General features: G+C 57.1%; 15 protein-coding genes across 15 annotated transcripts; 7 read left to right on the top strand and 8 right to left on the bottom strand.

The window, feature by feature from the left end:
- Positions 1-253: 253 nt before the first annotated feature.
- BESB_005960 (microneme protein MIC15) lies at positions 254-31,060 on the bottom strand (the record flags this gene model as incomplete). Its single annotated transcript, XM_029359351.1, has 40 exons — positions 254-1,143; positions 1,647-1,884; positions 2,540-2,745; positions 3,406-3,450; positions 3,929-4,035; positions 4,418-4,475; positions 5,109-5,144; positions 5,535-5,744; positions 6,393-6,998; positions 7,429-7,635; positions 8,067-8,132; positions 8,680-8,756; positions 9,115-10,078; positions 10,523-10,984; positions 11,530-11,916; positions 12,593-12,658; positions 12,899-13,223; positions 13,575-13,615; positions 13,962-13,988; positions 14,523-14,808; positions 15,427-15,651; positions 15,916-16,079; positions 16,576-16,773; positions 17,149-17,172; positions 18,673-18,876; positions 19,424-19,456; positions 20,086-20,547; positions 22,045-22,332; positions 22,864-23,166; positions 23,855-23,890; positions 24,896-25,117; positions 25,430-25,453; positions 26,045-26,332; positions 26,933-27,247; positions 27,597-27,629; positions 28,119-28,358; positions 29,156-29,399; positions 29,702-29,929; positions 30,307-30,701; positions 30,925-31,060. 40 exons carry the CDS (start codon positions 31,058-31,060, stop codon positions 254-256), a joined length of 9,366 nt encoding a protein of 3,121 aa, XP_029222264.1.
- Positions 31,061-32,881: 1,821 nt separating this feature from the next.
- BESB_005950 lies at positions 32,882-35,333 on the bottom strand (the record flags this gene model as incomplete). Its single annotated transcript, XM_029359350.1, has 5 exons — positions 32,882-33,033; positions 33,274-33,688; positions 33,867-34,087; positions 34,459-34,794; positions 35,111-35,333. The coding sequence occupies 5 exons, from the start codon at positions 35,331-35,333 to the stop codon at positions 32,882-32,884; spliced, it is 1,347 nt and encodes a 448-aa protein (XP_029222263.1).
- A 1,277-nt stretch (positions 35,334-36,610) lies between these two features.
- Positions 36,611-38,577, top strand: BESB_005940 (centrin; the record flags this gene model as incomplete). Its single annotated transcript, XM_029359349.1, has 6 exons — positions 36,611-36,627; positions 36,886-37,030; positions 37,265-37,456; positions 37,829-37,915; positions 38,237-38,317; positions 38,431-38,577. The coding sequence occupies 6 exons, from the start codon at positions 36,611-36,613 to the stop codon at positions 38,575-38,577; spliced, it is 669 nt and encodes a 222-aa protein (XP_029222262.1).
- A 2,102-nt stretch (positions 38,578-40,679) lies between these two features.
- On the top strand, positions 40,680-44,604 carry BESB_005930 (ubiquitin carboxyl-terminal hydrolase, family 1 protein; the record flags this gene model as incomplete). The annotated part of the gene is made up of 9 exons (XM_029359348.1): positions 40,680-41,015; positions 41,394-41,548; positions 41,987-42,140; positions 42,464-42,543; positions 42,874-42,969; positions 43,318-43,459; positions 43,701-43,772; positions 44,182-44,246; positions 44,487-44,604. The coding sequence occupies 9 exons, from the start codon at positions 40,680-40,682 to the stop codon at positions 44,602-44,604; spliced, it is 1,218 nt and encodes a 405-aa protein (XP_029222261.1).
- Positions 44,605-46,157: 1,553 nt separating this feature from the next.
- BESB_005920 (RbAp46) lies at positions 46,158-53,339 on the bottom strand (the record flags this gene model as incomplete). The annotated part of the gene is made up of 14 exons (XM_029359347.1): positions 46,158-46,223; positions 46,440-46,487; positions 46,772-46,846; positions 47,190-47,405; positions 48,015-48,101; positions 48,401-48,443; positions 49,060-49,192; positions 49,544-49,659; positions 50,027-50,105; positions 50,593-50,651; positions 51,043-51,124; positions 51,556-51,619; positions 52,003-52,090; positions 52,687-53,339. The coding sequence occupies 14 exons, from the start codon at positions 53,337-53,339 to the stop codon at positions 46,158-46,160; spliced, it is 1,809 nt and encodes a 602-aa protein (XP_029222260.1).
- A 2,081-nt stretch (positions 53,340-55,420) lies between these two features.
- BESB_005910 (uncharacterized protein) lies at positions 55,421-58,530 on the top strand (the record flags this gene model as incomplete). The annotated part of the gene is made up of 2 exons (XM_029359346.1): positions 55,421-57,074; positions 57,818-58,530. The coding sequence occupies 2 exons, from the start codon at positions 55,421-55,423 to the stop codon at positions 58,528-58,530; spliced, it is 2,367 nt and encodes a 788-aa protein (XP_029222259.1).
- Positions 58,531-58,950: 420 nt separating this feature from the next.
- On the top strand, positions 58,951-63,490 carry BESB_005900 (uncharacterized protein; the record flags this gene model as incomplete). Its single annotated transcript, XM_029359345.1, has 2 exons — positions 58,951-60,654; positions 62,354-63,490. The coding sequence occupies 2 exons, from the start codon at positions 58,951-58,953 to the stop codon at positions 63,488-63,490; spliced, it is 2,841 nt and encodes a 946-aa protein (XP_029222258.1).
- Positions 63,491-69,906: 6,416 nt separating this feature from the next.
- Positions 69,907-79,427, bottom strand: BESB_005890 (uncharacterized protein; the record flags this gene model as incomplete). The annotated part of the gene is made up of 4 exons (XM_029359344.1): positions 69,907-69,957; positions 70,479-72,022; positions 72,427-73,363; positions 74,223-79,427. The coding sequence occupies 4 exons, from the start codon at positions 79,425-79,427 to the stop codon at positions 69,907-69,909; spliced, it is 7,737 nt and encodes a 2,578-aa protein (XP_029222257.1).
- A 1,812-nt stretch (positions 79,428-81,239) lies between these two features.
- BESB_005880 (uncharacterized protein) lies at positions 81,240-89,284 on the top strand (the record flags this gene model as incomplete). The annotated part of the gene is made up of 5 exons (XM_029359343.1): positions 81,240-82,174; positions 82,747-84,379; positions 84,996-88,222; positions 88,526-88,584; positions 89,085-89,284. The coding sequence occupies 5 exons, from the start codon at positions 81,240-81,242 to the stop codon at positions 89,282-89,284; spliced, it is 6,054 nt and encodes a 2,017-aa protein (XP_029222256.1).
- Positions 89,285-94,148: 4,864 nt separating this feature from the next.
- BESB_005870 (uncharacterized protein) lies at positions 94,149-98,694 on the bottom strand (the record flags this gene model as incomplete). The annotated part of the gene is made up of 8 exons (XM_029359342.1): positions 94,149-94,269; positions 94,711-94,778; positions 94,968-95,049; positions 95,259-95,398; positions 95,615-95,689; positions 95,945-96,005; positions 96,355-96,475; positions 96,675-98,694. The coding sequence occupies 8 exons, from the start codon at positions 98,692-98,694 to the stop codon at positions 94,149-94,151; spliced, it is 2,688 nt and encodes an 895-aa protein (XP_029222255.1).
- A 6,275-nt stretch (positions 98,695-104,969) lies between these two features.
- On the top strand, positions 104,970-106,471 carry BESB_005860 (cpw-wpc domain-containing protein; the record flags this gene model as incomplete). Its single annotated transcript, XM_029359341.1, has 10 exons — positions 104,970-105,144; positions 105,197-105,281; positions 105,337-105,390; positions 105,443-105,483; positions 105,540-105,579; positions 105,637-105,677; positions 105,739-105,804; positions 105,864-106,072; positions 106,126-106,308; positions 106,364-106,471. 10 exons carry the CDS (start codon positions 104,970-104,972, stop codon positions 106,469-106,471), a joined length of 1,002 nt encoding a protein of 333 aa, XP_029222254.1.
- Positions 106,472-107,332: 861 nt separating this feature from the next.
- BESB_005850 (uncharacterized protein) lies at positions 107,333-109,447 on the bottom strand (the record flags this gene model as incomplete). Its single annotated transcript, XM_029359340.1, has 5 exons — positions 107,333-107,394; positions 107,496-107,577; positions 107,774-107,932; positions 108,031-108,099; positions 108,677-109,447. 5 exons carry the CDS (start codon positions 109,445-109,447, stop codon positions 107,333-107,335), a joined length of 1,143 nt encoding a protein of 380 aa, XP_029222253.1.
- A 1,802-nt stretch (positions 109,448-111,249) lies between these two features.
- BESB_005840 (uncharacterized protein) lies at positions 111,250-124,505 on the bottom strand (the record flags this gene model as incomplete). Its single annotated transcript, XM_029359339.1, has 21 exons — positions 111,250-111,303; positions 111,576-111,663; positions 112,045-112,148; positions 112,336-112,416; positions 112,749-112,820; positions 113,301-113,401; positions 113,733-113,917; positions 114,456-114,697; positions 115,027-115,080; positions 115,797-116,002; positions 116,439-116,533; positions 116,931-117,174; positions 117,487-117,605; positions 118,106-118,288; positions 118,810-119,390; positions 119,702-119,762; positions 120,170-120,267; positions 120,740-120,804; positions 121,001-121,226; positions 121,630-123,498; positions 123,630-124,505. 21 exons carry the CDS (start codon positions 124,503-124,505, stop codon positions 111,250-111,252), a joined length of 5,604 nt encoding a protein of 1,867 aa, XP_029222252.1.
- Positions 124,506-126,139: 1,634 nt separating this feature from the next.
- BESB_005830 (uncharacterized protein) lies at positions 126,140-128,519 on the top strand (the record flags this gene model as incomplete). The annotated part of the gene is made up of 5 exons (XM_029359338.1): positions 126,140-126,346; positions 126,876-126,980; positions 127,784-127,879; positions 127,990-128,060; positions 128,459-128,519. The coding sequence occupies 5 exons, from the start codon at positions 126,140-126,142 to the stop codon at positions 128,517-128,519; spliced, it is 540 nt and encodes a 179-aa protein (XP_029222251.1).
- A 1,281-nt stretch (positions 128,520-129,800) lies between these two features.
- On the bottom strand, positions 129,801-131,274 carry BESB_005820 (thioredoxin domain-containing protein; the record flags this gene model as incomplete). Its single annotated transcript, XM_029359337.1, has 4 exons — positions 129,801-130,028; positions 130,294-130,380; positions 130,495-130,682; positions 131,028-131,274. 4 exons carry the CDS (start codon positions 131,272-131,274, stop codon positions 129,801-129,803), a joined length of 750 nt encoding a protein of 249 aa, XP_029222250.1.
- Between the last annotated feature and the right edge of the window lie 630 nt (positions 131,275-131,904).

Below are 131,904 nucleotides of genomic sequence, written 5' to 3'. Positions count from 1 at the left end.
CTGGCGGCAATATCCAACTTTACTTCAGGCGTCACCGCCGTGAACAAGCATGGTGCAACGTAAAAACTCATTACCGCTCTACGGTGCCACCGGCAGGACCTCATTCGACGCCTCCATTAGAACAAGGCTGCCTCGGGAACGTTGCGAAAGCTATCAGGTTGTTTGTTGTACTGATTGGCACTCCCACCACAGTTACCGCAAATCGGCCTGGAAATCTGTAGCTGTCACTGTGTCCGTGAAACCCCTTCTGTACTCATTTCGCATCATCATCTGAGTCTTTGCTGCGTGCGTCGCCTTGGCTCGGCTTGATCTCGCCTTCGCGACCGCCTGTAGACCCTTTTCGCGATGAGGCTCCACTCAGGAATCCGGAAGCCCTCGCTCCGAGCGTCGTGCGCCTACGTCTTCCTTCGATGTTTGCCTGGCCACTAGGATAGATGCTTTCTGATCTGCTGCCTTCGGAACGTCGCCTGGGGTGCGGCAGCATAGTCAAAGTCTCACTTTCGTCATTCAACACGGCTCGGGAGTACAAGCTCCCCACCGTGTCAAGGTCTTCGAGGAAAACTCGCGAGGTCGACGGACTCCTCTCAGCACTTCCGATAGATTGTGCCCCGCTACCGAGGCCTGTCAGCTTCCCCAGACCGCGTGAAGCGACAAGCGAAGCCCGCGGCGTTCGAGAGGCTCCGCCGAGCTGCGTGCTTCGCCTCCGCGGCCTACTGAAACCCCTTGATGACGGCCTTCCTCCCATGAAGGAAACTGCGCTGTCGCGCCGCTCCGCCTGCGTCTCACTGGCCGTGCCTCGACCCTCCTCTTCGCCCAGCAGCAGCTCAGTTGCCTGACTGTCGACCCTCGCGGAGAACGCAGCGGCGCGCTCGCGGCCCAAGTCTCCGATGAGAGACGCGGAGCGACTGGACAGCGACCAAGTATCGAGTGCCTCGGGACCGCGCTTCGCGTTTTCCTTCTCACGCGTTTCGAGTGCAACTAGTTCCTGGACCAGCCGCGGATAGCTCCCTGCCAAACCAACGAGTTTCTGCAGGTCGCCGCTGTACTGTAGACAACAAAGGACCACGGCGATGCCCAGCGTTAGGCCCAACAAAAGGCAAACGATCCACCGCGTCACTGTGTGCTCTTCCCACGGTCGATCTCCTGCAAACATCACAGCACACCATCGACAATCTGGCTGTGCTCGAATAGGAATCTCTGAATCATGTCTAGTTATACGCGAATATTGCTACACATTTTACAAAACTCACACACGCTCAATGTGTGTGGATTTTACCTAGATACCCCAGCGCATACCGACAGTCCCGCATTTTAATGACGTTTATACGGTGCTGACGCGCTGGCTCGCACGGGATCTGGCAACCAGGGCACCTGTCAGGCCTGGCTCGCTTCCGCAATGCGCTGACTCGCAAACCCGAGAGGCCGGAGTGGCGTCGTTGCGGCGCCCCCGCGGCGTCCCCCCAGACGAGGCGCGGCGTCCATACGCATACAGTGCATGACTGAAGAAACTACTTATGTATCTTGTGCGGCTAGATTGCAGTGCTTCTGCTGAGCACTACACGCGTGCCAGCACTTGCTCCAAAGGGACGAGAACGATCCTCAAGGAACTGCCAAAAAGGCAGAGCAGAACGACAGAAGGTTCTCACCTTCACACAAAACGTAATCATACTCTGATGTGCCGCAGGCCGCTTCCGACAGGGGAGCTTGTTCCTTTCCGAAGGAGCCCGTGGCGCAGAAAAAGCGGTCGCCGTCCATCAGAACAATTGCACCAGACCGGCCTCGCTCACAGGCCGCCTCGACGTCCTTGGTCCAGTTGTCTAAAGTTGCCATCGCCTCCGCCCGCGTGCACGGTTTTCGACCTTGTGGACACTTGCACGCGCGGTACTGAACAAGAACCAAGAGAGTTGGTTCCAAGATCGAAGAATCAGTGCCCTGGAAATCCTGGCCACAGCATCCCCCGAAGCTGCGCGAGATCGTTTCCTCGTGCGGGGAAGAGTGAACGAAGTATGAACGGACAAGGTGGCCCCTCTCAAATTGACAAGCTGCGTGTGCGACATTCACCGCGTTGCGTGGTCCTCGTTTTTCTCTGCCCTTCCCCGCCACACATCGCCCATGCTTCAGCTGGCACTAGCCGCGTTTATTCAGGTTGAACATGCATCCATGCATATATGCAGAAATACATGGCATACAACATATCTGCACACTCTGGTGACGCACGCCCTTGTCGTGAAGCACCGCGTGTTGCTCTGATATGCCGTCCACCGGAACCAGTCGGCGCAAAGTGAAAAAACAGAGAGGTAGACTCGTTCCAATGCAATGCTGTCTGCCTCTAATGATGACAGAGCGTCGTGAGCTGCGACAGAGCCCCCAACAAATAAAATTTCGCTATTTGCTCTCGGTAGGTGCACACGTATACATGGCCTTCATCCGTCAACATCGACCTCGCCAATGCCGAGATGCACACGTGTCACGTGCGCACCGTTGGTCTTGTGCTACGATCGCCAATACTAGTGATATCCAGACACGGATGTCGGCTTACCGCTTCATCATACCCTCGGACGGCCTCGTAGAGGAGGTCGCTCATGTTAGCGAGGAAACACTTGACTGCCGTCGTCGCTGCGTGGTCGCCGTCACGTTCCTCCACTTCCTCGCCTGCGTCAGCCCTTGTGTCGGACCAGGCAGGTACCACAGGCTCTGGCTTTGGTTCAACGACCGGTATACCCTCTATGTCAACATCTTCGGATCCTGCGAAACGAGCAAAACCCGAACAGCGCGACAGCTTGGCGACGTCTGAGTGACTTCTTTTGCCTCGCCGAACTCCGAAGCACGCGCCGAGGAAGCAATGCTAAAACAGTCAACATATACACGAACTCGTCATTTCACACTCTTCACTTCACACACTTGACACACTTTGCCCTCGTGGTTGGAATCGAGTTATTTTCCTCGTTGAGAACCTGCGTTCATCAAGGGGGATGAAATGCGCAAATCAAGTGCAAGTCTTTCCTCGTTTGGTTTACCGCGCCCCCTTTTTGGATGGCCCGGATGGGGGCGCCTCCATTTTCAGGTATACCAGTCCTCGCAACTCTGTGTGGCTATGCCAGCACGCCTGTGTCCACCCATCCGACATGAACTTCTCCACAGGCTAGCACCGACCCAGGGGTGCGCAGTTCCCCCACGTGCTCTACCGCGCAAATAATGAGGGTACGATCGATACTCGGGAGCCTGCGGCCTACGCGCCACCAGTACGGCATCACAGTGCTTTGAGCAGCCGTGGAAATGTATGATACATTTCCATCAACACACATTAACAATATCTTGTCACTACCCTATGCAGGCCACGAGCTGCTGGGCACCCCAGAAGCCTTGCTTTTCCTGGGCTTGCCCTGCCCGCCTTGCAAGGCTCACCGTGGCAGACGGGGACCTTAGTGCACTCCTCCGTTTGAACTGTGCCTAAAAATCAGATGAGAGACACGCGAGAAGGGGTGGGCTAAACGCCTCCGTCTCGTACACGTGGAAACACGCAAACTCAAACTACCCGAACACGCAGAAAAAGCAGCGGATGAAGATCCACCGTCTCGTAGACTCGCACGCATCCATAACATCACACATCGCGCAGTTCCAGTGAGTAGTACAAGCGTTTAAGACCAGTGATGTGCTATACGCGGAGCTATCATATCCTCGTCCTGCGGCTACCTACTCAGTCAGACGTGAGGTCGTACATACGCCACTTCTGGCTTGATACTTGTGGCCACTGAAACACGACCCCGTTTCTCGGACTCGCATACACGTAAGAGCGTTTCAGCCGGTAATGCCAAACCTCTTCTACAGTCGCCGATCGAATAGGCTTCCCGGAATGAACCTGTGCGATAGCGCGTGACCCGGGCCGACTGCGCCACCCTGATTACTCTCCTGACTCGCAGGCACTCACCTTGCCGACTTCCATTTCTGCATTGCTCTGGATTTACATCGTCGTCAGCGACAAGATTGCGAGACCGGACGCGAGTCGGGACCAATCCTTCGGCCCAGTCAAAGCAGCTGAAGAGGGATACCGCACAAAGTTGTGCTGCATACACACGGCGACGCGGTTCCCTATGCAGACGCACCGTTCGTGGGCACGCCAGAGAACGCGTGGGGGACATCTCGAAGAGTAGCGGCGGCGGCATGTTGTGGCATGTGCAGAGCCGGAAATGCTTTCTCCCTTTTTCACTTTTGACGGTCCCTCTCTCCCCCGTCTGACGACTGCTATGGCTCCCCGTGCACGGAAGTCCAGTTTCGCTTTTTCTCTGCTTTCTGGAGAAAAGGTGCGGCGCCGCACTGTTCAACCGAATCGGCCAAAGTAACAATGCCGTTTCTGTACCCACTCGCCGCCGGTTAAGTCCCTTAGAGCGCGGAATCCATTCCGTGTCTGTAAACTCACCTAGGGCTGCACTCTGACCACTCCGTCCACTCCGTATACACGCAGTTGTGCAGTTTCCCTGGCGAATGGAGCCACAACGATCCGTGGAGTAGAAATGCGTATATCGGCACCACAATGTGTACCGGAATAGCGGAAGGAATAGGAATCACGGCCACGCTGACTGAGACGACTGTCTCAGTCAGCGTGGCCGTGATTCAGACACGACCCGCCTCAAAACACGGTCCTCCAAGGCGCGCCCCGGTACACTGAAGGCCATACACTCTTCTGCAAACGTACTATGGCGTGCATAAACCAGATAGAAGAGTGGTGCTGAGTGCGAAAACGGGCAACCTTTCGCTGGCGTATATATAGACCTGAGTGGTCCACGCGTCTCGCATACGCGCGGGCTCGGTGTACCCCTAACTTTGAGTCGGCTCCCATAGCAGTACCGTGGCAGATCCGCACGTGGGGAAGACTCGTCGTACTGGCGACGCAAGAGTGTTGGACAGCGCAGCGGTCACTGAGACACCAGACCCTTGCCAAAGCCTCTAACCACACAGCGACTCTAGTCCGGCAAAGATGCGGACACTATCTGGCGAGTTTGCGCTCCCAGAATGCGCGAATCACAGAGACAGCCACCTTTTAGATTCGTTTTCGCGTCGTGTTCGCGACTTCTCGGATGCGGCATCAAGCATCAATTATCGCATCTTACTTTTGCACATAATGATGCCTCGCCCAGGGGCTAAAACTGCAGAGCGAACAGTCAATCGCAGCGCGGAAGGTGACGACCATGTATCCGGCGGAGAGGCAGGCACACGCTACCGCGACGCATGCTTGACCTTCGAAACAGGGACCGTACGACAATGATCGATCCACCACTCACTGTATGTGGATGCTGCCTTCCGACAGACTCACGCACAATAGCGTTGTGTTGCTGTCACCACTATCTCCTCGTGTTCGATGGCATGTGCCCTTCTAACTCAGCGTTACCTGGATGTTTTTTTCACATGTGCGACTGGTACACGCATATATATTCGAATGCGCACAAATACATATATTCGCGTTCCTTCAGTTGCATCTGCATAAACAATCTCCCGTCAGCGCACAGCGACAAATGCCCGCAAGATATCTCTCTCACCCTCTGGAGTAGTGCAGGTCTCGTGAAACCCGAGGCTGATCAGTTGGTCTTTGACGCAGGACGCCAGCTCTGTCACAGTCTCGCTTCTAGCCGAGCAGTACGTTCTTGACTGTATGCACCGGCGCTGGCAAACACCGTTCAGGTTATCGTCACCTGTGACGCTACTCGCTGCCTCGCACCGCGGAATAATCGGCCCATCTCGGATTGAGTCTACACAGAACAACGCATTGAGAAATTTCACTCGTCAAAGCCTACATGTAAGGATGATGGAGTCGCTGATCACCAACTGGAGAACCAAACAAGACGTGAAATGTCCGCTCGCCCGATGCCGGTCACGGAGATACAGCCCGGGCAGGTTATCATCTCACGGGTCCACCATTCGCGATTGGTCATGTGTTTGCCTATAAGCTTCGGTCTTTTGCCAGATACTGCTGCCGTCTCCTCGACACGTGCATCGCCACTGCAACGGTAACTATTGGGTCGATTTCAGCGCACTCCAAACGCATCGGAACGACTCTGTAGGCGCTTTGGGCATGCATTGGAACAAATGTTGTTATGTGCATTCACAGCCGCCCGGAGAATCTCAAGGCCGCAAAACTGGAGATAGTGCCGAGTAACGTGCTGCAACTTCCATGAGTTTTTCTGCGTATGCAATCGGCGTTCCAACGCTGCCTGCGCACATCCGAATCAACAGCCAACGGAAAATGCTTCTGTCCTGCAGACACGTTCTTCAATATCTCACCATAAGACGTGCGCATGAATTTACAAGTTCCTCGTTCCCTTTTTACTTTGTGGCTCCCTCTCCACTGTACTTCTACTCGCAGCCGTTATTCTGGCGCCGTAACTGTATGAGCTTACTTGACGCTCTCCTGTCCCACACTTCGAGTCCTTTTTCGCAGAAGTTATTTAGCTCTTCTTTGGACTCGAATTTAGAGAACGTGACGACGTTAACAACCTTGCTGTCCTTCCCCTCTATGAGTGCCCTATACATGGGGATGGGGCAATGAATGCGCTGCATGCCTTTCAAGGCAAAGTACGTTGAGGCGTCCGCTCGTCCTGTGAGCTCATCCCTTGTGAAGAACGCTTTTTCTCCTGAGGTAGTCGCTGCGCACAACGGGTATGTTAGAGCCGGGTAGAGGAAGTTGTAGGCGGCATCGCGTGCTTCCGGAGCCGTACAGGGCTCATGGTCAGGGTCAAAGCACTCGCAGGAATCGATGAATGCAGTGGTTGAGGAGGCCGACCACGATGGAGAGAGAGGGTTTACGACTCCACTTGTGGGGGCTGCGAATGTCCCCATTGACACCAGAGATGGCGTCGCATCGGCGGAATTGTTTTGGGGCTCATCAGAAGACACGGCCGACCTCTTGGACACAGGAAGCTGAAAAATGAATGGAAACTCCCCAGACGCGACTCGCCGGCGCGTTGATGACGGGAAGCACTTCGTGTCTTGAGGATGCGAGGCCCCTGCATCGGAAACGCAACCACACTGACGACGACTCCAAGGGGCCACTCACACACAACGCGAAAACGGCGAGAAAGGTTTTTGATGCGTTTGCAGGGTTAACATCTCGGAACGACACATCAACCAAATATGTATCAGGGCGACCAACGTAGGAAACAGATTGACTGAAATAAGATAGAAGTATGCCTACAATGAGCGAGATCCGCACACACTCTGCGTCCGGTCGTCGGCAGCCTGTGACAACCGCGCCCTACGGCCCGCAATGCAGCTCGAGTGCTCCCTACGTGGGAGCCCCGTATCGACGGTGACAGGCCGAGTAAGCCATGAAACAAAGGAACGCGTGCGATACAAGTCTGCCTCACTCTGAAATCATTTTTCCCTCCCCGTATACTGCGCAGAGTCCCCGAACCCAATACAGGCGCGGGGGCTCACCTCCCTGAACTTCGGTAGTCAGTTGACACTGGCCGGGGTAACTCTGATGCTCCGCGAAGCGAACGAGGACGCAATGCTCGATGGAAGTGTACCGCGCCACTGTGCCTGTCATCATTGTCTTGCAGGAAGCAAAAGTGGCTTTACACACGATTTGGCACTCAGTCGCGTCTTCTTCTGTTTGGCGTCCGGCGGTGACCATAGAACAATCTGCAGCCAGGTACACATAGATATCACAAAGGAAACACAGGCCCTCTGCTTGCTTTTACAGCACGGCCGATAGCGTTCATTGTACTCTAGCACGGACAGGCCTTCCTGCCTTCTTGTCCGAATCATGGGCGATGACGCACGCACGACGGCTCAGCCGATACAACAGCACAAGATAGATACGATCGATGCTCAACGGCTGTATCGAGTTTGTATATCGAGTGAGCTTAGCACCTTTGCGTTCTACACACAGATCCCTCATGTCGACCCCGAAGGATTTCATAAATCATACCATATTTTTACGTGTAATATGGACCTAAGGCACACAAAAAATGCTCTACCCCGGCGGACATCAGATAATGATACGCCCAGGCTCCACTCGTCCGCGAGACCCGCGGCGCCACGCGGGAGAGAGAAGTCAAGAACGAACCTACCGATTTTAGGATATTCACAGGCTTGCAGATCTGGACACAGATGCTTATCGTCCAGTGCAGGCAGCGCTATAAACGCACATGGCAGAGACGTTCGAGATGCACACAACACACACGGAGTCATTCATAGACTTGCTGTTCGCTCTCCGGTGACACGCTCGCTGAGTGCGCGTAGCCCGACAGCAGCGCTGTTCTCCCGCAGAATGTTTCGTAACATACAAGTGTGTGGCTGCATACTCGAATGTGGATACATGCACACACCTCCACCAGCACAAAAAACCGGAGAAAACCAGTTGCAGCTCACACACCTCGACTGTTGCACAGCCACCGACTAGATACGGGTGGGCAACTTTAAAACTATAAAGATATACGCTCTGTGGGAGAGTCGCATTTGTGCCCCCTGGCTTTGTGCGTGCTGAAGTTTACTAATGTGCCGTGGACGTGCAGGTTATACTCGTGATAAATGATGCAAGGCTCCGATGGCCGTACGGAACAGCATCCGAGCGGTCCTCCCGGACAGTGCAGGCAGCAGTAGTGTGTCTATCACAAGAAACATAAGAAGCTTCAGTGCGCGTACACTGCCGCTGGTGGAGACTCATATATGCTTACGACTTACTGCAGTATCTTGCGTTGTTCAACCCAGGAAGCGCAAGGCGATATCGACGAGCTGCGGTGCCCTGGTGAATCGCACAGCTGCGTTCCATGACAAGCATCGACACAATCCAGCGCGACTTCATCATCGAACTACAGTCTCCACAGCAAGAGTTCTGGACTGTGTATCCGTCGACGCATGCGAATATGACTGTGGGAAGGTCGTATACGTCATGATGCTATGTAAGTATTTTTATTTGCTTCGCGTCTTCAAACGTGCCTCGTTGTTCCCACTCGTTTCTGTGTTGCGCCTACCCCCACTCTCACCCGCCTCCACAGTTCTGCCGCTTGGCCCGTTTTGGTATTCAGATCATTCACGCGCTAGACGCACTGCATCTGTGCAGTAGGATTTCGGGAAGGGAGGGCAGTGTTCTACATCGTTATTCGGGGTTTAACTTACGGTGAGTCGCATCCCGACCACGCCGAAACAGCAGAGCAGACGGGGACAACGCCCGCGCGGGCTGCTCGCGTCCCCCGGCGCGTTCTGGTGCTGCTGTTGTCGGTCCGGGCACGTTTTCGCCCGCGACTCGCACGCCCAACAAAAGCCGCTGTCTCACTCCCTGTGGCAACCGTGTCGTCCGCCGCTGGGGCGGTGAGCGGGCCTCCACTCGCTTGGGCCTTTTTCGGCTCCACCGGCTCTCCAGCCGGCGCCGGCTCTGTCATACCCTTCGGCAACTCCGTTCCCATAGCAACGTTGCCGTGCCCGGCATCCCAAGGTGCAGCAGCTGCGTGGCTCGCGATTTCCGTCTCAGCGTTGCGACTAGATTCGCCTTTGTCTTCCTGTCTCTCGTCGGAGACGAGTGGCGCAGCCCGTTCCAGCTCCTCGTGACTCCTTGCTGTATCGACTTCTTTTTCCGACTCGGACGCTGCCCCTGCTCCGAGACCGCCGCCATGTAGCTTATCAGGACTAGCTACTGTCTCAATAGCGGCAAGCAATCCCTCGTTGTTGCCTGAGTCTACCTGGTAAGCCACCCGGCCAGGGGCCTCCTGGCTACGACCCCCACGGCCGACTGCTGGGCGAGCAACGTTTGTCTCAGTTTCTCCCCGCCGTCGTCCTGGCTCGTTGTGTCCGTCAGGCGGCTCCTCGGAATGGCGACGATTGGCTCCAGGCTCCCTGTGTTTGACGCCCTCCGGCTGGGCCACTGCTGCACCGGAACCGTCCTCGACTGAGACCGACCGGCTGCGAGAGCGTCGCCGGTCCATGAACCCCATTCGAGCTTGCGTCAGCTTAGCGTACGGGTCTGCCGAGTCGACGAAAAACGAGAGCTGCTCGGCCGACGGAATCAACGAAGACGAAGCACGCGTGGGCGACGCCGGAAAGGGCAAACGTCCATCGGGTCCATCGTACACACCTCTGTGGTGACCTGGAGATACAGGGAAAAGAAAGACGAGCAGAGCGCTGCAGGCACGAGAGTTGAATTTATTTATGACATACAATGTTGACGATGAGTGAAGAAGTACTCGGCGACTCCGCAGTCCCACGTTTAATTGGCTTGCCGGCAAGCAAACACTTATGGCAAGAACGTCGTGCAGCCTGACTCGTCTCGGCATCTGCAGCCGGCATTCTTCGTGGGGACATACTTCCTAGGTTACCCGCTACGCGGGAGTCTAGCGGCAGTCGGAATCATGCGCAATCGATGAATCCATGGGACCTGTCGTATTAATACAGAGAAGTCACCGAGGGCACTTGGCACGATACCTGGCTTCACGTATTGGAATTGTAGTCTGCTTGAGTCAAGTGACTGCGTTGTCTTTGCTCATTTGGAAGACGCAGTACCCCTGGCTAAAGGCGAAGATAGCGTACTCACCTGCTCCCCGGCTAGTGGTGGTATCCATAGCAGACACGTCTTCGTAGACTTCAGCCATTTCTTCTTCGCACTTTTCGTATCTGACGAATTTATCATTTCCACAGGCTGCCGCGGAGTACGAGAAAATGTGTTTGACTTGCCGCCGATAGAGTTCCGCCCCCGCTTTCAAATCAACGGTGTACTCAGCGCAGTCTCCCCACTCAGTCCAATCACTGTCCCAGCACGCGGTGCCGCATATGGGCAGGCCAAGGCAGTCCTCCATTTCCCACAAGTCCGGCGTCGCTGAGGTGGGAAGCTGCGCCAGGACCTGCCTCTTTCGCATTCGTTTTGGAGTCCACGAGCTCGAAATGCACGTGCCCGAACAGGGGCTCCATTCCCCCCACTCTCCGACGATCGCCGTCTTCAACGTTATCTCCTCCTTCGTCACGGTAGGGGCGACTGTCGTTGTTGAAGTTGCGTCAGCTGAAAGATGCCACAACGACAGCACTACACAGTCGCATTGCTACCAGCGGCAGGTTTCTGCATGTTCAAACATCGCGGTATCGGCTCGGCGCACCCGCAGAGCAGACAAGCCACACGGCGGCTTGTGTGAGACCATAACGCCGGAGGAGACCGGAAAGCTGTTTTATTTGCTGATTGTCTCTGTCGCGAGCCACAGTCTCTGAGTTCCCGCTCACAAACTGTCTCTATGACTGCCAGGCAAAGCTGCGCCCTGCGATGGGCGGAGCCTAAATGCTTGGATTCTGGCATTTTACCAGACAGGCACACCGCATGTGGCAAGGATCCACAGCGGTGGGGTGTTCGCCCATCAGTTGGGTGGGCACAGCACTGTGGCGCATGTCTACAAAAAGAAATTACCTCCCCGCTTCACAGGATACAGCAGATCGCATCAGACGTAGCAAATGCCTCCAAGAAATTGCAGCTACTCATAGCGCAAATCCAGTTCGCCCCAGAACGACGACAGAGGTATGCGTAGCCCCATAATAGCTTTCGAGCTGCCCGTTTACCTGGACAGAATACATAGAACCACGAGTTCCTGCACTCGTATTCTCCGCTTCGGACAACGGAATCTTCGGTATTGACGTCTTGGTCAGGGTACGCTGGAAGTGTATTGTCCTCCCACGTAATACGCGACCCTATTTTCGCCAACTCGCACAAGTTTCCAGTCGTCGACCGAAACCGCTGCGCTAACGCCATAAAGGCGGCGTCACCCTGGGCCGCGCAGAGCCCGTCAGGCCGCAGAAGCTCTGTTCGCCAGTGATGCCCCGCGTCCACCGCCGCGGATGTGCATGCAGCGAAGTCGTTTGGACACTTGCATGTCGCAGTTCGAGAGTCCCACCCTATAAATCTATCGTATCCTTGGCGCATGTCCAACACAAAGCAGTCGGCATAGCCTGCAGGAGCACAGGGAATAACGAAACGTGCGTGCATGACTTGAGGTGAGGGTGAAGCGCCACGCTGTCTTAGCACGAGGTTCTCAGTAACGTTGCCCGCGGGAGAGATCCAACCAAAACGCTCTCAGGTCTCTCCCAAGTCGCTCAATGTCCCGTTCACCTTCAGGGACGGATCGCTCACACACACAGGCGAGACCTCTTGCAAGCGAATATACAGATACATGATCGAAATCTGCTCAACGACGCAACAAGCGCAGCCCACCATTGCGGCAGCGGCAAACAGTCTACACCCTCGATCAAAGGCTGGGTCGCGATCGAGGAAAGCCGCACCTGGCCCACTCATTTTCGCTACCTTGTTCAACCACCTCATCTTAAAGATCATTGCACGCCTTTATGCAGCGCGCACAGCGAAGCGTGCATGTATGCACTGGACTGTTTACCAGTGTCTACAATTGTAACCATGCCTAACTGGTGCCGGCGTGCCCTGGCACGATACGGGCGCAGAGCGCAGCAGAACGTGAGACATGAATTCTGTATTCCTTATGGGCATTGTTTCTGCACTCAGTCGTTCGGCAACCTGTTGGGGAGCAAAAGTGTGTTGTTCTCTAGACAGACGCAGTGAGAGTTGATGAACCCGTGGTCCCCCTGAGCCCCTTGTCCGCGGGACGCCACGCACTTTGGTTCGGCATATCTTCTTCTGCTTCGGGGAGTTCCGGTATTGGCGTTTGATCGCTCGTGTACGCTGCATACACATGAAAGAAATGCATGTCATACACGGACCGATGACGTCCCCTGGAACGCACAGCATGCACCCTTCAACACCTCCACCAAATCACCGCAAGAGAACGCCACGTTTTTCTGCATGCCGACCCGCCAGCAGCGAGGGACAAGCTGCCATGTCCTCCTAAGCCAATTCTGAGTTATAGGGGGCCTATCCGCCAGCTCGCGTCGCTGCCCCAGCGGCATGCGATCATGTCGGTACCTTCGTTAAAGACACACGCTTCGAGCTCTGTAACGGGCAAACCGTACAGCACGCAGTTCATGGCATCTTTGGAACTTGCGGACCGGCATTGATTCGCCATCACATCCTCGCACGATGTTATGCATGCCAGACTATCAGCGTCCTGGCACTGAGAAGCGCACTTTTGAAATTCGTCTTCAATATTCTCGGCGCATCCCTGTTTGCATGCCTCGAGACCCTCGGGATCCACGACGGGTCGGCACTTCTGCTCGCAGTGTTCGACCACCGAACTTGGTTTTCCATCATTGCAGAGGTTGACGCAGTTCTGTTTCAATGTCGTGACAAACTGAAGAAACGAAAGGCCAAAACGCCTGGCACCCACATGGATCGCCTCCAAAGCAAGATCCGAGCAGGCTCGCACACGGGTCATACACACACTGCCACGCAGTGGTGGGCAGACGCGACTATATCGCCTACATCTCTAGTTTACGTACATTGCCGGCTTGCATGCTTGCACCCGAGCGGGATACGATTTTCACAGATAGTTATGCGATCTTGAACATGCATAAACATTGATGGCCAATAGCTACGACTGCGCCAAGTTAGTGGATCGGCATTCTGCCTCCATTTAGGCCCTGTATGCGCAGGCACAGAAGTGTGTGTCGTTCTCAGTAGCAACGCTAACACCGTGACTCACGCTTTGTGCTGAAAAAAGCGAACAGATGTCTCCCAGCTCCGCTGCACACGTATAACCATCCAAAAAAAGGCTTTATTTGATGCTGAAGCGACAAGGAAAACGAGCCAGCAGGCACATCTTTGCTGGCGCGGACGCTTGCCATGAAAACCCCTCAACAGAGGCATATATATATATATATATCTGCGTAATACTCACATCATACACACACGAAAGATAACCGCCCGAAGCTCTGCCGTCTATCAATGTACAAGAAACTAGGACGGGCTCAAGATGGACGGACATGTCACTGGTGCCTCGGGGCGACTCCCTTGATCAGGCGATGCCGCAACAGGAGGTGCTCTGCCCTAAAGCCGCATCGAGCATACGATGCTGCAGGGGGTCACTTACGTGTTGACGGCGTGGGCTCAGCGGAATCTACAGCCACGCAATACGCAACACACACATACAAAGCACAAAGAGAATAGTACCGGGTTCCCCAGTCGACGTGATCCACCTAGCGAATGCTAGCGGCATCAAACCTGTCGCACGGGTATGCAAAAATGGGCAGCCGAGGGACCAGTCTTACGCGAAACACTTTGGGCCCTTAAGTGACCGACTCCATGTCAGGCAGCACACGCGTCTCCCTTCCACCGCGGCCGCCAGCCGACCGCTCAGTTACAACGCTGGAATGACGCACCGGACCGTGCGAATGCCCGCCTGTGTCTGTCTATACACTTAGCTGCAGGCCCAGTTGCGGACGGCACGCCATTCGCGGAGTCCACTTCAAATACGCAGTCCTTCGGTTATGCGAAAGAGTAGATCACGATCAGGCCAACCGCAGCAAGCATCTGCTCTTGAGAACAGCAAAAGCTGCTACACGGACAAGTCCGAGAATAGCGGGGATGCCAGCGCGCGACCTAGCGGTCGGTTTGTTCTTAACGACCACCTGCCACACAAAACGTAACTTACTCGCCTCAATGTAAAATCCGACGACCTCCAAATCCGCACTGTCGGGGATGGCCTTAAAGTGCCGCGTAGGCTCGCATATCGCCTTCCACAGCAGCGCAGACCAGGTGAAAGGGTCGGTCGTTGGTCTTCGCGTTATCACCACCTGGTCGCTCACCTGAAACACCTGATCGGTGGATCTTGTTATGATCGTAGTGCTGAAGATGTAGGGCATATTAGGCCCCGCGAAAGGCACGTCTTTCCCGAAAATATGTGACGCCGAATAAGCGCCTTTTCGGACGCGGAAGGTCTGGGGAAAAGCATACCAGTCAGCACAGACGACCCCTGGGTATGTTAAGTGGCGCGCCGACGGCTGCGTGCGAAGGGATCCCGTACCGGATCCATTCGAATACGCGGATCATGGGTGCGAAACAGCGGCCTGCCGCGCCTCTACGTGCCTTCGTACTTGGAAGAATGATGGGACACAATTAAAAACTGCAACGCACCGGGCCTGATGCAAGACAAGCGCCCCCGACAGTCAGCCCCCCCCCCCGCCGATCTCTTCCGATCTTTGCAGGTGTAATCAGTCCAGGCGAATGACACGTCACAGGCGCGCATATACCGGCGTCCTAGAGCTCCCGCGGGAAGTGCCAGCGTAGGTATTACAACGTCTAGCATATGAGTGCGCGCGAACAACGAGCTCATTGCCTTTTTCGTATCGACATATTTTTTCTATGTGTACGCGTAAGCACATAACTTTGAATGACACAACAAGGGCAAACGCAGGTATCTCAACAGCAAACCGCGTAGAGAAATCATAAAAAGATATTGTTTTCTGCTGCCCCCGTTCGTAGGAGAGCTTTTGCAACAGCGCCTCGCTGCCCGAGTGAAGGGTACACTTTTCAACGCACATCAAAACACAACTTACATGGAGGCGGAAACGGTTGAGGAGAGGGGGTAATCCAGCTGCAAGTTCGGTGTCTTGCTTCCCCATGACGAGGAGCCCGACAGTCACAGACGAAATGTCTACTGACTTGTTCGCCACGAGCGAGATTTCCACGTGGTCTGATTCAACCACTGAAACGATAACCCCGAGACCCTCAGTGGCTGTTGTGGCTGGGTCGACACTTTGGATTTGCGCCACAGCAACGATCTGAAGGCACGTCAACGGAATGCTCAGCCACACACTCAGACAAATGAGAGAAGACAAGGGGGGTATCATAGAGTACCGTCATTCGAAAGCTGATGCGTTTTTTCTGAATCCGCACACAACGCTAGCAGGGATATGTACGTACACGAAAACGCTGGGCCGTCCACATGCTGTATTCTCTCGGCACAGTTTCATGCGGGCGACCCTGCGTGTGTACAAGTGCAGCGCTCTCGTGTTGATCAGAGTATCTGCAAGGGTCTCACTCACGTCCTCAGGACTTTTGAGGTTTCGAAAAGTCAGGGACATGGACGTCGGCGCGAAAGTTGAAAGTTGAAGCTTTACCGCCTTCACTGGATTGCGGACATTGCTTGTAAGATATCGGCCTTCTGGCAAAGCCATCCAGGAGACAGCCGCGCTGCGGCTTTGGGTTTCTGTATTTCGTCGAGCGGAACGGACAACCAATGTGCAAAAGAGCAGACAACGACTCTAAAAATGCATTGGTGAAGTGGAGAGACGCGCAGCGATTTCGGATCGGCTCTCGGAGGATCAGTTCATCCTCCGTCTGTAGGGTTTCGGAAACGGGTTACGCAACCCTCACGTAATTTCTGCAAAACCACCGCCAGGTGTCGTCCTCAGCCAGGCTCGTTATTCACTGCGATGAACGACTACGTGACGTCCCACGAGGGTCTACGGAAGAACTGGAACTGTTGCGGATGATGTTTCGAGAGACGCGCCCAGGGAAGATGCTTGTCTGCAGGTGAGCTTATTCGACAATCTACTCTCTATGCGCCTTCTCAATCGTGCATATCAACAGCTGCCTGATACTACATGATCAGGCACGGTTCAGAGCCTGAAAACGCGTTTTGATCCCAGTGTGCAAAATTGGGCCGTTTCACGTTTGCCAAACACTGGAGAACGACAACGTACTTGCCAAGGTGCAGTTGTCTCTGTGGAGCTTGACTTCGAAGCTTGTGGTTGAGACATTTCGAATAACGGTCTTGTAATACGGATCAATCGTCCTGGGAACACCGACAATGACGACCGGTGGCTCAGAAAAATCCGCTCCAAACGTAACCCGTACCCATTCCGTAGTCGCCACTGTCCATCCGGCGTCGAGCGTAGCCTCTGCACACATGGTAATACAACGCGCGAGGTACATGGTAACGGCACCACACGCGTTATGCCCAGGAAACACGGAACAAGTACCGACCCCCTATGAAAATGGATAAAGCGAGTGCAAATAGCTGTATGACACGGACAGACGCACGAATGTCTAGACGCGACATGGTTAAGCACTTAGATTTTCACGGCATTAACTCATAGTGAGCGAAAAACAGCAAGCATGAATGGAATGAACCATGTATCAATCTGCGCCTCCCGCCTGCGTTCATGCGGTACCAAGTTCACATCGCTACACGCCCCTTCATAGTTGTCATATGCTTGTCTAGCTATTATCAATATCCTATACAAGAAAATATTTTCAAGTGCCGTCGTCCTTACTGCCTGCGTCTGGGTCCTCGGGAGCTGAAAGAGGAGGAGGCAAGACATCGGAAGGGCGCATAACGGGCATGATGCAAAGAGTGGGACGCACAACGAAGAAACAGCGAATGGCTGGAGAGACCTGGCGTGGTCCAACGGCGGAGGCCCGAGGAACGTGGAATTCATAAGGCCGCAGAACAATTTCTTCAGCTGCCAGCAGCACGATTAGAGGCATTTAGAGTAAGAGTGTCTCTCAGTCACACGAACGTCACGCCATGGTGCACGAAATGCAACAGCGTTGTCTCCAGCCTCTCAAGCTGTCCACGTCACCCTGAGCGAGGGTGACCCACCGACACAGCTGAGAGGCGAAACAGCTTCCGGTTCCGATATAGCTTTGCAGTCATCAAGGTAGAAGCGGCATCCGCTATACAGCTTGCATAGAATAATGGCAAGCGTTCTCTCGCCTCCTTCCCTCAAATGCATACACAGCGGTTCGCGCCCTTTGACGGCCCATTCAGGGACTTGCCATGAGGGCACACCAATGTCGCGCTCCCTGCTTTCCCTTGGAGCAGACGCGTCTCAATTCGAACAACGAAAGAACAAGCATCGCGACAGTCGCCAGTGCGTCGGCTTCAACGGTAGCCGAAAGCGGCGAAACGGATGCCACCCTACTGGCGCGTAAGAGCCTCGAGCTCTTCTGAGCGCCGACACATAAAATATGTAACATATCACACAGCAAAATACACACGATACAAGCATCCTGCCCTCTCGTGGTGCCACGATGAAGCAGCCTATCAATGCCCCCGCTTTCCCCGGGCTCCGGCACAGAGAGACGAACGGGTGCTGCCCTCAGGCCCTGTCTCTCAAAATGCCACCGTCCTGTCCTTACTTCCTTCAGACCGACGCGCAGTCCAAGCAAACAATAGTCAAAGCTCTTCAACAGACGTTGCGCGCCGCTAACGATCTATCATGCGGTTCCGCACTGAATGGACGATGCTATACACGCGCCGTTGTCTCTTGACTCAGCTCCCAAGGCTCCGATACAAACTCACGGCCACGGATACACGGTACAACTGTTAGCAATCCGTGTACGATACTTGGTGAATTCAAGCTCATGACGTTCTAACCAAGCAGACAACTTCTGTTTGGATTAACCTTTTGCTGAACATTTAGCATGTGCAAAATGACACTCCTCTCGACTGTTTCTGCGGCGTAATGCGCGGCCGCAGGTGACATGAAGCATATGGTCTCCAAGATAGCACCATACAAGTATATGCTAAGTTTAAAGCCGTGCAGCAAACCGGATGCTATACATCCATGCACGTGCGCTGGCGCATATATGAATGTACGTCTCCATTATGCGATATGCAGCGGTCTGTATGTGCGTATGAGAGCCAGCATGCAACAAGCACAAGCATGGCGTTCGCACTGCCGGCACAGCGAAGCCATGCCTCCTTTAGACACGTCGGATATCTTCATGCAGAAGACGTATGGCGTAGGTGCGTGTGATGGACCTTGGCTGGCAGATGCTGCCAGGTAACGTACCTATCTGGTAGGAGCAGAACATTAGAGTGGGATGAGCTGCTGCGGCGGCCTCAAAACACTGGAGAGCGACAGAATATATTGGTGATCCTTGAGACACAATCTGTTTGCACTCCTTGAAGACCGATGCGCAGTGCACACGGCACGCGGAGGATGTTGCCTTTGCGGGGTCATCCGTCACTGCTTCGGCACACAATGGCGCTGCGTCTGAAACGTACGCAATGGACACGACATTAGAGCCACACAAAATGACAGGCGAAGTCAGCACCGACGGATATCGAGCACTAAAACGCGCCTGCAGGTCGAGATATATCCATAGGCAAGCTAAATTTGAGATCTTCAACTGCAGTGTGGGTTATGGAGACAAATAGGGTACGCAGAGACATGTCACACGGCACCGCAGTGAGTCGTCAAATTGAAAATACTGCAAATGAAGCGATCGACTGAAGACCCCGAATAGAAAATGTGTCATTCGAGCGGCGGTACAAACAGACGACGACTAACTTTAGCAAAAGGTAAACACATACACTGGTCAAATAAAGACGTGACCGGAACTGCAGATGGCGCGCATCGATACAGCCATGCGAATGCGTATCCATACGGGCTGACCGAATTTGTGACCCACTGGTTTATATACACGTTGAAAACTACCGTGAGCACCAAATCCATGGGGCGCCCACACGTTGGCCGGTTCAGGGTTTGGAGCTGTAGGGGAAAATGTTGTGAGTGAGGCCCTCCCCCAAACGCCGCGTACCTCCTCGAGCCGGGGGTTTGATCGCTAATTTGACTGGAGAACCACAGAACAGACATAAGGCCCAGCGCCTGGAGGACAAGCTTTAATCTCTTGACAGGTCCGGTCACGGAGGATCCACGTCCAATTATCGGCAGCTGTGCTCTCCGTCGTGTCCATGCCGGACACGAGCAGCAACAGATGTCACATTTCTATGTGCAAGTACGCCGTTTACCCTCATGCTGGCAAAGGTGCTTTTGTGCTTGCCGTCGTTTCACCGCTCGTAGGCTTCGCTTAAACCCCCGCCATGATCTCGACATCTGCACTCATATGGCTGTCTTCAGCCCCGTTCTGTGGTTCGCTTTGTAAAGTCATTGCTCGCTTTTTCTTCCACTGCCCTCGGGCAATTGTTTTACTGTGTGGCTTTGGCGCGGTTGAATTAGATCCCATTTACGCATAACGGGCTCGCTACTGTTCCTCGCATATATCGCTTCTCTTGGAATTGAGGCACTTGTGCCTTTTCAGATGACATATCCGACCACCTAGCAGCTCGTGTGCCATAATCCTGTCTCAGTGCTGCCAAAGTGCATTGTACATCGACATGAAAGCTTGAAGCCGACTAAATCAACAACAATGCCCCTTGGGTGTTCTTTTGTCCCCGCCCTCTTCCGACCGTTGATACTTACCTCCACAAAACACACCAGCGATCCACGGGTTCGCGACGCAGCCGGCTCCCTTATTCACGCCAGCCTCATATTTCCACTTATCAGGATCTCCTATCCACAGCGCGCGAAAATTTTTGGCAACGACAACACCCTCTCTGTCGCCAACTCCAAGCGCCTGGAAAGACTCGATCCAATCCGGACGTGTTACTTCAGCCTCATCGACTGTGCATGGCGACCCCATGCCGGTGCATCGGCACGTGCCGTCTGCGGCGGAGAAGGTGTAAGGTGACATGTCGATTTGACAGGTCATGGACTCTGTGTTTGGTGTATAGCATTTGGACAGAGCCCGTGCCACGCATAGCCACTTGCTCTGAGCAGTAGCGCACCCTGAGACAACCAGCGCCGCGCATGCTTCCTGACATTCTCGATCGTCGGCTGACGAGGCATGCATGTCGATAGCGAATGCTTCCCGACAGTTCGGATCTGGAAACCAGCGCACGCATGCGGACACAAAAGCGCGTAGGCACTATTAACCACGACACAGAAGGCGACGGTGCGTACCGAAGTAGAGACAGAGAGGAACGCTACTGTCGGAGGAAACTACAAAACCGGGAGTTCTGCTACCAGGTCGGTGTACGCAGACCTACAATGAACTCCAATGTATAACGCCACGAATAATCACCTACACAGTCGAACCACATCTTCTTCAGCATCCAGCGGCAAGGACTGAAGACGAAGAAAGGCAACGGTGCGCATGTCGCTCCATTCCGTGGAGGCATCCCAAGGGCAGGACAACGGGAGGGCGTGGCGCCATGAATGGAGGAAACAAAAACTCAACGAGACAAGAGTGAGTAATTATTAGACGTGCTGGCATTTGGCTGCGGGCTGCTGGGTGATACGAAGCATATCACCAACGTTTACGCATAACAACTCTTGCAACATATCCTTACCTGAAAGGATGTGTCATACAATGCTCTCAATCACGACAAGCATATATCCATTCGCTGGCAAATCACTTCAGCGACAATAAACGGAAGTCAGCCGACGAGCAACAGCGACTGTATTTCATAACAAGGACATGCGGCGGCTTGCTCACCTCTGCTCGCGACCGTCTCCTCCTGTGGCGCAAGAAGATCTGAAACGAACACGGAACCGGGAGCCGCAGAGCACGTGCAGGAGGCCCACAGTAAGGTAAGCACGTCGTCACCGCTGATAGGTATCCGCTGTACGAGTCAGGCATTACCCAGAGCGCCCTACATGGCTGCGCGTTTTGCGCGCCTACACGTGTAGATTGGGCCTGGATAGGAACGTCTATTGGGAACCCCAATGACAAGGGAATGCGAGTTCGGCGCGCACGGTCACACTGAGGCTCGTGGACGCCGGTCACGAACTTGAAGCACATACAAAAAAAACACACACCAGGATAGAGACTGGGCACAACTCCGCCCAAACGCGAGACCTGACGGCTCACACCTGCCACAGCAAACACGAACGGTCTGTCTGGCTCAAATGCCTGAACACCCATACATGGCAGCAGTTCATGGAACCTTAAGATACGTCCCTCATGCCCTGTAGCCGATGGCTAATGCTACACAAGGAAACACGTCTCAACTCCTTCGCGTGTAATACAGCAGCTCCGTTAGATAGGGTGACGCCTAAGCGGCGTGTATAGCCCTGTAGAATTCCAGGCATTACGTTACGATGAGCCCTCATATACGTATGGGGAGAATCGGGCCATATTTTCTGGGTAAGCAAATCCCACTCGCGGCTGCACCATTCCCCAAAACTGCATTAACTCACAACGGGCGGTGAACTTGCACTGCGGTACGTTAAAACACATGGGGAACAACTCAGGTGGAACGTCGTGTATCAAGCGCACTACACCCCACTGCATCGACGCCACCGCTATGCAACAACGCCTGGTCCCATTCCTCGTCAGCCTTTGCCAAAGTGAGCGTCACCCGAGAGCGGCGAGATTACCTTTGCATAGAACATAGTGGAAGGGGTCGGGGGCACAAATATCTCTGTGTGCATCCGTATTTGTGAAGCCGTAAAGAGATGTTCCTGGAGGGGCTGCCCAGATTACTGCATTAGCCAAACTGACAATGGAACCGGTGGGTAGCGTTTTCCACCACGAATCTGACAGCCGGCTCTCAGTAATCGTGCATGGGTCCGCATTATTTGGGCATGTGCATGCTGTGCCATTTGTGTTTATTCGTCCAGTCACCAAATATGGTTCGCACTCGAAATCTGGTTTCAAGGAGGGATCTGGACGCACAACAGAGCAGCAAAAAGACTGCACGACAGAGGCACGTCGGAAGCACGGCATCTCACAGCGGCCCCCCCCCCTTGGTGGGTCCAGCAACACCGGATAGTGAACCAGTGAACAACCATGCCTGGCCCTACTCAGAGTGACAGCGTGGAAGAGTTGTCTCCAGGCTTCGAGTGTTCTGCTGCAAGATCCAACAGTTGCCGCGGTCGTCTAAGGATAGATAAACATATGCATACACGTATGTGTATATAGATACATAACACATTGTTGGCGCTCGGCACCCATATGCGCCACGATATATGTGTGCATGCATGTATACATCCGCAGCGAAACGGGTTTCCGTGTACAGGCACACTCTAATACTTCTGGATGTGATCGTCTTGAATCATCTTTAGATTTGTTTACCAATAGTAGTGAAACACATTTGTCTGCGTGTGACGGTTGACCCTACGTCGATGGAGATGCCATAAAATCCAATTCTTCTCAGCAAAGGAGAGCCGAAACCGTGAGACAGACCGGAACGATACCTGGAACACAGTTGCTTCTGACGGCAAGTACAACCTCCGATGAGTAGCAGAGGATTGCTGAGGGCGTCAACAGACTTGTGTCAATCACACACGCGGTGGTTCCAGTCGAGCGGGCTTCGTCACACGCAGCGCGAACCGTGTCCGTGACGTCCTCGTACCGGCACCCGAGCACCTCTACATTCCTTGTGATTAGAGTCTTGGGTCCGACTAAGGCCTGGATTACATCTCTACGAAGGCCGTTGCTGCAGTTGATATCTACAGAGATTGATCCCGACGACGGCACAGGAACGCTTATCTCGTCCTCTGCGAACAAACAATCCAGAATGCGAAGACGCTTCCGATGCCATCCCGTTTCTCCTGTCGATGCTGTACTTCGCCCTCCATAGGCGCTCACTTGTGTGGGAATGGATGCCAAAACGAAACAAGTTAACGACTTCACGCGCTTGAGGTGACGCATAGACTCAAGTCTATCGACCGCACACGCCGTCTGACGTGAACACGGTATCATAGTGCATGTCTACCACCATCTCCAACGTATCTCTGCGTGTGCGCTGCCGAGTAGACCATCAACTACTGCCACCAACTCCAATGTATCTCTGCGTGTGCGCTGCCGAGTAGACCATCAACTACTGCCACCAACTCCAATGTATCTCTGCGTGTGCGCTGCCGAGTAGACCATCAACTACTCTAGTTTCTCTTCCGCTCAAGAGAGCACAACAGGCACCTAACAAGGGATCGCCACCAGGTGTCTGTCTCCGCAACTAGAAGACTTCAGTTACGTTTCCACTTTTTCACGCAAGTTACGGTGCGCAATCAGGCTCGTGCACAAGGCTGGTAGCGGCCGGAGCGATATGGCCAACCGAGTCAAAGAAAACGTCTCATGCCACGTCGTTTCTCACTGCTATCATCCTCGGGCAACCCGCATCTCCATAACCAGCCGACGTGACAAAACAGCACGATGTCTAACACAGAAGGGACGGGGGTGGCTCACCGTATTGATCCATAGGAGCTGACGTCGGTCTGGGAGCTGCGTGGAGCATGGCATGAGCATACGCTGGAATAAAGAAGAATGGGAAATAACATCGATGGCACGATTTGTGGCGTGGGATCCCCATCTCCACAAACAGCTCGTCCACATTGTCCATTTGCCATCTTACAAAGAAGCCAAGTCGATGACACAACTGATACTATATTGCCGAGCGGTGCATCGCCGCATCAAGTCATTAAGGCCGGAGGACGCGATCGTTTCATCCGTCAAACAGAAGGCAACTATGACCTTGTCACGAGATTTCACGTTACGGAAAAGATCTACAGACGATTATCCAGATGTTCACGGGGTACAGTACGTGATTGCCTTCGCTTTGTTCCTCGGTACAGTCGCCCTCCGGCGTGTCACCTAAGTAGAGCATCCGTTATTGGCAAGGAAGGCTACTGGAAGGACTTATCCGCGATACGTTTTCACTGCTGGCAGTACACTGTGTAATGTGGAAAAGAGAAAAAACGGGTGGAGAGACGACGGACAGGAAACCCATCAACTGTGGTGTCGTTCAAAGAGACAGTGGCTTCGCTTGTGTTTCGTAAAACACCGTAATGCATGTTGTTTTCCAGTCAATTTCACTTCATCTGCCCCCACCGGCTGGTTCAGGGTATGTGTTCTATCGGACACCCTTCTCACCACGGAAGTCCTGCAAACGATCGTCCTACACATGCGAGTGCATCGGTGGTCCCCCCGTTTGGCTTACAGGAGAAACAACTTATATAGTTATATATGGTATGTTTCACTTGTGCCGTCAGGCGCCTGAATTGCTAGCCTACAATGAACTGCCACACCAACAGCATCTGTCCCCCATTGCGCACACTGAGGCTCGGCTACGTTCATATGAAGCGTTCGCCCGCTCGAAACAGCCGATTTACCGGTGGTGCCTAAGGAATGTGAGATGGTCCAGGTGGCGTGCTGCGCTGGCGGCCATGTAAGAGTTTTGATGTCTTACCCCCGCGTTTACAAGGCTCGAAAAAGACGTTGATGACTTACAGAATCTGCAGTTCCGTATCTGCTCCAGAAACTCCGAGCTGGTGCCCTTAGGGAGGGACGGAAATGTGTAACTGTGCCAGAACACCTCGAACATCCGCAGATAATCATGCGTGGACAATGGCATCTCGGAAGCCATGAACGCGCTCCATGCCTCGAGGCACGGCATTGTGCAGTATTGAGACTTCGAAGATTCTTTATAGCAGTCAGCTCCCATGTTGAGATCTGAAAAGGGAAGCGCAAATTAATCGGCAAGCAAAGGCGGGGCTGAGTTGCACTGAGGAAGCCGGACGGCCCGTTGCCCCTGTGTCTTGAACTCGGGTCTACGTGGACCACTTTGGTAGCGTACGGCCCCTATCGTTCACCATGCTTAGCGTCCTGCTCCCCCGCGGAGAAACGCTGTCTACCTCTTGTGGTAGTCAACGCAGGCGAACGACGGCGTAGCAAAGTAGAAACTAGTATCTGCAAAGGCAAGCTGGCAACTGCATAATTTCTGTGGTTGCCGCAAAAACTTGGACTGCCTGCAGGCACACTTACGCGTTGCCGTGTAGGGCCGGAGGTCTGCGGCATGTCACAGCACCGCATGGCACACAAGGAACACGACCCCATAATAAGAAGTTATTGACGCAGCTATGATTATATCGTTGGCATGCAGGCGTGACATGTGTGCCATCTATCGACGCACTGCCTCAAAAACCTGTCTCACTTCAAGCAGACATATGAGGTACATGGTTGTTCAAAAAAACATGCCGAATCCTGTTCTTGCCCATCTTAACCGCTATGAGATACTAGTCATCACCACGCGCATGGAACTCACTACCTTTACGTTGCACAGGTAAAGCAAGCACAATGAAGAACACGTGATAGTCGAACGTCAATCCACGACAGCCCCCTCACTAGAAACCCCGATAGCATCAAATTTCTCTGGTGGTTGAGAAAGCCTCCCCTACTGACTGATATGTCCCTCTGGCATCACCAAGCCGATTCGTCTGTAATTTGTCTACCATAATGAACGCTGCCTTCGGTGGAACTTTGCAGACACGCGCGCCTAGCGCAGTCAGTGGCACACAGTACATTCAAAGGAATGGCACATGAGACAGAACAAGTAAGTATTCCGTCGTGACAGATTACGACCGCCAGATCACCGCTTACTCTTGCATACTGAAACAGTGTTCGACATAGTGCACAAGTCCTTTCCCGCCACATTCGACGCGTAATCAACTGCATTGTAAGCTTGGAAGACCTTCTCCACTGGATCAAGCCGGATCTGGCCGCTCAGGATATAACGATGCGATGGACTCAAGTTATGAAACCAACTATCCCTCGCCTTGGCCTCGTCGAGAGAGCACGCGGTCATGTCACTCGGGCAACTGCACGTGCCGCTCTCCGGATTGTAGCGCTGGGACTTGTAGAGCTTGCATTCAAACCGTGCCATTGTATCTACGGAAATAAAAACAACATGTCAGCCCGCACGAAAAATCCAACATACACTACCACTTTTTGGGAACAAAAGAGCTTAAGGCGATGCAAGAAGGAAATGAAAAGCACGGCCACAAGTCCACTGGCGCGTTAAGGCTTTCCGAGATGTCGCAGAAAAACTTGCACTTTTGCGACTACTGGAGGCCTCCAGCTTCCAGGCCCACTCAGGAAACGCAGCGCTTCTTGCCAACCCACTTAGAGTCACAGCATTCTCTGACACCTGATCTGTGAGCCGTCAAGTAGATCTATTCGTTTAAACTTATGCCAGAGACGAATGACAAGGGAAAGACGCCTCACGATGAAGCCGGTAGTCCTCGCCACCTAAGATGAAAAGATGATTGGAGACTGAAGCGTAAACACTACAACGACCAGCCTTGACGAGTACTTCTACACTCTAAATGTGCACTGGCATTCGTGCGTAGTATCCCCCACCATAACGCGACACTCTTGCGTCGTGTCTTCTTGAAAGGAAAACGTCAGTTCAGAAATGATGTTTCATATACGTAACTTGATTCTAGCTCGTATGCCCGCCTACAGGATCGCGCGTATGATGCCACCTACCATAGTCGCAGCTGAAGAAGAGGTGCAGTTCTGCTTCACTTGGTTTAAAGCAGAGATTCGTGAAAAGCACGGACAAAGCTGTCACTTGGGGCTCTCCCAACGAGCACCCACTTCCCTGTTGTCCTTGACAGATCTGTCTAATCTCATGGGCAACATCCTGGACTTCGCAATATGACCCTGTCATGAGGGATACATCGTGTTTCGCGTAGAAAGCACCGACAATCCCGACTTTTGACTTGTCGCCCGAGCACTGTGACGACGAACTCCAAACGGTGCCAGCAGCTACATCATCCGCGCTTAGCTTCACGTGATACTCTGAAGATGCCAGCATTCGATACACGCAACAAACACGCGTCTCCGCAGTGTGGTGTTTAGACGCATGTGGAAACGGAGTATTACGCGGACCAACAGGATCTAGTTCAACAGCTTCCACACCGGGGCTGTCGGCCGCGCGCTCGCTCGGACGTAGACGCTAGTAGCGTTCACACCAACACACGTGTCCAGTTTTCGGTAACACTGGTTTGGCAAGTCTTTGATTGTAGTAGCTGACAGGTTCGTGTCTGCAGCCTAGCATTAATTCTTCAGTCAACCAAAGTGAATGGAAAACGGGGCACACAACAGCGACGTCTGCCGGTAACGTCACTTTCCTTCGACTCAGCCTTACGGTATTGCTCCATTATGACTGCATCTCGTATCTCTGAATAGCGTAACAACACACGCCAAAATTTATCGATCCAAATTCAATACGGAAATGCAAGATACGCCACGACTGATGGACCCCTAGTTTCCCCACAACATAGAACGCAGCGAGAACTGCATCTGTTTGTGAAATACGCGATTCACTTCAGCCACAAAAGAATTGTTTGCTGACCGTGACACCCCTATGACTACACGATTCCCGCGCTAGAAACGTACTACGAAAAAGGTGCTTGTCCAGGTCCTCTATGCCCGCACACCGAGCCGCACGCGAGGAAGATGTGCATTATAATCTGGTACGCCGCACCGGTCGCCACGCTAATTCAAGACTACATAGCAATCTAAACCTTTATAACTGTGTGCACCCTCAGTACACTATCCACACTTCACATATGATTATGAATGCTTGTAGAACGGCTACTAAGCAATACTTGGAGTTCCCCTCAGCCGTGGCAGTCCACCGAAAAAAAGCAGACTCGCCGTGCCCTACCGAAGTCACACGTCGTCGCAATATGACCTGCTATGCTTGGATCGACTTCTCTAACAGCTTCCACGGTCTTGATGGACCGCAGCGCATGCTCGAAACATGCATTGACGTCTTGGCACGCCCAAACACTTCTCTCGTAGAGAGACCAGAGGGCATGGCATGCCAGCTTGCATGGCTCAGTAAGAAGAGGAGGAACTTTAGCAGACGGCCAGAAACAATTCGGCCCACCGTTGACATGCTCAGCTGCAAAATCATGAGGGGAAAGGGCAGCGCGGTGCGACGCGTTGTTCGTTACATGGCTCCCACGTGCAGGTCGCACGCAGACTGCGATTGCTACGTGCATGGAGTACAATAGTTATCATCTTAACTATGCATTGCTAATGGATAGCACTACCAATAATAATCAAGAAGATCATACTGATAAATAATCCTGTCTCAGAGATGATAACTCCAAGTGCGATGCTACTGATTAAAATAGCATCTGAGTAGTTTTCTCTCGCTGTTACACTGGTCTTATTCATATCCGCCACAGAAAGGTGGGGCAATGGCACTTCGTGCGAGTACTATTAGTTGACAGTGAATCACTTCCAGGCTTGTCTCTTTGTCGAGGCAGATGCACTTACCTGCGGAGGCGGATTCGCCTATAGAGATGGCAGGACAGGGTGACATGAGGCCGCATTAGGGTACAGCTGCGCCGCCATGCGATTACAATTAACACAGCGCCTTCTAACACCAGATGAAGTTTGGTGCCTCATATACCTGTAGTGTGCCAACCGAGCAGTGTGTTTCTACGTGAAAGAGCGCATAGCTGTACGGCTCCTTTCAAGTGTACCCTCGCTCTGCTTTGTTGTACCGCCACGCAGAACGGCTGATTGGTCGAGGCAGTTATTCAGTGCTCTTCATGGTATGATGACTAATCGTTGTTGCCTTGCGTCGCTGGGCACACCTTCACCCACGTGCCCCCCCCCCCCTTCCCGGTCCGCCCAGAAAAGCAACTGCACCTTTCAGGATGGACAACAAATTGAACGCCGACAACTTACCAGTAAAAGCATACGTGACCTCAAACTCATGAGCTTCGCGGGATGCTGTGTTTCTGCAGTCGTGCACTGCGACCAACGACACCGGATTCGTGCCATCGGCAAGCCGCTCTTGCGTCAGTAGAACGCCCAGCGGCGTCTCTGACCGGGTCGCCCACTGCGCAACAAATGGTGACGGTTGAGAGCCATCCATAACCAACTCGGGCAGCGGAGCTGCCTCATTCTCCTTCCAGTCGTATCGCCGCGCCTGCATAATCATAGCATTCCTACGGCAGGCAACGTTAAGCTGTGTGCAGTGCCCTGCATAACCCAGAAGGCGCCGAACCTCTGCCACATATAGCAACGTAGGCACAATACCCGTATCAACCTACGGTATTGTGTGGATATGTCTAACGACCTATCACATGATATCTGCAATGTATCGGGGCATACTACAATAAAAGAAAGTAAGCGAACAAACTACCGTTTTCGGAGTGTATGCTAATCAGCTGAGCGCGACAGGTAGAAAAGCAAACAACGTAAACTTGAACGGTCCACTCCTCGACGTACCCGAATGTTCACCCCACTTATAGCTGCGTGAGGCGAAGGAACATACAGAAAAATGCCGACCTTCACGGAAAAATACGCTCGATAACTAATCTGACGGGAAAACGAAAATGTTAGGATTCCACCATTATGTCCATGGACGACCACGGGATTGGCATACTCCTTCTCCGAGTAAAATTCTTGCATCATCTCCCGCTGGTTTTGCACGGCGAGAACGACGCTCGGAATTCCCTATCAACGCATTTTCACAAGAGGGCAAGATTCACCGCAGTCTTGAAAGTATGGTCTCCAATGAGGATAACGACTTCATCTCGCAGGAAAGGAAAGACTCCAGAGTTACGTCCCACAGACGGTCTGCCACAAACTAGAGGCGCCTGGACAGCGGCTGCCATGTCCCGACGTATAAGTCATTGGACACAACAGTATTGGTTTGGCGAAAGCCTGGCTCCTGCCCCGGCGCCGCCCGAGACACTGATCACTGGGCGGCCAGTTACCATACATCACATGTTGATCTGCCATCAGATTCGCCCCGTATCCCTCACCAACCAGCCTTCGAGGAACGGCCAAAATCAGGTGTTCAGTCACCACGCTCAGCTACGCCAGCGTACCCAATGAGCCTGCCAGGCGGAGAAAAGGGCTGACAACAAATCGCCTGCTGCAAAGCCACCTGCTGTGGAAATCACGTATTCGCGTGCCGTCCATTCCACATGTTGCCTGGTAGAGTAATCGTAGTATCCGGTTTCGGTCGCTTCCACCGCCAGCCAATGTACGGGGTAAGATTCACTGCTGCTGGTTGTCAGCCTCGCACACCTTGGGAAGTACACACGGGCCTCAAAACTTGATTTGTTTACTGATCCTATTAGGACCATAGCGAAGTTGTTCGCTGTGAGTGTCGGAGGGGAAGCGAAAACGAGTGGCTTTAGCATTGGTTCATTGAACCGTACAGTGGTCCATTTGTTGCTCATCAGGTTAGTCGTGCCGAGCTGAACTTGCCGCGCTAAGCCTACACACCACAGTGGTCAACAGCATTACATCGTTGTCAATCCAGTTACTGCAGAAGCCAGAGACCTGCAAACTACTCTCGATGCTGCTGCTGGAGTTTACCACGAATACGCAAATTTATTGGCCGACGCTGCATTCTACATATACAGGCCTTGCGCTGTCACAAACGGCGTACAATTGAATCTGCCATAGATATCCTTGTTTTTGCCTTTCTTAGATCGTACCGTTCATAACAACGAAGGCGAGAAAGACGGCCGAGAAAGAAAGCTTGCAGAGAGCCATCGTAGCCACAAATAGCCGGCGCGTCCGATGAAGCGGGGCCGCAAAGTTTATCGTATCATCCACTGCCAGTAGTCCCATGGTTGGAGCCTCGAGGTGACGGAAACCGTGTTTTGACGAAAACGGCGGCAGTTACTTCATGGTGACGGGGACGCCAATTGCATGCCGACACCTACTGAGCTCTACCAAAGCTCAGACAAAACGGCGCCCCACGTCACACTATACGGAAACAAATACTTTTGCAACTGAATGCGCGTTAGCACACATTCCACGACAGCCGACAATAAGAAATGTTTCCGCTTCTTGTTCAGCACACGCTGGCCACAATTCTCTTTTGCCATTACCTGCAGCAAAGACTGTCTAGCTAGAAAGAACGGCGTCGCTGTTCGTGTCCCGCCGTCGCCGGAAGTCTAGGTGGCACGTCCATAGTGCGATGTACACGCAGTGACAGCTCCATGCACGTGAAACAGCTTGTTCCGCTAGGTCTAATGTCCTACGCTGAACCCTCGGGGTTTCGAGAGGGAAGCCGCGAGTTCTCGTTTGCGTGCTCGTTTGTGCTAGAGCCTAACGGCCGAACGAGATCTGCACGGGACGACATGCCCTGTCTTACACCATAGGCCAGGTCGGCGTCAGCGAATCACGCTTTGTTTTCGAAGGCCAGATTACGTTGTCGTGTAGGTGAGAGGGTGTGTTGTAAATATCAGGACCCCGAAGTCGCCATCGTATTATGCGATACACTCAGGCACGCAAGAATTTCCGGCCCGACGGGCACTGGTTTACGGCCGGCGTGCGCCTCCTGATCCGGTTGTATTCCACGACGCAAAAAACTCAAGTGAGGTATTACCGTAGGCATCCGTCTTCGGCCCCTCCGCCGGACATGTTTCTGTGCGCGTCGCCGTCGCAGATCACTCACTAAGTAAATAAACGCGTGGGAGGATCCGTCTATTTTTACGCCCCTCCACGCCGTTTCCAGTTCAGTGAATCGTAGCAAGAGAATCGATGAAGATGTTTTCTGCTCGATAGATCACCCCGCTACGCATTCAGTGAAGACACATCTCTAGAGACAACCCTACAGCCCTATGAGCACCGAGAGGGAAACCTCTAGCCAGATCATGTGATACACCATTTTCTCTACCTGGCTGGGCTCGATGCCGAGACTTCAGAGAAGTGACCAGCCAGTTGACGGCAGGAGTTTGCTGCGCCATCGGCACTTCGAGTGCAGAGATCGTCGGCTGCCTGACCAGTCACGACTAGCGCAGTCCGCAACGTAACTGAGCACCACTAGCGCACTCTGCTACCTGACTGGTCACAACTACCGCATATGGCCGCCGTCAGACGGTCCGCAGTACAGGAGCAGTGCCAGTCTTCGCCTCACGCTACTCTCTTCAAAAGTAGTCGACACACCTTGCACTGCCGGACCGTTCCAGGTGACAACGAACTGTGTTTCCTCGCCTTGTCCGCTAACGCAAGCAAGACACTAGTACACAAAAGAAGATAGCCAGTGCTATAGACTCCAACTATGCAACACGGACGCGGTGTAAACTTTAAATGGAAGTGCACCTGAGTTCATGTATGCTTTCTTTCCCATTTACATCACCACAGCTCCGTCCCTACACACACAAACGTTGCTGCTGCACCCTCTCACAGCAAACTGGTACCAAACTGTAACTCTAAGCCGGCGCCGTCCCAGCTGTTCGTTCAGCTCCTCGCCAACGCCAAACATGTCCGGAGGCGCACGAGCGAAAAAATGTCTACCTAAAACACGACCAACCTAACCTAAATAAATGATCCACGGTACAAGATCCTGACGGGTGGCGTCCTACGGTTCACTCGCACTCTCATGGACGCGAAGCCACGAGTCGAAATTCGGCAAACACCCTTCGTCGCGCGCGGCGCCGCCACTCAAGCTGCTTTTGCAAGCAAGTAAGCCTCATCTGGAAAATGCTGTTCGATGACCTTCACCAAGAAGGCCGAGTGAGAGGCGTATAAATCTTTCAGCGGGTCAACGCCAAGAGCAACAAGGTGCGGATCGCCGTCGATGTCGTAGAACGCGGCTGAACCACAACGCGCGTACCACACACAGTCCATGCGCTGCAGTGATAAAACCGGGAACCGTGAAGAGCACGTGCCTGTGACTGACCTGACTGCACTGTTACCGGCCACGGGCACATAAAACGAGCTGCCACACTGCTAGGCACAACGATACATCCGCCGTGGAAATGTACTCTCCAAAGCTACCAACTTAACTGTAGCGTTACAAAAATAAACTTGTGTCACACGACTCTCATCCTTACCAGACCCCAGCGAAGCATCGTCTCCTGCCTGAAGATGCAGTCGCGCGTAATCTTGAGCGCTAACATGCCAGTGAAGAATTATGGTTTCCATCCACGCGTTTTCAGTGTTCCTTTCGTCATCCACATAGCCGGCGTATATGAGGTTCCCCCACTTAATTGCCTGCTCACTCTCCCACACGATTGCACCGGTGCTTTTGTCCCTGGAAAAAAACCCGAATACATTTCGCAGAGCGCTCAAAGTCTCCTCATAAAGACGCTGGCTGTCTGCTGTGTCTGCGTCCTCTTCGTATGAAACCGCCTCCTCCAAAAATTCGCGCACAGTTGGCGTAACGATGAACGGGCCATCTGTAGGGTCTACAAATCCGCCTGGCATTGCAAATCTTCCACTTCCATCCGTTCGACGGATGAGAGCCACCTGTACGCACGCCACAGCACACACTCTGTGATGTGCAGTGCTCAGTCCCTCTCCTTCGAATGTCTCAGAAAACGACCGCTTCTCCTCTCTGGTAGCAGGTACCGAAAGACACGCTAGCCCAACTGTTTGTCCCTCCATGTTTGCCCCGCATGAGAGTGAACGGCAGCAGAGAACCTACCTGAAGCTTCCCGTTTTCAGGATTCCGGGCTGTCAACAGCGCGTCCGCCGCGTGATTCGGTCCCCACCTGCCCAGCACACCGCGGCCCCTCACGTGAAAACGAGGGAACGCTGGTGCGCTAGCGCAGTGCTGGCTAGACCCCAACTCTGCCGCACCGTCCAGCCGGCACCCAACAAACAAAATAGGGTTCAACGGCCGTTTTGTACGGGGATCCACTGCGGCTGCACGGATGAGAAAGTCACCACAGCGCAGGAAACCCGCATGTATGAACGGTCAATTCTACACAAGCACAATGAATGCACGATACGTCGCAGAGGCGCCGACTGAAAATTAGGACTGGCCTGCAGAAAAGGTGAAGCGACTTCTCATGCGCAACCGACGGCCCCCGACCTCCGTAGACGCCCTCCGTGGAAAGGGAGGCGAGCGCGCCTCCGCGTCTGTACACGACACCGGGCGGGCTAGGTGTTGAGCGAGGCACGCTTATCCTTTCCAACCCTAAACCCTAAACCCCCGAAAAAGCTTACGAGCACCATTTAGCCGTCCACCCATGAGATATACTGTAGGGCTCACATGACCACGTGCTTAGACTTACGGCTAAAGAGCTTGACTGGAAGCCGCGGCACTTTGCCCACTTGGGTTTGTTCTGCCACTTCGTGAATGTCCGGAAGCCGGGGCAGCGAGGCGTCTGCTTCAGCCCATTCACTGGCCGCCTGCTCTGCCTGACCCGTTGATCGAAAAGCACAAGGAGACGAAAACCACGCTGCGTTGAGCAGCATTGACGCGTCGCGCACGTGCACGTAGGACGGCGCAATTTCTGCCTGAGAAGGATCTGCGGGCTGCATCCATGGGGGCAGCGGCTGAACCTCGAACCCGGGCACGGGTTGTTGAGACAGATGACCCCAGTCAAACTCTGCTACGGGAGGGAAACCTACAAACAAGAAACAGAAGACAGAAGGTGCAGCCTGTCACAACACACTTCCGGCTGCGCCAGGACTCAAAACACCTCACGAAGCCCGGGGCGCCGCGATACCTGTCGGCACAAGCTGAGAGTCAGAGTCACGCTTCGCAAGGCGGAACAAAAGCACCGAAATGAGACTGCGCAATGAGGAAACACATTCGTCCTCACGCCCACTTGGAACGAGATAAATACGGCCTGCTGTGGGGTTCAAGGCATGCGCGGCGACAGCGCGCTGTTGACGATCTAAAAGAGCCACTTTTCTAGCATACGTCGTCGCCGCGCTTACGACTCTCATCGTGTTCGCCCGGCCAAAGTTCTCCGGGGTACTGTAGAATTTTCTGGTAGGCCTTGCTTTCCAAAATGCCACGTATGCCTTCGGTTTCTTGTGATCTCGACAGCTCAACGCCAGCGGCGCGCTGCCGGAGGAACTCTCTGGCAACGAAGAGGCGGTTGTACAGCGATGAACTCGAGGGGAATGACGCCGCCGGAACGACAGCCCGAAAATGCATGGTCGACGGGTCTTGATGACGAGGGCCGAGGTCGAAATCTACGCTCCCAACGGACGTATTGGCCGCCGCGGCTACTGCCTCTACAGCCGATGACACCACGTAAGCAAACAGGCCAACAACGACAAAGGTAGCTGGCCTACACCACGTAAGCAGTACGCCCAAACGGCGTCCCCGCCACATCACCACCCAGCATACAAAAGGATACGAAATGAACATGAGGACGAGAAAAGCGCTGAGATTTACTGCTATGTGACGACACGCGTCTCCCACGACTGCGAAACTTGAGCCACTGCTGTGGCGTCCTCACGAGAGAAGCTGACTCGCGTTGGAAAGCTAAAGTCCTCTGCAAGATTGAGAGATACACGGAAACCATTTAGACTATCAAGCATCTGTGACACCTGCCGATTCACAGCCACAATCGCTACCGCTCGTCTCGCATCCGTCAGAGACGTCTATCACATGCGTACACTTGTACGCATCGGATCCTACAGTTTTGCGGCAGCGAGGCCGCGACGCCAAGCCGTGGCGCGTCGCGCCACTCTCTCTTCCGCGGGAAGTGCTTACCTCAACGAAAAAAAAAGCAGTCCCTGTCAGGTTCACTGAACATGACACCATATGCGTCGAGGTCCTCTTCAAGGAAACTGCGTGCCCTAAATAACTGCACGCTGGAGCTCGTGCTGGTTGACTCCGATGTTGCCAACTTGCCAGCGGTGAACAACGTCGCGAATCAAATCGATATCCTTCTAGACATTGTGTACTGCCGTAGGACACTCGCATGACGTTGCTGGCGTGGCATGTCGGAGCAAAACAACTCGAATGAGGCATGCCAGAGGCTTAAACCGGCGCAGAGAGCCTTATCCGCGTGCGATTCCCTCAAGTGGATGTCCAATAACAGCAGTTCAGCCGTTTCCATAGACTGCCGTAGTTGCCCACCAGTTGCACACGCGAACACAGGCTCGGTGGTATTGGTGGGGTCGGAAGCACCGTATCCGCCGGGCTACGCAGCTGAACCGCGCATTCATCTGTAGATCCATGCATGCCGGCAAAGGTGGTCGCAGACAATCTTGTCTTTTTTAGCAATTCCTGGTTAACGATAACCTGACGTTTCCACCAGCCAAACAGGCACTCTGCGGTACGCGCAGGCCGTGGCATTTCCGGCCTCTGGCGCAACAACTGCGCGGGCTTTTTTCGGCTCCTCTGACACTTTGCACAGCAGCACACCCAGTTTTGCCGGCTCTTTCCGCTGGCGGCTGTCATTACACCTGCGCTCGCGACCAATGCTGCATGAAAGATGGTAAGACAGCCACGCGGTGTCAGAACTTCCGCTTCAAATCTCATTCAAGTGCCTGGAGGCCCTTCGACGTGTCTCGCCCACTCTCGCGTTTGGTGGGTGTCGTGGCTGCGATACCGGCACCTATCCGGCCTGTGAACCGCGTGGCTCTGGTGGATGGTCTGAGCTCGAAATTTCGGTGCAGACAGCACTGCTTTCTGTCTATCTGTATACTTCCACAATCGCAGATTTTCGGTGGCGGGTGCCGTATTTTCTCCACAGCTTTTCTGCGGCCGTTAATGTGAAAAGGTGCACCGTTCGAGCCGCCGGTCCTCACCAGCGGCTCAGTCTCATTCACGAGAAGCTGGCGGATAAGACTATGCTCCTGTTTTCCTCGCCTTCAGTTTCGCGCTCAGGAACCGGGAAGGTGGGACCTCGATCGAGGACCCATTTGGGTCGTCTTCCGTGGTTCGCGGGTCTTTACCCTGGCAGAAATATGCACAGGCAGCAGCTGCTGCTTGCAGGCCGAGGCTTGGCCAACCGGATGCCTCTGCGGTGCAGTGAAGAGACTCCAGTGCCCGTGGTTGTCGGCGGCCTCCGTCTGAGCACGTTTTTTCATGGGCATCCGCCGCGTTCGCTGGTGTGCCTTTGGTTCGTGCAGCACAATCGAAAGGGAGCAGGCTCTCTACCGCGAGGCCGCGGCGCAGGCAAGAAGACGGAGCTGACAGAAGAGCAGCGGCAGGAGATTAAGGAGGCCTTCGACTTGTTTGACACGGACGGCTCGGGATGCATCGACGCCAAGGAGCTGAAAGTGGCGATGCGCGCCCTCGGCTTCGAACCAAAGAAGGAGGAGGTAAATGCCGTGTGTGCCTTGACCCGCTGGTGACCGAATCGGTCTTTCCTCAGGCGTGACTTGGACTTCTTTTTGTTGAAAATTGAGTCGTACACGGGTTTCCCCTTCCACTTCTGCGCGGTCGCTTCGGAGCCCCCAGATCGGTCACCGGAGCCGCCTGTCTCCTCTGCCGCACACTGGCATGCGAGGAAAAAGAGTTGGAAGCGTCGGCCACGGAGACTGTCTTTGCCGCGGATGTGCTGCGTTCAAAGAGCGACCGACTAGCCGGATTCAAAGGCTCCCGAATCGGCGGTGACGCAGCGATGCCATCGGCGGTGACGCAGCGATACCATCGGCGGCGCTCTGTGTTGTTCCGCCCTTTCGCCTGTTCAGATTCGGAAGATGATCGCGGACGTCGATAAGGATGGAACGGGAAGTGTAGATTTTCAAGAGTTCCTCAGTCTGATGACCGTAAAAATGGTTAGGAGAACGATGTGGGTGGGAGCTATGGCGACTTGTGTTTGACGTCAGCGTGCAGCGAGCGTGGGAGTTCCTGCCGCTTGCCCAGTTTGGGCGCTCTCTAGCTGCGACCCCATTCCTTCCCGGCTGCACTCAGCGAGTCACAAAAGATGTGCCTCGAGAAAAACAGTGGTGAGCGCGTATTCAGACCTGCCTTTCGTATGCGGAAAGAGCCTTCCTTGCTCTGTAGCGGTGGCCCGTACGACGTTACGCAGAAGGCATCGCGCGAGTGGATGTGCATCACGGCTTGTGTGCGTCTCTCGTTCTGAGGTCTTTTTGCAGGCAGAGCGAGATCCGCGCGAGGAAATCCTCAAGGCGTTCCGCCTCTTCGACGATGATGAAACAGGAAAAATCTCGTTCAAGGTGCGTTGATATTCTGGCAGCAGCGCAGGCGACTCAGGGAGATATCGGGTCGCCAGGTCCAGATAGCTCCTCCGCTGAATGAGCATTCCTTCTTGATGTGATATGCGCTTCAGAATTTGAAGCGCGTCTCGAAGGAGCTCGGCGAGAACCTGACGGACGAAGAACTCCAGGAGATGATTGACGAGGCAGACCGCGACGGGGACGGAGAGATCAATGAAGAGGAGTTTATTCGCATTATGAGGAAGACAAACCTTTTCTAGGCAAATGCGACCGCTTCACCGTCTCCCTCGTCCTTTCTCAGCCTGTAGTCTTTTCAGAACGAAGTGATGAAGAGAGGTGGTGGCCGAGGATCCGCGCCCGCTCAGTCACGCCGTGCCGGTTGACTCGAAGGAGCAGAGCTTGGCGCCTTCACGGCGTAGCAGATATGTTTTTTCTATTGTCAAGAAAGAGGGCAGACCTTCAGTGTGAGGAGGAGCCACCGTCGCCCGCTAGTGGCGGCTGTGTGCTGGCTTGCCATCGCCGGAAGAGCGTTTCCGGTGGTGACCGATCGCTTCACAAGTCGCATTTTTCGTTTTCCAGTCGCTTCAGAGGCAAGCTTTTGTCTATTTGTCTGACTCGCCTGGACGGATTCCCGTATCCTGAGGCCGTCGATCTGCACAATTTTGGTGCCTGAGCCGCCGAATGACCCTATACCCACTCCCACTTGTGAATATGAGACGTTTTGTGCTTCCCACTCTTGGAAAGTCCATACACGTGTGGACTCAGACAACTTACCGCGTGGGATGCGACGCGGAGGAACCGCCGTTCACGTTTGTTGCGATATCGTCTCATTTCGTGCGCTTCTGGTGTCATCCGTGCGAGAAGAGAGAAACGCAACGACCAGACACCGTGGCGATTGCGAGGTGAAGGAAAGGTGCGTGTGAGACGCAGTGCGGGCGAGTCTGCCGGCTAGATTTGACGGGCTATATACGGCTAGGAGACTCCACAGAGTGTCTCGTTGAATGCGCATTAGCAGAGGTTTCGTGTAAGGCCCGCTCGTCAGCAACGGTGCCAAGTCTGCAACTAGCATTCTCAACTATTCTCAACTAACTTTCTCGAGCGCGACAGCATGTGTAAGCGTCAGTGCGGGAAGCAGGGAAGCCGATCTGGCGTCAGCACGGCACTCACACGACACCGACACCCGTGCAGTCCTGGTAGTGCTGCAGAACAGAGACCTTTGGCCGCGGTTGGAATACGGGAATCTTCGCTGTCGACAGCACACACAGACAGACGGATTCACCGAAAGCCTGAGCACCGTGTGGCGCTTCCGCAACCGCAGCCGCGACGCTCTCAAAACTGGCCACCGCACGAAATCGAGCGATGCGCCTCAGATGGGTGCGTTTCGTTGTCACTGGCCGCCACGTTCTTAGCGCGAACACTGCGGAGACGTCTGCTGCACGTCTGGCAACAGGACCCCCTTTGTCTGTTGAGCTCGTAAAGTATGAGAAGAACTACGGATGACTTGCTGAGCGATGCAGGTCAAGACAGGACTCCGCGATCCAGCGGACTGCGCTACACAAATTGCGCTGGCAGTGGTCGTCTGCGCTAATTGCGCATGCGAACGCATGCCAACGGCGCCTTCTGGCAGGTCGGCCAGACGCGCGATTTGAGAGGTCACTTTGGCAACATGCGCAAAGAGGGTGGGGTCTCGAGAGGGAAAAACATGCGATGTCTCGTTCAGTCTGACTCTCCACCGTAATCCCATAGGCGCGCCGTGCAAGGGGGTCTTTCTGGTGCTGATTCGTTTGGTTTCGGCCGTGTGTGTAAGGTTTTGCGCGGTTCCTAGTTCAAGCTCGACGCGTCTGGGTATCCACAGTTTTCCTTCTGCTTACGAACGCCGTCTGCACCAATCCGTCAAAGCGTATCCTGTCTGGAGCCATGCTCCATGGTCGGGTTCGCTGCGTCTGCGGTGCTTTGTCCCTATACCGCGGGGCGTCTTTTCTCGAGACTCGTCCCTGTTGCGTTCACTCCCAGGTCGCGTTGCCTTTTCGACGCAGCCGGCTCCGGGGCCAGCGGAGCTCACTGTTCTAGAGTTAAAACAAGCTGGCCATAGCATTTCGTTAAAGTTCTCACAAACCCTGTCTGTTGCCTGCCTGATATCCTCGAGGCTCACATGCAACGCTCTATACATACACCGAAGGCCGCTGCTCCCAACGCCGTCAGCCCCAGTCAGTTTTTTTTTTTTTCCGCGCTGCTGGCGAAAGAGTTATAGATTTGTCTTCCTGTCTGCCGCAAAGTGCGAAGCACAAACTTTGCGAAGCCGTTAACAGCCTCTCTTTGACTGGAATATAGCTTTGTCGAGTCTCTTTTGCGCAGAGTCACCATGCCAAGCGAAGGCGGAAAGAGCTGCGCCCGCAGCCGCAACGCCGATAGCAGCAGTCGCTGGTGTTTGATTGAGAGCGACCCCGGTGTCTTTACAGAGCTGGTCGAGAAACTTGGAGTGAAAGGCGTTGAATTTGATGAGGTCTTTGGCGTCGATGAAGCGTCTTTCGAGACTCTGAAACAGAGAGACCGCAAGGTTTTCGGGTTCGTTTTCCTCTTCAACTGGACAAAGGATGCGGCCGGCAAGGCCTCTGGAGGCGTGGCTGACGAAGACGTCGTGATGGACGAAGCTGAAGCCGCCTCCCAGTGCCCTCCGGATCTTTTCTTCGCGAAACAGGTGAGAGGAGACGGAGAGAAGGCGTTTAATCATCCAGACTTCGATTGTTGGGTTCCTGACGCCGGCGGCACCTAGGGGGCAACTGGCGTGCGGAAAATCGTGCGCCAACACCGGGATGCGAGGTCGCTATCCTGGGAATTTCGGAGATCTGCTGCAACCAGGCTGGTGCGATGATACACTGAAACCGCTCGACGTGAAGCGTCTCTGGTAACGCCAGGCAATGTGAGCGGGGAGGACGAAGGCGTTGTTCCCCATGCAGCGCTGACGATCTGCGACGAGGGACGCATGTTGCACGAGAAAATCGTTTCAGGGAGGAAACCGATCGCGCTGGTAGCGAAAAAGGTTGAGAAATGAGGCGCGTCATTTGAACTTGTGCAGGTCATTGAGAACGCATGCGCGAGTCAAGCGATCTTGTCTATATTGGTTAACAAAAGAGATGAAATCAAAGAGATCGGCCCGACGCTGACTGCCCTCGTGGACTTCACGAAAGATTTCCTCGACCCCCAAATGCGAGGGGAAGCCATTGGTAACTCGTAAGTGCTTCCTGCACCGCCTTGTTTCCTGTATTTTTTGCAGTCAGGAGAGACCCGCGATCAGCGGGAGAGGGAGGTCATAACGGCGATTCTCTTTTTCCTTCTTTTCTCTGTTCTCTTCACAGTACCTTGGTGCTCAAGCCTCTCGTTTGGAGGCGCAAATCTTGGTTGAAGCGGTGGCAGGTCTCCTGCGTAATTGCGAGAGACCTGGGCATCAATTTTCAGCAGCATTTGCTTGCGTGTGTGCGCTAACCGCCTGCCTTCTGTCTGAAGTGCTTTCAGCTCGTCTCCGCCGCCCTCGCGAGCTCGAACCTCTCGTGCTGCGCAGCTTGCGTGGATGATAGCACGAGGCAGGCGAGGCGTTGGTCTATTTTGCCGTGTTTTGTACCCTCTTTCGAGTCCCGCCTGTACTCGTCGCATTTCCGTTTCTGCCTGCAGGGAAGCTATTCGAGCTGCGCACAACTCGTTCAAGAGTTCGAGCCCCTTCGACTGGGCCGATGACGAGGACGACAAGGAGAAAGAGGACGCGTTTCACTTTGTGTCTTACATCTGCTTTAAGGGCCACGCCTATGAGATGGATGGCCTACAGCCGGTGGGTGTACATTCACCGTACCACCCGATCCGCCCATGACACTTCGCGCCTGCGTGCGCACAGGGGCCTCTTGTAGAGGATGCGCTGGTGCTTTGCCGCTCTTTCTGTTGTGGAGTGGAGCTCTGCGTGACACTGCTCTATACTAGGAAGGATTCGCCGCGCCGTCTTGGCGGCTAAGTTCATGGATGGAAAGCCGGTGTACGCACATGTACAGCCTATCAGCAGGCGTCTTGAGAAGCACAGACGCACACGTTGCGTTAGCTGTCTGCTAGGTCTGAGTGTCCATCTCGCTTGCGCCGACCGATGCATGCTGCTTTTTTCAGGGTCCGAAGTGCCTGGGCTCCTGCGACGAGAGTTCGTGGATTGAGCTCGTCCGGAAGCAGCTTCAAAAGAGGATTGAGACGTAAGCCACATGCAGACTTGAGGCGGGCTGGAAATAAATCTTTCTTTTCTTCCTCGCGTGTCACCGCGGTGCGTCGGCCGTGCTGAACCTGCTGCCGCCACGCGTGATTCATTCTGGCTCTGTGTGTGGCGCTCCAGCTGCGGAAAGTCGACTGATCTCTGATGTGTTTCCTCAACACAATGGCGTTTGCTCTTGCAGCAGAGACGCAGACATGTGGTGAGGGGGTTACGAACCACAATGCTGCTTCGCTGTGGGAGTGCTCCTGCGTCACTGACGCCGTTTTTCGCGCTCGGAGTGATGTCGCCTCGCTGTTTGCACGTGGTCGTTTAGGATCCAGAAGGCTGCGAGCGGCGAGCTGCGGTTCAACCTCATGGCTGTGACAGAAGATGCCCTCTCCAAGCTTCAGGAAGAGATCTTCCGGTATAGGTAAGCCTTACCTCACGGCGCTGCATTGGCCTCTGAGAAAAAGAACTTTACGCCTCCGAGCCGCGGCTTTCAGCCGTCTTTGGTATGAGCCCTGTTTGCAGTTCGTGAGTCGCGTGCGCCGCACGTAGAGGCGCAGGTGCGAGACGGCGTCTCAGGCCGCAGGCCCTCGAGGCCGTCTCGCTGTCGCACTCCGTCTCTTCTGCACGCGGGACGGCACCGCTGTGTGTGTCTGCGCTCTGCGCAGTGGGAACAGAGATCTAGTGAGAACCAGTGGGGAGGCCGCTCTCCCTCCTTCTGGGCTTCCTGTTGGGTCATGGTGCCTTTTTCCGGTCGTTTTTGCGTTTGTAGGGTGATCATCCAGCGGGCGAACATCAAATTGATAAGCTCTGGCAAAGACCTCGAGCTGACGGACGAAGTTGACGAAGACCTCGCGCCCAGCAACACGCCGACTCTCGACGAACTTCCCGACGGCATCGCAGAACTCGAAAATGTAAAAGCCTCACGGCGGAAATGAGCCGCTGACCGCCAGCTGAGTCTCCCTGAAGTCTGTGGGGCGTGTGGTGGTGTTCAAGCGCCCCTGGAAATACACAGGCACTGCGTGGCCACATCTCGTTATACGTTTGCATTGAATGTACTTCATTGTCTACGTTTCATGTCGAGCAAGCTCTCCGTGGGGTTTTTCCGCGCGTGCAGCGGGCATCTGTGTTGCCGGCTTTCTCTGGGGTGTTCAGGTTGTTGAGGAGGCGGAGAAGAAGAAGAAAGCCTTGAAGGAGCAGGAAGAAGAAGAGCATTACAAGCGCGCTGTACGTCCATCCCACGTGCCGCCCTCCGCACGCCCTTCCACTGTTTCTTCTGCTGCGTATGAGGCATTAGCATGCCTTTAGTTTTCGTAGTCGTTCTTTCTGCGCGTGCTTGGTGTTCCCGGGGTGGAAGGATATGTACCTACATACATGCATAGACGTATATATATTTCCATCTATATATACATATAAATGTTACTTATATATCTGTGGATGCTAGTCCACGGAATCGAAAGGGGCGGTCTCGTGGAGAAAAGAATCAGAAGGGTGTGGGCACGCAGACGCGAGGCAGCCATGTTCACAGATGGCGTCGGTTCCCTGCTTTTCGGCTCCACTGATCTTTTGTCGCAGGGCAGTAACGGGCGAGCAGCCATCTCATTGTCTTCGTGCCGGTTGTTGTTTGTTGCTGCAGCGGTGGAAGAAGGAAAACGTTCGAAGACGTCACGATTTCGTTCCTGTTCTCCTCAGCGTTCTCAAGTGAGTTGCCCCGAGATCAACGTTCTTGGGGGGATGAAGTGTACAGACAGTCGGAGCGCAGCTCACGCAGGGAAATACGCTTTCCGCCTCTGCAGCGTCGCTCTCTGTCCCTGGTGTTTTCGCGTATTTTCCCCGCATGAGCATACCACAGTACAATTGCATGCATGTTTACTGCATGTGTACCTTGGTACCGCGTGCGAGAGCTGATAGGTTTCATCTTGTTTCCCATTTACCTCGCAGGCACCTTGCGAAGCGCGGAGAGCTCGTGGATGCCGTGAAAGCCGCCCAGGAAGCGACGGCGCTTCGTCAGCAAGAGCGGAAGAAAGTCAAAACTGGCGGACCTGCGCCAAACAACTAAGCGTTCACTGCAGTAGCGGCATCTATACAGATACAAGTGTACGCATGTGTACTTGTGCATGCGCCCATATATATATATATATATATATATATATATATATATATATGGATGCGCGCATGGCGGTGTCCGTTGTATTTGCGTTGTTTGGAGGCGAAGGCCGAGTGGGGACACGGCAAAGTAACGTCTCAGATGGCCATGTGTTTTGAAAAGCAAAATGTTCGGCAGCAGCCTACTTCTAAATACGCGCCACACGTAATGCACATCGCGGCATTCGCCACGCGGCAACACACTCGCACGCCAGCATTTTAAATAAAGCGGAACTTCGACGCAAAGCTGAGGCGAGACCCGTTCAGTCACACAGCGCGTCAGAGGGCCGCATATAACACGATTCTGTTGGCGCTGTTCACAAAGCTCCCCGCTGTGCCTAGGAGGCCAGACGCCTACTACGCCTCAGACACACGAATGAGTTTTGCAGCTGCGGTTAAAGAGGCATGCGGCTTGTGCGAAAACAAAGCAGCGAGCCGAAACAGCCGCTGTCAGCGTGCACGTGGCGCTGAAGCAAACTTTCGCAGTGGCCCTCTGTGGCAGTCTGCTCGAACTACAGGAAAGGAGTCCCCTGGTCTGAAATCTGGTTCGAGATGGAGAAACGGCTCGCTTTCGCATTTGGTGATATGCTCTATCCATGTATAGCTTTACCGCTCCTGCTGCATGAAATACCTATTACATAAATATATTTATTTATACATACATCTATACTTAAATACATAAATATACATATGTAACAGATAAATAGGTGAATGAAGAGGTGAAACCTAAGGGCTGGGTGAAGCGCACTCGACTGTGGCGGCCACGCAGGCGGTTCCTCGTCTAGGCGAATGCTGAGAACTGAGAGTCTTGTGACGCAACTCTCGCATGTGCAGTTGGCTGGCTTTTCCTAGACGCCCGGCTGCGACTGGGTCTGAACCCCGTCGCTCGAAGGGTAGGCAGCCGGACTCGTGTTCTAGTTGTTTCACGGGTTTGTCCTTCAAACATGGGAATCTAGGCTTTCCATAAACCCAATTTGACAAAAAGTTCTCTTCGCCTTGAGCGGTATCCGCCGCACGCGACACAGTAACGTTTTGAGACAGGTCTTCTCGGGGTGAGGGCGCACACCCGACGACAGAGGCGCCGCGCTCACGACTTACAGAGGAAACAGTTTTTTTTCCACGAATCGGAATTGCATGCGACAAGAGGAAAGCGCCCAGCGCTCAGACCAATCCAGCCAGGCACGTGCCCAGCCTGAAACAGCCTCGTCGCCATGTCCCAGTTCGGCCATACGCATGTAAATATATCTATATATACACATATATATAAGTACATATATATATACATATACGTGTATGTACATATGTATACGTGTATGTATGTATGAACACATAGGTACCTGCATCTGCACAAGGCAGGAGATTTTCCTGAGCAGGCCGATGCGGAGCAGGTTCTCGTGAGCAGGTCGATGCGGAGCTAGACGGCATCCCTCGGCGCATGACTCTATAGGGAAGAAGCTGGCGTGTGCTTCACTCGACGTCGTCGTCATCGTTCTCTTCGTTCTCCTCATCGTCGCAGAAGAAGACAGAGTGCTTCTGAAGGTGCCACACGCAGACAGACAGCCGAGGGGCAGCAGGTGCGTCCGCGCGGTCATGCGCTACCTGGACGTCGCTGCGCGGTGCGTTCTTTTATCTCATCACCGAAGTCATCCTAAGTATTTTGTAAACTATAATGTCTGTGTGTATTTGACCTGTTTATACAGTTCTGGATTGCTTATCGGGGTCACAGGCTGCAGTCAGAAGTCTTCTTACCAGCTGCCAAATTTGGAGTCGGTTGTCTTCGCCGACGGACGCGACGACCTGAGGAGGCGCCCAACCCCGCACCCAAAGAAAAAACTAAAACCTCAATGATGATGCTCCCTCGTCGTTGCGAGTGAATAGTCGCCGCAGGGGCAAGCCGCGCATCCGCAGGCCCTGCATCCTTATTATTATGGGATACGTAGCTGCTGCCTTTGTCTGAACGCTCCGCGATCGGTAGATGCCTAGTTCAAAGCGAATACACGCGGCGATGACGAAAGTGAACAGCTCTCGGCCTAAGCAACATCGGCGCCGAGTGACAGGGCGCTCTGAGGCCCCATACGTACCTTGTCGAGTGCGTCATGCCCTTCTCGGTTCCACGCGACGTCGCTGACTGCGGCCAGGTGCCCACCGTGAGAAAACTGAACGGACAAAGAAACCCGCACGTCAGGCCTTAGTGCCTTCTCTACACACACGCGCGTCTTTCAGAAGTTATGCCGGCTCTCTTTTGCCTCTGAACAGCCGCTCGACGCAGGCGGCGCCCCAACTGTCTCGGCGGCTGTGTTCGCGGTTGAAGTCGATGAACACAATGTCAGCCTTATCCGTCTGCGAGTCACGCGCACATCACCTTGAGTTGTTCATGCCTCGAAAAACGCAGGGAGATTGCGGGGAAGCTGTCAGGCCCCAATGGCTCGCGTCGGGGTGAGCCCACGCGCCTCCGATTCAGAGCGGCGGCAGCTGGCGCGCCGGGGTCCTGTCGCGTACCAGGAGTTCCGGCGGCCCGTCCTCCGCGTCCTCTTCAGACTGCTCCTCGCCAACGCGCTTCAAGTCCCACAGAGAGACGAAGCGGTCGCGGCTGGCCGATGCGAGAAGCCCCGACTGCACCGGCGAAAAGGCCACGCGTGTCACTTCGCCCTGGTGCGCCGCATCGATCACATGAACCGGTCGGTCGCCGCGCCGCCTGTCGAGAACCCGCAGATTCTGAGAGGACGAAAAACAACAACGAACGCACAGGCGCGAGTATAATCCCTCCACCTCTAGCGCCATGGACCGCTTCGGGTTCAACGACCTCGAACGTCGCGTTCTCGACGCCTCGTTCTGCGGTAGTACCCCGAGAAACGTGGTGTCTGGCAAGCGGTAAACCAGGTCGCAGGGGTGCACGAGACATCTAGAGCCGGTGCGCATGTGCAGGGGGTCGTGTGCAAAGGCGCGCCTCTTCTAACGAGTGCGGAAGGCTCGCAGGCGAGCCGCGCCACGCAACCGGCGCGAGCCACAAAGGCACAGGCGGCCGCAGGGGTCGCGCGCACTCCCAGCGGCGGGAACGTGACAGGCTGGGCAACGCAGCCGCGCTGAACGGTGCCAGCTAGGCGATAGAGAACGCCAGACAGCGAGGTCGGCAGTCTACCGAACGAGGCGAGGAGACGGCGAAGACGAACAGGTGGATGAGATGCATAAGTCCGCGAGAAAACGAACGTGTGCGCCAAGAAGGCGACGGAGGGAGCGGCAGGGATGCGCACGAGTCAACGCCGCAGCGGGCGCTGCCCGGACGCGAGGCATGGAAAGAAAAAACCAATCGGTGCCCTCGCTTACCCCGTGGTTGTCGCCGCACACCAGCGTGAAGGGCTGGTTCTCGTCTGCGCAAATGCACGTCACGAGATCCTTTTCCGAGGCCTTCAGCTGAAAAATGGAAGCAAAACCACGACAGAAACACGTCGCCACTCGCGCTGCTGCAGACGCTCAGCTCTTCCTCGCACACACACTGAGCCTGCGCGCGCATCCCCTACGCGCGAGCGCGGCACAGTGCGCGAACAACATAACGCGTTTAATACTTGTCTTTCTATCAATGGCACCAACGAATTTTATCAGAGTTAATAAATGCTCATCAAGCATCGGACCGCATACGCACTGCTTTCAGTGATCTGATGTCGGCACCGTGCTTCTTGAAAGAAGCAAACGGGGCAATATTTGATTCTCACCAGAACGGCGGGGAAAGTCGAGCTCCGCTCGCGCGAGTCCCATCTGAGGGCGAAAAAACAAGCATGCAAGAATCCGTTTCAGAGGTGTACGTGCCCCTGCATCCACGTGCCCGCTGATTCAACTTCGCAAACCTCCACTGCACGTTGACGCCCAATCGCCAGCACCCTACGCGTGAACGAAGCGTCTCACATTTGTATCTCCAGCGAACCACTACACAAGTATAGAGATGTATATGTATACATAAAACAAAAATATCGATACGTGGTCACGCAGGGACATGGTCGATGCAAGGCAGGACAAACGGCGCATGCGACAAACCTGGGGCCTCCCGCAGATGCGAGTCCCAGCCAACCAGCCCAGCCCCGCAAAGACTCACGCATGCGGACCACGCGTCATGCTGAGGCATGGATATGCATATAAACATATATATATATGTGTGTTTATACAGATATATATATATATATGGACATATTTCGTTGCATGGCGCTGCATTTGCTTGTCGCTCTCGCGTAGACCGACATGGAGGCGGGAGGGTTGCGCACGCTGAACGGCGCCGCTTAGGGCTCCATTCTGCCACAAGTGAATCACGTCACCGCTCGCGGCATGCATTGGGCGACCGTGACACCGCTTTCTCGTCGCTTTATGCGTGCGCGCTTACAGGCTGACAACGCCGTCGTCTGCGCACGTTGCGAGGAGGTCTGCCTCGCCGGCGACCCAGCAGCAGTCGTTCACTGCGGTGTCCGTACACTGGAAGGTGCGGAGAGGCGATCCTGCGGCCGGGGCCAACTCGCCTGAAGGCGAAAAAACAGACGCGCAGACAAGTCAGTGACACATTCTTGCGGGGGCCACCACCACGCACCTGGCTGCATGGCCATACGCAGCCTCGACTCTCAAGCAGAGACTGAGTAGCGACGATTAGGTTTGAGGGTTTACCGCGATCCCCCCCCATGCGCCCTCGCGTGGGCGCTGTCGGCGGAGAGAGTGTCGCTCGCCACGAAGCCAGAGACGTTTTCCACGCATGCCACGCGACCGTCGGCTGCGCGCCCGGTACGGCGAAGATGCGACCGGCGGGATGAATTCATGCAGAGGAAAGAGGGCGCGAGCCTCATCGCCCTGTCGCAGCGCTGTGTTGTCACGATTACCTGCGTCTCTGGCGGCGGCGAGGGACGCTGCAGTAATGTCATGGAGGCAAATGGAGCCGGCGTTCGACGTGGACGCCAGAAGTCCCTCGCGCGAGAGATTCCAGGCCAAACCGAATCTGAAAAAGCAAACAGAGATTCCGCCGAAGCTCCAAGGCTGGGCAGTCGACGGCCAGCCTCATGATGCACAGGCAACCCGAGGAGAGGCGAGGGAAAGAGCAACCGCAGAGAGAGAATTGTGTGGAGCCCGGCAGCGCAGGGGGCGGACGGGGTCGACGCGGAAGACGTCCACAGCCCAGTCTGCCGTCGCGCAGGCTTATCGGTGCGCTCATGAGTTAGCTCTAGAGAGAAACGAAGCACATGTTCACGGAGGTAGGCTCATTGACCTTACCAGAAGCGAAGCTGAACGAACACGGGAGAGGAAGCGTCCTCACAGAGACGGGGACGCCGCCACGCAGACGCGCGCTCACACCCTCCTCCCCCTACCCGTCAGCGGTGTGGGCGGCGAGCTTCAGAAGCGAGCCGGCTGAGAAGGCGGAGGCCATGGTGATGTCGTATATGTTGACTGAGAACAAAACACATAGAAACGCCGACGGCAAATCGAGACGCAGCGAACAGCAGACAGAGGGGACCGCGTCTTCGATCTTGGCACACGAGGTGAGATCAGCCCCGCCACGTCGCCTCGCATTCGCAGTCGTAGAACGGCAGCTTTTTCAGGCAGCGGCCACTTGCTCCATCGCCTGCCGAAGAGCATTATCTGAACGCGTGCCTCCCGGCCTTTAACAAGACCCTATGGGGATGCGCAGGCGCATCTGCTTCGCGCGGGTGGCCGGTGTGGGAGACGCGCGCGCCCTCGACGCTCACTGGCGGGCTCGCCCCGTCCGCGGGTCCAGCAACCGGCAGAACCCAAAGTCCTCTCCTCTTCCACGTTGTTTTTCTGAGTGCCTGAGCGCTCGCGACAGGCTGAACGTGTGTTGCCTCCGCACCGGAATGAGCGGCGCAGGCCCGCGAAGCAGCGATTCACTAGGACTCTCTTTGCTTTCTCGACTCACCGAAGCCGTCAGGACCCATTGTGGCCACGATGTCGGGGTTCTGCGGCATGCACCGCGCGCTGCAGACCGGGCACACGCAGTTGCGAAGCGACTCAAAATTGTAAAAAGCTCGTGAACGCTGACGACACTCGTCGCGGAAAGAGAAAAGGAAAGGCGGGGCGGCGCATGACCCGCGCGCCTGGCGCACATTGGGCCAAGCGAGAATGATTCACACGCAGCCTCTTTCCAGCTTGCATCTCGCTCTCGGGTGAGTTGTCGTGCCACGGCTGTCGCTCTGCGATGTGCCGTCTAGCCGTTCCTGCAGCGCGGCTCCCCTCCACGGTCTCAGGGGCTACAGCGATCGTCTGTCCGCGAGGCGTGCTACGTTTGAAGGACTAGTGCGAGGCCGCGTCGTATTCTGTCTTCTCGGCGGCGCGACGAAATCCCGCGCGTGCCCTCTTTTCTCCTCACCAGTTGACTTCTCCCTCGTGCGCGAAGCTCTTGACCGTTTTGAACTTGCAGGGCGTCCTGCCAAAGCTGAAGCCGTCGTAGTCTGCAGAAACACCGCGCCTGGAAGCGGAGCGACAAGAGATCAGCTGCCGAAAAAAGGGCAGGAACGCTCAGACAGCCGCGTGGAGGCACCGGGGACAACAGAGGAGGAGCGGCATCCACAGAAACCTGGAAGAGCTGGACGCCGAAGATGACGTGAAGGCAGAGAGTACGAGGGCGGATGGAGTGTAGCGACGCAGGAGGCCGACATTGCGAAAGGGAGCCAAGTAAAAAACGAGACGGAAGCGAAAACGCGAAAAAAGAGAGACAGAACACGCGGAGGGAGGGGGCAGCTCGGCTAGAATAAGACCGCGAAACACAACGATAAGACGCAGAGGCGCCCACACCGGAAGAACGCACGCAGAGGAACGTGCCACCCACGAGAATGAAACAAAACCGGCGGACGATTGCCGCACAAAGAAACTTCAAACGCACCTGAAGGTCGCTCTACGTAAGTCCGAGACGCCTCGTCCTCGATGAGGGCCGATGGAAGCGACACCTAAAGAAACGAGGGCAACGACGGATGTCTGCGCAAATCACTGCATGCGTACGACAGAATTCACGGCTACAGTCACCCACCTTCATTCCACTGCCACAGGATATCAAAACATACATATATATACATATGTATATGTTTATGAAAGCAAATATACCTGTACGCGGATATATGCACACAAGTATCTATATGTACGCATACACATGCAGGTGAGCCTAAGAACGAGTCAATGGCTCTCAGACTGACACATGCACACCAAGTTACAGACGCATCTGAAAGGACACCCATGCGTACACAACGCATACACGTGCAGTGATGCATAAACGACAGCCACTGTCGACCCAGCAGCACAGGCGAAAGCCCATGGGGAGCTTCTCGCCACGCACCTCGACGACGAGGAGCGAGTTGCCTTCGTCTCCACTGGTGTGCGTGCCCAGAAGCAGTTTCTGGCGGACGGTGGAGGAGTCGCCAACCCTGAAAAACGCACAAGAGACAGGCACCAGAACAAGCTTGGGAGCCTCACAGTGGCGATGGACTATATATATATATATATATATATATATATATATATATATATGGATGCAGGCATGCATGTAACATATATATATATATATATATATATATCTGTATAAATATACCCTACACCATATTATCTATGCATGTATGCACGGACCCGAGTACAGTGGGACGGGTTTAACGCCGCTGTGGTGACATTGGTCTCCGCGTACTGGAAGGAAACGGGGAGCGCGACGTTCGCCGGTACGTCCCAAATGTGTTCCTGCCTTCTAGAGGACTTTGCGCTTAAGCTGGCTATCGTCACACGGCTACTTGTGTTCAGATAGAAGAATATTCATGCGCAGAAAGGCAAGTGTACGCCCAGGTGGTCGCCGGGATCGCTGACGGAGTTGAGAAAAGCGCTCGAGCTCGGGCGCGCACCGACGGCACATCGTGTAGGTACACGATAAGACGTGGTATGTGTTCGTGCATATACTTTTAGCCTAAGAAAGAGTCTGTCTGCGTCTTCAGTGTACCTGTGTGCACTGTGAAATCCGCTTGCGTTTTTTTCTTACATTCCGCTGGCGAGTCCAGGCAGCCACTGGACGGTGAGCGAAGGCCATTCAAGCGTGGTGTTCATGACGAGGTCGTAGAGTACCTTCGTGTTGACCTTCCAGTTGTTGAATTCCTCCGCGACTAAAGCGGGGTCTTCCTGCGGCTCCTCGTCTTCCTCGTCGCGCTCTTCCTGAATCTGTCGCAAGGCGCCGAGCGAGCCGGCGTTGAAAAAGGTCACCTTCTTATCGCCATTCGCCGCGCGGTCGGCGCTCTGTGCGTCGTCGCCACCCTCCTCTGGTGAGGGTTTAGGGTCTGGCGGTGCCTCGCCTGCGGCGGGCTTCTCGCGTGTCTCTTCGGGCGCGAATCCCTCGCGGTTTCCTCCGGCCTCCACGGGATTCTCGCGCACGTCGTCACCGTGCCGATGGCGCTTCCGCGATGCCGGCGAGTCGCCTCCCGCTCCCACGCCGCGCTTGCCAGGCACGGGGCCGTCGCCGTGAGACTGCCCATGCGTCGGCGAAGAGGTCGCAACCTCTGGAGCCAGCAAAGCCGCGAAAGTCGCAGGCGGGCGCGGCGAGGCAGGAGACGCGGGCGCAGACGAAGGGGGCCGGGCGCCGCCCGCGCAGGGCGCCTCCGCGGCCGCAGGCGTCGTGTGGGGGACTGCCTCGCGCCCCATGGTGTCGTCCGAGCGGCGGAGACACGAGGAAAACATGCAGGACGCGGCTCGCGAGGAGGCCGCGAAGAGACTCGCCGGCGATGCGCAAGTCGCGGGGCGCCAGCCCAGCACCAGACACGCGTCGTCGCGCGTGGAAGAAGAAAACTCGCGCAGGAAACCTGGCAGAACGCCGTGGAGGCCAGGGATGCAGAGGGAAGGGCGGAACGCAACGGCTGAAGAGGAAGAAAACGATGGCTGAACACGGGGCCGGCGGAGGGCGGCCCAAGCCAGATGCAGCTGAGAAGCAACAGAGGAGAGAATAACGCAGGGATGGGCAGCCAGGGAAGGAGGGCGTGGAAAACGCGCGAAATGCGACAGCGAGACGGCCGAGACACGTGACTCACGGGACGCGAGACACGCACCGGTTGGTTCACTGCGCGGGAGGCGCGATGCGCAATTGAAGAGACGCTGTGTGGAACGAACACGGATATCGGAAAAAAGACGCGTTGCTGAGAACAGAGGAATATTTCGTCTTTTCCCTGTGATCTGTTTCCCAAGGTGACATAGAGACAGAGTGCACACGTCCACCTCCGCTCGCGCAGCCCCGTGAAAAATCTTTGCGCAAAATGTTGGGTGTGCAGCAGTGGAGACTGGAAGGAGACTGGAACGGCGTCATATTTTTCGTACTCGCTAGACGCTTCAAGAAGGCTTCCCAGTGGCGGGCTTCAGGATATCCTGAAGGGCCGTGCCCAAACCTACTCAAAAATACAGTCGAACTGTGCCGTCTTTCTGGTCAAAACGAATAAAGTCGCCCCTAAGGGGCCGCTCGGCGTGTCTGCACACCCTATCTCCTGCAGCGCATCTGCAGACCGGCGCTCGAAGCGGACGAAGGCGCCACCTGTGTCTAAAAGGCATTTAGCTAGGGAGACCAGAGGCAGTTGTCCCCTTTTTGAGGCACAGCGATCCTCTCGGAGGCTGCTCAGAGGAAATGCTCGACGAGCGCAGCAAAAGAAAGAAAATCTGACGACGGCGCGCGGGCACCACAGAGTGAGACAACGAAGCGCGAAACAGCTCGGGCACTCTGCTGGCAGCTTCACCGTGCCCCGTGCTGGGCGTCCGTCTCTCCCTCTCGCTCTCTCTGTCTGCTCTATAAAATCTGCGAAACGCGAAAGTATACCGCCACGCGCGTAGCAGCACCCCCGGAGAGCCGCCTCACACGCGCACAGAAGTCGCAGTGATTTAGACTTCCACCTTCTCACTGGGAAATTTCAGCGAGGCAAGGGGGAATCAAACCTCCGCTCGCGGCGAGCTCCGGAAACGAGCTCTGTCCCGCTTGAGTCGCCGCGCCTCTTTACGCGCTTTGCGCACATTCTCAAAAACGGGCAGACAAACAGATACTTGAAGGCGACGTCTATTCGTCTTGTTTGGCCACCTGCGATTTAAAACGTACTCCTGCGGGTCTAGCTAGTCCTCAAATCTCGAACTTTCTCGCGGGTTCCCCTCAAAAGTCCGCGCTCAGCGGAACCCGGCGAAAGACTCACAACTGAAAAACTGATGCCGACGCGAACGAGCGAATCTGCGTGTTTTTTATCTTACATGAACCATTTACTGCTGATTCTTGAGTGCAAGCATCACGGTACAGCCGCTTGTGACCGTCTGTTGAGTTAACGGGTGCCACATAATTCGCAGCTTGCGCTCATGTCAGGGTGGAGCCTGACGAGTTGCTGCTGGTGTCGGACGCAGTCTCGGGTTCGAATCCTGCAGCTTCTGTTGGCAGCTTCTGTTGCTTTTCCTGTGTCGCTGTCTGTTCTTCTTTCACCCCTGCGCTGCCATGGCTGAATCCTCGTGGCTCCTCAAGCGTAGCGAGCATGTATTCCACACTCGCCCGACGGCCCGCTAGATTCGCAGCCTGACCGCCGGCAGAGAGAGCCCTGTCACCGCGTCGATTCCGATTTAGTGAGTTGCCTGCGCCTCGCATTGTCGCCGCGACACCGGTCGCTGGTGCAAGAACGCGTACGAACAGTCCTTAGCGGACTGCCGATGCGGGCCTTGCACCTTGAGCGCCGTCGGTTGTGCTCCCTTCAGAGGCGTGACGGGAAAAAATGGCGGTAAACCAAGGGGGTCGGGCGACCTCTTCTGACTCCTTCTGCTTCCCTGCGCAAGCGCGAAAGCGCCCGAAGGAATGCGCAGCCACGGCCACAGACGGCCGCCGCGGCCTCTCCTCAATGCATCCCCGCCGCATGTGTGCCTGTGACAAACACGAGAGTGAAGCCCTAAACAGCCTCTCAACTGTCGGTGCCGCGCGACGAAATATCGTTGCAGGCTGTTGCGAGTTCGAGGCGACTCTGAGACGCCCACGAGGCTTGCATTCGAGTTCTCGCCTCCCGCGATACTCCGTCACCGTTGCCTTCGGTACCCTGATGTTTCTCATCTCATGCTCGACTGTTCCGGGTTCGCTTTGCGCGGATGCCTCTTCTCTAGGGGTGCTTCCGCGTATTCCATTCATACTCTTTTCTGCTCGTTGGTTCCTACTCGCCTCCCGCGGCGTGGTGTCGGCTGCAACTGCCGCCCATCTGTCCCTCCAGGAGGCATGGTTTTCCTCCTCCGATTCCCCCTTTGCATCTGCGTCGCCGTCTTCCTTTTCGCCGTCAGCTGTGGCGAAGGGCCGCGCAGCCTACGACGCCTTCCAGCGCGATGCAGAGGAGACGCGTCACCAGGGCGGCAGCAGGGCCCGCGCCGTCGAGAGTTGCTGGCGAGAAGTTCTGCGAGAAATCAACCTTCTCCAGAGTCTGCCGAGTGCCCAGGCGTGCAGCAGCCTAGGCGAGGCGTCGCGTGAGTACATTGCCCTGCTGCGCGCGCGGTGTATATACACCCGAACCGGGCGGGCTTTCCCCAATGCGCGCCAGGGCTGCTACCTCGTGCCGGATGAGATTCCCGCCTCCTGGCTGATGCCGCCCAGGGCCGACGGCGCAGGCTCTGGGGACGGCGGCGAAACAGGAAAAGCCGAGCGACAGCAAGATGTCGAGGGGGAGCGTCGGTCGGCAAGCGGCGGAGGGGGCGGCCACGCGGCGAGGCCGCGCGAACGGGAAAACGGGGCCAGCAGTGAAGCAGGTGCAACGCTCGACCCTCCTCAGAGACCGGAGAGCTACGCAGCGGAAGGCAGAGAAGGAATCGAGGGAGGGGGCGATCGCCAAGCCGGCACTGCCGCGGATGCGCGGCGCGAGGCGACAGAGCGCAGGCAGGGAGCGCCGCGGCTTGAGAACCCGTGTTTGACTCTGGAGGCGTTTCTCACGCTCCGCCTCGAGCATCGTGCAGGGGGCTTTGAGGAAGCTCTGCGCATCCAAGGCAGCGGGAACGACGAGGTAGACGCAGCGAACTCCAGTGCACGACAGCAGCCGTCTCCCTCGGCATCCTTCGCTGCTTCAGTCGAGAGTCAAGGTGAGCAGGCGGAGGCGAGGCGAGGTGCGAGGCACGCACCTGCGGGGTCGGGCTTGCCGGGGCGGAGCCGCAGCCTGCCCCGAGAAAGCGAAGAGGAGGCGCAGACCGACGACCTCCACATGCAGGCCTCACGCCGCTTGCTTTTGGCGCTGTCTGACACGGGGCGTGGGGACAGGAATGTCGGCGAGGCCGCGACGCTGAAAAGCCTCATGGAGTCGTGCGAGGCGCTGCGGCAGCGAGTTGTCGTGGGATGCCAACACGCACGCTCCATGGACTTTGGGACCTTCGCGCTTGTCCGCGAACAGATCAATCACATAGGTGAGGGTCTGCTGAGGCAGAAGCGAAGCGAAAGGAAACAGAACGCGGAGGCGAGGCACAGCCAGCGCGTGAGAGCAGCGGACAGTTGCGCGTCTTTGCGCTGCTCACACCCGACAGGCCTGCACAGAATGCGGGCTGAAACGCAGCAAGAAAGAAACGCGGTAGACGCAGGCACGACAGACTGCAAGGAACAGAAAGAGAAGCTGCACTCGGAGAGACTAGCGGGTTAAACACAGTATCGAGCGGGACAAGCTGAAGCACCCTACACGCGAGAGTACGGCCGGAAAGCCACACCGCAGACACAAGCCGAGCCCCCCCGCGATACCCCGCCGCGAGGCCTCGCCGGGGTCAGCCTCTGCACGTGTAGCCAGTGCCTCGCGTCTGTCCAGTGGGCGCGGCGATGCCTCCACTCGGCAGTGCGCCTGTGTTCGAACTTCAGGGAAAACCGTCTTTCACTTGACCTGTCTTCGCCTGGGCGCTCGTGGCAGAGGGCGGCGAGCGCGCTCTGAATTCAGTCGCGGGGGTCGCTGGCGGGTTTGGTAGTCCTCCCGCTCGCACGCGGGGTTTCACTTGAGTTGCCAAGCCGCAGGCGCCGTTCAGTTCCCGTTGTACGTGCGTCTGCGCGGAGGCGGCGTGCAGTGTTCGCTGGCGTCGGCCTGCCTCATCCTTCCGCCTTCGTTTTCGCGAGCTGGCGGTGTGTTCGTTGAGTCGTGGTGAGCGTTTGCGCGTCTTGTGCGTGTCAGACAACATCTGCTTTTTCCTGCACAGCGCGGAGTGGCAGCGGCGGAGCGACGAGACGGTCACTCGCCTGGCTGTCGCGTCGGGCGCGGTGGCATCTCACCTGCGAGCTCAGGCGCGGAACTTGGAAGAGATGCACGCGATTCAGAGGCAGCAGCTGGAGGGTGGCTGGCAGGTGACGCATCTGCTGCAGAATCTCCAGCACGGCATGCAAGACGTCTTCGCGGCGCTTCACCAGATCCGCAGCTTCCACCGCTACTTGGCTGATGCCGTCGGCAGCGCGCAGACCTTCTTCTTCTACCTGTTCGCGCTGCTGCTCTCCTTGGTCTTCACCGCCCACGTGCGGCTCCAGGGCGCGCGCCTCTCCCTGTTCACCCTCCTCCTCTTGCTCGCCAGTGCCGAGGTGGCGGCGCGGAAGTGGGGCCTGAGCGCGCTCCTGTTTCTCCGCCTCAAGTATCTCCAGGGAACGGACCTCGCAGCTGGCCTCATTCGCCTGCTCCTCGCGGGCGACGACAACGAGATCCAGGCGGGGAGAGAGACGCCATTTTTCGAGAAACACAAACGCGCTTGGGACGACCCCTCTCTGGAAGACATCGAAGCTGTCGCCTTCTGGCTAAGGTGTGTATACACCTCGGCGGCGGTTGCGATTTGGCTGCACCGCGCGCTTCTCCACAAGACGGCGGAGGACTTGCTTCGCGAGGAGATGAAAAAGCTTTAAGCGGAAATGCAAGGCGTCCGCCAGGCTCTACGCCAGCGCTCAACCGCAGCCGCGTTAGCCGCGGAGACTGCACTCACCTGCACGGTAAAGGCCACGCGTGACGCCGCAGGGGATGGCGCAGTCGGGTTGCGTCTGCCTGTAGACACCGGCGCTCCGGGCTCGAACCCGCTGCAGCGCACATATCTGCCGGCGCATTTTGGGTATCCTCAGGCCCCAGGGGGCAATGCTCTCTCGCATCCGCGCCGGCCTGCGAGTCGCGGTGATGGAGACGCGAAGGCGTGTCTGGGCGGCTCGGCTCGGCTCACGTTGCACGGCCCTCCGCGATTTGCGCCTCGAGTGGAAAGCCAACGTGTAGGGGGCGGGCGCGACGCAGTGCCACAGAGTTCAGGCGGCGTTCAACACGTGGTTGACGAGCTTCACATGCGGCTGGACAAGCAAAAGGTTGTGCATGCGCGCCTTATGGGATTCTGCGAGAGAATGCTGCCGAAGCTCCGAAGAGGCGAGCAAGCGACCGAAGAGGAACTCCGCGAGGCGGCCTCGCTACAGATGTTGTGGGATCAAACGTGCGGAGTGGCGGCTGTGGCTGCACAAACCCCCCAGCCCGCTACGGGTTCCGCGCCGTCCAACGCTTCTTCGGGTTCGCCGTCTTCCTTTTACACGACGCCCCCTCCGCCGCCCTCGTTTTCTTCCGCTTCATCCCCGACTTCTCTCTCGCCTCCCCATTGGTTTTCCCCTTCATCAGTCTCCTGCTCTCCACCTTCGCACGTCGTGCTCCCTCACGGGACCGTCGCGCCTTCTGTCCTCTCTCGCGGAGTCTCTGGCTTCTTAGCGAGCTCGTCCTCGACGCTGCCACAACCGGCGGCGGGCGCCGCCGGCAGACATCGCTCCGACGCGCACGGAGAGGAGACGGTTCTCTTCGCGTCGTGTCGCACAGCCAGTTACCGCACAGCTGCTGGTAGTTTCTCCCCGTCGTCATTCGCCTCCTTGCCTCAGGAAGAGGCGCTGTTTGAGAGTATCTCCGAACGGAGCTCTGGACCACGTGCCCAGCGAGCAGGCGTGGGCGAGGCACCCACACACACTTCGCTGTTCCTCCCGTTTTTCTCATCATTTTCGCTCTCGCCGTCCTCCTGGAGAACGCGCGGCGGCCCCCGCCCCACCTGCAGCACCACCTTGGCGACGGAGGAGGGTTTAGGGTCTGTCGCGCCCAGCGAAGCTGGCGGCCTGGCGCGCAGCTTCACAAGCCTCTCGAGCTTCGGAGGGAGTGAGGGCGGCAACATCTGCGCTGCGCTTTCTGCGGGGACTGTCGGGAGCCGCCCAAGGGCCCGTCGCGACCCGGAGGCGGCCGCGGCGACCGGACGGCCGTGGTGGTCGGTCGTCAGGCGCGCCTTAGGGACGGCGAGGCCTGCGAGGGTGCCAAGCAGGCCGCGGCTCACGCGCGAGGCTGTGTGGCTCTCGAGGCGCTACGATCAGGACGAAGGCGAAGAGGCCGACGCCTCGTTTGTGCCCTTCTCCTCTTCGGAAGAAGAGGCCAACGACCTCGCAGGCGGGGGGCGGAAGGGAGAGCGGAGCCTGAAAAAAAGAGCCAGCGGCGGCGAGTCAGAGCGAAGATCCGAGACAGACACCGCAGAGACACCGTCTCCCCAGCGATTGGCGCGAGAGCCTCGGGCTGGATCAGAAATCGAGGATGAGGCGGTGGCTTCGCGGCCGCGCCTTGCAGGGCGAAATTCACTGCAGGGCAGGCGGACTGAAGCACCGGCACCGGATGGAAGAAAGGAAGACGCGAAGGAGATTGGAAGCGAGAAGGAGCGTTCCGGTGCAGGCAAGCGCGGCGGGGCGGAGGCGCCGAGGACGGCGACCGCGAGCAGAGGCGGCCCTCAGCGGAATGGCGAAGCGCGAGAGGGACGCGAAGGCGAGGAGACGGAGGGACGCGAGACGCGGAGGGATGCCACGGACGAAGAGACAGCTGTGTTGCATGAGGGGAGACGGCGCAGAAATCCGTCACGTGCCGCGCGTCCCCGAGGCTTCAGAAACGTCGTCGAGCTGGAGGACCCTGAGGACTTTGCAGCTGCGTGTGCGGCCCGACTCGCGGAGCGACGACGGGAGGCGCAGGCCACGCGAAAAGCGGTGAGGGAGAGGGAATGTTAGGCGGGGCTGAGACTGACGTAAAAAGCAGTTGTATCATCTGAATCAAGCAGTTAGAAGGGCGCTTGCGCGAGAGGGAAGGCTGGAGAGACGTACGGCCACGCAGCGACAGACGATGCGAAAGCAGACCGACTGCGCGAGCCGTGTTCAAGGCGGCAAGCCTGCTTGAAACACTCTAATTTCCTCAAACCAAAAATCCTGGAAACACTCTTCATACAGTCAAGTGTGACGCGCTACCAGAAGGATGCTAGAATTCACCAGTTGCGCACCCCTAAGGGCTGACTTTCTTCCAACAGAAAATCAGCTACGATGGATTGGGAAGGTGAAGTGGGGGCGGGACTGAGTGACGAAGGGTGTAGGGTATAGTATCTTTGCAAGCGACACTGAAACCGGAGATGAACGGCGCGAGACTGCCGAGAGCAGGCCACGATGCACGGGCGCCAGGCCTGCTGAAGGGATGTCGACAGAGACGAGAAGACGCGTTGAGAAGGCTGGAACCGAGCGCACGAAACGGGAGAGGTCCGATACGTCTACGAAATAAAAACAGGCGTTCTCGAGAGACCGAAGGGAGGCCCCAGAAGCGGAGGCGCCGAACAAAGGCAAACGGCGTTGGAGGGTCCCCTCGCCCCCACGGCGACACTGTGTGGCGTCAAACTGATGCAGCGCGGGTCGCCTGGAGACGGACGAAGAGAGGAACGAGCGGAGAGAAAAGTGCCTAAAGATACTTGTAGTGCGTAGGGCGCAGACGAAGGGGAACGAGGCGCCTAGGATGCGCGCCAGGGGCTCAGTTGAGATGGAAGCAGAAATGCACATGGGCAGTTAGGCATGCAGAGAGAGGCGCCGTGCCAAGCAGATAAAGCCAGGAGACCGCGCGAGCCTTCATATCCTTTTTTTCACTGCATCAGTCTCCTAAGTAAAAGGGGAATTCGAAGGTGAGAGGCGAAGAGTCGAAGGTGACACGACGCCCGAGAGCGGGCAGGAACCGGCTTGAAATCACAGAAGGCATTCACTTCGTCCCACACACAAACGGCGGAGCCTAGGGAGGTGGTACTCAGCCATTCGTCCCCTCTACCGATGACGTGTTCAGTCGGCTCTACTCCTGTTTCCTCATGGCGACTGAGCACTTTTCCATTGCGTCGAAGGCGCGCTGTGCTGTGTGTGTAACCGCGACGTCTCGAGGTTCGTGAGTGCGTGTGCATCCATCTAAGTAGTCGGGCATGTATCAATTTATTTGCCCGTGTGTGCGCGCCGGCCTCGTGGAAGTGCATCTGAAGATTCGGGTGTGGGCGGCGGGGACTGTTGTCTAGACGCTCTGAATTGCAGCCTTGTCTCCGCGCCGCGGCTGAAGCGTCCCTCAGCACTCGCCTCCCTCCCAGCGTCTGTCTGCCGTCGGCCGAGGCGGTCATTGCGCCTGACTGAACACGAACAGGCATATATGGCGCTTGACTGCCCCTGTTTTCGTAGAGGAACCGATCTCTGGTGGGAGGTTACAGCAAAGCAGGGGAGAAAACGAAGGAATCGTTCTCACAGCCGTGAGATCTTTTTTGCTTGCTGCGCATTGCTGTGGTGTTGGCGTGTATTGGTGCCTATGTCGCGCTGAAGGCTGCGGCACCGCACGCGGCCCCCTCCGTTCGGCCGCGGGGCATGTATTGTTTGTGGCGCCTTTCTGTGTCGTTTTCAGGCCACGGCAGCAAGCGGCTCGTCAGACCCCTGCGCCGACGCGTCCGCAATTTCCTCCCGAGATCCCTGCGCGTTGCCTCCTGCGGCGTGTGCTCAGGGCTCCGCTTCTGTGAGTGGCCTCGTGTCTCTGCTCGCCTCCTTTGGCTCGCCGTCCACGTGCTTAACCCTCTCTGCGCAGGTCCAGGGGGTCGCCTCTTCGCGTGAGGCGTCGCCTGGCGAGGCCGTTGTGCCTGCGCGAGTTGAGTCGCGATCCAGAGTGAGAAGGCGTGCAAAGGGGCCAGCGGCCGAGAGGCAGCTGCCGGTTGAACGCGCCGAGTATCAAGGCACGCAGAGGGGCAATGCTAAAGAGCAGGGAGCGGAGCGGTCACGCGGATCCGGCGCGACAGCCGCCGATCCCACAGGGGAGACGAAAGCCAGAGGGGAACGAGCGACGGCATCCGGACTGAGTCGAGAAGGGGAACTCTCACGGCGAGGGGGCGAGGACGCGGCGAGGCGTGAAGCGAGCGCGGCACATGCGGTGAAGGAGGACGAGGACGCAGCGGATAAGAGCCAGGCTGAGACAGGAAGGCGCGGCGTGCAGGGCGATTCGAGAGCACGCAATGCGCGCGGCCGACGCTTCCTTCCGTGCACACGCTTCCAGGGTGGTGCCCGCGGGCCGCTGCAGCGACCGCCGTCAGCAGAAGAGTTGTCACAGCTGCCTCCGCTGTGTGCCCCTGCGGCGCCACTCGACGGAGACGGTGAAGGCGAAGAGAGCAGCGGCGACGCCGAACGCGGGGCGGACGACTGCAGCCGCGCTCAAGCGGAAGGCGCGAGGCAACAAGAAGAGAAAACCGAAGCCTCAACCGAGAAACGCCGCGCCAGGCGCACGGACACCGCAGCGCCTCGCGTGCCGCGGCGCTCGCCGCGACTACAAACTAACCCGGCGCGCACGGCCCCGGAGGAGGCGACGCGGGAACAGGACGACCACAAGATGTTTCCTGCGGCGCCGAAGGCATGCAACGACAGATATCTGAAGGCCGCGCCGCCCTTGGCACACGGACCGACGACGAGCCCATCACAAGTGTCAACAGAAGCCGAGGAACGGGACGCTGAAGCTCATAACGAGAAGCCCCTGAACCGCGTCACGCGGCGGAGCTGACGAGGAGCTATTTTGAAAAGAAACGCTTGAGAGCAAGGGTGTGGAAACGTGCATCTGGTGTCAGACTGTGCGCACCTGCGGCGGTTCACGCGACCTCGGAATCCCAGTGAGGCGGGTTTGAGCAAATCTCAGTCCGTGAGCGGGCGACAGCTTCCAAGGTACATGGACGTGAACGTGGCTTTGTGGGTTGCAGTTCGTCACGCATGGGTAGGCATCCCGTTGCTGAAGGGAAACGAGGCAAACGAGTAAACCGAACACGTGACAGTGAACAGGAGCGAGCGCGATAGTGAACTTTGCAACAGCGAGCAAGTGCCTGGAGCCGGAAATTGGCAGCCCCAGGGTACAAACACGCCGAGAGTCGAGTATCCCTTGGGCTCGCAAGAAATAGTCATCTGTACTGAGTAGCGCCGCTGACGCTCTGACGTCGGGCGTTGATCGGGTGCCTACACACAACGTAGCAGTGTGCAGCTGTGCCTGACCCTACCTCACAGAGATGTCATGGAGGCACCCAAGACGCCGCGTATTGGAGCCGGCGTTCCTTCTGCGGTTGGCCGAAGTCCATGAGCCTGGAGCGTCTCAGTCGTCATGAGCGATTCGGCAGCCCCGCGGTGCAGACATGCAGGGAGTCGAGTAAACTTTGGCTTCCCAAGAAACGGTTATAAATACGTACACTTGCGCAGTTGCTCCTTATGAAGCCGACGACGGGGCTCTGTCCGACGGCGAGCCGAGGCGCCGCCGCGTGAAGATACGCCAAAGCGCGTGTTCCCGACTTGTCCCTTTAACCTATAAAAAGACCTTACAGCGCGCCGCGCAGGGGCGCGATGAGTGAGGATTCGCCAGAACAGTAAATGTCATGGGTACACACAAACAGCTTAGGCGTCGCGCGTCTGGTATTTATGAGACAGTTGTCCGCGTTTATTCTCCAGGCCTATCGGGCTAGCCCTTATGCACGCGCGGAACTGAACTCCAAGGATACGTCCGCGTTTCGCGTACTTTCGCAAAACCGCAGTTGCTACCGCACGTACCGAGGCCGTGCCTCCTCGCGGAAGAGATCTGATGAGCTCGAGCGAGCAGTGCCCGTGGGCGGCGGTGTTGCTGTGCCTTCAGCGTGTGCCGCACAGTTGCGGCCTCACTGTCGCACGGCTCGCGACCGGTGTCTTTCTTTTTTCAAGGCACAGCAGTCCACCAGCAGATGCGACCCCACGTTGCAAACACCGGTGCAGAAGTGTTGCCGCCGTGCGGTACGGCATCTAAATGATCGGCAAAGGGGGGGGGGGGGGGGGGGGGGGGGGGGCACTGTTTGTGTGCAGCTCCGCAGGACGGTCGCGGGCAACCCCCGACCGGCGAATGTTTGGTCGCCCTTCTCTGCAGTTTCACACCGAATGCTCCGCTTCCAAGGCCGCTTTGCTTTTGAAAGTGCTGTCGTAGCCAAGCTAGCGTAGACAGCCTTTTATGCACGACATCGAAACCGGCATTTCTTTGGTGACGCACTGTTATGGCCGTGGGAACTGTCGAGAATAGTAGCTGTGTCAAGTGGCTTCGAAACAGGTCGTGGCACCTGATCCCTTGGTGTGGTAGGCTGCTGGGGTCCTTCGCCCAAGGGGGTATCGCGTACGTTGTTGTCGCGGGGGATGCCCAGCTGGTGTTCGCTTACCCCCGCGCTGTTTGCGCAGCGGCCGCCGGAGTTACTTAGCACTTCCGCTTCCTTGACGCGTGACACACTCTCTCTCCCCTCTTTGTCAGTGCCGAGTCTGCTTCTGCGCAAAACGTTGGGGGTGCCCACTAACGTGCGGCATTTCGACTCCCCTAGCTTCTCATTCAGTTCTCGACTGTTTTGGATCCTGTCTTCTCTTCCAGAGACGCGCAATGGCAGAAGTGTGACAGCGAACCCGCCACGGACGCGAGGAGCGCAGCGGGGCTCGACTGATTTGCATGGGCCGTCAAGCGGCGCAGCTTAGTTCCAGTGAATTGGGGACACGCATCCAGTAGGAGGCGCACCCAACCAAATGCAGACGCACGATAACGATCGGCCCGTGAGGGCTCAAGGAGAATGTCTCCATGTTACCCATGACCGTGCCGGAGCTACATAGTCATCAACTGGTGGCAGGACCGTGCTGGAATACTTTACCAAGCCGTGAACCATAGCGATCGCTTTGGACATATGCCGGGGACGAGCGACGCCGCTGCCAGTACGTGCATTCTCTTCATGATGCAGACGGATGCATCAGACGGGCGCAGTAACAATGAGGTTTGGGTCACGAATACGGGTTTGCTTGGGGTTTCAAGAGGACCGGCGTGTCTCAGTTCGCGCTACAACCGGCGTATTGAGGGGACGTCTGCATAGGCTCTCTCATGGAGCACCTACCAGTAGCCCGGTGCTGGTAAATGGTCCCAGTGCTTCGGTGTTTTCCCCGTATTCCGTCGCCTGCTCCCGGCTGCCAATCGTCTATATTCACGTCATTGTTGGCTCTGGCGCCTCGGGTGCAGAGAGAAGCTCATCTCAAAGGTTTGGCTTGGCGTGCCTCACTGTTGTCACGGCAGGAAACAGCAGCAAACTGCGTTGGTGTGAGGGAGACGACAGCGAGGGATCTCCGAAGCTCCCCATTGTTGAGGAATCTGTCGGCATCACATGAAGCATCACCTGGCTGCAGAGATGCAAGCGGTGGCATGCAAACGGCATGCCATCACAAAGAGGCAGTCTCTCGACGTGTGCCCGTTTGTTGGTCTCTGCGTGTAGGACGTATCAGGAACCATCTTCTGGATGCAGGCAGCACTATCTTTCACATACATGTTCAAATTTCAAAAACTCATGCCTAGCGGTTGGCGGTTTGGAATGATGAGCCGGATTCTGAGCGCGCACGTTCCGAAGGTGGAAGCCGTATCGGGAAACATCGACAGGCAACCGCGCGAATGCAGCGGTGGCCCACAGGCAGGCCGGAGACGTCTTGTCGATCCTCATGAAAGGCTTGACTATGCTTCGTCCTACGTGGATACATTTCCACGGGTGCGGCGTTGTGGTAGTTATGGTGTTGCTGCACTCGACTGTTGTCGATGGATCAGAGAGACAGAGGGATAGGCCCGAGAACCAGGCCCCGTGGCAGGTTCAAGGCACTGTGCCCATTCTTCAGTTCACTTCAGCCGACGAGGGTCTTTCTTGGCACATGGAGCCACACGTCGCAGAGAGTGCCTCTCCACCATCACACGCGCCGGCTCCTGTTCTGCACGCACGCGACCAAGTGGACAAAACACCGGTGTCTCCTATCTCTCGGGAGTAAGCTCCTCGTCGTTTTTCGCTTGACTTCGATGGGTCCCGGCGATCTCGTGCAGCATATCGCCGTGCCGTGAGTTGTCCGGTCTGGTTCGGAGGCGCTATCTTGCCTTTGAGCCAAGGACCAAGGCGTAGTGCCGTTTCAAGGGTTTCGCCTCAGATAGTGCTCGAGTCTTCCATAATGTAGCGGTCAGTCAACCCGCACATGCGCCTGAGTTGACCCCCACATCCATCCGGCGCGGCGTCATTAGTTTCCTCCGTTTCTCACTTACAGTGCGTGGCATGAAACGGCCTAGATGGCTAGTCGCACGTGCTTACTAATGTTGAACCGAAAGGTGCCTGTGCGAGCAGTGGCCGGTGTTAGTGAACTGACCAGCATCAGGAGATTTATACAAACGGCAAAGCCATGAATCAGACTGAGTTTATAATACAGTGTTGAACTGGCCGGGTTAGAAAGCAGTTCCCGCCAAAACTGACGGTTCGTTCTTGTATTTGTGATCTCTCTCATTAGCCTTTTTTGTCCTGCGAGGGCAGTTGCATGTTTGTGGAACTCTGCTGGAGTCGCTGGTGCACACACGTAAAGCTACAGACACTACGCTACGAAACCAGGTTTGTGTTTTTCATGCGCGAAGCGGAAAACGAATCAGCTGAGACGGTGTCGACGACAGTGTCAGTCCTGTAATATGGGCGCGGTACGGATTTGATTCTACAGAATTTATGCGTTGTTCGTATTGCTGCAGGACGCGCTTACTGACACCTGGGCGTAGAACACGTTCCGCCGTCGGTTTGCCTGTTGTCGGCGGTAATGCAGGCGCGGGTACAGTAGCACCTCAAGACTCGGCTGAGGACGCGATCTTATGCTCCCGAGGTGACCATCCGCAGTCGCAGGGCACGGATGAAGCAAGCGGGATTGAGGGTGCTTCGCTTCCTTCCCCGTTCTTCCCGAGATCGTGGCGCCTCCGAATGAGGCGGATACAAACAACCTCAGAAAGTAGTGGCATGCCCAACCTTTCGCTGGAACAGCGGCCTGACGCTCTTGGCGTGGAGTATTGGCCAGGCCCTTTCGACACGCGCAGCCGGTGCAGAGACGGTCTCATTCACCGCCCACCTTTTCGGCCGGCAGACTGGACCGACAGCTGGCGAAACCCCAACTTACGAGGATTTCAGTCAATGCATCGTCACACGTCGGGTGGAGCGATGTACAAGCTCTGCCCCTCTGAGCTCCGATTCAAAGATTACATTCTTTCGCTGTTGAGGTTGGATCCTGGCCGTGCGCGCGCGACCGTTCTACAACGAGTGAAGGAAGAAGTGAGCGCCGGTAGACACGGTTGTCTCTTCCCTCGATTTACGATTCCCGAGGAGCTAGTAGGTGACGAGGTGGTGTCACTCTTCACTTTAGCAGGTCGAGTGGCTCAGAGGCGATCCGAGAAGCGTGTTTTGTGGGGAGGGCATGAAGTCCCTCCGTCGGTCGTCGAATCTCTAATAACTCGAGCGGCAGGCTCAGCTCCCTTCTGGAAGCCGAACCGAAACACCAGACGTAGTTTGTCCAATCCGCTTTGAAACGGCATGTTTGTACGAGCCGCCTCTTCAACTAGTGCACTATGCTGGAGTGGGAGCCACCGCCCACATTACTGTTGATGTGAGGCTCCAAAAGATTTGCTGCACAGAGATACAGGTAGCTGCACTTCCCTGCGCCGGTTTGCCTTCCGGGGGTTCCGAAACAGCAGCTGGATCTGAGAGGGGAGGGAGCTATGAACAACGTTTTCCATCGTCCTCACTTTTTGTAATTGACGCCTGATACGCAACTCGATCGCTGAGCCAGGTGGTTTCAGGTGCACACTGTCGCGACCAGAAAGGGGTCAGTCAATACCATGGCCCTTCACCTGTTACCGTACCAAAGAAATGCATGTATACGGTGTTTATGGCGTGTCTCACGCCGCCTCATGCGTCAGCCGCTCGAGGTAGTGTGTGTGCATGCGCCCGCGTATGGGAAATTGGATGCACAAGCGACACGGTTGTAGGTCATGTATGTCAATTGCAAACAGACTTTTCCAAGCGCGGTCTGGGCTGGCATACTGCAACGTCTTTGTCGAATGCTGCGCGCGCCTGGCCATATTGTGCATCTAGCTGCATCACTCCAGACAACACCCAAAAACGGTGAAAACTGGAGCTTTTGCTGACACTCTCACGCAGCAGATTTAGCGTTGCCCATGTCTTTGAGAGCCCCAGGCTCGTTCGAGTCATTGGCGCGAGCGCCATGTTGCTGCTGGACAACAGAGTCATTTCTGAGGTGCGATTCTGTGCTGTGACGGGCGGACTTTGGCACGACAGAAGAACTACCAGCCGACTGCTGCGTAAGTGGCGGGCTGTCGCGCACTGTGGGGAACGGTACGGAGCTACCAGAAGTATCAACAACCAAACCTGGCGTCGCATCTCACTGTGCGACCCTCGAGGAACTGCAACTCGACTGTGCAGTCTCAGTAGAGTCGCACACGCTGACACAGAACGGCGCCGCCCCGCGTGGCGGGGACAGGAACGAGCTTGTGAATGTGGGACCAACCAAAGCCCAGAGTGGCGGCACCTAGAGAACAAGAGGTTTCGGAACGATGTCTCATCGCAGGCATGTACCGCACTCGGCACTCTGTCTCACACACGGGCTTTACCAAGAGGGGGCGAACGTGCAGCGTCATAGTTCGGGGCGTGACAGGGCTAAGCTCAGAAATAACGAGATGAATAATCGCGATCGTTTCTGTGTGGCGGCATATCGCTCGATGCTGAACGGAGAAAACGAGGGTCGCCATTCTTCACCTCGCCTCCAGGAGCAGCGTAAATGGATAAAGAAACGCGAACGGGGGACGCGAAGCCACACAGCAATGCACGAATACGGGTGCAACGAAAACCCATTCCACTGAGCGCGTGCCCTTCTCTGCCGTCCTCTATCGTTCGCCTTCGGTGACACTCGCTGTCGAGAGGCCGCCCCCCTTGCGCACTGGGGAGCCGAACACACATACATACGCCTCATGGCCTTCTCCGCTCAGGTGTCAACCTGGAGGAAGTGTGAAGCCGTACACATAAACGTGACTTTTTTTCGCTTTTACTCTGGTGTCGATAAGTTGTGTGGCGCCAACCAATCTCTTTCATGTAGGCCTCATTGTCTCCACGTAACGACAGAGAGCCCGTCGCGTACGGGAAGAACAGTCTGAAACAAAACAAAAATCGAAACAGCGAGGCTCATGACAGAAGGCCAAAAACGGCGCATGCTGTGAGCATGCACAAGCAGCAAAAGACAGCTGCGCGATATATATATATATATATATATATATATATATATATATGTGAATACCTATGCAGCTGAATACAGACTCACAGGTACGTGGCGGCATGAGCTTGTCAGGGAAGCGAACGAGCGGGTGTATGCAGACAAGTATATAGCCACGTACACAGCGCGAAGGAGGCGTTTTCAGCAGACTCTTCCGCCAAAATACTGCTGACGCCACATACTAGTCCGACAAATATAAGCAGCTGGCGCCACAGCGGCCGTCATCGAAGCCAATTTGAAGGTAGGCTGATGCACAATGGTAGTCTCTTACCTGAAAACAGATAGAGCCCGTCCGATGAAACATGAAGAATGGAATCAAACTTGATCAACCCACGTCGGACCCTACGGCCACCCTAAAAACAGGGAATGTGAAAAGCGCGTCGCCTCGTTGCCGAGCTCACCTGGGTGACGCGGCTGTCGTTATGCAACATGTACCGCACACGTTCCATTTCTTTTTCGATTTGCTCAAGGCGGCTCCCCCGCTTTAGTTCCTTTCGCATCCGCCGTTCGTCCACTGGCGCCTCGCCCTGCACTTTCTCTGCGTCTACGTACGCGTCTCGTTCTTCGTTCGATGCCTCAGTCATCCCCGCTGCCGTCCTCAGCTGCGCGCCATCTCTGCTGCGCAGCTTCCAGTCTCTCCTGTCGAAATCCACTTTCGTTTCCTTCTCTGCGCTGTCTTTCGCCTGCCCCGCCACAAGCCGACAAGCAGCGGCCTGTGTGGGCTGCGCGGCTGGAGTCAGCTCCACCTGTGTCGCTTTCCCGTTCCGTCTGAGCTCGGTCTCGCGACCTGCGTCTCCTTCTCCACGCTCTGTTGCTTGCGCGGGTTCAACCGTCTCGGGGGTCTCTCCGTCTCCCCGGGATCTGAGGCGCCCCGAGGGCGTCGTGGCTTCGCTGCGTCTGCACGTGCGCCTTGGGAAGAGACTCAGACTCTTGCGGCGTGCTCTGAAGAGGCTGTTGTCGATGAGAAGGAGCCCGCTTGGCGCCAGGAGGGGCTGTGTTGGGTGGAGAATGTGCGAGAGAAAGTCAGCGTATTTCCGCTTGCTGGCATCCAGAAAAATCAGATCGAAACCGCCGCTGGGGACGGGGAGCCCGTCGAGGTTCTTCCGGTCGATCACGCAAGCCCTGCCCCCCTTCTCTCCGCCTCCACTGCTGGCGACATCTCCCATGTGTGCAGGTCGCGACCAGTTTTCCGTGAGCTCTTCTTCTCTGTTCCTTGCGTGTCGCCTTCTCTCCTTGTCCCCTTCGTCTCTTTCATGCCCCCGCACGCCCGCGCCGGCCGCTCCGGCGGCTGTACTTCGGCTGCCAGCGTCTCGGCCGTCTTCCCCATTTCCATCCACAGCTTTGTCCTCTTCTCTTGCCTCGTTCTGGTTTCCTTCCTCTCGTTTTTCTCCGCTTGTCCCGTCGTCATCTCCTGTTCGTGCGTCTTTCTCTCTCCCGCATCCTTCGCTTCGTTGGCGGCCGTGGACCGTGGAGGCCTCTGCAGCTATGTGCGTCATCGCAGCCGCGAGTGCAGGCGACTCTCGCCGGCCTCCTTCTGGAATCCTCGGCTCTATTCGGCGCCGTAGCAGCGGTAGAATCGCGCTGGCGTCTCCTTCTATGAGCCGAATGTAAGCCGCGTACGGCGACAAGGCGAAGTGCGCGCAGGCCACCTGCGCGGCGCGCGGGTCCCGCTCTAGTGTGACAAGAAGCGGCGACGCCGCTGACGTGTGCGTCTGGCTCATCCCTGTTTCGTCCGGCTGCGAACTATGCTGTCCCGCGGCATGGCCCAGATTTGTTTGCTCGGCGTGCCCTCCGACTGAAGATCTCCTTCCTTCGGCTGAAGGCTGCACTCGCCTTCTGTCACTGTCTCTTCCACGTTCTCGTTGGTCACCGTCAGCCGCGTGGTCCCGTGCGCCTCTCAGAGGCAGGCCACGAGGGAGGGGCAGACCTTCGGCGAGGCTGAGCGCTGCCAACGAGAAGCACAGGCACACACCGGCGGCCGTTGTGACAGCGCTGCACTCACATTCGATTCCAGAGAGGAGAGATGCAAAAACGCGACAGATGCGGCGGTAGAGAGGCGTACGCAGGCGCGAGCTGACTGGCAATAGCGGAGGTGTAGGTCTGCGAAGATGCCATCTGATGGAAACGGAACGCTCAAGGCAGCGGTGCGCGCAGGCCAGTAGGCAAAGCGCCACACGAAACGAAGCGGATGCCTTGCTCAACCTAGAGTCGCCCAGGCTGTCACAAAGCGCAAGCACATACCTCTCGCAGATGCCTCTCTCTCCTGCCCAAGCGTGTATACATATGGAGTGCGTAGGAGAGTATATCAGTGCGCATCTGGGCGTGTACAGATACGACGTGGTGCCTCACTTGAGAGTCCAGTGAATGTCCCGATTTCGAGGATGGTGCGAGGCCTCTGCAGCCGAGACAACATGGCGAGGAGCCGCTGCTGCAGTCCGTCGCTCCACCAAGGCCCTGAGTCCCTCGCGCCCACGGGCGTCGCTTCCCTTCTCAGAGGATTCTGGCCCACTGCCTCGCCATCCTGAGGCGCTGCGTGCCTCTTCGCCGCTGCGCTGCGTCGCGTCTCCTTCTGCTGCAACTCGGCGTCTACTGTGCAGACGTTCGAGGGCCTGGCCTGAGGCCCTGCGCTCCCAGACACTTCACACTGCCCTCCTGGAGCGTGTCGCGTCGGCGGCTCGGATTTGTCCTCTTCGTGCTTCACGCAGGCGAGTTGCAAACCTTGCGGGCCTGCTTCCGGAGCAGCTTCGTTTCGTTCTCTGCATTCCCTCACATCGAGAATTTGTGAACCTGCCGTGTCCTTCTCACACGCCCGCTGCGATTCGTCGTCCGCTCCCTGAGTCCCTCGTCCCTGTCCGCGAGAGCGGCTTCCTTCCCGGTCGCGGCCTGGATGCGTTTCCGCTCTCGTGCAAGTTTCGTCGCCGCCGTCGTTGCCCCACACAAGTCGTTCCGTCGCCGCGAGAAGCGCCTCCAGGAGAGGGCCCTGCGTAGGCGATTCGTCGCTAGCTGCTGTGGCCTCAGCATGCAGCTGCGCAAAGACATCACCCTCTCCTCTGCCGTCTTCGGCGTCCTTCTCTTCGTCCCCCAGAGCGTGAAAAAACTCCCGAGACTCTTCGTCTTTCTCTCCTTGCTGACCGGCTCTCCCGCCTGTCTCCAGCTCCCCCCTCGCCCCAGCGCCGTCGCCGGCCCCTGGCACCGGCTCCGCAGCAGAGACAGCGGCCGAGAAGCGGGCATCCCCGAGCCTCCCGATCCCTGGGATCGACGACGAAAGAGTCGGCCGCGGTCCTGTCTGAAGCGACAAACGAAAGCGACAAACAGCCCGCCGCGCTCGGTCCAACATGCGACGCGTTAAGGATCGAAACACGCGGCGACGACAAGTCTCTGGAGTCGGGGAACGAGTGCCTAAATCACCCTTCCGCGTTCTCCCTCGCTACAAATGGCGTCTACGCCGTCTCACGCATGCTTCCGGCCGGCACACGCATGCGTATCTACCACATGCAAAGAGGCAGGAAAAAGGAGGAAACGAGTCGACAGGAAACTGCGCGGGCTGGGGGCGACCGAAGGCAGTGTGTGGGCCTAGCTGCGAGTACACAGAATCGTGAGCCGCGAAACCAACGTCTGAGGTTTTGCGCAAGCCTCGTGAGGCTCCAGAAGCCCGCACTGAGATCTGGGCGCCTGATGGACACCCCCGGGAGGGTCGGGGAAAGGCCAGCGAAGAGTCGATGCTGCCAGGCTCGCATCGGTTTCAGGCACATCGACGGAATACGAGTTAGCGGCCGCGTAAAGCACAAACGCGCGGCGTGCTGGGGACAGACGAGAGACGCAGAGGGGGCGAGTGTGTAGGCCGCATAGCGGAACTCCGCGCAGCCGGCAAAGCGGACCACGTGCTTGTGGCGCAGCAGCAGTGCAACGAACCAGCAAGAGACGCAGTTTTCTGCGCTGCCTCCGTCCAAAACAGAAGAACAAGTCTCGTTGGCAACGGCGGAAGAACGCAGAGGACAGACAGAGCCGACCAGACGTACTGTTCAGGATGGGGCTGTGTGACCCGCGCTGCGCGTCCGCGGAAACAGCTCGTTGACTGTCTGCCTCACGAGCGAGAAGAAGGAACGCGCGCGAGACTTAGAAAGAGATGTCGCTCTCGTGCTCACCATCTCCCCATCCGCCCTGCGCGACCCGTCCTCCACTGCCGCTCCTGCGTCTTCTCCGTTCACTTTGCCTCTCTCGTCGTCTACGGCGCTTGGCGGCTCGCGCTCTCTCTGGTTAAATCTGACACTTCTCGACTCTCTTTCGACCTCCAGTCCTGCAACGACGGCCTGCCCCTTCTTCACAAGTTCTCGCCCCCCCGCGCTCTGCTGCTTCGCCGTCAGTTCCTCACTCCTCTCTTGCTCCCTCCGCTCCCTTTCGCCTTCTTCGAGAAGCACCGCGAGGCGGAGCTGAGTCGGGAAGAACTTCGCGCGTGCTCGCGCCTGTTTTTCTTGCACGCGCCTTCTTCTCTCGCGTGCCTTCTCGCGTTTTTCACTCTCGCCCGCGAAAAACATCTCCATCTCCGCCTCCTGCGGCTCGGACTCCGCTTCCAAAAAACCGTCAGGCGATGCCGCCTGAGGCGCGCGCTCCTTGTCGCCTCGCTGCTCGCGGCTTTTTTCTACTCCCAGGTGTGGGATACGGCTCGCTGTGTGCGCGGTGTCTGTCGCTACCCGCTCGCATGAGGCCGGCGCTCCCTCGTCGTCTGACTTGTTCATCCTCTCGCCGGCGTGAGTCATCTCTGCGTTGTCTGCTTCGACAGCGATTCGTGTGTCGAGCGTTCCTGACTTTGCAATCCGCAAAAGCGCCGCCTTCCTGCAGGACTCCTTGCAGCAGCCGCAGAGGCTCCGTGCGCAGGCGTCGCACTGGAGCACGCGTGCGTGACAAGATGGATTTCCGCAGTTCGCGTAGGCCGCCGAAAGCTCCGCTCCGCACGACGAACAGGGCGAAAACAAATGCGAAGTCACGCGGCGCGTCATGCGGTCATCGAACACATACAAGCTCCCCAAAAAGAAGCTGCGTCGATCCAGAAAGGACGCCCGCGCAGCCGCACGCGACGCAGGCGAAGCAGAATCAGACGAAGCAGAATCAGACGAAGCAGAAGCAGACGAAGCAGAAGAAGAGGGGATGGGAGGGGGAGAATAGGACGAGAAAGAATGAGAAGAGGTGAGTGAAGCAGGCGAGGCGGACGATGACGGAGAGGAAGCAGGAGCCGAGACAGACGAGGATGACGACAACGGCGAAGAAGACGGAGGAGCGCAAGAGGAGGGTGGCGGCGACCCACGGTTCGTGTTTTCTCTCTCTTCTTTTTCTTGGAGGTTGAACAGGTAGTCCGCGTAGCGCAGAACTCCGCCCTTGAGGCGGAAGACCCGAGGAATGCCGAGGCTCTGCTTCACATACGCGCCCGCCTTCACGCAGCGAATGCCGCCGGTGCAATACATCATGACTTCCACTTCTTTGGCTGCTTCTTCTTCTCGTGCGTCGCTTGTCTGTGTGTCTCTGCCTTCTCGGTCGGCACCCGGAGCTCCTGCAGAGGCAGACGCCGGCGAAGGCGAAGCCCATCGCGACGAGGGCGAGGCAGAGGGGGACATTATTTCTTGTGTCGACTGAGGGAGGAAGTTTAACTCGGAGAGGATTGTCTTGATCGCGCCTTTATCTCCGAAGCTTTCAGAAAAGACCTCCGTGTCGAGAGGCACAGCGCCTTTGAAAAAGCCAACGTCCGACTCGTATTTGTTTCGGCAGTCCAGCAGGATGATCTTCTTGCGTTTCTTCTTGCTACCCGCGTCTGCTGACTGCATGGCCACCTGAGCGTTTGCTGCAGCCGCGGAGGCCCTCTGCTCTGCGCCGCCTTCTCCCTCTCCGCTTTCTTCTCTCGGCTTCCCTCCGGCCGCACTGCCTTGCAGGTCTTTCCCCGCTTCGGCCGCCGCTTCGCGCTGGAGCGCGAGCAGCTCACTCAGCTTCTGCTCCCACTCGTGCGGCTCGAGCTCCACGCCACAGTCGTGCCAGTCGAGGCCGCGCAGACTCTCACCGTCCTCCTCCCGGCAGCCCGCAGCGTGCGAACCCGCCGACGCCTCCGATGAAGAAGGCAGCGGCCGCGCCAGCGCAGCGGCGGGCTGCTCGCAGGCAGCTGAGACGCGACTGGGTTCGGGCACGAGCCCGGCGCCCACGGGGAGGGGAGAGCTAGGCACGGAAGCCCCGTCAGCGAGCACCTGATGACGCACGCGGATGCACAGATCGTGGAAGGGCGGGGTGCCCGTGCGGACTGCGCCGCTCTCCGGACTTCCGCAGCCCCGCCGCGCTTCGGTTTCAGCGCCTCCGGCCTCCCCGCCTTCCGCCGCGTGTGCGCCCTCGCTTTCGCCGCGCGCCGCCCGCGGCATCCCCGCCTTGAGCACGCCTGCTCCCTCACTCGCGCCGCGCGTCTCCTCCGTGCCGGCGAGGTCTTCTGCCAGGCGCTCGCGCCTTCCTTCTCGGCGTGCAGTCTCGTCTGTGCCTGTCTCCGCGTCGCAGAAGTACTCGGCCTGCGTCATTGACCAGGGGTCGAAGTTCACCGCGACGCCGTGGCGCAGCTCCGGCACAAGGCGCAGCGAAGCGAAGAAGTGAGCGAGGCTCGCCACGGGGACAGCCACCTGGCCGTTGACGCCCTCCACAGCGACGTACGTGCGTCCGAGAATGCCCAGCGGCGTCCACAGGAGGCGGAGAATCTGCGCGAGGCGCTCCGGGGAACGTAGCGCGACGAACTTGTAGAACGACAGCAAGCGGAAGGGCGACTCGCCGGTCGACGAGGCCGCTGGCGACGTTGTCGCCGCCGGCGAGGAAGCAGCAACCGCGGGAAGAAAGGACTCCGAGACAGGTGGATAGAGCGAGGCAGGCAGGCAAGACGCGGAATCAAACGACTCCGCGGCGCTAGGCCGCGGCGGGGGAAGCAGGAAGGGAGCCACTGGCGGTGGAGGCCAGTGCGGTGCAGGCGGCGGCATGAGGTAGAAAGTTAAAACTTTGTTCTGCGACGAGTCCGATGGCGGACGAGGCTTCAACTTCAACAGACGCACAGGATACGTCGAAGGCGGGGTCGGATCTTTCTCTTCATTGGAAGGTTCCCATTCTTTGGCGTTTCTCTTGTTTGTAACGTCGTCCTTTTTTCCTTTCGCCTCGTCGTCACGTTCCCCTGCGCTCGCCCCGGGGCTTTCGAAGCTCGTTCGTTCTTCGCTCGGCTTGAGCAGGGTGCCGCACGTGTGTGCAGAGACAGACGCTGCGTCTTCGCCTTCGCCGTGAGTGCAGAGAGGCTCCTTCATGTACGCATGCAGAGCAGGGCCGAAGGCCTCCGCAAGGAACGCCTGCAGGGCTTCATCCGTGTCGAGGACATGCGCCTCTTCACTTCGTCCTTCCCTGTCATATCCTTTCTTGTGGCCTTCTCTCTGTGCCCCTGCCTCTGCAGCCCCCTCGCGGCTGCTTTCCTCCTCTCCAGTCCCCTCTCTTCGCACTTTCTTCGCGCCGCCTTCGTCTTCGCTTTCTTCGCTCTCCCCCGCGTCTTCGCCCTCCGCTCGCGCCTCGCCGTCTGTCGTGCGCCGCTCGCTGCCTGGGGCATCTGGTCGCAGCTGTCGTTCAGTCCATCTGTAGCTCAGGCGCAGAGGGATTCCGTAGAAGTCTGCCCAGGAGTGAACGCGTCGCATCGCTGCAAGAGTTTCTGAGAGCGTGAGAGGCGCGCTCGACATCCCGCAAGAATCTGCCTCGGGCGTCTCGCGACCTCGAGGGCCCCCGCCCGCTGTCTGAGCCCGCACCGCGACGTCCATCGCAGCGTGTCTCTCCCCCCTCTGCGCGCGTTCGCCTCTCTCCGCTTCACCCTCTCCCGGCAGCGATTTCCCTGCGCCCGTCTCCGCAGGCCCCGTCCGCGCGCGGCGGGCGTGGTGTGCGAGTGTGGCGAGCAGCCGCTCCACGGGCAGGAAGACACGCCGCCGGCTAGCGCTAGCTGCGAGATGCAGACATCTGGCTAGCTCAGGTTCTGCATAGACGCGCACAGGAATGAGGCCGCGCAGAGACGCGCCCGCCGCGTCGCGCATCGCACAGCCGTGCCCTTTGAGGCTCTCTCGCTCGCGCGCCTCCGCAGGCCCGCAGGAGGAAGCGAGAGCGGAAGAGGCAGACGCCGTGGGCGACGTGGAAGACGGCGACGCGCTGGAGATGAAAATCGACGAGAGAGACGAATCACAAGAGAGGGAGGCTTTGCGAGAAAGAGAGGGCGAAGGAGTCTGAGGCTTCGACGCCGCGGACTCTGAAGCCGAAGGCCGGAGAAGGGAAACGTCGCCGACGACGGTCGGAGGCCGAGTGTGGCGAACGACTGTGCACCGAGGACACTCAAAAGCCGCTTCAGAAGCAGGCGAAGAAGCAGACCATAATCGCGACGACGAGAAAGGCAAGCTGGCGCCGCGGAATGCGTGAACAGGAGAGACAGGTGGCGAGCGCGCCGGGCTCGGCGAGGAGAGATGCGCCGTCGCGGGCGAAGACGCGAGAGACGGCAGAGAAACTCCGGCTGAAGGGGGAAGCGGCGCCAGCGGAATGCGCCGCGAGAGATGCGGAGGTGTCGTCGGGTTTAGAAAAGACAGAGGCGAAGAAAACGAGTTCGCAACCGAACGCCCCGAGCTCCAGCGCGCGCGGAGGGGTGGACGCAGAGACCCGGCGGTCTCCTGCTGGCGGAGCAACTCACCACGCGGAGGCGGGAGGCGGCACGCGCGCGGCTGAGGCGCGCCCTCGAGATGAAGTTGCGTCGAGGCGGAGACAAAAGACGAAAACGATAAGAAGAAAGGCAGACGTGACGAGCCGCACGACAGGGGCAGACCGGCGAAAGCAGGAAGCAGAAACTGAGCACCAAGAGGAAAGAGAGTAGGGGCAGAAAGAACGACAAAGGAAGAGGGAAGCGTGCACGGGGAGCCGAGAGAGTGTAGACCGGCAAAGGCGAGGCCAAGAGCGACACTGACTAGGCAAGCGAGACTCGGATGCCATCGTCGCGGGGTTGCGCGCGCCGGCACACACTTTGAAGGGCTCCAGTCACCTGAGCAAGAGGAGACGAATGGCGGGCTCGCACCCGCAGAGGACGAAACATACAACAAAGACGAGAAAGGAGACCCTGCGGAGACGGCAGGTGAAACGGGGCTAGAGGAAGCAGGCAGAGCGGAAACTGGCGCGGCAGCATCCGCAACGGCCCCTGTCACGCCCCTCCGCTCCCATGGACAGTGCCCAGATGGCAGACAAGAGGAAGCAGAAGCTGAAGAAGAAACCGAAGAAGGAGAGGAGAGAGAGAGAGGCAGCGAGAGACGCGGGATCGTCGCCTGGGCTACCTCCATTTTCCAAGAAGGAAGCGAGGCGGGGAAACTTCCGTTCCTTCGCCTGTCTGTTCTGTTGATCCCATGCTCTCGCGTCTTTCTTTCTCTGTCTCTCGTGCAGCAGCTCTGCTCGTTCCCGTCGATTCCGCGTTTTGCCGCGTGTGACAAAAACTGAAATCCGAGAGGGTTCGTCGCACGCTCCAAACGACAGCGAAGACCCCCCAGACACCTTCTCCCTCCAGTCGCGACCTGGATGCAGCCGCGATAAATTTTAAAAAATTAAAAGGTGTTTTTCGTGCGTGTGGACACCGCCGTGTAATGTCACACACACACACACACACACACACACACACGGGTTACTAGCGTGTACGCGCAGACGCATACATAAACATATATGGCAATGGAATCCCTTGAGGCGGGAAGCACCTGAAAATACAAAACAACAACCTGCCAGCAGTCGATCACTCTGGTCGTGAGCTCTCGTTGCACGCCGTCTCTCGTTCAGATGAAAATAAAAACCTGTGTAAGAGGGACAAGACCGCTCAGCGTGCCTACGAGACACCGAACTCCCAGCGTAGACGCGCGACCGGAGGAAAGAGGAGGAGAAGAGGAAAAAACAATACAGAACTGGAGTGGCGGCGTCAAGCTTGGAAGGGCCCTAGGGAAAAAGTATCCATGCCTTTCTAAATTTGTAATTTCTTTTCGATATAGGAAGTGCGTAGTTTGGCCGCATGCATGCAACGCGTAGACACTCGAGCGAGCTGCGACGTCGCCTCGCGCTTTTCGCAGAAAAAGCTCGCGGGACAGCAAAGACGGAAAGCGTGGAGAAAGGCCTGCTTGATGCGCAAGGCAGTGACCCGCTCATCTGCAAAGAATCTCCATATACAAATCCTCTTTGCAGCGCGTTTTCCACAACGTGCAGAGAGATTGTGCCGCCGCGGATGCGCATCTGCCCTGCCTGCACACCGGCCGCTATCCACAGAGAGATGTCTTCTCAAAATGTGTGCTTTGAGACGACAGACCAACAGACGGGGTGAAACAGGTCTTCTCACCTCCGACAGTTGAGCACATCCTTGCGTCGGTCTTTTGTCACATTTTTCTCTCTTTCGTGTGCAAACTACGCGCTCTCCAAACTGAGGCTTTGTTGCGGCGGTTGATGAGCCCTTCTTTTGGTCTGTCGCCGCTCCTGGCAGCCACGCAGTAGGCTTTTCTGCCTTCACTACGTGTCGTCTCCGGAGGTCCCGTAAGTTTTGCGCGGCGCCGGTGCGGTCAGCTGCGAGGCTCCGGCTCGAATGGCGGGTTCGCCCCTTTGTAAGTCTCATTTCTCTCCCTCAAAGAAACGAAGAGGCCATTCGATTTGCTCATAGTTTCTGGCGGATTGCGTGCCGCGCAGTTGGCCTTTCTCACCAGACTCGAAAGTGCGCCCCCGCTGCCCCGTCTTTTTCCAGTGTATTGAATGAACAGTTACATATTATATACAAATATATATATGTTTATCTATATATCGTTGTATATGTCTGTTTAAGGTGTTCTATACTGTTTATATCTGTACCAAGCAGCCCCGAAGCCGCCTGCGTTCTTGTAGGGGACAAGCGAAAGTCACGAGCTTGTTGAGCCATATATATATATATTGCTTTGCCTGCTGCGGATCCGTATGCCCATGGCAGGTTGTGGGCGACGAGGCCTGTCTCGTTTCTGTCAGCGGTCTGTGTCTGCACCATTCGACCGCCAATCAACTGCGCTGCAGAGCGTGAAGGCACTGGGAGCGGCGGAGGCAGACCTGACAGGAGAGAAGGGCAGGGAGAGAATGCGATGCGGCCGTGAGTGAGGCACATGCAGTTGAAGGGAGAGGAGATGGAGGGCCGCTGGCGCCCTGTGGCGCGTCTTCTCGCTCTTCTGCTGGCCTGTCTCCTGCTGGCGTCTGTCGCGTTTCTTCCGCGCGTCGTACGAGCGCCGCACCGAGAAGGTCAAGGCGCTTCCTCGTCCCTTCGTTCCTCTTCTCCCTCGTTGTCTTGTATTTCGCTGTTTCCGTCAGCCCCGTCTTTCGCGCTAGCGTCTTCTGCCTCTTCTTCGGCGGCCTCGTGGCCAGCGCCGCTACCTTCTCTGTCGTTCGCCAGAGGCGATCCTGGTGCTGGTTTGGGTGGGGGAAGGGCTGAGCGAGCCGCGTCCTCGTCGCTGTTTTCAGCCTTTCCGGTGTGGTCTGGAAGGTCTCCTTCTGCCTCAGCTTCTGCGGACCTTTCCGCTTCAGCGTCTGTCGAGGGCAATGGAGGCGAGGCGGGGGAGGCGGAGAAGGGACAACTCGCCGAGTCGCCCTCGTGGCTTTCCTCTTTCGCGTTTCTTGGGTTTGAACGCGCGTCTCCTTCCTTGTCGTCTTTCAGCTTCAGCTCGCGGCTGGGTGCGTCTGCGTCTCTGCTCCCGTGTCTCCCCGTCTCTCCCTTTTCATGGCTGACTTGTGCGCTCGCGCCCCCCTGCTGGTGGTCAGGCGCTTTGCGGGTCGTCGGTTGCAGTCTCCACTCCCTCCTCGAGGTCTGCCTTGCCCTCGCGCTTGTCGCCGCACAGGCGTTCTTCTTCCTCTGCACCTCGCTTGGGCGCGGGCTTCTCTCGGCTCTCCTCTGGATGCTCGCCGTCCCTTTCTCGTTGTCCATCAACGGCGTGGCGACTGGCGCTGCCCTCCTGGGGACGGCCGCATGGTGCTATCTCGACCTGACGAACTTGTCGCGAGTGAATCTCTACTTCTGTGGACCATTCATGACGTCCACGCTTCAGCAGTAAGGCGAGACAGGAGAGACGAAAAATTGGAAAACGGCTTTGCCAGTGTGTCTAGTCTCTCTTTAGTCCGGTTGTGGGGTCGCGCCGTCTGAGGAGAAGTCACGCCTGGTGCCTCCGCGCCTGCGAAGATACGCGTTTCACAAAGATAAGTGTGTGTGTGGAACTACGCACATATTGGAAGCGGCCGCGACCCGTGGCGTGATGTCTAGATAAGCTTGCGTCGCCCTATAAACGGAATTGAGTTGGCGGACAGCGCATAACGACTCAGAGATAGGCGTGGCAGGAGGGGCGGGCTGCGTTGCAGCATATGTATACGTGCATAGATAGATAGATAGATATAGGTATAGATATAGATAAAGATGTAGATAGATATAGATACAGATAGAGCGATGTGTCATGGAAGCGTCATGGGAGCGTCTCTGTGTGTGTATAGGTGAGCGGTTCGCACGTGGGAGCTCTTTTGTGTTTGCATCGCTGGTTTGTCTACGTCGTTTTCGCCCTCACGGTCGATCTGTATGTAGAGTCACCGTTCGCTGATTTGCCGCCATGTCATCCTCGATCCGTTCTGCAGGTGCGAGTTCGTTCGTCGCTCGTACCGCCCACCGTTCTACGTCTTCGCCACCGCGCTGCAGCACTTCTTTCTTTTCCTCAGTCTTCAGCCGCGGCAAGCCCCCTCGCGTTCATCTTCTCACAGCGCACTATCCGACGGCGCTCAGGCGCTCTACTGCGGCGCGCTGCATGCTCTCCGCTCGCTTCCGCATCGCCTCGCGTCCTGGCTAGGCGCATGCCTTCGCGGCGTCCTTTCGTCTCTCCGTCGCCGATTGAGCACGGCTCCCCACACAGATGGGTCGCGGAAGACGCCTGCGTCGCCCGCGTCGCCCGCGTTTGGCAGTGCGCTACCCGCCTCGTTCGCCTCACTGTCGGCTGCCGTTTTGTCGCGCTCGCCTCTGTTTCGCGCGCCCGCAGGCGCGTGGCTTTCCGCGCTCGTCGCGGCGCTCGCCTCGCTGTGCAACAGTCTCACCCTTTTTGCGAATCTGCCGCAGCGGCCTGCCCTCGCCGCCCACCGGCAGCTGCTGCAGCACCCGGTTACCGGCGCAATTTCGGCTGTCGACTGGATCTTCTTGCCGACGTTCGCCATGGCCGCCTTTTCTCTGCAGAAACACAAACAAGAAACCCGCGAGCGTGCGCAGCGCCTGCGGACTGTGGCGCGCCCGGCGGGCGAGGCAGCGGCCGCTGGGAGAGGCGCGAGCGACCGCCAAGGGCGAGGAGAGTGCGCCTCAGGCCGGAGCGAGCCTGAAGCAAGGCCAGCGGCGCGAGCCGAGCGAAGACGGCGCACGGGCAGACGCGCGGAAGCCCCACGACGGGTGGAAAGGTGCGCGGCGCCAAGTGACGACGAGCGGCGCGACGGCGGAAAAGAGGCGCTGAACGAAGGGCGAAACGCCGTGCTGCGAGCTGAAGAGGCGCGGGTTTGGCGAAGCACTGACGCAGGACGCGACGACCGTCGCCAGGGCTCGCAGCGAAGGAGGGAGCTGCGAGGAGACGACGACAACGGCAGGCCTCCATGCGACCCTCGTAAAGGGATTCGGCGTGAAGGCTCGGCGTCTGAAGCAGGGCGTTGGAACCCGAGGGAAGACGCTGCAGAAAAAGACGATGAAGGCGAGCGGCGCTTTCCACGAGATCGACGCGGGGGAAAGGCAGATGACATCCCCCCTCACAGCCCGTATCTCCACTTCCGCGGCTTGATTTTCATCGTCGGCGACGAGTTCATGACAGGCTTAGGCGGAGCAAAAACTGCGTTTCTTCCGATCTCAACATCGTCGTCCGATGGCGAGGTCCTGGCGGGCGGCGACGCAGAGCTGCCGTCGGCCTGCTCCATCCAAACCGCCTCGATCGCCGACGCGGCGGCGCGGGCCGGATTCATTTGTTGCGTGCTGAGACTCAGCGCGCACCGCGCCGCCACGGGGGGGTCGCTGCAGGCCTATCTGAGGCAGCGCTCAAAGGGCCGCGAGACGGAGCAAGCACGTGCGCAGCGCCTGCGGAGAGATGGGGCGGCTGCCGAGGCTGGGCGAGCGGTGAATGCAGGGGATGGCGCGCCTGGGCTGCGGGACGAAAGCCAAAGCGAAGACGAAGAGAGGGAGTTGCTGCCGCCGCTATCGATGAGCGGCAGCGGCGGCCTCGCCGAAGATCCCAGCGAGGAGCTGCGAGTAAGCTGCAGTGGAAGCAGAGGCTTACATGCCGTGTCGCGGGACTCCTGGTGTTCTCTGCGGCGGGGTCCATTCGCTGGTTAGGGTTTAGTTCAGGGTTTCTGACAGGGCTCCGATGCGATCTGCCAGAGTCCTACGGCCGTTGCCCATCCCTGTGGAGCGCCGGTGGCGCCGCGTCACCCCAGGAGGCCTTGCGCGGCTCTGCTGCCCATCGAGTTTCGCGGCGTCCAGGCTAGCGAGACAGGCGGCTGGAGGAGGGGGAGCGAGCTGAAGGCATTTTTCTTTGGACTCTCTTTTACCAGCAGGTGCAGATGTGTAGATGCTTTTTTTGAGACCAGACGTAGCAGCAGCTGCATGCAGGGCTGTAGACTTCCGCATCACGCCTCAGCGGGCACATGCAGATTGCGACAAACATGTGCATGCGTTGATAGAGATTCACTTATGGATTTGAAGGGATGTATGTGTGCATATCCGATGTCGGTATCGTGCTCGCCTGTCTTGAAAGAACGGTGGATACCCTGGGCGAGGCGGTGGAGCCGAAGTCGACCTTCAGAAAAGAGGCTCGGCAGTCTGAGTCTCATTGGGCTTCTTGTCATTCTCCTGTGTGTGCGTCCAGCTCGTCATGTCTTACGTCCACTCACTCTGTCCTCATCTGCCTATGGCGGCGATAGGCCTCTCTCACGGCGGCAACACTCTCCTGCGCCTCCTGTCTCCTCTGTCTCCTTCCGACCGTCTCTTCGCCCGTGCTGCGCAGCCCTCGCCGTCAGCCGCGTGCGCCCTCTCGTCTCCTCCGTTCGCGCCTCATGCTTCGCCATTTGATCTGAAGGCCGCCTCTTCTGCCTCCACTGCCTCTACGCCTTCGTCTGCGCGTCACGCGTTGCCGGATAGGGCTCCAGTGGCCGCGGTCGCGCCTCCGGGGGTCGCGCTCCAGCCGACAGTTCTGCCCCCCGCGTGCTGCGGCTGTTGTCGCGGCTTCGGGCCCTTTCCGTGTGCGACGACGGCTCTGGCCTACGAGCAGCGGCGGGCGGAGAGGAGACACGCTCGGCTGCAAAGCGGGGGGGCGGCAGAAAGAGAAAACCACACAGAAAGCGGCAGACACAACGCGGCGCGTCGAGGAGCGGAGAGAGCGCTCGCCGAGAACGCAGGCGACTCTCTGGCGGCGAGAGAAAAAGAAGAGGGGAGGCACGGAGACGCGCGCGTCGCAGCTGCGGATGCCGCATGCAAAGGGACAGCACACGTCAACGAACTGGCTTATGAAAGGAACCCTTTGCGAACCGAGCAGGAGCTTGAGGGGAACTCCTCGAGAGAGAGGCGAGAGTGTGCATGGGGGGACGAACGTCACGGCCAATTTTCCGCGGAGGGAGGGAACGATGTAAGCGACAGAGCGCCACGAAGGTTTCAGGCACTCGCGTCTCCTCGCGGCGCTGATGGCGGCCCTTCCCCCCGCGACGCCGAGGTCAACGCAGAGGCGGAAGGCCGCGCGAGATCCGCAGAAGAGCAGGAAAGAACAGCGAGATGCGGAGAAGCGGCCACAGAGGGGAGACGCTCAGCGGAGTTGGGCGTCGCATACCAAAGCGGCAGTGGACGCGGAATGGCTCCTCTTACACCACCACGCCGGACGGAAGATGCAGCAATTGGCAGCGCCACTGCCTCGCACGCGCGTGGAGGACAAGAAGAAGAAGGCGAAGCGCTTCCCCCGCAGCGCACCCACGGAAAACCAGGCGCAACTGACTGCCAGACGCCAGCAGAGGAGGTTCAGACGGGGGGAGCCGTTGAGGGCGACAGCGGAGAAGGCGGCGTGGATCGTTCAGTCTGCTCGGGAGGCCTTGCTGTGGATGGAAGTCCCGTGCGCGCGGCTTCAGGAGAGGCTGGGGCTCCGCTGGCGGCCAGCAGCGAGGGCGGGGTGGCCTGTACGGAAGAAGATGAGGCAGCAGCGTCTCGGCGGAAAAGGCGCAGTGATCGGCGGGCACAACTGGCTTCGTCATCCTACTTGCGGACGAAACTGCCAGGGGGGCTTCCATTCCCTCACGTCTTCCCGTCCAGCGCCGTCAGCGCGTCCTTCGGCCCCGCGCGAGGGCCCTCGCCTTCTCGCAGCTTCAGCTTGTTCTCTCAAGGCACCGAGTCCTCTGACTCGAGACACCTCAAAGGGCAAACGGAGGCCACGGCGGGCGCCTCCGCCGTGGTTGGTCAGCAGAAGTCTCTTTCATCTTCTTCGCTGGCGTCGTCGCTACAAGTCGCCTCCACAGGTGCTGCCGCGCTGAGCTATTTGGGCGGGCTGTGGAGTCGCGCCTCGGCCGCCCGCAAGCGGAAGAGGCCTTTCACGGCGTCTGCTGGCGACGCCGCGCTCTCGTCTGCTTCGCGGGATGCATCCGAGGCACCAGACACACGCCCCGAGCAGTTCGCAGCCCCGGCTTTCGCCTCAGCAGCTTCGTCTGTGTTGCCGTTGTTGCCCTTTGGTTCAGGCCCGTCCTCGGGCGCGCTCCCTGCCGGCCTCCCGCAGGCGCCGAGCGCGCCCGCGGAGGCGCATGCGCTGTCGGCACAGAGTGTCTCTGTTCAGCCGCACGTGGGCCTTCAGGGCGGCCCCGGCCGAGACGCAGCTGGCCTTCAGGGGCTTCACTCTTGGGCTCTGCAGCCTGATCCAGGAGTCTCTATCGCGTCGATTCTGAGCGCAGTCGTCTGCGTAGGGCCTCTCCTGGACATGCATCAGAGCAGCGAGCGGCGCAACGCGTCGTTCGCCGGCCTCTTTGACAGGCTATGCCTCGAGGCGTTGGCTACCGACGGCCTCGTGTCGTGGCTGCACGGTCTCGCTAGCTGCCTAGCGGCTGCGTTCGCCAGCCCAGCAGGCGCGAAAGAACAAAAGCGAACAACAGCTTCGAGGGTCAACAGGCAGGAAGGTGAGGACGCGTCTCCCCGGAACTTTCGAGGTTGTTATGGCTCCGAGAGTGGAGAGGAAGCGGGACATAGCGGCACACCCCCTCCGGTGGCGCAGTCTGCCAACTCCCCGACGCGCAGACTGATGTCCCTTCCGCCTTCGTTCCCCTCGCATTTCTGCTGCCCTTGTGCCTTGCAGCGATGGCTCGCTGCGTACGCGGAGGCCCTGTTTTTCGAAGGGGCGCCGCACCCCCCTTCTTGGGAGGCGCCTGACCATCGAGGGCCTGGAGCCTTGGGCTCCTCAGCAGACGGCGACGCTGTTTATGATGCGGCCGCATGGCCTTGCAGGGTGAAGAAACGGCAGCCCCTCCTCGCGTGCCGAAGCAGTTACGAGGTGGATTGCTGGCTGGCTCAAAACGCTCTCCGCCTGGAAAAGGTGCAGCTACTCTCGCCGTGCGACCGCGGCCCCGCGGACGCGGCCGCTCCGCGCCGTCCGGTGCCCCCTGCGCCGGTCTCCGGCGCACAGGCGCGCGGCGGCTGGGTCGTCCCCTCTCGAGGCGCGATTGAGCCTGCAGGCTCTTCTACCTGCGGGAGGGAGAGCCTCCCGAGCCGCTCAGCCTGCGCGAGCCCGGCGCATGCGGAGTGCGCCAGTCGGTTGGGAAGAGACGAAGATGCCAGAGAGAGCGAGAGCGGGAGCGAGTCGCACTCCTGTTCAGTTTCGGCGGTCAGTGAGGAGGAGACGCACGTCGAGCACTCGAGACCGTGGTGGAAAGGCGAGGACGCTCCGCACACGCGTCCGGCGGTCTACTGGAGGTTGACGCCGAGATATCCAGGAGGTGTCTCCGAGTTCTACGACGACTTCTCGGCCGCCGCTGCGAGGCTCGACAAACTTCCCGTTCCCGCGCTCATTTTCATGGCGATGGATGACCCTATTAGCGACTTCAAAGCCGTGGATCTGTTCGCCTGCTGCCGGTGAGTGCGGGGCGCAGCGGCAGGTCCCCAACCGCGGAAGTCCGCCGCCGGGGAATAGCTACGCCAGCACAGCGGGCGAGTTCACTCACTGGCGGGCTGAGCGGTGGGTACACGGCGCGAGTCCGAGCCTGGGAGCAGGCCCCAAGACAGATGCGACTCCCACCTTCCCCCCCCCCCCCCCCCCCCCCCCCCCCCCCCCCCCCCCCCCCCCCCCCCCCCTTCCCCTACAGCCCCCCGCTTCGGTCTTCACGTGACGCTTTCGTTCGATATCTTTGCCCTCCTGTGCCTCGTTTGTCTCCGCAGGAACGCAAACGTCGCCTTCGCGGTCACCCAGACCGGCTCTCACTGCACTCATCTCGCAGGTCAGCGGAGGGCGCGCGGGGTTCGTCGTCTGGGGCCCCCCGCGGATGATCACACCGAGAACCAGAAAAGTGGAGAGGCGGCCTGAGTGGGTACACGCGTGCTGCATACCTGTTCTCATTCTCCGGCCGTGTGCGTGTGTAAGCCCATCAAAGCCGCATGGTGTTAACAGCTGCGAAGCATGATCTAAGGCCATGTAGACAATGACCTTCTGTGCAGTAGATCGTGCATAGGTGCACTGGTGTATCTGCACAGGAATGCCCTCCTCTTATATGTGTGCGGAGTAGCATGCATCTCTGTCGTATACATGCGCGCAGAGATGGATGGATGGCACTCTGTATGTACTTGTGTAACTCTGTGTATGACTGACTGTATTTGTATATGTATGTATATATATAGGGAGGCAAGCGTGAGCCTGTAGACCGGAGTCGGGCGCTGGTGACTTGTCCCGTGTTCGCACGTGGGCTGCATCTGCGAGTCTCTTTTCCTGCGGTGTTCTCAGGGTCAAAGCCGCGGGTTTTCTTCGCGCGGGCAGCCGTTGAGTTCCTCACGAAGGCGCTGACGAGTTGTACCTGGCCGCTGCCGCGGGGGTCGCCGACGGCGAAAAGCGACGGCAGGGGAAAAGGCCTCGTTCCGCGCACGCCCAGGGGTGGTGCAGGCCTCGGCGGAGAGGACACGTCGCCGCAGCGCTGCAAGTGGTGACGATTAAAGAAGGCGGAGCCCACGCGACGCGGCTCCGCCAGCCACAGAGCAGTGGGCACCACCCCGCGGGGTGACGACGGCTGGGGGAGAGTGTGGCCTTCAGGCGACCGGGTGACAGGCAAAATGGTGTCGAAAAGTCCCGTGGTCAACACGAGCTAGGTGGGAGCGTGCAGTTCGTATCGAGTCTCACCCAGGGACTTTGCAGCAGGAAGGAGGCCGACAGCAACAGAAGCCGCAGTTCTGTATGCATGCAGAGTGCGTAGGACGTCGGTTTGGCAAGGCTTTACAGCTGCGACAATTACGTATATTATTTGAGCTCTTCGCATGGGCCAGACGCACTCGTCACACTGTAAAACCGTGCCTGGTCGCTGACTCTCGCTCCCTGCTGGGCTCTCTTTCTTTCTCTTTCTCTGTGGCACGGCAACCAGCCCAGAACTGCCCTGAGAAATGTGTATCCGCCACAGTAAAGGCGGCCAGTGGTACCGCCGTCGTCCTTCTCGTGTGTTCCTGCGTAGTCTTCTGAATACCTAGCGAGCTAGAATGCGACTCTGCCGATGTGCCTGGAAAGGTGTCCATGTCCCCGCGCGGGCGGGGCGCCCCTAAGATCAGGGGGCTGCTGCTGGCGAACGACCTGTGGAGCTGCCAGTGGGCAGGTCGCCTGAATAGTGTAGCTTGCATGTGCTACCACCGATCCCTTGCTTCGCTCCCCCCCCCCCCCCCCCCCCCCCCGCTGCCGCACTTCGTATCGAACCTAGAAGTTTGTATCTGAACTGCACAGTCGGGGCCCCTCTTCTGCTGACGCATAGCGAGCATTTGCGTGGACGCGTAGATGACTTGTTTTTGTGGAGCAACACAGCGAGATGAAACGCCCTGCGGGGGGGCGGTGTCTCTCGGTGCCGAGGGACTCGAAGCCGCTCGGGCTCTCAGGGAGTCGCGGCGCCAGTTGTCTGGCAGAGAGTGTTCAACGCCGGGCCTCTTAACTGGGAGAACGAGCGTTGATGACACTGAAGGGTGAGGAAAGACACAGTCACGATGCAACAGACGTGCACTTCCTTATCCTTCTAGCACGAGCGGACGGGACAACAGCCTTCGAGGCCCGCCGACCGCGTTTCCATGCTCTGCGTGGCCATCACGGGCACCCTACATATGCGAGAACAAAGTCGGCAGGCCGGTCATCCTTCTACCCTCCTGCCTTTGTTGAACCATCTCCCTAAAAATGAAAAAAAAAACGGTGTCGTGCCCGCAACTAGACAAAGACGTGCGGGCCAGAGAACCACAGCGTTGGCGTGAAACACCACACATGGGAACAAAAATACGAAATACGTAGGTCGGCACTGTCCTGTCTCCCGAGCAGACACGAAAAACAACAATCCAGGCTCCACAACCCTCGGCGCAAAGTCTGGTGCTGCCCTATTCTTTCTGTAAAGGGGTTGAGGTAACGTCCCTCAGCCTGCCTAGCCGCAAAATACACACAAAAAGAAAAAGCCCATATCTCGCGTCTACCACCCTAAAGCTTTGCCTGGCAGCCAGAAAGGATCGGCGCGTGTTGAACAGGCAGCACAACGTCTGTTTGTTTGTTCCCGGTGACACATCATCCGGCAGTCTCCCCAGTCCTCCGCGGCTTCCCCACCCCCCACTCCGGCCTTTTCCGTCACGCGGTTCCATACAGTCGAGGCGTATGTCGGCCGCAGCGTCGCCGGGCAGCGCCCGCGAGTTTGCCGCAGTTTCAAGCCCGTAGTAATCAGAGGCGAACTCCTCACCTCATCCATGTATAGACTTGGAAATGACTCCTTTCCGTCCTTCCCCGACTTCTTACCCACACCGCTTTCCCTGTCTTCGTTTCAGTTCACACACACTCGCGAATTCACGGGTTCGGGGGGCTCGCCTCGTCGTAGACTCACACGAAACACCTGTACACGGAATAGACGTCATGACTCGACTACTTGCGAGTGCGCCGACATCCACACACACTCGCAAAGACAGCGCGACACGCAAAGAAGTCCCAAGAAGAAAAAAAAAGAGACTGCGCATCGGCAGCCTCGAGATGAAACGACCTCGTGGGTTCTCCGAGGCAACAAAAAACCTCTCGCTTCTAGGCCAACGAGCCGAGCCGCCCCGAGCGCGCGGCGCGCTAGCAGCCGCTGCGCCGAGGCTCCCCGCCAGTCGTTGGCCAGCAGCAGCGAAGATAAAAAAAGGCTGCCCCTGGATATCCATGAGCGATGCACGTTTTGTGTGGGCACATACACAGCAGGGGTCCACTAAACTCATGCGCGGGTAACTGGGCGACACTGCACTACACAGCAAATGTATGTATATGCATCCATAGATTCTATACACAGCACGGCGCTGGACGTGGAACAAACACAACACGAAAGGGGGCTTTCTTGACAAACGGAAACAAAACGTAATGCCAAAACAGAAACGACGCACAGGGACGAGTGATGTATGCAACAATCGCATTATCAGACGCACAGCAACCCGCTGACAAATCGGTCTGGACCGAAAATACTCACAAAAGGAACACAAGGCGAATGCGCGCCGAGACGGCCCGCACCGCTTCTCCTCTGCACACTGCAGAGGCACGAGGCGAAGGATCTACAGGGAAGGAGAGCGGAGTCATCTCCCTGAGGAAAATCGCGGAAGCGCAGAGACTCCGCTACGCAACTGTCCCCAAACGACGCCCGCAGGGCGCCTGCCTTGAGGCGCGAACGCGCCCGCCCGAGGTAGTGCGCATCCTCTTCTCACGCATCTGTACAGGAACCATTCTACAAATGTGCACATGCGCGCGCCGACACGCAGGGGCCGGCGAGGGGATGGGCGATGCATGCAGAACAAGCGAGCGTGTGCATGGACCGCACATGTAGACGCCCCGAAGAAATAGGATGAGCGGCAACCGCAAATGCGTGTGAAAAATATACATGCAGATACGCACAAAGACACAAGAACGACTCGGTCGTGCTGGCGCACAGCCTGGCGCACACCACCGGAGTCAGGAACCGGCCGCGGCCGCCGCGGCAGAAGGCCGCCACCACATACCCCGTATCCGTCGCTCAGCGCACGAAGAGGGGCTCTGTCCCTCTCGGCGCCTAGTCGCCTCCCCGACGCAGGCGTCGCTCCCTTCACCCTGTGCGGCCTGCGTTCTGTCTTTCCGATGCGCGCCCACGTCTATTCAGGGGCTCGCCTCCTCGGGTGCGTCCGCGCGCACGGTGTGGATGGAGAGCGTCGTGCGCGAGGAACCCGCTCGGCTTCCTCGGGGAAGATACAGAAAAGAGATTCGAAGGGCAGCCTCCGTCTGCTGCGCGCCACGCGACCACTGCGCGACGCCGCAGCTCCGCGGCGGCCTCTCTCGTCTCGCAGGCAGGCACACGCGATTTCTCAGTCTCCGCTCTCTGAAGCGACTCAGCGGGTGACCCAGTCGCGACACAACCCGCTAGCGCGGGCCGCGACGCGCAAAAAATGAGGCGTGGAGACGAAAGGACCAAGATGCAGATGACAGGCTCGAGGGCGCGAATTTCTCCCTTCGCGCCTCGCGAACGAAACCAACAGTCCGGTGCAATGGAAAAAAAGAAATGAAGTCGCTTGGCTTTCCTCAGTGAGCACCGGAGCGCACACCCCCACCCAGCGAAAAGAGAAGAATTCTCTTGCGAAAAAATGCTGCAATAAAAAGGGGTGATGCACAGGAAGGGGTTTGGGAAGGGAAGAGGTGGAGCCGTCCCCCCTTGTGGGGCGGACGAAGCTAAAAATAAAACCTAACTTGCCAGAGATCCACGCGAAGCCTCTGCATCGGAACTATGGAAGCACCGCATCGTCGCAGCTTCACCGGGGCGACGGCGATGGCGAAAAAACGCACAGCCCCTCACCGGCTCTCCGGACGAGGCTGCAGCCTCCTGCCGGGGTCCAACACTGTCGCAGAAACGCAAACCTATGCGTGGGTTGACGGCCGGGGAGAATCGTCGCGGCTTCTCGCAGCGGCTTAAAAAGAAGAAATCACTCTATATCTCCCACGTGTGACGCGCAGGCGAGAGGTGACGCTGCATGCGCCATAAGTCAGACCTGCGTGGAAGCTCTTCGTCGCGCATCGACTGCGTACGCCCGATGTGCTCAGCGGTCACCGTATCGGCGACGGGAAGCAAAGAGATACCCGCGGGTCTCGGCTGCACGTTTCATCCTCGTCTTTCGCTTTCCTTCTGCGCCTCAGTCTTCTGAGGCCAACCCCCTCCTCGCGCCCTCATGTGTTTTCTCAGTTCTGCGCCGCCGAAATGCGCTGGCGGCTTTCCTTCGTCCGTCTCGACGTCCGAAGTTGCGACCTCTAGTCGGGAGGTTTTCGTGTCCCTGTTGTTCGAGGTGCGTGCCGCACACTCAGGCTTGATCCAGTCGTTGGCAGGCCTCATCCACTCGGCCTGGAGCGAAGACGCCTAATACCGCGTCCTCAGTTTTCTTGTGCGCCGTGAAGCGTCTCTCCGCCCGCTGGGTTGAGGGTTTAGGGTTTAGGGTCGGAACCGGCCCGTTACGGGCTTCTTCAGGGCCGCGCCACGCCGCAGCTCCGAAACCTCACATCTTTCCATCCCATCCAGGCCGGGAGCCACCAGATTTGCGCGAAAATCGCGCTTCCCTTAGAAAGTCGCCGGCGCGCAGACGCCGTTGCCTGCCGCAAGAAGTCCCTCCTCTCCCACCCCCCTTCTGGGGAGCAGGAGAAAGCACCTCCGGGTGGCGGAGGCAGCGCGTCGTTTCCGCCTCCCCCGACAGACACGTGGGGAGGCGATTTTGGCGAGGATGGACATCACACAGCGTCGAGGCGAAGAGCCCTGCGGAATCGTAGCCCGCAGGGGAAAGGACAACCCCGTCGCCGCAGCAACCCCGCAGGTCACTGCGACGCGCCCTTTGAGAAATCAAAGAACTGCGACGCCAGCGCAGTCTCCTCTAGACACACCCGCTCCACTGCCTCCTCGTCTTCTTCCTCGGCCTCGTTAAAATCATCGAAGTAGCTGCACACACAAGCAGAACTCGCGGGAACGAACACGCTCACCCACCGGAAGATAACTCTTACCCAAGTCCTCATATCTGCCGGCCCGATCTTCCAACCAAACTCACGCAGGCAACCCGGCATATATGTATGCGTATGTATATATATATATATATACTTATATATGCGTGAGTTAGTGTCTGTGTGAATAAATGCAGAGTGGCAAGGGCATACGTGAATGGGGTACGGACTTGAGCGTGAGGCAGTAAGGACACTCCGCAGCCGTACGCGAGCACCGCGCGGGCGTATCTGTCGAGTCGCCCCCGGGGCGCGATACAGTTGACGCCGAGTGAATGTGACACGCTTGTTGCTGAGTGTGTATCGTGGCCAACTCGCGCTGGAACAGGGAAGGCCCCGCTGGGCTGCCACAGCCTCTCTGATGGATCGTGCGAGTTCGACTTACTGAGACACCATCCACGAAATCTTGTCGTCTACAGCTGCGTCGTGCAAGAACTGCGCACTCTCGATTTTCTGAAAAAGAAAAAACACCGGGATGACGCGCTCGCTTCAACGTACGGCGTGCTAGCCGCCCTAAGCCAGATCGCGAAGCGCATAGACCCGAAAACCGGCACTTTCATAGCTGCATCTTGCGGGCGGGGCGGAGGCCTGGCGAGTCGAGACAAGCCTCAAACGCAGCGTGCTGGGCGCGAGCCGACGTACCGCAATGCCGTCGCGGCGATAGACTTCCACCCGGCCTCCGGGCTGTGCTTCGAGGACGCCATTAAGGAAATCCAGCGCAATCCTGAGCACAGGAACAAAACAACCACGCGCAGAGGAACTTGGCGTTGCATTGTAATCCGCACTACTCCATCTGCCCTTTCTCGAAATCGACCAGGAGGAGGGGGGGAGGGGGTGGGGGGCTTAGTGGAGGTGAGGGACGGGGGCCGGGTGAGGTCTGCGCGCCCGTCGTCGCACACCCGTATCTAGGAAAGCTTGCTCCATGCCACTTACAAGACAGATGCGCGATCGTATTTGTTCTGTTCAAGGATGTCGAGCATGCCCTGGACGACGGATGGTTCCACGCGGACAACCTCGTCGAGGTGCTTCTTGCCGTGATTCAACGCCATGTGCAGCAGAGACACCGCTGCTTCCTGATAAGCAATCCATAAAACAAACCGAAAAAAAAGTGTGTGCGCAACTTGCGGGGAAAAAAAGGAGAAGGAACCAGGCATGTGCAGCAGAGAAGGCGCACGCGGAAGACAAGAAAAAGAAAACTGAAAGTCCCAACCCCCCCCCCCCCCCGAGGGAGCGGACCCACAGGCGCGCATTGGCCCTCGAGAGAGGCGGCGGCAGTGAGGTCAGCTTACCCTTCGAATGTCGAACGGCTCCGAGGAGTGGAGGATCGCAGCCACGGCGGGGGCCAGGGGAACGACATACGCCGTCTGAAACCAAAACACGCACACGCACCAACGGCTGCCGCTCCAGTGTTCGCTGGCTCACTCTGCAGATTGCAGGTGAACGAGGTCCCGTCCGCTGAAAGCCATTCGCTGCGACCGCATCGCGCACTCGCGCCCGCTGGGTTGCAGACACGGCGCGTCCGCAGAGGGCGATGTCACTGGTTAGAGTAGACTCTCTTGAGCTAATTTCTCTTCCCTAGGCGCAGTGCGCCCGAACTCCTGATCTCTTTAAGGACTCACATGCGGGGGGAGACCGGCCGCCAAGTTCGCGACGAGCGACAGCGTGGCGCATAGGACGCCTCTGCAGGGAACCGCAGGCACGAGCGCATGCGTTGAACTCTGGTTTTCCCAGGCAGGCTCCGTGGCCGCGACCACTCTGAAACTCGTGTCTAGTAGCTAGCGCTGACATGCAAATGACCCCGTTCCTCTGTTGCAAACTCCTCCATATCGCCTGCTCATTTTCGCTGGGAAGAATGGCTCCGGCACAGCGCGTCCCACAACACGCCTGCCTCCACCGAGGCCAGAAGCGCTAGCGAAGCGCGCACTTTTCAAGCGCTGGCGTTTGAAGCCCATAAACATCAGCGTCTAAGGACAACGGGAACAAGTAAATGGCTCCCTGCGGCGGACGCTTGCTCCAAAACAAAGCGTACCTGTGGACTGTGCCTTGCTGCGCGAAGCACGAAGAAACGAGGTCCCGGAACGCGTCGCCGCCAGCCGTGACGAGTGTGTCAGCCCAAGAGGTGCGCACGCGGATGCTGGAGCAAAGCAGCGCTGCAAAACAACACACAGGGATATCGAAAAAAAGTGCATCTCCCATTGAAAACACACGCCTCCCGCTACAGCTATCCTCTCCGTCGCCCTGCCAGCACACTCATTGCTGCTTCGCGTTTCGTCAATGCTTCAACAATGGGACTGCGTATTCGAGGGGCGCAGGGCTCCTTCTGACACTTCGCCTTGCTGTCTTCCTTACCGAGGATTTTGAGAGCGGGGACCAGAATGTCTGATGCGTTTTCGTTCACTCTGTTAAGCCTGTCCCGTTCGCTGTCGCCTAAGCCGCCTTGCCACTCCGCACTGGCGGTTTCCGCGCCCCCCGAGCCCGGCTCGCCAGTTGGCTTCGGCGGCGCTCCCATGCTGTCTGTCGGTGTGGCGCCGAATGAGAATCCGGCGCTTGGCCCGGTTGCCATCGCAGCTCTCCGCGTTTCTCTTCGTGTTTCCGCCCCCTGGAAGGCCTCAAACACGAGGCGAAGGAGCAGCGGCACCAGTTCGGGAACGCGCTCGAGCGTCTTGGCTGTCTTCTCTTCCGCTGCAGCCGCGCCCTCCCATCCGGGGCCTAGACGGCCACCGGGTCCCTCGGCGCCGCCCTGCGCCAGGGCCTGCGGAGGAATCGGCGGATGGCCACAGAAGATCGCTTCGAGAAAGAGGAGGAGACACCAGAGGCCCTCCGCGACGGCTCCGCGGCGATCATCATTCGCAGGCAGGCGCATGGCGGCGTGTTGCTGCTCAACTTCGAGATGCAGCAATGCGCAGAGAACTTGCACTCCGCCGGGGTGGACGTCGCCGCCGTCAGACGCGCCTGTTTCCGGCAGAGTGCAGCCCAGCATGGCCGCCAGAGCTGCGGGGCCGAAGAGAGGGGGTCGCAGAAGATTCGCCAGCAACCAGCCCCCCGTGCGGAGGCGGAGAGCAGGCGCACAGCCCGAGGCGCGGGCCGCTTCCGCGGCGCCAAAGGGGGCCGTGGGCGCAGACGCCTCGGGACTCGCCGCGGGGATCGCAGCGAGCTCCAAGAGCGCATCGTGCATCGTCTGAAGAGCCAGCGAGGCGCCCCCGAGCTCGAGAACGCCGCCCTGATAATCTGCGGCGATGTTGGCCAGCGCGTAGACCACTTCCTGCTGAACGCGGCGCATCAGCAAACGTAGCGTCGTCGTGCCCGGCTGGCCCGCCGGCGTCGCGCCTGAAGCTCTGTGAGCGAGAGTCAGCGTCCGGAAGACCGAGAAAAGTAGCGGCAGCCAGCACTGAACAGCTCCCTCGGGCAGCGGCTGCGCCGCCGCCGCAGCAGCGATGCATCCGCACGCGTGCTGAAGAAGCCGCAGCGCGAATTCCCGCTGACACGCCGAGATGGCATCTGCGCCCGGCGATTCAAAGCCTGACCCCGCCTGGAGAGCTGGCGGGACAATGTCGCACATCGGTTGAACCAGAGACTCTACTGGCATGGGAGTCGCGCGGGTCTCGGGCGCGCTGCTCAAATCCAAGCCGGCAGTCATACCCTGAGAAGGCGCAGATGGCGAACTGGAGGAGGAGGCCGAGGAAGGCGTTCCTGCGGGAGTCGACAACGGACTTCCGGACAGGAGGCTCGGGAAGCAGGCAATCAGTTCGTGGAGAAGCTTCACGAGGCGCAGAGCTTCCTCGTGAGCCGGCCCGGGTCCTGCGCCTTCCGCCCCCACAGCGAGAAAAGGCGGAAGAGGGAACAGCGCCACGAGTCGCTGCACAATCGGCGCGAGAGACTCGGGAAGCGGCGGAGCCTCGGGAGGCACGAACTGTCGCCTGCGAGACGCGACAGCCTTATCCCGGTCTGAGCGGCGCAGGCGCAGAAGAGCAGCATGCCGAGACGTTTGCTGGATGGAGGAGGCTGTCGGCCGGGAGCTCTTGATGCCTGCATGGTAGCAATGTCCGGAGGTCGAAGAGCCGAGCTGCTGCGGTGCCGGCAGTCGCGAGGAAGATGCAGACGCACTCACGCCAGCGCTCCTGCCTGGGAGTGTGCCCGCGCCGCCGGTCGCTGCGTTGCATTGTTGGTATCCAAAGGGAGAAGAAACGCCGCCAGGGGGCCCCCCAGGGGGAGGACTGGTGGACGGCCCCCCACTAAATGCCGACAAGGGAGCGGAAGAGGACACATTGGATCCGACGACCGAGCCCGCCGTCGCCGAAGACTCTGTCGCGCCTGTGTGTTCAGGAGCGCCATTGGAGGACGAGGGATCGCGAGCCGGCTGCGGCTCCATCAGCGAGGTGGGCGTGAAAGGGAAATCCACGAGGCAATCAAATACCAAAGCTCGGAAATTCCTAATTGCGCAGCGCAACCGATCGGGTCATTCTGGAAACCACAGACCCGCTGAGAGGATGTTGTCTGGTGCGCCAGCAAGGAGCAGTTCTCATCAACGCCCACGAAAAATATCGGAACTCGAACAGAAAACTGATGAACCATGCGCGGCCCAGTTAGCTTCGCAGAACTACTCAGTGCACGTAATGGAACGGAATGTGTTTCTCCTTGTGGCCGCGGGTGGCCACCGAAAATCACGGTAAACAACCGGCACCCCCGCGCAGTCGAACTGAAACCTGGGGTACCAGGTTTCAAGGAGAAAAAAGCCGGCAGTCGGCCGGTCCAAACTTTGCCTACAATGCCTCAGTTTCGCGCAATGCTACTGGGGAAATGCGTGACAGAAACAGGGGAGGTAGCGTGTGATTTTGTTCTCGCGGCCGTTTGCCACTTGCCGCCTAGAGAAACATATCGAAAAGGCAAATTCGTTACCCAATTAGGAAAAACCGATGCTTTTCTCTCTATTGCGAACGATCCGTATCCAACGGTAACTACGGGGCCGCGAGTGCTAGATGCGGCGCTGCAGCGTCAGGTAATGGCTTCAACAGAGGAGGGAGAGAGGCTTGCAGTATCGCACCTGCTTATTGACGACGTGAGGCTCTGATCTTCCTCTCCCCGTCATTTCAGTGTCCAGGGTACTCAGGGAAGGCAGTGAGTATTCGCCGGCAACCACCCGCCTACGAGGCGGCGCACGTGCGCGCGGTCCTTTGCGGCCTTATGTACGGTGAATGCGGGAGCGCCCGAAAATGCCAGTCTACCGGGTCCCAGGCGGTGCCGTCAGAGCAGTAAATGCTCACGAGATGTGTGCATCGACCTGGAGCGGATGAAGTCTTCTTCGTACTCGCCTAATACGTACAGGGCATCTTCACTGAAGGACACCTACGTCGGTCGCCAAAACTGAGCGTACACTGCAAAATGGTGTAGTGGTGTGGCATTGAAAAGAACCGCCGGGTGGCTCGCAGCTGGCACGGCGGTGCTGACAGCGGCGTCCTCCCTCTGTAGTCATACCCTGCTTCCTGTAGGCCACATATACGGAGGCGCACCCCACCTGACTTTGCACTGCAAGATTGGAGCGATGTAACGTGGCGAGTCTCTTTGTAAGTGAGACCAGTTGTTGGCGTGGGGTGTGCCACCCGTACAGCCCGACGGTGTGTATGCAGTAGCCTGTCACAGGAGACGAGTAACTCTCAAGACTTCTTGTCGGGGAACCGGCATGTCTGGAATCCCCCTGAGGAAAGCACAGTCCTCCCTCACGGAAGGGGCGCACACGTGGGGATCGGATGCGAAGCGAGGTGTGCAAGTTCGGGTTACGCCTCCCGTTAAGGGCAAAGTAGTAGGAAGCCGCATGATGAAGAGAACACAAGCAAAATGCCCGTGGCCTGAGAGCGTGTCATATCCTAGGGCACGACTTGTGCTGTTCGTGGCGCGGGGTCAGTGTGCTATCTGCGCCGGGTTTGGATTGGGTGCACCGTTGCTCCTTTACCCTTACGGGGGTCTAAAGGCAGACTCGAGCTCTCACGGGAGGGACTCGCGGATCGTCCAGGTGCCCCTCCATCGTGGAAAGAAGTGGATACTTGTCCACGCGAAGGCATTGGATCAGGCTGGGATCCCCTGAATCGGAATCCGCCTCGCCTCCATGTGTTCGCCCTCTCCCTGTCCATCCCCCCCCCCCCCCCCCCCCCCGCCGGTCCCCCCAGTCCCCACCGTGGGTCAGCGTATTTCCGCCTAGTATCATGCAGCACACGGGCATGTGAAATGGCTGCCCAAATGAGTTGTTTCTGAAGGATGCGTTTGCCTCATGTCTGTCTTCCATACTCCGTTCCCCCCGATCACGCTGGCTTCTTACTTCTCCGCGTGGGGTCAGCTAATGATGCTCGGCGACGGCAGGGTAGTACGGCATATGCTCACGGCTCCTGCCTATATTCCTGTACTACACAGAAGCCCAGCTTTCATCATCTTGATACTCTCGTCAATGCATCGGTGTGGGTGGGGAGATAACTTGCCTCGGCTACCAACCCCGAAACCAATCCAAATGCCCCGCGCTTCTATGTGGGACAGCCCAAGCGTGTAGCGTGGAGTTTCCGACTCCAGTCACTTCTTGATGCAGGATTATTGGAAAGGCAAGGTGCCGCTGTTGTTCGCCCCACCGCTATGCAAGACAGTTTCGCCTTGACGACTGGATGGTTGCCTTTGTACGACCTAGTGCAAATTTTGTGTCTACAGACAGAAATGAGCCTCCACGAGGTGAGTGGCGTAAACGCTAAGCGCAAAGTGTCGCCATGGCCCCCAAGATTTATCTGCGCCCGCGCCGATGCCCATTTCTCTGACAGGCGCGGAAAAAAGCCGAGCCTAGAAGCGGTAGCGCGACGTTTGACGGATCCAGCGCGGCCGCATTTCCTCACACAGCAATTTGCCACAAGTAGTTGCACACTTAACTGCAGGGAGAACGATGGAAACGACCTTTACCGTGTTTATCCGTCTCAAGTCTCATGAAGAAGAGGCGGTATGCTATAGGTCAACACGAAGACAGACGTGGCACTGTAAGGAATTCCCCCTCTCGCTCTTATACCTACGTTCGTTCGCGTTGTGCACGAAACGCAGATCCCATAACTCCAGGGTACAGGTGTAGCCGCCGAATTGTGTGGATCAACCACTTCCACGGCGGGTTTAGAGGATTTCGCTTGGATGATATTTAACTACGGCTTCTCCGGAGGCTCCCGGAGTTCCTCTGTACCAGCGCAGGTTATTCAGAGCGGCATGTTCTTTCATTCTCACCGAAAAAAGGAGGACTGTATTCCCAGGCGAAGTTCGCTACATTTCGTTCGGTATTTTGGTCACCAGAAGGAATCAGCACTTTCGCGTTACTATTGGTAGTTTGAGGTTCGCGCCACTTGGTTTCGGTGCTGGCGGGACTGCTGGAGCTCGGGATGGCGGCACGGCGGCGCGGGCTTTTCCCCAGCTGTTATTCCGCGGGAACGAAGCCCATGAACCCGGGAGTGTACCTAAGACTAAAGAGTTGAGGGAGAAACGGGAGATTATCTAAAAGATATGGATTCGTGTTTTCACGCATGCTTCTCGATAAATGCTATGTTAGGCGTTCATCTTCTTAAGCAACGTATGAAAGTTAATACTCCCCATTCGGTGCTAGCGATGGCTCGGTGTCGCCGTTCAGAGGAGAGGCTGAACGCGTGTACTGAAGGCTCACTATGTTTGCAAGAGGTTCGCTTTGTTAGCTGGTCTTGGACGTCCGTCTTTCGTCTGCCGTTGGCGAGTAGTAGATGGCATATTTTGAGTTATATACCCCTGCCGATAATAGCAGCAAATCTGCTAGGAAGAAAGCCTCAACTCGGGCAGATTCGACAGCGTGGCACTACGGCTTCGAATCGAACGTGTATCTTACGGAGTAACCGGGGATGTGACCTTCGTGGCCTGGAGTGCCCCTCCTGTTCATGAAGAAGGCACATATAAACCAGTCCAGGCTGCAAGTTGACACGCTGAGAACGTCTGAGATCCACATCCGATGCTTCACTGAGGCAGCACGTACGTGAGTTCTGTTTTATTGAAAGGGAGACAGTTAGAAGTCCCGGGCAGAAATTCCGTTGGAGACCTGCCGGAGTGCCCTATTTCTGGGGACAGTAACAACAAGTCACCACGGTCTCTGATGATGAGAACAAAGCCCTCTGGACCTGAGAGTCTCCGACGAAACTCTGGCTATACGAACAGAAGATATCTGACACGGTATTGCTTGCCTGCATGTGTCTGTGTCCTTCATTTAGCAGTGCGTACATCTCGTATGTCTTCGTTGTAGCATAGAGAACTCTCTCTTATACGCAGGCTTGTCCAACTGCGCACCTGACGTGTACATTGTCTCCACCCGTGGACGGAGGAGGCAGATGGGCTGCGCTGCCGGATTGCAAACTGTAGTCTTCTGCCTGCGAACGCAAACAACATTCGAATGAAGTGGGCTGGTAATCCATATATTTTAGTGCGTTGTTTTCAGTCCACAAACGAATAACTCATGTTGTACCGATTTTCCAACTTTGCCTGCCGAAATCAACAAGCCTTCTCTCGTACTTGTCGAGAGACACATGTTTCGCAGAATCAAAAGTAATCATGTATTCTGTTTTCCAGAGTCTTGATACGCTTGCTTCCGTCGCATTTTGTTGTTCCTTTTGGGGGGCCCTCGTCGCCGCAGCCGTGGTGCCCCCGCCGAGCTTGGGGCGTGTGCTGCCGTCTACCGCTTTAATGGATGCTTCACTGCAAATCGGCTGGACAAATGCTTGCTGATACGTTTTTTTTGGAAGGCTGTTGACATATGCCTTGTGTGGTGGTTGGTAACGCGCGGATGCGGCACCGTAGAATCGTGTGTTTCTCTGTGCCATCTCAACGCAAATTGTGAAGACAGTCAGACGCGGCAATCGATATTGAATGGCGGCTGACTGTATTGGAATCTAAGAGAAAAGGCTCGACCTTAGGGATGATAGTCTCGGGTAGCAGTCTTTGTAAGGAGGAGGGGGCAAACTCGGTTCAGCAGCCTGTGCGAATGTGACAGCTGTCAGCCAGATGCGCTGGGGCATGCAACGCCTATGACTCTCTCTACCGTGCAGGATAGCTCGACAGTGGTTTGTGCCTTCCAGCACAGTAAAGCCTGAAATAGTAATGCAGTGAATGAAGTAGTGATGCCAGCGCACGCACTTCCTGCGGTCATCATTGCTGCTGCCGCCATTCTGCGCACTTCACGTCACAGCAAGGGTGGCATCGCAGCTCCAACGAACACAGTACTGCCTGGAGTGACAGAGAAAGGGCTCGATTTCAACATTGCTTCCGTAGGCATGGTGCCAGGACACAGATACGTAGAGACGGTTGGTACACACTACCCAGCATTCTCTCATCGGCTTCGATGTTGCACTGGGCACTGCCTGCACGAGAGGGCGAGCGCACGCGATCCCCCAACTCGCCCGCACGTTTGCTGTTACACCGCCACCGCGGGTTGCCAAGATAAAGTCTTCTTTTCTCATGAACCACTCACCTACTCGATTCCGTAGACAGGTTTATGTGTCATTGACGTAAGCACGATATACATAGTTGTAGGGCAACGGTGCAGCTTGTCACTAGTGAGAGCTACAGTTTCACAGCTGTTGATACACGCACTCCCCCATACGAGGAACTGCCACACGCGATCTCCGTACAGCCGCCACGCAGGACAGCACGTGATTTGATCTGAGGTATAACGGGGCATTCATTGGTTGTAGTTGTATTGACGAGGAATAGTCAAGAGGGCTCCACGACCACCACCCTTACGTGGACAAGTAGATATATTATACCCGTAGCGTCTAATGAGTTCCTCCACGGGACAAAACCGGAGGGAGTCAGCTGTACGAACACTTCGCTCATCACGTGCATCAAATCCAGACGGTGACTCCCTCTTTTCCGCTTTTCCTCCTCGCGTAGCCCGCGTTTACTGTGCCTGCTGCTGAGGAATTTCACAATGAGGGTCGTCCTTCATTGCTTATGTGCCGTAGTGTGGGCTGAAGTCTTCTCTCGAGGTCATGCATTTCGCTTTCGTCCCCCAGCTGAGTTACAGAGTGATGGCGGGCGGGAATTCTCGTCTTTCTCAGGAAGAAACCGCGAGACACAGGAGCAACAATCAATGTTGTTGAGTAGAGTGTTGAGAAGCGAGGCAGCGAAAACAGCTGAGTGCAAGCAGTCAGCAGCAGCTGCTGCTCAGCGAGCGGCGATGTTAGTCCCGTCCAAAGATGAACTACGCAAGCAGTGCCTGTCGCACGCGCAAAGCGAGATGTCCAAGGTAGCTGTACCCTTGCCCTACGCTTTAGTAGTCTCTTGAGGCAATGCCTTCTGAGCTGGTTTCATTCACTCACAGAAGGCAAGTGGAAGCGCAGCTGACTGTAAAGTGTGACGACGTAGCAAAAGGTACGCGCTTGCCCATGTGAGAAAGGTTTACCAGAACCGTCATTCGGCCACTGGTACAGAACAATATGCAGAACTACTGGAGAGACAGAAAAAGGCCCGCGATATGGCTAAACAGTGCGAAGATCTTGTAGGCAAAGAACTGCCTCAGCAACAGCAGAAAATGAATGCAATACTGCAAACCAGCTGCAGGGAAGTGTTGACCGAGCCGAGGAAGCCGCAAGGAGGACTCGCTCGCTGCAAGCCTCCTCAATGGGATACGATCTGATAGGCCTGGAGGAGACGATGTCGCCCGAAGTAGCGAGGGCCCTGAGAGCTGCTTACGCAGAGGCTGAAGCCTGCGACCAAGACTACTCGTTCCTCTGCCCTTTCTCGTGGACCGAAGCTGGTGATGGCTCGTCCTGCACTGCGCCAGAGGCTTATATCGGTGAGGTTTACGCACTGAGGAAATGTAGTGGATTGTCAAACTGGCTTTCCAGGACCCTGTCAGAAACACCAAAGCTTTGCCCTCTCTAAAGAGGAAAAGCAGTCAAAAGAGCGCGAGTGCCTCATAACGTGGCCATGGTAATGGCACGCGGTGCACACTGAGAAGCAAACGCTTCCAGACATGCATCAACAGCTTAAAGAAATGCGTACGGGACTACATGCAATTGTGTCCTGCTGGATGGACAGAGTAAGGTGCCCTGTGCTGCCTCGCAGTATTATATGCATATCAATGCTTTTAGCATTGGAGGGGGCCAGTGTTCCGCGCCGTTCTCCTACTCCGGTGAGCCTGAAAGTCCTGTTTTCCTTGCATGGGCGCTCAGGAAAGGAGTTCGTTAGGGCGCTGCTCAAGAACATCCAGTTTTGCGGGTCTTTCTCGGTACGAGATGGTCATTGATCCTCTATGCCTCTAACGGCACATTCATGCTGTGCTCAGGGAGGAAAGGGAAAGATGGAGCGCCGCTTGCGATGTGTACTGTATGCATATGTCTTTCTAAGAGAGTTTTTGCCGTTTACGATTATGGCCATCATCATTCAGGGCCGTGTCAAGGGCCGTGTAAGAGAGATTACTCTGCAGCGTGTCCCGAGGGCTGGACATTAGCTGGTAAGACGCGGTGTTTCTCACCGAACTTCGTTTACCCCAGACACACATTTGCTAAACAGGCGGAGAGGGAAAGTGCAGAGCTCCAGTAGGTTACGACGGCCCTTGCGGACCAGTAGAAAGCATCGGCAGCTTCGACACCGAAACCAAGCAGCTGTTCGAGAACAGATGCAATGTTCGATTCCCCTGTGAGAGTAAATGCCGGCGGGATTACTCCTTCGCGTGTCCCCAAAGTTGGGCAAACGTGACCCTCGAAAAGTGTGTGCCGTCGGTAACCACAATGACATGCCGTGGGGAGAGCTCCCTCTACGCTCCTCTGTTCAGGATACCTATGCAGGCCCTTGCAGGGAGGAAGTTGATGCCGCTGGCATGACTGAGCAAGACAAAATAGACTTCGAGGAGAGATGCCAAGCGGACTGGCCCTGCGCAGAGGACAAGTGCCAACGAGATTTCAATGCTCCATGCCCCCTAGAGTGGACTGAGACGCGGAAAGCATGCTTGGCTCCGGTGTGACTCCCGTAGACTGCATTATTGTGCTAAACTTGCAGCATTGCTTTTCCAGGCTCACTATGAGGGACCGTGCGAAGAGCGGCAGAACTTCGTCAGCTTGACGCCAGACGAAAAGGAAGCCGCCATGTCAACATGTGCAGGTCTGTCGTATACTGCGTGACCTTATAAGGCAGGCTAGAGATGATCCCCATTACAGTCTTCTGGCCATGTGTAGGTGGAGAAGCTCTGTTGCGCGACATGGTACGTAATCAAAGATGATATATCTACGGTCAAGCAACTCATTGTTTTTACATTCATAGGTGGAAGGCGGTCCACCGCCAGAGGGCCTGCAAGTTACCAGAGAAACGGGCGGCCCTGTCGACTCCGTGACAGGACGAGTCATGGGTTTTTTTGTGTAAAGCGCCGTGACTGCGTGATTTATTGAGACGTATGCAATCCGAAGCACGCTTTTACAAGAATCTCCTGCGTCCACAGTTTCTACGTCGCCCACAAAAACGAAGCGGTTCGATATTCCGTGGACCGACAGCCTCGTCAAACGGCGGATTCTCTGTCAGAAGCACCGCTTTTTCTCGTTGCTCCTGGCACATGCGTCTGAGGAGACTAGCACCGCTATCCACTGGCCGCGCAGAGATGGTATGCGATGAATTACTGAGGCACGTTTTCCCTTCTACGTGACCGATGAGGTCCGGCTGCCGTCTCGCAAGTCTAAGTGCCATGTCTAGCGGCAGGTCTTCAGACTCAGCGAACGTCACCTGGCCCTGTGAACTTTCGTATGCAGCAGCATCAATGCCGCCCGATACAGTAGATGTAACCGTATCCACTTCGAATTGCTGCAGTGCATCGCAGCACCGCCCGTACACGGAGCGCATAAACGTGGCGCCGCTGCTGAAATGTTTTTGGTGGTAAGAGCTCCGTCCTCCTGAGTCCACACAATCAATACGCACGCAGAAACAACGTTTCGTGCACAAACCAGTGCGAGCTCAGTGAAAGCATATGCGCTTGAATAGCTTTGATGCCTTACTCATACGTTTAGAGAGCTCAGCAGCTGCAGCTGCGAAGTCGTTTTCATGGGCAACGTCGAACCTGAACAGGATATTACAAGGCCACGGTCAGTGTCGCTCCCAATAGCTTCTAACGCGTCGAGAAACTTGGGTTGATCAGGCGAACCGTGGAGGCCCACTCACTTCCTGCGATGCAAGGTTGTTCGATACCACGAGGGTACAAATAAAACTGGCCTGCAAAGCGAAGCCGAGTTGCTTGCCGAACCTGAAACATTAGATTCCTCTCCGGTTGTCACGTCAGCTGCCATCAACCAACGAGCTATTTCCTCGGATGACCTGCCAATGGGCTGCAACACTCGGAGACAAAAACGACAGAGAGGAATCAGTACACGTCCCAAGAGGGCGGAACGTGCTGTCGCGCCGCAACCGCTCATCTGGCTCTTGGACGACCTGGAGCATACCTCATTGTTGGGGGGTGGTTGGCAGGCTCCATCGCTGGCTGCAGCAGTTTCGTGGATCTCGTCTCTTGAGTCCAATTCCCGGGCTGTCATGCTTCCGAGGGCTTTCACTTGTTCTTTGACAGGCATACTCGCGATCCTGCAATAGACGCTTTCGGGAAGCTGCAGTAGCACGTGGATATCCCGCAGAACAAATGAGGTGGCCTGGAAGTATCATGCGTCGCACTGTAGTTGGCGCCGCTGTCATCTGCATAACTCACGTTCGTCCATAGGTGCACTTGTCGGCGCCACTTGCTCAGAAGATCTCTCCATTGCTTGACGCTGAGACTCTGTAGAGAAGCAGTGCAACAGACAGACAAGTCTCCTAGTGAATACTGTGATGTATATAAGAGTTGGGCTCCGCCTCCGGTGTCCACCACCGCTGCTGCGCAGCCGAGATTTCGGTAAGCCTCTGAGGTTATACAGGCTGCGCTAGAAGGGCGCCATGTTGTCAACAGACGAGCCCGTGCCACCGTATCACCACTATCAAACAACCCGCAAGTAAACAGCGAACTCGCCTGCGGACCTGCGACGAACAAGGCGTCACCGGGTGCCATGTGGCCCGGTGCGATCGCAGTCTGCCTTCTCGTGGAACGGCTCGAATATATCGTTGATATCCCTCGGATCTCTTTGTGTGGCACAAGTCCGCGTCGCGCTTAGAAATCTGTACATCTGTAAGGACTTTGTCTTTTGATCGCTGAAAATGTTGCGACCCTTCAGCTCGAGCGCCAGAAGGCTGCACGGAACCCAGTGGAAGACAGACTACACATGCGACGGCTGTGCACGCTGCGTGAGGCCAGACAGTTTCATCAGTTTTGGCCGGACACCCTCTTCGTTCAGCAAAAAGCTACATCGCGACTAACTCACCGCAGGCTGTGCTGCACATTCGTTGTTTTGCCAGTCACGTTGGCATTGACCGCTGGCCTCGGAAGCTCTGCGGTGGGTGCCCTCGCTCGACGACGGCTGTCGGGCTTCTCCACGCCTCATATGTGCATCGGGGCTGCCTCTGAGGGGCAGCTCGAGTTGCAAACCTCGAGGCGGGTCGGGACGCCTGAAATTCGTGTGTGCCGAAGGACTGCGCGACCTCGTTTGCGAGACGGCTGCTCCACCGGGGTTTGGCTGAAGCGTGGAAACACGCTCGTGCGGGTTCCTATTGAAATCTGCCTGGACATGTCCAGAGGATTCCGGTGTCTGCGGGAAACGTGAACGACGTGTGGTGCCGGAAGACGGGTGAACTCTCACGGGGACGGCGGAGTCTCTGGACACCCCCCGTGGCGGCCCGTGGATCTGACTGGACTGCGATACGGCCACCTGTTGTCCGCTATTCCTTCCTGGGCACGACTCAGTCTGTGTGTGGCCACGTTTTGGCGGCGGAAAGTCACTTTGCATCCCCTGCAGACCGCGGCTTCCCATAGTGCCTGAAAAGCTGTCTGGCCTTTGCCGCTTCACCCACGCCGCCGAGCGGCGAGACCTCTCCTCGCCGGGAGACAAAAACGGACCCTGATCGCCATTCCACTGCGTGAAACACGAAGCGTCGACGCCCGTGCTCGGAGGAAACCTGCAGCCTCCTGAAGAAAAGCCCTGCCGCGGCGGCGGGCCGCGCGGCGGCTGGAACGGAGTTCGCGAGCCTCGGTTCATCGTCTAGCGAGGCACTGAAGCACGCGAAAAGAAAACTGGCCGTCCAGTGATTCCGCACAAGAATCTGTAGCCTGCGGGTGTGCGGGTGGAGCTGCGATTTTTGACCTTCCGCGAGACCTGCTCGCGGACACCGTCAAAACACGGGGCTGCGGCTCAGCTCCGCGGGTGTGCCGGAAGGCAAAATATCTGGGCGTGCGCCTCCTACAGAGTACCGGCCTCTCTTGTTTTCGACGTCCTGCTTTTCGAGGACGCGGTGACTTTCCAGTTCCTGGTAGATTCCAGGGCTTCACACGGAAAAAGGCAGGGTGGACTACGCGGCAGTCCTAGGACTCGGTACGCTGAGGCCCCCAGAAAAAGCCGCGAGTGCAACTAACACACACGAATCTTTGCGCAGACCCTTCGTGGCTGCTCTAGTAAAAAAAAAGAAAAGAAGTAAGCTTAGGTATTGTCGATCTATCTGGCCTGTAGACCTCTCTTTGCTGTAAGCCTTCCGTCGCATGCAGTGCGATATTGCGGCTGCATGCGGCGGTTGTGCAGTGAAAATCCCAGATAAGCGGCTTGCCAGTTGTCAATGCTCGGTCAACGAGGAAAAATGGAAACAAAATCTTTTGCATAGCGAGCCTCTGGTCAGTATTATGTTATAGGAATTGGGACACTCCGTTGCAAGAAATCGATGCGACTTTGCATCTACTGCAGCTTGGGCGATCCTGGTTTCTGGCTTCAAGAAACTACCGCTGTATCCGGGCTGAACTCCCCGTATTTGTGCCTGTAGTGTTCAGTTTGGTTCTTCTGTGCCTAAATTCACCGTCTGCGCCACTATGTGTGCTGAAGAGTCATCTGGACCGCTAGCGGTCACACGGTCCATTTCTTCGCAGCGCAGGGCACGCTGGATGGATACCACTACACTTAATGCACTCCACACGAGAGTCACCGGAAACACAAGAAAACTTGGATCCGGTCAACAAAGGCAATCATGATTTATTTGATGTACTACACGAACACGCCTTCCAGGGACGCGAGTGTGGCTGTTTGACAGTGCCTTCGAAGAGACACACTAGATGGAGCATTCGTCTACAGCTACGGTAACTCTTGTGTTTATTCGCGCCGAGCCATTCCTTTTCCTTTGCTAACGGCGAGAAAAGAGGGTGTTTCAAAGAAAAGCGAAGTTTAGCCGGGAAGTTCGCGTCCAAACCATGAACGGAGAGTCTCACTTTCCCTGCATCGCCTAGAAGGCTTTTCACATCATGCCTGCACTACCATAACTCGACGCTAGATCGCATACACTCCATCGCGCCTCGCAAAAAAATTCAGAGACTGTGTCCTGACGAGGAATCTGGAGAGCGTTGCCTGAAAGTTTCTTTCAAAAGATTCGGCGACACAGATCACGAGCGAGAGACAAGAGCCACAGAGGACGCATGCGGTACTACAAACATATACCCCTACATGGATATATATATATATATATATATATATATATAAATTTGTGCGACCGCACAATATCTTTATACACATTCCTGTCACACACATACGTACGAACATATATATATATATATATATATATATATATAAGACCGCAACAGAGTTGCCTCCATGGCCAGGCGCGAAGGCGTGCGACCCGCAGCTTCCAGACCATATGTTCCATTCACGAAGACAAACCCTCAGACAAACTGGGCGATCCCACCGCGACGGGCGGTTCTGTCTGTGGGATGGGACACCGCGGGCTCTCCCCACTTGTCTTTGTTTTGGCGCCTGTTGCCTCCGCGCGTTTCTTGCCGCGGGGTGTGGGTATCGCCTCAGCCTCGCTAATTCGTGAGTCCGAGCAGAACGCGGAGGTAGTGAGGGCACGCCCGCCGAGCCTGAGAATAGAAGACCCCACGCGCAAATTGTATCGCTTAGAGGACACGTCCTTGCGAGAGATATTCGTGAGGAGTCAGGCGAACGGGGCCGGCGCGGGGGACGCATGCGATGACAGCCAACAGCCCGCCTCCGCTCGCGCGAGTACCGCTGTCTACAGAAGTACCTCGCGGAGACTGTGCCATTCCAGACGGTGTGTGGAGATGCGCGAGGGTGAGTGTTGCTCTTCGAGCGTCAACTTGTAGCGTCTGAAAGTCGAGAGCGCCGCACTCACCTGGTCGTCTTGATACAGGAAGGCCGAGATGTCCGCCGTGACGGAATGCCGCTGCTGGAGGTGTTGCAGCAAGTCTCGTGTCTTGTCTCTGCGCGCAGAGGGGGACAGCAGCCAGCAAAAGCGCGAAAATGCAACTTTCTCAGCTCGCGAACGCGCCAATTAAGCGGGGGCGCCGCCGGCTCGACGCCGCGAAAACGCCTCCTACCCATCCACGGTCAGCCCTCCTGAGACGAGGGACCCTCCCCCCCTCGATCAGGATGCCGCATGCAAGCGCCTGTCTGCAATCGGTCCAAGGGGGGGATTAGGCGGTCAGTCCGCGCTCACTTGCTGCCGCTCTCGGCTCTCGCCAATTTAGTGTCTACCCGGGGCTCCGATCGACGGCGAGTCGGTGAGAAAGCGTCTGACATCTCTCCGCGAGGTGTGTGTTTCTGCGTGTTTTTTCTTTTGCCGCTTTTGAGTCGAAGCTCACTCTGGCAGCACGAGGATGATTCTGACGAGGAGATCTTTCCGCTCCGCCCAGAGAATCGAGGTCGCCATCACGAAACCCTTCCACAAACTGCGACTCGTCCAGATCTGAAGAAAAAAAATGAAAAAATCGGACGCGCTGAACGACAGGTGTTTACAGCTCTTCGCGTGGCAACACTGCTAAAAACTCGGTGTCGGGGCTGGAATCCGAGACCATCCCCGCAGCAGGCGACGGAGAAGAAGATGCGGAATGCAGTCTGGAAGCACCTAGAAACGAAAGAAAAACGGCAATTACCTTTCGCCGAACAAGCGCAGGCATCACTGTGCCGGCGACGAACTCGCGCAAAGAAGGCATGTTCTGTGCGACCTGGCAAAGCTGAACGTAAAACAAATAAAAACCCAGACAGACATAGACGCATAAATATTTCGACAGAAAACGCGAGCAAAGTACGCAATTCCACCGCGGATCGCCGCTCGCGTCTGTCTCGCGCGCCCATCCTCGTTCTTTCCAGTCACCGTGTTTTTATACTCTTTCGAGTCCATGGCCTCTCTCTGATGACTTGACTTCCTCTCGTGGCTGCCTGCCTTCTAGGCTCCTCTCTGCTCTCTCGTCCTCCCCTTTCCTTTTCCACTCTCGCTGCTCCCTCAAAATTATTTCTCGGTCCCTCAGTCCGGCAACGGAGACGTCGGAAATCCCCACGGACTCACCAGGCGCCCGAAGACAACCGAGATCGGCTGCGAGTCGTCGTCTGCGATCCTCTGGCACGTGGCCGCGACCGCCTGACGGGAAAAAATTAAAAAAAGGAAACAGATGCGTCTCAGATACGACGAAACGCACACGTGCCGACCCGCGTGAAGGTTTTCGCAAACAGGCAGCAAACTCGAAACGCTTGCCGCGCGAGATCCTTTAAGTCGCAGCGAGAGGCGAGAATGCGGAGGCACGTGATAGGGCACTGCAGTTCCTTTTCAAAAAATGAGGCAAGCGAGTGACGGAATACACAATGAGAAGAGAGAGAGTCGAGTGAGAGAAGAAAATCGTGGAACCGGAGACAAAGCGCCGCTAAGCAGACAGCTTGTCTGAAAGGAGGTTTCAGGAAGTGAGCTTGCATCGCCGCGCAGCACGGCAGTCGAGCGCGCCTCGTCCGCAGCTTCGGTAATTCGCGAGAAAGGAAAAAATCACGTCTCGCTTCTCGCAACTCCCGCTGTTCAGAAGCCGCGAGACGCATGCAGACCTCTCCACGAAGGCAGGAAAACACTCACATCTATTGGGAAGATCTCCGTCGGTGACTCCGACCTGCTGGTGCAGCCAGTCAAATCGAGACAGTAGTCCAAAACCGCCGTCTGCTTCTTGCGCTGCTCGCCTGCCGAAGGAAAATGAAGAAGTGGAAAGCAGCGATAACGAAGTGCGTAGGGTTCGGGAGGGTATGCAAACGAAGGAGAGCAGAGCAAACGAAAAGACGAAAACGCGACCAGCACAGAGACCTCGCTGGACAGAGGAGACTGCGGCCTTAAAAAAAGAAGCGACGAGGCAAGCGGATTGTTGAAGGCCAGGCGAGCACAGTGATCGGCGGCTGCCACGCGGACAGCGTGAGCGACGCAAAAATGTAAAACACGGACCCGGCGTCGCCTCAAAGTGAAAGAAAGTAGATGAAACGCGCACAACCTGTAGGAGATACGCTGCAGAGTCCATACCGGTTGAACAGGGGAGACTGTAGAGAAGCATGAGGAGTTCTTCGGGAGGCGTCACGGAGCTGCCTGGATAGATTTTCGCTTGCACTTCCCGCGGCACGGTCAAAATGCGCTTCAGGGCTGTCTTTATGTCCGCTTCACCAAAATCTCCAAACACAAAGAGAGGCAAAAGCGTCTTCAGCTGCGCCCTGAAAAAAAAGCAAACCCCGACCGCGGACACATCAATCCGTTTGTTTGAAAAGCCCTCTTTCTCTCCGTTCGCTCTCTTCCGAGAACGGCCGGCATGCGCGTTGTTCTTGCCTTTTCGTTTCCGCTCAACCCGTGTTTTTCGAGATGATTTTTGTGGCCTTTTCTTCGCGCGGGCGCGTGATGATGAAGCGCCCTCGTTCAGAAGAGACTCACGCTCCGGGCAGAGCACTGGAGTGGATACCCAGAAAACTGTGCTCCCATTAACTAAAACCAGAGTATAAGTCACTCCCGCTTCTCTCCTCCCCCTCCCCTCCCTCGCGTGAGCCTTTGCTGTCCCCCCTTTCCTTTCTCTCTTCTATCTGTCATCAGCCGTCCTCTCGTCTTTCTCAGCCTCCTGCGTTTCCTCTGTCATCTGTTATGCCGCCGCGCCGCCTTGCCTGAGCGTCGGTTTTCGTTAGCCCGCGCGACGACCTCCCGCCCCCTGCTTTTCTCTTCGTTCTCTCTTGCGTTATTCCTTCGGCGTGATGTCTGGCGTACCTTTCAAAGAAGGCGATCAGTGGCAAGGCCAGCACGGCTGCGTTTTCTCTTCTTTTCTCCGCCTCCGCGTTCGCTTTCTTCTCTCCCTCCGCGCGCTCGCCCTCGGGGGCCTGCGTCTGCGCCCAGACTGCGCCGACGAGCGCCGGCAGCGCCTCGAAGTCGCCCTCGGGATTCGCAAACACGAAATCCACGCAGTGGTTGATCAGAGTCACCGCGAGCGCGTGATGCTCCAGTTCGTAGTTCTGAGAAAGGGTCACAGACCGAAAAAGCGACCGGGAAACGGGTTTGAAAACAGAGAAAAAGCAGCGCTGCTGCCTCGCGCTTTTCGCTGTGTAGGGGAGACAGGCGCTCAACGGCACACGCGAAGCCTCACGACTCGCCTGCCGACGCAGTTTCGACTACATGCATCTCTGTGTCTCATGCAGCAACGCTCCCTCGGTGCCGGTCTGTTTAGCCACGTCCTTTCCTCTGTGAAACCGTTAAACCCGAGACAAGAAACAAAGCGTGCAGAGCGCTAGAAAAGAAGCAGCAGAAGGCTGAGGAAGAATTGGAGACCGAGCGCAAAACTTACCTCAAGCAGGCGGACGTATTCGGGGTGACACGCCGGAGAAATCTTAGCGATGCACTGAGGATATCCCATTGAAAAAGAAAGGAAAACTGGCAAAAATACGAGACGAAAAAGCAAGAAACCAAGCTCCCGTCGCTGGCCATTTCCTTCTGATGCCCTCATCTCTTTTGACTCCGAACACGGGGAAGGAATACGCGAGCGAGCCTGAGCAAGTTCCTTCAGTCTCTACTCGCGACTCTATCGCACACGAAATGGAAGCCGCCCTCCCGAATTAAACAAGAAGAAAACGCGACACAGCATGACGCGAAAACTCGAGCGACATCGCCTCTCTCCTCGTTTCTGCCGTCAAGAAAATTTGAGTGACTCTCTCCAACGCCATGTCCGCAGTGGCATATGTAGTGTCTTGAACTTCGCGGCGCTTCCTCGCGAGCACAACGCCTGAAACATTTTACGGGCCGCCGAGCCCCATCCAGGCGTTTGAAACGGGCGAATGAAGAACTAAGGAGAGGCGCTTACATCGCGCATCCGTTCGCCCTCTCAATCTTGACAAACACAACTATATATACATGCATATATACATGCATATATACATGCATATATGTGTATACCCATACATATTTATACCTATATATATGTATATGTTCAAGCGAAGAGTGCTGCCGAAGCCTAGGGTCTGCGGCGCGTGCGAGTGAGCTGTGGAGGACGTCGTTTAGTGGAAGTTCCCCGGCAGCAAGGCTCGAGGGAGACGAAAAGCCGAGCGTGTGAGCGCATACCTTGGCGAACAGAGACTCGAGATCGCGGCGGCAGGTCGCGGAGCAGAGGAGGAAAACCTCGAAGAACGCGTGGAGAAGACGAGGCTGGCGAACGCACAACGTGAAGAAGCAGCTCAGCCTCTCCTTGAGGCCCTCAGTGTCGAACGTCTTGCCGCCCGCTTCGAACGCCTCCGACGGGGAAGCGGCGATGCGCCGCAGCGTGGCCTCTGCGCGAAGGAAGACACCCGCGAGAAAGAAAGTACAGACACCGAAACATCCCAGCGCTGTAAGCGCAGGCGCCGCGCGATAGGCCGCTGACGAGAAAAAACCCTGCAAAGAACTCTACAAGGTATCGAACTGATGACGCGAGCGCGCCTCAAGCCACCAGCAGATTCCCACGCAGGAAGATGTTTGAAGGTGGATAGAGAGATGCAGAGGACAGCAGGTACGCAGGCGCAGCGCAGGTGCAGCAGAGAAGAGAAATCACAGGCGAGAGCGCGGCGTCCCTCGCAAACAGCTCACAGCCTGAGAGATGCAGGGAAGAAGAATCGATCGCAGCCACATGAGAAGAAAGAGCCAAAGAAGCGAAAAGGCCCAACAGTGCGACAGTGAACGGAAAAGGACAGGTAGACGAGGTGAAAGGGATGAAGTAAAAACGCTTACCCTCCGACCGCAGAATGATCTGCTGTGCGAGTGAGGCAACGAAGGCATTCGTCACGATGGGAGCGGCGAACCGAGCGCCGTCTGGTGCGACAGACCTGTGACAAAGAGAAAAAGGAAAGACAGAAGAGGTCGAGGAGGGAAAAAAAGCGACAAAAAGAGAGCGGCCAAGCAAAAATCAGGCAAAAATGAAGCAGGGAAGACGAAAAACAGTTGGTAAGGCAGCATAGCAGCAGGAGACAACTTCGAGAAAACTCAAAATGAAAAATGGCGAGAAAGCACACAAAGCAGAGAAGCACCAAATTCGCTAAAAACCTCGGTCGAGAGAACGCGCCTGCCAATCGACGCACCAAACCGCTGCAGCACGCGAGCCTCTAACGAGAAACGATCCGGAGGAGGAAAAACACGAAAAACGCCCTCCAGTCCCTCCCTTTTTCGATGTTTCCACGCCAACCAAAGCACCGAGCCTCGCGCCTCGGTCCTCCCCAGCCTCACCTGAGGACGATGCCCGCGCAAGCTTCAATCCACGCGCGCCCGAACTGCCGGCTGTCAGTCCATCCTCTCCGCTCTTCTTCGTCCGCCTCCACAGTCTTCTCTTCTCCCCCCTCGCTCGCATCAGACGCGCTGTAGATGACGAAAGGCACCGATTCGGGGGCTCGAGGCTGCGCCTCGATGTCTCCCGCGGCGGCGCCGCTCAGGACGAGGCGTCGAGGCTGCTGCCACGACGGCGGGGCTATCGCTGCGAAAAAAAAGACAAAAAACACGAAAAAACCAAAAAATTATAAACATACACGAAACGAGACGAGAGGGCACGCGCACAGATTGGAAAAGGAGAACGCCCAGGACATGGCGCAGACGAAAGAAGGAGAGAACATGCACACGACGAAAAGAAGAGAACGTGTGCGCGTAGAGACCGCGGGGGTGAAGAAAGCAGCAGAGGCACTGAGGGGATCGCAGGCACAGAACACGCGATATCGCAGTCACTAAGACGAGGAAACCAGGAATAAACGCCAATTAAAAATGACAGAAACAGCGAAATCTTCATCCTCACCTTCTTCGTCTTTAGCCAAAAGGTAAATTCCCTTCGGCGAGCTGATGAGCTTCAACAGCAAACGCCGGACGCTCTCGCAGGCCACGTGCTCGAGTGTCAAAACAAGAGAGAAGGCAGTTCTGGAAAAAAAAGTGAAACCAAAGAAACTGGCAAAACGCAGTTTGTTTCCCCAGGCTGAGGCACATCCCCTCCCTGTCCTTTAACCCTGAAAAAAGATATTAATGGTCGATTCGCCACACACGCACGGAAAACAAAAGCTACACGCTAGCGATTGATCCCTCGCATCCAAGGCGGAGGCAGGACATACCCCGCACAGCATGCATCAGTCCACATATATACATATATATATGTATATGGTCTGCTTTGTTTCGCGCCTCACTCGGGGTTCCTCGAGTGTCCCCCCCCCCCCCCCCCTCTCATCTCGCGATCTCTCTTCCCGCTCGCTTAGGGAGGTTTCATACTCGTCCACCTCTCGCGCGCGCGAGGCTGCTCAAACGTTGACCCTGTCTCACCTCCTCGTTCGCGTCCTCCACGGTGTGCCTCTGCGAACCCAAGCCCCTCCCCCCGCCGTCGCCTCCCGTTTTCCACTTTTGCTGCCTTGGTTTGTGTGCCGTCCTACCGACGTGCGAGGAGAGAGTTTCCGCGCTTGAGGAGCTGCGACAGAACCGCGACGGCGAGTCGGCGCGGGAGTCCCGATGCTGCCGTCGCCCAGGACGCCACCCGGCGGAAGCCCCGCACCCCGATGTGCGGCAGATCCACGAAGAAGCGCGCGACCAGCTGGCAGTAACTGTCGCGCTGGGCGCTGCAGAAAAAGACAGAGCGCCGCGCAAGTTCAGACTGCGCTCAGGTTTGCCGCTGCAGGTCACGGTGAAGAAGCGAGAAGCGTTCGCCCTGGAGACGCGCATATCCAGAGATATATCCATGGAAGCAGATGCGGGGGAGATCAGCGAAGAGAAACACAGGGATAGAGGAGACGGGGCTGGCGAAAGGGGGCACGAGGTCGCGACAGGCAACGGCAGCAGCTCAAGTCAAAGCGACGCACAGAAGCGACGACACATAAGAGTCTCTACTCCCCCTGCCCCCCCCTCCCCCCGCCTCCGAGCCGCCTCACGTGCGCTGACGAGGCAGGCGCGGACGCCTCTCTCAACGTTTCGAGCGCCGCTGCCTTCGCTGTGGAGCTCCGCCAGCTCGCGGTCCTCTCGCGCTTCTCACGTGAGCCGCCTGCGCGCTCACTGAACTCGCCACCGAGCAGAGAATCTGCGCGTCGTTTGCCTCTCTCTGTCACCTCTCGAAGGCGAAAAGCGCCGCGCGTAGAAGACTTACGTGTCAGCGAGAAGCGCTGGCGAGTAGACCGCATCCAGGCAAAGGTCGAGCACGTCGGCGTAGCGAAATGCTTTGCTTTCTTTCCCCTCTTTTCTCTCTTCTTCTCTCGCTTCTCCTCCCTCGCGCTCTGCGCCCGCGGCCGCGGCGCTCTCCTGAGGCTGCTGCTCGACCTCCGCGCTCGCCTCGCCCGGGAGCGTGAAACGCCAGCCGAGGAGCGACTGCGGCAGCCGACCCTCCAGCGCGCGCACCAACGCAAGAGAAGAAATGCACAGCGGCGGAGCTGCCGCGGAGGAGTCGCGCGACTCCGACGAGGGCGAGGCCACGTCCTCTCGCGCCGGCGCGAAGAAAAAGTCCGCAACCAAGAGCGAATCGGCGGCAGAGAGCGCGCAAGACGCGGCAGCCCCTCCGTCGGCTCCGCGCGAAGCCTTCTCGGCCTTCGCCTCTCGAACGGACGCGCGGCCGTCTGGGAGAGCGGCGAGAGGCTGGCGAAAGCGCGACAGCTGCTCCGCGTCCTGCGTCGCCTTATAGAAGAGGAGATCCAACATCGTGTTGATGCGGATGCGCCACTCGAGGAGTTCGCCCTGCGTGCAGACACAGGGGGAGAGAGACGGGGACCCCAGGCGCGTGAGGAGGCGAAGGAGAGAGCGAGCTCTCAACAGAACACAGACAGCGACATGCAGGCGAGGCCTCGCTCGGCGCCGCGAGGGACTGGAGCGGAAGCGGCGCAGCGAGAGAGAGGCAAGCAAACGGAGAGCGAGTCTCGACACGCAAGCAAACATAGGCACAAGCACCCAGCGGAAGAAGAGGAGGAAAGAGGGGGCGCACGCAGCAGCGAAGCGCCGCGAGCCCCCTGAGGAAAGGCAGGACCCGAGAACAAGAAAAGAACACTCACCTCTTGGTCGCGGCCTTCGCCGCCCCCCGTTGCATCCTCGAGCAGCGGCATGATCCTCGTGCTGCAAAGAAAACAAAGGACAGGGACTATTGCGGGCGTCGCAGAAAGGAGGCCGGCACAACGAAGTGGTCAAAAAAGCGGGCAACGGGTCCGTATCGACCACGCATTTCCTTGCCAGAGTAGGGACTCTGTGTTTCGGCGATTTCCGCCACGCGGAGAGTGAGAGGCACTACGTGCGTTCAGCGGACTCGCTCGCGGCGGACGCACTGGGTTTCGAGTCGCCTTCCGTCGTGAAGACTTCCACATGCAGCGTGCACACCTCTGCGCCGCGCACCCTGGAGGGCCCTCTGGAGCCGCCTTAGCTCTCAACGCGTCTCGTGAGACGGCGAGCCCCCGCGCCTCCAACTACAACGTCCAGACGTCCACGATAAGAAGCTGAACCTCGAAGCTCATCGCCTCGCGTCTCACCTGAAGAGCGCCTGGAGGAACGTGGAGCAGAGGTTTCTCTGCGTCGCGGCGTCTTGCGACGGCCAGAAAATCATCCGGAGAGCGATTTCTGTGCGCTTCTGAAAAGAGACACACCCGGCGAGCGAGCAGCAGAGCAGCGTCCATCTTGCAGCTAAGTTGAGACTATCAGTTGAACATTTTAAAAGGTAACTTTTCGAAGCATCTGCAAAGAAGAACACAGGCAGCCCGCGATCGCGGACGACCGCGGAGACGCACAGGGGGGAGACGCGAGCGGCGGAAGGTCAAAAGAGACCAGCGAAGACAGGAGAGAGCAAATGGGCGAGACAGCTCCACACTGGACCAGAGGGCTTAGGGGCAGCGCAGACAAATCTAGCTCGCGTGTCTGAAATTTGAGTTTTGAACCCCCGAGTGATGATACGGCAACGTCTTACGACTCGCAACGTGGCATCTCTTACATGTAATTCTTTATGTTTACTAAAAAGGTTAATAAAATATTTTCAAATGTAACGTGAAATTTAAAAGATATGAACAGATCTCCTTTTCAATATATAGAAGAAGAATCACACTGACCTGATGGAAGCGAAGCGCTGAGGCAAAAATGTTCGCTCCGATGACCCGCGGGAAGAACGGGGCGCCTGCCGAGAAACGGAAAAAGAATGCGAAACAAAAAAACGCGTCGTGAAACGGGGGCAGCGACCCCCGTGCGGTCGCACGGCTGCCTTGAACGTGACGTGCAAAACGACTCGCCAAGAAAAGAAAGCAGAAACACAAAGGCTAGTCGGCGAGCCTGCCGGAGACAGACTGGGCCTGCCGCGATGAGACCTGACTTACGAAGCATCTGGCGGAAGAGCAGAGCCTTGAAGACACCGCCGTGGCGCTGCATGGCAGCCAGCGCAGGCGTCTTCACGAGCTCCGTCGCGTCCTCAACAGGAGCGCACGGAGCGTCGCGTGCAGAGGAAATGGGTGACCGCGCGAGTTGATGAAGATCGCGTTTTGCGCGCGCGCCTTCTTCGCCCCTGTCGCTGCCTTGGAAGCCACCCTCACGCGATCCCTGGGGCTGAGGCGCAAAAGACAGCGCGAGTGCAATCAGAAACTGAAAACGTGAGCTCGAACAAGCAAACTCGGTGCCACGCACGCGACTCCAAAGGCGGCACTACCAACAAATTCTCGCAGCACCGGAAAATGTGGAGGCGGTGCAGGTATAGAGTTACACACATCTACAAATAGATAAAAATATATATAAAAATGTAGTCGCGCGCAAATATGTGCGTGGACGGTAAAATGCACCCAAGGACACATGCGGCATGCATGAACGGGCACACATCTAGGCATACAGATATATTCCGGCTAAATGTGTATCAGCTCTAGTTGTCTTGTCGTCAAAATACCGAAATGCGTGGACATATATATACATCAAGATGAATGCAGAGGGAGTGGAAAGAACGCCTTCTCTTTCTTACGACGAAGTTCCTCAGGTGCGGGGGCAGCATCAGATCGAAGTCGGCGCGCTCGAAGAGCATCGGCAGCCCGCCCTCCTCCCCGCGACTTCCTTCCGCGTCTCCCTCGTTCCACAGAGAAGTTTCATCTTCAATCTGCGTCACGAGCTCTCTAGCTACGCGGTCGACCGACGCGCATGCGGCGTTGCCGAGCTCCGTCCGCGCTCCCCTCCCCGAGTCGGCTTCATTCAGACTTTGCTCTCGCGCGCGGCTCTCTGCAGCTTGCGCTCCTTCGTCGCCGCGCTCGGGCGCCGCGGCTGTCTGGGGACCTCCGCGGGGCTTTGGGCACGGCCCCGCCGGCTGGCGGCTCAAGTTCTTCAGCGTCAACTCCACGAGTTCCTCCTCGGAGCGCGTAGCCGCGAGCCACGTGACTGCGTCGATGTGTTTGTGCGGCTGCAGGAAAAACGAGCTGTCGTCGTCCTTTTGCCACAGCCGCTGCTGGCGCAGCACTGCCTCCTCTTCGCCCCGCGCAGCCTCGCGCGCGTCCTCCTCCTCCTCGTGCTCTTCATCGCCGCCGAGTGCAGCGCAGGCGTCAGACGACGAAGAAGCGGCTGAAGACGCTGACGCCGCGGAAGGCGCCAGGAGGGCGACGTGGAAGGCGGCCTGCCCGCCTGCAGCGGCGACCCGCCGCGGCTGCCTCGCGACCCACATGTCTGCGAAGACCTCTCGGCTTTCTTGAACGAGCGCTGCGCAGGTGCCCGCCTTGCCGCTTGCGTGGAGCGCCTCCACGATCTTCCCTCGCCAGGAGCTCGACGCGCACAGCGGCGAGGCCAGCAGACGCAGAAACTCCATGCGCACAACAGAGAGCAAATCGGCTCGCGTTTCCGCAGGAAGGGCGCCCAGAGCCGCCGCCAAGGCAGATGAAGAGAGCGAAGTAGACGGGGAGGGAGAGGCAGAGGGGCGACAGGCCCGTCCGCTCGACGTGAGGAGACAGACGAGTCCACGCAGCGGAGCGTAGAACAGCGGGAGGTACTGAGGACGTCGGCTCCCGAGCCATGCGACGGCCTGAAGGACAAACGTGTAGAACAGGGCGTCCAGGGCGAGGGTTGGACGATCCCCGTTTCGTGCAGCCGCGTCTGCGTCGGACGTCTTCACTTTGGCGAGAGTGTCCTCGCGGGTCGCCGCCGCGACGGCGGCGGCAGAGGCCTGAGTGTTTTCGGCCGGCGGCGAGTTCTCAGAGGGCATCTCGCCCGCTCGGCCCTCTGCGGAGCCCTGCGGAGGGGATGCATGTGCGGCGGACGCGTCTCCGCTCTGTACGTACACCTGAGGCGGGCGGTGCTGCAGCAGCTGAAGCAGCAGATCGGTGTCGGAGGTGGCCCAACTCTCGAGAGCCTTCATCAGATCTCGGTCGGCCAGAATGACAGGAGGGGCATCTTGGAGATACTGGACCTGGCGGCTGCTGAACGTGGGGGAGACTTGGGGCAGATAAGCATCTGCCTGTTTTCCAGCGCCCTCAGGTGTACGGACACCTGCGCGCGGGCCGCCACGCGGGGCGGGCGTGGACGAGGAGGACGAAGACGCGCCACAGAACGAATTCAGAGCGGCGCCGAGGGTGTCGGAGAGAGAGGAGGACGAAAACGAAGGAGGCGGAGGAATGGAGAAAGGGAACCCAGGATCGTGGCTGCCGGCTGTTTTGGCCGACAGAGGCTTCGTGCACAGAAACTCAAGCGACCGTTCGAGGATCGCCAGAGCTTCTCGGTAGCTCTCGTAACTGACCGGAGGCGTGACGGATGAGGCAGCCGACTTGGAGCTGAGGAGCTTGTGGAGGAAAGTCCTCAAGGAGACGAGTGCGCGGAATCCTTTGAGCGTCGCTTGCTCGCCTCCGAAAAAGTCCTACGGTGACACACCAGCAAAGCAAACAACCGGACACGCTGAACGAGGCCTCGAGACGCTCCAAGGTCTACACTTCGCATCGAGAAAAAGCAACTGCTGGCCAGCTGCATCCACCACGCACGCTCTCTCACCTGGACGCCAGTGGGGCCGTAGCGCCGAAGCCGCGCGGCGGCGAGGCAGGTATAGACCAACAGAGTCTTCCAGAATCTCCGAGAGACATCCAGACCGAAAAGCAGAAGAGCGGCGGACGGCGACTTGTCGCGCTCCCGCCACATTTCCTCGAGAATTCGATCCAAAGTCACCAGCACGAGCGGTACCGCGCGCCCGTCAGTGTGGACGAGGCGAGCAACAAACTGCAAACAAAAGTGCCGGAAGGCCGCGATCGGGTGGCTGCCCAGTCCGAGGAAGGAGGGCAGAAAACGCTGTACGTACACCCGCAGGCGCTCGCGGAGAACCACGTCGCCGCCTCCTGGATAGCTTGCGCTGGCGCCTGTCGCGTTTTCGGCGGGTGTGCTCTGCAGACCCCAGCGACCTCGCTTGAGTTGAGCCTCCTCGGCGGGGGGAGGGAGACTGACGCCCGCGGCGGCCGCCGAAGCGAAATCGGTCGCCCGGGCGGAAGACGTGCCGTGACGCCGCTCTTCTCTCAAGAGCAAAAGCAACTCCGTGGCGGCAGTCTCAAGCCGCAAGAGGCACGGCTGCACGGTGGCTTGAGCCGCACCCACGGTAAGCGCCGCAATCTCTGTAAAGAGACTCTCACAGAGCTGCGGCGGTGCGTCAGCTTCCCGTCTCCCTGTCTCCGTTGCTTCCGCCTGCTTCCGCGTCTGTACGCCTCTCCCTTCAGAAAGGCGAGCGGGTTCAGAGAGCGAACACGAGTTTGCCCCTTGTCGTTCAACCGTGTCGTGACGCGCCCGCTTCTGCGGAGGACCGCTTTCGGGAAAGTCGGCCCCGGAGTTCGGCGCGGCTGAGCCGGCCCCGCCTACCCCGGCGGCGTGCTCAGGCGCATGCATTGCGGTGGCGGACGCGTGGAGGCAACCTGGCCTACAACAGTGAAGATGAGATAGGAAAGAAGACGAAAGAAGCGATAAAGAGGGAGGCGAGGGCCGGCGAGCGGCTCGCAGTCAAGGCAAAGGGGACAAACGGTGAATGCCACACCTGCACGAGCCGCAAACGGGGGGAACCTAGAGGAAAACAGAGGAAACAGTCGGTGGGGAGACATGACAGAAAATGACGCAGCTTGTACGAGAAGGTAAGAAACAGTGCGGACCAAACAGCGAACGCATCAGACTACGCTACGCCGCGGCAAAGCCGCCAAAACAGAAACGGAACAGTTAGGAATGGGAGTGTGCTTTGAAGTCCAATTTCCAGTTTTCAGGCGATGTAAGAGGCATAGTAAAAAGATAATGTTTTGGGAAGAGAAACCGCAGTACAGCGGAGTAAAGATTGTCGGGATATGCCGCTACCCACCAACGGGGCGTTCAAACGAAGTGGAGGCAGGAGGGTGGAAAGGAGGAGCTTCCGGAAGGCAAACAAGCTCAGTTAGTTGAGAGAGATCCTTCCAATGAACGAGAAACAGGAAAGAAGCCGGATCAGAAAGGGTAAAGCAGAGTTCCCTAGTCACGCTGTGTATATACACCTGGATTCCGAATACCTAAGATACGCCGCACACAACGGCATGCAGATTCCAGAGGGAGGCCAAACGAAGATGAACTTCCAAGTCAGAGAAGAGGAACTGCGCATGGAGCTTGAGCAAGTGAAACCGAGGCATGGGATGGGCAACCTGAGAGAGAAATATGGGATAAACAAGAAGCAAGGATGGCATGCAGGGCCGGAGCCCCAGACCAGCATCACATGGACGGTATTAGCCGTTTCGCGCGGGAGGGACGGACTTTCAGAAATCTCAAACGGAGAAACACACTAAGAAGAAAGCAAAAAGCACTAGCACGGTTTGGCTTCGTCCGCCAAGGCGAAGCCTTGCAAAGAATTTTTCTCATCACCACATGCGCAAAACGGAAAAGCCGCGCATCTCCGTGCCTTCCGATGCATGCATGTTTGCGCTCGTCTTGTTCTGTGTCGGCGGTGCGAAGTGCAGAGTATGTCTTTTCCGCGAAAAATGTTACCTTTGACGAAACCCTTCTCTTTGAAGCAGCATCAGTTCCCAGCGCTGAGCACATCTAGTGAACTTCGGAGAAAAGTGCAGCACGGCGGTGTTTCTGGGCCCAGTGGGCACGTATAGTTGTCGAGGAGGCGACCTTGCCGCCTTCTGGGGATGTGCGCCTGTCTTTCTGAGCATGGTGTGTTCGCGTTTCGTGATTCACTAATGCCATGCAACTCCTTCAGACGAATGTTTCGTCTGCAAACTCTGTTTACTAGAGAGAGGGCGCTCTACTCGCGTGTGAGCAGATGTTAGCTGGGAGAGTCACATCTTGTGAAAAGACCTGTTCCGCTCAGTTGAGGAAAACGGTCAGTTACAGGCGTGCACTTCAAGAATCTATGTTTGGAACCTCGTCTAGTTGGTTCCCCAAGAGAAGCAAGGCGGGCTTTCTGAGCTTGAAATTAGTTGCGTTGTCGTTTTGATCCGGAGGAGTTTCATCGGAAGAGCACTACCAAACGAACGGGTTTCGCCACACGGACGCTTGAGAATATGGCGCAGGCTTCACAGCCCAAGACGCCCTTCGATCCTCTAGGCGCTGACAGCGTGAGAGCTTTGTGTAGGCTGCTGAACCCAGATGATGACGATGATGGCGAGTTCAACTCCGTGCCGGCAAGCCGGGCGCACATGAGTCCGGCGGATCTACGCGGCCGTGAACACAAACCAACTGCAAAGCCAAACGTGAAAGTGGAAGCCAAGGTGCAACAAAATACCCACACAAGCAGCATAAGCTAGCACGCCTTCAATTTCTCCACATTTTGCCCTCATTTCGTGGAACGAACAGTCCAGCATAGTGTGTAGGACGCGTAGATCGAAATCGGCGGCTGGTACTTCTGCTAACAGAAATGCTGGCGGCGTTTTTGAAACCCATCGAAGTGAAGAAGGATGCGCGTGAGGCATGTTCACTTATCACTGTCGAACGGTCTTTCAGGTAGTTGACAGTGTCCATCGTTCTCCATGTCGCCGGCAAGCCGCTTACACACACGCATTGACGCCTGCTGTTCGCGATGCGTATCACTAGTGGTTCCCAGTTAACTTGCAATTAGGAATAAAGAGCAACCTTCCAGAAGGTTTCTACCAGCCACAAAAGCAGATACAATCACGGAAAACAGCACGTCTGTCTGATGATCGCAGCAAGGTTCTTCTCAGTGTGCTGCGAGCCTGGCCCGAGGCGGTCTGAGCTAGCCTCGGGGCGATATTGCTCGAGTAGCACTGTTTCTGTCAGCAGATGCGGAAATCAAGCGGCATAAATGCAAATGAGAACTCGGCGCCGCTGAATGAGCGCGTATCCGCGAGTTCAGTGAAAGACTGTCGCCAGCTGCCCGACTACGAGGTGAGAAAGGCAGGGAGAACCAAGGAAACCATCACGCGGTATCGGGCCTTGTATTCAGAGGATTGCCATCTCGGTAGGCGCCCATTTGAATGCACGAAATCACTATCCCTGGCTCCTTGGGGAGCTCCCATTCTAACACGGTACACCACCAGATGAAATCATAAAAAATTTAGATGCCACGAAGTGTCAAGCCCTCGTGGTGCCACCGGGGCAGAAAGATATGTTACACCATACACGAAGTCGAGGTAAGGTCGTTGGTGGGAGGCGGGGGCCCACTAGACGCTACTATTGAGGATTCTGATCTCCGTCTCGAATGCATAAACCAGACAGCTATGTGTGTGATCCTTAAAGCACAAGCAGGGCTCTTATGTCATTGCGTAGGCTGCACGCAAAGGCTGTAGCACAAGACGAATCCACTGTCCCTGCATACCACGGAGAGCTTCTGGATTGCATGACGCATCTCGCTCAGCGGGCACGCTAAGCTCCTCGGCGTTGCGTCGAACTCTTTCATCAGAATCATCCTTGAGCTACGATGCAACACTGGTACTGAGTTATTCCGCAGCCCCGTGGCGCGGGTACAAGCGAGAACCTGACACGTGCCCCGGCTCCCGTAGATTGCGCGGGACGCCGCTTAACTTTCGGGCAGATATGAAGCTGCTTCGTGCTGAACCCTGTAAGAGCGATGATTGGAAAAGGGACCGGAGGCCAGCATATAACGCGTCCCTGTGCAAAAGAAACTGAAAGAACGACGCGATGCATCGGCGGCCCTACACAGCGGTGGGTGTACTGCTCGCTTCGCCCAGATTCTTCACCAACAGACCGTCGGACCTGAGGACATTTTCTTGGGCATCACCGGCAAAGATCCGACATCAGACCACTGCGACAAATTCATTATCAAGGTACGAAAGGTTTCTTCGCACAACGCACCCACTTCGTCAAAAGAACCCGAGAACCCTGAGCGTTTTGCCGCTCAGTGGGACGCAGGGTCCGCTCATGTATTGGTTTGCAGGTGAAACTTCCCGACACGGAACTCAAGGCAATTCAGTTGAAGGTGAGCAAGAAGATCGATTTGCGCGTGAGGTGTGCCGTGAGCTGGCAACAGTGGTGGCAGGTTCTGGTGGCGTGTACCCGTCTTTTGCCGTGGAAGAACACCGAAGAGGCTACGTGGTGTTTGCTCCTTGAATTGAGTGCCCTAGCGGATACGCAAAATTCACAGCGAAGACCTTTTTTCGCTGTGAACCTCCAGGCAGAAGATCACCATGTTTTAGTGGAGACGCCAGTGTATAGGCTCGACCTGCCCCTTTCTAGCCCAGGTAAACCCTGAGAATTAGAGGAAGCCGTGAAAGGCGCTGCGTATCCAGCATGAATTCTGACTTAGAGGTCACACCACCTCGACAGGTTCACCATGATAACTGCCCCAAGACCAGGATTACAAGGAAGCTCACAGCACAACATTTCTGAGTTTTTTGGCCTTGCAGTCTCTGTGTGGCTGCGTTTGTTTACGGACCCCTGACTTCCTTGGTGCCGATCATCAATTAACTGTTGTCAGTCTACTCAGATCAGAGCAAGGCCCAGTGGGATGCGGAGCAGAAAACTCTTTCCATCACGGTGAGATGATTCAGGTAGAGCCCTGACCGAGCTTTGCGGGCTGCTTGCCGGCAAGTGGCCACGTGCCTGCGCAGGAGAGTACTTTGCTTTGAACCTGCATAGTTAGTTGAGCAGCAGTCATACAGGCCCGCCTCTAAGCAGGTACAGGGTAGCGCAGACGAAGCGCGCCTACTGCTGTGATGTCGGACTGTGCAGATGCCCATCAAGCGCGACATACAGTACGTGCAAATGTGACGGCGGTGCCGTGTTTCATTGGCCAGCACCGAGTGGAGTGAAATGAGTACGTAGACCCCAGACGCCGACTGTCGATACAGTCCGGACTAATCGGAATGGCTCGCCACAGTGCCTTTGTCACTTTTTTACAAGTGACGCTCGAACTCCTTGGCCACGTTCCGCAGGAGTGGACGATTGTGCATGGACAGTTGAACAGAGCGGTCTGGACCACGCGGCACGCGCTCTTCCGGAAGGGGGGTTCATTCGCGTTCACGTGAGCTGCTCTTTCTGGTGTTAAAGACGAGCGAATCTCCGGCGCGCCGTGACCCACCCACCCAGCGAAAGCGCCGAGTCTTTGGCCACGAGCAGCTCTCGCAAGCTGCCTCCGATTTACTCCAGGGTTCGGACTGTAATGTCGGCGAGATCCAGCGGACACATGCGAAGGAAGCAGTTCAACAAGCATCCTCCAATCTACAGCAGGAGCCTAGGCTTTCCACGTATTTCTTGCTTCACTGCTACCTAATCCCGTAGCGTCTGCCAGTTTTGTGGCCCTGAGTTTTCTACTACCAGATGCGGGAACAGTACCCGAGAATTCTACGACTTAAACTACTATTCACAAGCTATTTCATGTCGGTAAAAACTACGTCCTCCGCTATACGAATAGCCAATCCCTCAACTGTTACCGCGCATATGGCAAGTGCCCTCTAATGGTCCGAAACTCGTGCAGCAAGCTTCGCCGGTGGAGGTGACCCACATACACACACGCGCCCTAATTGTCAGACGAGGAAAATGCTTAACCTTGAGCTCCAGTTGAAAGTGATAACGAACATGTTGCGTACGACGCAGGGTCCGTACAGGAAAGACACCAAAAAGAGCACAGTTCGAGACTTATTGATACCGGGTTTGCTGATGGTTATGCAGAGGGTACACAGAGCCACATACAGACGCACGGAGAAAACTTTTGAATAAGGCAATAGCAAAGATACACGCACATGCAGTTTAGTCCTTCTTCTTCGCGCTTCGCGAAGCAACAGCGCCACGCTTCTGGTCCTTCTTAGAGCAGCACAGGCTGCACAGGCAGGTCAGGAGACAACCAGAGGCCATACCGATGAAGAACAGCAGGAAGAAGGGCAGAGGAGCATGATAGACGATTCCCTGCAACTGAAGGAACGCGGAGATCAGCTCGTCCTTCAAGATGTCGAAAGTAGACAGAGGCGACGGGATGGTCTGTAAAGAGGAAAACACAGGAAAAGAAAAAACACAAATGCGTGCAGCACAGACATGACCTAAACAGAGCCCGGAACACTCCTAGTATGACGCCGCGAATCTATAACGGCCCGGCCTCAAGCTTTCACCAGCCAGCGCCTTTTGCCAGGAAGAGAAAGTACAAGCAGAATTACAGCAGCTCAAAGACATTTCACTTCGTGGTCCTGGGATGTCAGAGGCACGAGGTGCACACGAAGATGCGCGTCACGCTGGTGCCAAGACGTACCTCGCCTTCAACCGACTTCCACCCGCCTTCAGTGAAAGCCTTCAGCTTCTCAACGCTGCGTTCACCGCGATACTCGTACATCTTTCCCTGGAAAGGAAACACATCAGGACCGGTCAACAGAAACCTGAGCCCCAGCTCTCCTGCCTATCGACATGCAAAGAGCTGGCTGCCACACGGTAGCGCAACCTCGTTGAATCTTACGTTGGAGAGGTAGTAGAGAGTCGGGAAGCCCTGGATCTTGAAACGCTTGGCGGTGATACTGTTGCTAGTGGCATCGATTTTTGCCACGTTGACCTTGCCGCTCAGCTCTTTGGCCAAGCTTTCCCATGCGTTCGCCATAGCCTTGCAGTGGCCGCACCACGGCGCGTAGAACTTGACGAACCAGTCGCCTAGAAGTATTGAAGACAACGAGGCACCTCTAAAAGCAAATAGTTTTCCAGCCGTGATACCATGCGGACACGACTACCTTCGTGCAAAGCAGTGTTGTTGCCGTTGTCCACACCCCGCATCGCGTACTGTCGCGCTTGCACAGCCGATTTGCACCAACTTGATATGAATGCTTCTTTCAGTAGCTTTATCTGGAACGAGAGGCCCGGCACGCGGGTTCGCACCCCCTCTCGGTAGGCAGGGCTGACCGAGGCCGCGGCAGCTGGATGGTCACTGCCTGGAGACAACACACGACACCTACAAAAAATCCGTGCCTCACACCAGCGTCAGTCATGGTTATTCCTTACCAGTCGTGGCACCAGTTGCGGCTTGCGTGTCATGCTCGAAGCTTGCATCGGTAAGCTCCTTGACGACTGAGGGGGACGCGGCTGGGGACGCTCCAGCAGAGACAGAAAGTGCGATAAGGAGCGCAACGCTTGCACCGACGGACAGGCAAGTCACAAGACGCCGGGTTTGACGCTTGCTCGTCTTGCAGGCATGCTGTTTCTTCACACCGGCTGCCAACGCAGCACGGCCTGCCGAGAAGTTCAACATTGTTGAAAAGGGAAAGAGCCAACAGAGAAACGGTAGAGGACAGGGCGCACTAGGGGAGGGAAGCGCGACCGCAGCGGCGCCCAGCGTCGGAAAACGAGAAAATGCGGAAGACCCAAGAAACGAAAAAAAGCCACTCTGAATAGATAGGGACAGAGCGAAGCAGAAAAAGCGTTTTTGTAAGATAGTAAGACAAGGCCATTGGCTGGCGTCCGTGCGCCCGGCATGTGTTGGAGCAGCCATGCACACGTTGCCGTCCGCCAGAAGCCGCCCAGGACAACGGCGAACACCAGGAGGAAGCGAGGGGGGGGGGAGGACGGGGGCGTGCTGGCAGGGGGTGGTCGCAGAGCCGTTGACAGATGGAAAAACGGGGGGGCCGCCATGGAATCCGCCGTCGCACTGTTTCGGATAGGCTATCGTATAGAGCGGACCGAGACAGAACCGTTCTTGCACGCGACGTCTTCCACCACAGATACATGGCTCGTGCTTCTAGATATTACAGCGGCTTCATCTCGTGCCCTCTTAACGACGCACTTTAATACCGGAGCAAACGCACCGAAAAGACGACGCAGGAAACCGATCCCAACTTCAAATGGAGGCCGCTACCGTGGAGCGGTTCAGCAAGACATGGTG

The sequence above is a fragment of the Besnoitia besnoiti genome, chromosome I (genome assembly GCF_002563875.1).
Source record: "Besnoitia besnoiti strain Bb-Ger1 chromosome I, whole genome shotgun sequence".
Lineage (NCBI taxonomy): Eukaryota > Apicomplexa > Conoidasida > Eucoccidiorida > Sarcocystidae > Besnoitia > Besnoitia besnoiti.
Note: the sequence above shows the minus strand (reverse complement) of the source record. Positions and strands in the feature narration are given on the sequence as shown.